The 144179-nt window shown below is 48.9% G+C and overlaps 2 protein-coding genes, 1 long non-coding RNA gene and 1 pseudogene across 8 annotated transcripts in view; 2 read left to right on the plus strand and 2 right to left on the minus strand.

Moving 5' to 3' along the window:
- The window catches only part of LOC142470745 (uncharacterized), a 1835-nt gene extending 1373 nt beyond the window's left edge, over positions 1–462 (plus strand). Inside the window, exon 3 of the long non-coding RNA XR_012789322.1 lies at positions 185–462. This is a non-coding gene — a long non-coding RNA (uncharacterized LOC142470745). The remainder of the gene's footprint in view (positions 1–184) is intronic.
- LOC142470744 (uncharacterized) overlaps positions 1–22036 on the plus strand; it is a 38000-nt pseudogene extending 15964 nt beyond the window's left edge.
- Positions 22037–31364: 9328 nt separating this feature from the next.
- On the minus strand, positions 31365–92464 carry TYK2 (tyrosine kinase 2). Of its 3 annotated transcripts, none has more exons than XM_075577426.1 (25): positions 92314–92464; positions 83152–83357; positions 79917–80040; positions 79061–79214; positions 77399–77562; positions 75830–76211; positions 71113–71310; positions 67660–67817; positions 66705–66819; positions 61503–61683; positions 58836–58954; positions 58230–58400; positions 57388–57475; positions 56932–57059; positions 55400–55535; positions 54305–54456; positions 50481–50631; positions 49579–49676; positions 48603–48795; positions 46121–46239; positions 45717–45889; positions 42016–42133; positions 40002–40112; positions 37609–37747; positions 31365–31967 (listed from the first exon to the last, which is right to left on the minus strand). In XM_075577426.1, the coding sequence occupies exons 2-24, from the start codon at positions 83327–83329 to the stop codon at positions 37613–37615; spliced, it is 3546 nt and encodes a 1181-aa protein (XP_075433541.1). In that variant the 5' UTR covers positions 83330–83357; positions 92314–92464; the 3' UTR covers positions 31365–31967; positions 37609–37612. The 3 variants fall into 3 exon arrangements, with proteins under 3 accessions (XP_075433541.1, XP_075433539.1, XP_075433540.1); XM_075577424.1 differs by having other exon boundaries at positions 75827–76211; XM_075577425.1 differs by having other exon boundaries at positions 75827–76211; positions 92319–92443.
- Positions 92465–101330: 8866 nt separating this feature from the next.
- Positions 101331–116546, minus strand: CDC37 (cell division cycle 37, HSP90 cochaperone). 4 transcript variants are annotated; one of them, XM_075577427.1, is made up of 9 exons: positions 116405–116546; positions 113572–113706; positions 112194–112475; positions 109853–109958; positions 109076–109191; positions 107688–107810; positions 107326–107508; positions 105762–105833; positions 101331–103421 (listed from the first exon to the last, which is right to left on the minus strand). In XM_075577427.1, the coding sequence occupies exons 2-9, from the start codon at positions 113671–113673 to the stop codon at positions 103197–103199; spliced, it is 1209 nt and encodes a 402-aa protein (XP_075433542.1). In that variant the 5' UTR covers positions 113674–113706; positions 116405–116546; the 3' UTR covers positions 101331–103196. The 4 variants fall into 4 exon arrangements, with proteins under 4 accessions (XP_075433542.1, XP_075433545.1, XP_075433543.1 ...); XM_075577430.1 differs by having other exon boundaries at positions 116453–116532; XM_075577428.1 differs by having other exon boundaries at positions 116401–116528.
- Positions 116547–144179: the final 27633 nt, after the last annotated feature.

The following is a 144179-nucleotide window of genomic DNA, read 5'->3' on the forward strand; positions in this document are numbered from 1 at the left end:
ATTCACATCTGGCTTTTTTTTTCTAAATCCGACATTTACACACATACACACACACGTAACAAGGACTAAGTGGACATGGGAGCGGGACTAGGGCAGGGCTGGGGGGGCGGGACTAGGTGGCGAGTAGATTTTTGGGTGATTTGCCGGTGCGATTATTAATATGGAAAAATATCTTTCTTTCCAGACCCTGATGTCAAAGAAGCCATTACGAAGAAGAAACAGACAAGATTGAACATTTTGAAGAAGAGGCAAAGTTGTGTTTTTTTTTTTGTTTTGTTTTTTTCCCTTTATCACATATAAATAAAACTTTTTATTCTTTAAATATACTCTTTTGGATGTTCATGTTTTGAATGTCTATACACTTACTGTACGGTAGTACTATACCTTAAAGATGTTTGCCCATTTCAATATATAATAAATAACTAAAAATGTATAATTGATAAACTGTACAGAAAACATTAAGTCCCAAATAAAAAATAAAATTGGCTTTATGTGCATGGTATTTGTTTTTTATTTATTTATTTGCCATTTTTCAATTTTATTTAATTCTACATCAATGTGTAGAAATATCCCAAACTTGATTAGGGGCTCATTGGTGTTAAATTTGCATCCTGCACTTGCTTCATCACGTATTAATTTTTTGGGGGCGCTTCTTTTATGAATAAGCACGCGTGTTCAGTATTTCTGTGCATTCATTACTTTCGATTACTTCTACATTATTCATATCATTTTTATTAAGTTGGAAAAAAAGATTAAAATAATAAAACCACAAAATAACGGAAAAATACCCCAAAAAAATATTTGTTTTGATCGCTGTTATGATTACTTGTTTCGTTGTTGTCATTGCATGTTATTTCTTACCACGCAAAACAATATATGTGTTCCTAATTTTTTCAGATACATAAAAATTATGGAAACAAGGAAAGTATAAATACGAAAAATATTAAGTTACCAAAAAATAATTCAGGTCACTTGCAATTCAGTATCGAAATGTAGGTGAGCTGAATTTCAAGTGTTCGGGAAAATGTCCCTCAGGCGACCATCTATATTGACGTGTCATTTATTGTACTTAAGTATTGATCAGCTCTTTAGCGGAACAAAGCACATTAGCAAAATCCAGGGCCAGTAAATGGAGTTGATTTGAAGCGGAAGTCAGGGGTGACGGAAGTGACGTCACCGCCGGCAGAAGAGGCCATCGGCAACATTCGCTGACACCTGCAAGAGTAAGGAGGAACTAACACACACCACCGTGACTGAGCCGCTTGAGTTGGAACAGAACGCTTTGGAGCCGACATAACGCTCAGCCAGTGAGACAAGAGTTAGGCAGCGTTCCCACACGTGGCTTCACAACGCAGCGTGCGCGCGTTGGCGCCTGTCTGCTGGGCGATGTGCAATCATCCCCAGCAGACAGAATGATCCGACATACCACGCCCCCACGTGACGCGCTCCCTTCTGACGCCCTGTCATTCAGGAGACTAGTGAGTCTGCAGCCTCCACATTCAGCTCTGGCTATTGAAGGTGCAATCTCACATAGCCATCCAAAGAATAAACAACCTTTGGTATACTGCGATCTCATTGCTTTCTCAGAATAATGTCACCATGCTAAAAGCAAAGATTTAGCTTCTATTGTTTCCCTGCAAATTACTTATAATCGACCGCAACTTGCTCCCCAGCAGACGGAACAAGGCGACATCCCGGGAGAGAGTGTGTGGGGTGGGGTGGTGTGGGTGTCCATTTCTCCCCCGCTGTTGGCGACCCTGATTAAGATCAATGGTGTCCAGCACATATATCGTAACACAGTTTATAATTGGTATACATCATTCTGCATAATGTGTCTGGCCAGGGTGAGCATCTGGGCTTGAGACGCTTGCAGAGCAAGCAAAATTGAATTTCCGCCTCAAGCGCGTCACGTTAGGCTGCGGTCCCAGTCATAACTGTGACACTCGCGCCCGGCGGGGCGGGGGGGGCGTAGCGTGCACAGCGCTAACCGCGCTCTGCGGTCTGACAGGAAGAGAGGGAGTTTGCGATGGGAGGGGGCGTGGTCGGGGATTTGCGGGGGCGTGGCCATCACGTCACGCCTCTGTCGCAAGTTTTAAACTCAATTTCATTGAGTTTAAAAAATCTTGCAGCATGGCGCGGCTGCACCTTCAGCGGGAAGGTGAGTACTGGGCCCTTCCCCATTGTGGGGCGGTGCTTACACGCACAGCGCAGGCCGAGCCGTGCGCTGTGGCAGTGACTGGGACCGCAGCCTACCTAAGCGGTTCAACTAATGAGGGCGAACCAGCTCAGTGCCGTTGTGGCCGCGCCCCCAGATGAGCGTGCACCTAGCCACAAATTGCACGGGTGAGTAGGGCGCAGCGCTCGTGTGCCAGCACGCCACGCTCCCTCCCAGGCCGCAGCCTAAGGACTCGGGCATGGTGCCTCGGGCCGCGCTCCTGCTCTGCCTCGCCTGCAGAAGCTGGTGCTTTTTTGTGGCCTGACAGGTGAGGCAGTGAGCGCGCTTTGGGGGCGGGGCGAAGGCGTGGCGGAGGTGGGAGGCGGGGCTAGTCCCTCATCCCCATTGGATGTTTGCCGTCACTGCTCGCTCCCCCGCTCAATGTCAATAGGGGAGTGCTCTGTGTACCTTCTATACCAGAAAGTCTTATAGCTCAATTGGTAATGCTACAGCCTATCAGCAGGGTAGACCAGGGTTCAATTCCTGGCTGGGATGTTTATTTTTTTTCCATTTTATTTCCTACTGAGTGCGAATAGGCGTGCGGCTATTTGCACTCAACTGTGAATAGGCGTGCGGCTATTTGCACTCAACTGTGAATAGGCGTGCGGCTATTTGCACTCAACTGTGAATAGGCGTGCGGCTATTTGCACTCAACTGTGAATATCCACTGCCGCTGGCCCCCATGCTGCATCAATCCCTCCCACCCTCCCAAAAAATGTTCCCCTTACCTTATTTCCAGGCAGGAAGCAGCAGACGTCTCTGAACCTGGCTGCGCCCCCGCTGTCCTCTCCTTCACTCGACACTCACGGGTACAGGATGGCTGCGCCCGGCCACCGCACAGCCTCAGCAGACCAGCTCTCCCTGCAGTGCCCGCGCTTGCCGCATCGCCGCGCTTGCCACCGCCGCCCACGCGCTTGCAGACGCTGCGCATCTGCCGGCAACATTGGTAATACCGGACACACATGTGTCCGGTATTACCTCCGATTTTCAACCGGACAGGCAACGGAATTACCGGCCTGTCCGGGTGAAAACCGGACATCTGGCAACCCTAACCCCAAGGGGGGAGAGGGCTTATTTATATGTATGTATGTATATGTGTGTATATATATATGTATGTATATATGTATGTATGTATATATGTATATGTGTGTCACTGTCTGTGTCCTGTGTGTGTTGCTGCCTGTCTCTCTGTCTGTGTGTCACTATCTGTGGGTGTCTGTGTGTCACTGTCTGTGGGTGCCTGTGTGTCACTGTCTGTGGGTGCCTGTGTGTCACTGTCTGTGGGTGCCTGTGTGTCACTGTCTGTGGGTGCCTGTGTGTCACTGTCTGCACGTGTGTCACTGTCTGTGTGTTTTTGTGTCTGTCTGTGTGTGTGTGTCACTGTATGTGTTTGTGTATATTGGTAAGGAAGGTTATTGAGGGTGGGGAGTGGAGAAAAATATATGGGCATGGGAGAGGTGGGGGTGTAAGAGACAAAGGGGGGAAGGAAAGTGTGATGGGTGAGTGTAAGGCTAAGGCCCCGCTCCTTCAGTCAACGCGCCTGCACTGCAGACAGGCGGGGCGCTGACAGACACAGACCGCAATATGCGGTCTGTAGGGAGTGGGAGCCGGGCTGGAGTGGGAGGGGGGGTATGTGGTTTAAGCGGAGGGACCCACTACCCCCCCCCCCCTCCTCGGGAGATGCTGCGGGCTCACACGCTGACTGACACACACACACGCAGGCATTCACGCACTCAGGCACACACATACACAAACACAGATAGGCACTCAGACACACACACAGACAGGCACTCACGCTGCTTTCCCTCCACACTCCTCCCCGCTCCCCGAAGCCTCTCCTCCCGAAGCCTCCCCTCCTCATTGGCTCACAGCCACACCACGTGACGTGTCGACGCTAGGGATTACAATTCTCTTGAATCCCCTAGCGGCTTACGCGTCACTGCGTGTAGTGAGCTGTGCAGCCAGGGGGGACCGGGACCGGCTCGGGAGGATTCCCCTGCTGTTGGGGAACGCTCGTGTGGCCGCCCACGCCGCCGGGCGCAGCGGGTCCCAGGCCTAAGAAGGGAGGTGTTTGATGAAGGGGGAGTGTAAGAGAAAGGGGGGGGGGGGCTGGAAAGATGTCTGCTGCCCTGGATGGAGGTGGAGAAGGGGAGAAGCGAGTCAGAGAGAGGAAGGGGGGAAGTGGAGAAATCAGAGAGAGATTTATTATAATGTCAGTATTACACAGTAAATAAACATCACCTCCTGCCTTGGGGAGAGAGAGGATAAACCTCTGATTGGCTGATCTCTGGTGTTATGGGGTTTCACTCTAAGGATTCTGGGCGTTATGGCCCCCCTGCTTCAGCATAGAGCTTTGAATAGGAAGCAGGACTACAGTTTACAACAGCCAAAGGGATGTGATCACATGGCATACAGCAGCCAATGAATGTAGTCATCCTGAGCCTCTACTGATTGGTGGCTAACTTTCAAGAGATTATTTCCCTTCTCAGCAAGGGCTTCTGGGAGTTGTAGTCCTGCTCCTGATCCGATGTTGTAACTCTGAAGGCAGCAGGACTACAAAACCCAGAACACATTGGGAGCTCATGACATCACTCAGAGGTCAGCCAATCAGAGCACAGAGTGCCTCCCCTCCCCTCCACATGCTGCAGCTGCCCCCAGGTAGGAAGTAATGCCTTGTTCCTTATGTGTGTGTAATATAGTTATACAGAAGCGCTGATCACATGCACCTCCTGTCACACTGTGTGCAGAGACCTGACTATTACATGGGGGTTTCATGCACTCACCTCACATGGGAATGGCTGCTGCTAAATATTCTTACTGGGTGAGGGGGCAGAGAAGGGGGGAGCCGGGTGTGTAACATGCATGGGAGGCGGAATGAGACCGGTTACTGCCCAATACACAGGGGACATGTTCCAACATTTCAAAGGTTCATTAGAAATACAGAATTTTATATACAGAGTTGTGATATCTGATTGCAATGGATATTGTCCGTCACACAGACTGCCCCCCCCTCACACAGACTGCCCCCCCCACACACAGATTGCCCCCCCTCCTCACCCAGACTGCCCCCCCTCACGCAGACTGCGTCCCCCCCTCCTCACGCAGACTGCGTCCCCCCCTCCTCACGCAGACTGCTCCCCCTCACGCAGACTGCGTCCCCCCCTCCTCACGCAGACTGCGTCCCCCCCTCCTCACGCAGACTGCGTCCCCCCCTCCTCACGCAGACTGCGCCCCCCCTCACGCAGACTGCGTCCCCCCCTCCTCACGCAGACTGCGTCCCCCCCTCCTCACGCAGACTGCGTCCCCCCCTCCTCACGCAGACTGCGTCCCCCCCCTCCTCACGCAGACTGCGTCCCCCCCTCCTCACGCAGACTGCGTCCCCCCCCTCCTCACGCAGACTGCGTCCCCCCCTCCTCAAGCAGACTGCGTCCCCCCCTCCTCAAGCAGACTGCGTCCCCCCCTCCTCAAGCAGACTGCGTTCCCCCCTCCTCACGCAGACTGCGTTCCCCCATCCTCACGCAGACTGCGTTCCCCCATCCTCACGCAGACTGCGTTCCCCCATCCTCACGCAGACTGCCTCCCCCTCCTCACGCAGACTGCCCCCCCTCCTCACGCAGACTGCCCCCCCCCCTCACGCAGACTGTCCCCCCTCACGCAGACTGCGTCCCCCCTCCTCACGCAGACTGCGTCCCCCCTCCTCACGCAGACTGCGTCCCCCCTCCTCACGCAGACTGCGTCCCCCCTCCTCACGCAGACTGCGTCCCCCCTCCTCACGCAGACTGCGTCCCCCCCTCCTCACGCAGACTGCGTCCCCCCCTCCTCACGCAGGCTGCGTCCCCTCTCCTCCTCACGCAGACTGCGTCCCCCCCTCCTCACGCAGACTGCGTCCCCCCCTCCTCACGCAGACTGCGTCCCCCCCTCCTCACGCAGACTGCGTCCCCCCCTCCTCACGCAGACTGCGTCCCCCCCTCCTCAAGCAGACTGCGTCCCCCCCTCCTCAAGCAGACTGCGTCCCCCCCTCCTCAAGCAGACTGCGTCCCCCCCTCCTCAAGCAGACTGCGTCCCCCCCTCCTCACGCAGACTGCGTTCCCCCATCCTCACGCAGACTGCCCCCCCTCCTCACGCAGACTGCCCCCCCCTCCTCACGCAGACTGCCCCCCCTCCTCACGCAGACTGCCCCCCCTCCTCACGCAGACTGCCCCCCCTCCTCACGCAGACTGCCCCCCCTCCTCACGCAGACTGCCCCCCCTCCTCACGCAGACTGTCCCCCCTCACGCAGACTGCGTCCCCCCTCCTCACGCAGACTGCGTCCCCCCTCCTCACGCAGACTGCGTCCCCCCCTCCTCACGCAGACTGCGTCCCCCCTCCTCACGCAGACTGCCTCCCCCCTCCTCACGCAGGCTGCGTCCCCTCTCCTCCTCACGCAGACTGCCCCCCCTCTCCTCCGCACGCAGACTGCCCCCCTCTCCTCACGCAGACTGCCCCCCCCTCTCCTCCTCACGCAGACTGCCCCCCTCTCCTCACGCAGACTGCCCCCCCCTCCTCCTCACGCAGACTGCCCCCCCTCTCCTCCTCACGCAGACTGCCCCCCCCTCTCCTCCTCACGCAGACTACCCCCCCCCTCTCCTCCTCACGCAGACTGCCCCCCCCCCTCTCCTCCTCACGCAGACTGCCCCCCTCTCCTCCTCACGCAGACTGCCCCCCCCTCTCCTCCTCACGCAGGCTGCGTCCCCTCTCCTCCTCACGCAGACTGCGTCCCCCCTCCTCACGCAGACTGCCCCCCCCTCCTCCTCACGCAGACTGCCCCCCCTCTCCTCCTCACGCAGACTGCCCCCCCCTCCTCCTCACGCAGACTGCCCCCCCTCTCCTCCTCACGCAGACTGCCCCCCCTCTCCTCCTCACGCAGACTGCCCCCCCCTCTCCTCCTCACGCAGACTGCCCCCCCCCTCTCCTCCTCACGCAGACTGCCCCCCCTCTCCTCCTCACGCAGACTGCCCCCCCTCTCCTCCTCACGCACCCCCTCTCCTCCTCACGCAAACTGCACCCCCCTCTCCTCCTCACACAGACTGCCCCCCCCCCACCCTCCTCACAGACTGCAATGATCCCTCAAATGAACAATATCTCGTCTCAATCTGTCCCCATATACCATCTGTTAGGAACAGCACTCTTGTGAGCACATGACTTGTATAAATATGCAAACACGGTTAATACACATGGCTAAACTAGCCAAGTCTCCTTTTTCCTGGGGAGGTACTTTCAACGAGTTAATATTTACCCTTACTCTGTTACACTCTATCCATTAATATGTTGCCACCACCAAAAGAAATGTCAAATGTAATGTCCCTGTTTATTAAAGTAAAACTATTTACTTGTCACATACATCTGTTGTCGCAAAATGTGTCCGAAAATGTCCTTTACTCTACAAAGCATTTAAACAGTTCAATTAGTGCCCAAAGTATAACTTATTAAAGTTTTGCTTTAATATACAAAAATACAGTGCTTGGATTACAGAAAAAGATTATTACAAGAACATACAGTTATAATAAATGCAGATAGTCTCATCAAAATAATAGCAGATAAACAAAGTATCTAACTTCCGTTATCATCTTACATTGATCAGATCTTTTCCCAAAGGGGGTTGAATGGAAATTGAGATTTCACGCGCTCCAGCAGGAACATTCCCTTAGTTGAAATCTCATTTTCTATTCACACATGCCAACTTTTATGCCCAAACCTTCTGCATTGAAACACACATAAAACCTACCCCTCGCCATCCATCAGCCCTCGTGACAGTTTTACGACTTAACAAAAAATAACCTTCCTTTTGGATTTAAAAATGTGGCTGAATAAAGAAACACACTCCTAACTTTATTTCTATAATACTTGGAATAATGTAATTCATAGCCATAGGTTTAGGCGAGTTGGTTGAATGTAACGAGACTCATTTTGACCAGCTTGCTCCTAACATTGAGTGACAAATGGATATCTGTCCCTTGTCACCTCCTAAATTTGAAGGGTTTTTCCTTATTGTATCCGTCTCATCGCAACTGTTAGGAATATCTATTAGATATTCTTCTGAATAGGTGTTATAGAAACATTGTCCTCCTTGGTGCTGTTCTTCACTCCGTGCTCAGTGCAGTATGTAAGAGAAAAAATAAAGAAAACACAGTGCAAGTGACAATAAAAACTCTGTGAACAGATAGTTGGAACCGGATGTGGATACCCAACGATGATTAACTTCAGATTGTGATATTATCATAGTTACATAGTTACATAGTAGATGAGGTTGAAAAAGACTTCCGTCCATCAAGTTCAACCTATGCTTAATTTAGACAACAGATACTTTATCCTATATCTATACTTATTGATCCAGAGGAAGGCAAACAAAAAACCCCATTAAGAGGAAAAATTAATTCCTTCCTGACGCCAAGAATTGGCAATCGGATTAAACCCTGGATCAACATCCTTCCCATGTATACTTATTTGGTATATCCCTGTATACCTTTCCCAACTAAAAAGATGTCCAACCTTTTTTTGAACAAATCTATTGTATCTGCCATCACAGTCTCCATGGGTAATGAATCCCACATTGTAACAGCCCATACTGTAAAGAACCCTTTCCTTTGTTGCTGGTGAAATCTCAATTCCTCCAACCTTAAGGGATGGCCCCGAGTCCTTTGTACTGCCCGTGGGATGAATAGTACTTTTGAAAGCTCCTTGTATTGTCCCTGAATATATTTGTATCGAGTTATCATATCCCCTCTTAGACGCCTCTTTTCTAATGTAAATAAATCTAATTTAGCTAGCCTCTCCTCATAAGTTAGAATGTCCATCCCCTTTATTAATTTGGTGGCTCTTCTCTGCACTCTCTCAAGTTCCATAATGTCTTTTCTTAGGATTGGCGTCCAAAATTGTACTCTATATTTAAGGCGTGGTCTTACTAATGCTTTGTAAAGGGGCATAATTATGTTTACTTCCCTTCCATCCATTGCCCGTTTGATGCAAGATAAGATCTTGTTTGCCTTTGCAGCTACTGCATGACATTGGGCACTATTGCTAAGCCTGCGGCAGACCCATTAACCATTGGTACTGATAATAGGATACACCCTTTGTGTATGGGATTTCGGTCAGATCTCAACCCCTTAATGTTGGCACACAGTGCACTTTAACACACAAGCTGCTCATAAATTGATTTGACTCACAAAAAGGAATTATCTTGATGTCAAATAACTCTTGATGTCAGTGGAATTTCCTCAGCAGTATATTAAAGAAAAGAAACAACATAGCACAGATCTACTGAGAAACAGAAAATGTATAAAACATATAAAAACGGACACCCGGTGTGTCACTCACATACTACTTCATCTTAATGTGCTTTTCAACACATTATCCTCCCTGATGAAGTGAGACATTGATCATGAAACGCGTAGGGTGAGGTTGGTTACTCCAAACATCCTGCTTCATATACCTGGTTGAACTGCCCAAGGAAACCTACTACGAGGTGGGCCAGAGGACTGACTGCGGGATATCGCGAGGAGTGGAGCATGATCCTGGAGAGCCAGCCGACGAGTGCGGTGACTAAAGCGGACCGAGAAGAAGGCAATTCCCAGGGCCCTCAACCAGGCTAAATGTGTTGAAAAGCGCAATAGGATGAAGTAGTAAGCGAGTGACACACCAGGTGTCCGTTTTAATGTGAATTATAACATTTTTGTTTCTCAGTAGATCTGTGCTATGTTGTTTTTGTCTTTTTCTATGATATTCTGCTGAGGAAATTCCACTGACTTCCAGAGTTATTTGACATCAAGATAATACCCGTCAAATCAATTTATGAGCACCTTATTTGTGTGTTAAAGTGCACTGTGTGCCAACAATAAGGGGTTAAGATCTGACCGAAATCCCATACACAAATGGTGTATCCTATTATCAGTACCAATGGTTAATGGGTCTGCCGTATGATAATATGAAGTTAACCATCGCTAGGTATCCACATCCGGTTCCAACTATCTGTTCACAGAGGTGTTATTGTCACTTGCACTGTATGATACTATACACTGTTTCTTTATTTTTCTCTCTTATATATACTGCACGGAGTGAAGAACAGCACCAAGGAGGTCAATTTTTCTATAAGGACTATCGCTATAGGATTTGGACGATCCTGGTGACTTCCCGGCTGCAGAACTTCAGAATTAGGATGGCACTCGACACTTATTGCACTTATACAATTTATTATATTGTTGCATTGTGTATATGCATTGTATTATATTATTTGTAACATATAATTTCCACATTATATGCACTATTATCACTTTGGCTATAGCGCTGAAGTTCTGTACATTTCCTTCTGAATCGGTGCCCTCACACTATGTGGTGACATGTTCATCACCTCTCGCTCTCATTCACAGGGGATATTTCAAGAATGTAAGGTTTTCTTTGAGGCTGACAGTCCGTGATCATGGTATTATCTACAGACTTCCAAACTTTCCACTTTTAGTGAGCCATCAGTGATGACTCCCAGGTTAAGCTCTTTTTCTAGATCAACACCAAAACAGGAAGGGTCCTGACCTGTCATAAAAATAATTCTTGTATTTTTTTTTTAGACAATTTGTAACCAACGTTAACCCCTTATTTGCAAAATTGATTTAAATACCCAGTATTTTTTGCCATATACATTACACACCCTAAAGAACTTAGCAGCCCTTGGAAAACAAGTCTATTGGGAGGGAAAACCATGAGAAGCTGTGGGCAAGGGGCAAAGCTGATTTTGGACAATTCCAGTGTTCTGTTTGGTCAGGGATCTTCACCAGAGCCCCCTATTGGACAGACGAGCTGGAGGAGGGACCAGGACACAGTAACTCGGTATAAAAGGCAGGAGCTAATGCAGTCCTTATGAGTCTGTGAATTATCTTTCTACTACATCTTCCATTTCTTCCAGCTCCAGATGGTGAGTATTTAGCTAAATATATAACTTTACCATTCATATTTTGAGGTTTTATTTATATTGAGCATTATTTTACATGACTTGTTTGTTAGAATGCAAAAATGTGATGTTACATTTCAATTAACTTGTACTAATTACGTTTACTTGTTAATTTTTGGTTGTATGTATATCTTTACTTATATAGTGCCCACAGTGTACTCAGCATTTTACACTGACAATACCATAACGGGAATTATAATACTATAAGCACAAAAAATTCAGCAAATATGAAGAAAAAAAAATCCCCCGCCCCAAAGAGCTTACAATCTAAGTGGTATGTTGGGAAATTTACAGAGACAGCTGGTGAGGGAATAAGTGCAGTAGATGGCAGTGCTTGGCCAAAGTAGTTGGTAGGAGTGACTGTGGGACAATAGCCATAAGTCCAGGCTATTGGGATCCTTCATTTTAAAGGTGGGTTTTCAGGTTTGTCTTGAAGGTGGGGAGAGACGGTGTCTGGTTGGGATAGAAGGTGCTTGGCATATACGGAGTGTGAGGGAGTTCCACAGAAGTGCAGTGAAGGAAAAAGTTTTAAGGCAAGAGAGCTGTAGAGGTGAAAGGGGACGGTTATGGGTGGATAGCAGGATAGCGAGAGATAAAAGCTGATATGTAGGAAGGAGCAGATGAGTTGACAGCCTTGAAGGTAAGGAGGAGAACTTTGCAGGGTATCCAAAATTTGTTGGGAAGCCAGAAGAAGGATTTAAGGAGCTGATGAGCAGAATACGGTTTGGGGAGAAAGTTATACTATTATAGCAGCTGAATTTTGGATTGATTGTAGGGGAGAAAGTTTTGAGGCAGGGAGGCTTGTTAGCAGTATTTACAATAATCTTGATGGGAGAGGATAAGCACGTGCATTAGAGTTTTAGTAGAAGAAAGGGCAGATCTTGGCAATATTACAGAGGGAGAAGTGACAAGTTTTGGTAATTCCATGAAATGTGAATGGAGAAGGAAAGGTAGGAGTCAAATGTCACTCCTAAGCAAGGTGCTTTGGTGACAGGATATATGGATAGTACAGTTTACAGTGATGGAAAGGGGTGGTATTAGGCCATATTTAGGGGGAAATATCAGGATGTCAGTTTTAGACATATAACATTTAAGACGGCAAAGTGCCACCCACAAGGATATAGCCAGGAGGCAATCCAAGACTTGGGACTGGATTGCCGGACTGTGGGTCTGGGTGGATAGATATACAGCTGAACCCCGTTATAACGCGGTCCTTGGGGTCCACAACTCGCGGCAAAATGGAGGTTTTAAAATCGGGAGCCATGCTCAGACGGCGTTCTTGCGGATTCGCGTTGTAGCGGATCGTGCTATAATGGGGTTGAGCTGTATCTGCATATCATCTGCACAGAGATGACATCTAAGGCCGAAAGAGTTAATGAGGGTTTTATGTTTTATTCATGTTAATTTTCCTACATTACATTACAATATAGTTTCATTATTATATACACATTTGTGTTGCAAATGAGATGTTAATCAGAGTTTACATCAAATTATGGGCGTTTCACATAAAATTATCCTATTCATTTATTTATCAGTCATGTACAAATTATTATCCATCAAAATGCAAAACGAGAAGACAAACGTGCTGTTTTATATTTGTTATATTTATTTTTATTTTTCTCTAAACTATTTTTTCATATTATGTTTTCTTATTTTAGCAAGAATGTAAAAATACATTTTACAACATTTTCCATTTGCATAACCGTATTAGTTTCACAACTTACAATGAATCATTATGTAGTATTTTAAAGCTTTTATATAGACTGATTTTGATGTTGATACTGCTTTATCTTTTAGCATCGCATTATGACTTTTTTAAGTAACCTAATGTAAAAGATTGTCTTGTAATAGAAGCACAGATAATGTAGTATACAGGTAGTCCTCGTTATCCAACGTTTCACTTTACCACGAAAGGCATATCCAGCGCTTTACCAATGCAACCCTAAGGGCCATTTTTCGACGCCGGAATCCAACGCTCACCGCCACTGATTAACATGGGACTCACTTTTCAACGGTTTCACTATCCACCGCTACTCCCAGAACGGATAACCTACTGTAAAAGATACTCCCCTAATAGGACAGATAATGTAGTGTACCAGGGAATGTACAAATGTACTGAATGCAGTGTCTGAGTGACGCCACAAGACATTCTTTATTGAACAGTAAGAGGCTCTCAGAAATTACAGAGGCTGCTCTGATACTAGTGATGATTTTGTTGTCCTGCCAAACAAACAATAACATTTTAAGTTTTCTCTCTTTCAGGAACCAGTTGAGTTTGATAACGTTGCAATTTACTTCTCCAAGGACGAGTGGGATTATTTAAAAGAAGAACAGAAGGAACTTTACACGGATGTGATGATGGAGAATTACCAGAACCTCCGGTCTCTAGGTAAGAAAATATTACCCTCAATATGTCAAATGAAAAGATATACATATAGCTCCTGTAATTTATATATAGCTTTATATAGCGCCGTCCACAGCGCTTCACAGCAGTAATACAATACACTCGACATCATAATATAGCAGATAAAGGGAATAAGATTTATGTATGGTGCAAACACATTAAATATATACGTGTCTCCCCGGACATATACAGGATGTGTCAATGTGAAGCCTGAGATTGTATCAATGATTGAGCAAGGAGAAGAGCCTTATGTAAGTTGTCACCAGCAGTTTAAGGAGAAGGAAAGTCCTACAGATATCAGCACAGGTGAGTAATGAACACTTTAGTGGTGGGTGCTCTAGGAACAATCATTATATAACACAAGGGAGCGCAAACTTTTTTCCCTGTGCCCCCCTGCTGGAAATTCCCCTCCCCCCCTTACCTTGACTCCGGTGGCGTCATGACGTCACATTGCCATGGCGCACGAGTCGCGTTGCCATGGCGACACGTGTAGGAAGCCACCGGAGCCAAGGTAAGCGATGTTTACAGAGACCTTTGCCGCCTCCCCGACACTTAATTTAAGTGCCTTCGGGAAGCGCGCAGGGCCTCTGTAAACCCCGCGCCACCCGCAGACAGTCTCGCGCCCCCCAGTTTGCGCACCGCTAATATAACATATTTCATAAAATGGAAACTTGATCAGAAATTAGCATATCTGCCAATCATTTCTATTTTTTAACTATACAAGTCCCATAATGAAGCGGAAATATGTGGTACATAAGCTTCCTGATTTCCAGTTTTATTGTGTACTAGCTTTTGTACCATGTCCCTCCCCCCCCCCCCCTCCTCCCGCTGGCGGCACATTTCACCGCCGCCCCCCCCCCCCCCCCAGCTCCCTCCTCGCTGCTGGATGTAGTGCGGGTGAGATTTGTGTCTGTGTCTGTGTGTGGTGTGTGTGTGTATGTCTGTGTGTGTTTGTGTGTCCCGCTGCTGGAACATGGCCACTCCCCCCCGCTGGCGGCACAACTCCCCGCGCTGCTGTGGCATGTCCCCTCGCTGCCAAATCCGCAGCAGAATGTCCAGAGGAAGTTTCGTTGTGCCCCCTGGTGCCGTTTCTGAGATTTCAGTGCTTCGGACATACAAACAAACAGACGGAATTTAACTTAGAATTATAGTGTATGTATGTATATATATATATATATATATATATATATATATATATATATATATATATATATATATATATATATATATATATATATATATATATATATATATATACACACATACACATACATTCACACTCACACACACACACACACACACGTAAATCATAAAATAGATGTGTAAAGCAGTAGGGGTAATAAATAATAATTAACTCATACTTTTGAATAAGCAATGTGTATATATTTTGTAATGATTTTGGTTTAAACATCACCCCCTACGGATTGATCTCCCTCCCTCTCTCCCTCCTCTTTCCTCTCCCTCCTAATCTCCCTTCTCTCTTTCTCTCTCCCACACACACAGTGTCACACACATAGTGTCACACACATAGTGTCACACACAGTGTCACACACAGTCACAGTGTCACACACAGTCACAGTGTCACACACACACACACACACACAGTGTCACACACACATACAGTGTCACACACACACACACACACACACACACACAGTATCACACACACACACACACACACAGTATCACACACACACACAGTCTCACACACACACACACACACACAATGTCTCACACACACACACACACACACAGTGTCTCACACACACAGTGTCTCACACACACACACAGTGTCTCACACACACACAGTGTCTCACACACACACACACACACACACACACACACACAGTGTCACACACACACACACACACACACACACAGTCTCACACACACACACACACACAGTCTCACACACACACACACACACACAGTCTCACACACACACACACACACACACACACACACACACACACACACACAGTCTCACACACACACACACACACAATGTCACACACACACACAAACACACACAGTCTCACACACACACAGTGTTTCACACACACACACACACACACAGTGTCTCACACACACACAGTGTCTCACACACACAGTGTCACACACACACAAACACACACACACAGTGTCACACACACACACACACACACACACACACACACAGTGTCACACCACACACACACAGTGTCACACCACACACACAGTGTCACACCACACACACACAGTGTCACACCACACACACACACACAGTGTCACACACACACACACACACACACACACACACACACACACACACACACACAGTGTGTCACACACACACACACACAGTGTCACACACACACACAGTGTCACACACACACACACACACACACACACACACACACACACACACACACACACACACACACACAGTCTCACACACACACACACACACACACACACACACACAGTGACACACACACACACACACACACAGTGTCACACACACACACACACACACACACACAGTGACACACACACACACACTCACTCACTCACTCAGAAAGTTTGCAGCAAGCAAAAACAGCCTCTCTCCCTCCCTCCCTCAGCACACATGTAAGGAGAAGCAGCAGCCTCTCGCCCCCCCCCCCCTTCCTCCCCCCCTCCCCCCTCCTTCCCCCCCTCCCAAGTGCCGGGCTGCTAGAGCACGCTCCGAGGAGGGAGGAGGAGAGCGGAGGGGGGAGAGCCAAGGACGGGGACACTGCTCCATGGAGACCCGGTTGAGAATCACTGCACATGACACACACAGCTCCATCACAGGCAAGGACACGCCCCTCCCTTAGTAGCCACGCACCTCGCCCCTCTGCTCCTGCACTAAGAAATTTGCTGGACATTAGAATGTCTATAACTTGGGAGGTGAATGACATTGGAAGCTCAAAATAGTTGTGTTGACCTACAAATTTGCAGCAGAATGTACAGTGAAAGTTTCCTGGTGCTACGTGGTGCCGTTTCTGAGATTTTGATGCTTCTGACATACAAATAAACGGAAAACGAAATCCAACTTAGAATTATAGTATAGATAACTCTGGAAAACAATATCCTCACAAATAAAGTGTATTGCAATTTTGAATGATTTTCTGCACTTCTAACTGGAAACAGTTACTGAATACCAAATTTGTTTCAAATTTTACCATGTTTGTGGTGTCTCTTTACAATCTGAAACGAAATCTGATGTTTGAAAATAGTTTTGTATGTCAGATGTTAATGAATTTCTTTACTCCCATTTTTTCCCAGCTGCTGGATTCGTGAGCAGGAATTCCCCTGAAGTATATCCTATGTTGCACTGTTCACCAGATTGTGTAATGGAAGATGTCAGTGCTACCAATATTTATCAAGGAAAACATCACATTAGTCAAAATATACCAAGCCAGAGTCTGAGAAAATCTGTAAGAATTATGGCTAAGAAATCAATTTCACAGGAAAAATGTAATCTCTCAGACTCCCACATTTATGAACTCCGAGAACATACAGTGAGAGAATATGCATGTACTCCTATTACAAACTGTAACAAAGGAAACATTAATGTAGGACAAGTTCCCACTAACCTGTCTTTAAATAGCTATACATGCTGTGAATGTGCTAAAAACTTTAATAATGCGTCCGCTTATAGAACTCACCAAAAAACACATGCCACAGAGATGGTGTATAACTGCTCTGAATGTCAGAAATGCTTTACTAGTAACTCAGATCTTGTTAAACATCTGAAAATTCATAAAGGAGAGATGACTTGCTCTGAATGTGGGAAACATTACTCTTGTAAATCAAACCTTGTTATACATCAGAGAATTCACACGGGAGAAAAACCATTTGTATGTTCTGAATGTGGAAAATGTTTTAACCAGAAAGGTAATCTTGTTGAACATCAGAGAATTCACACAGGAGAAAAACCATTTGTGTGTTCTGAATGTGGGAAATGTTTTAACCACAATGGTAGTCTCGTTAAACATTGGAGAACTCACACAGGAGAAAAACCATTTGTGTGTTCTGAATGTGGAAAATGTTTTAACCGTAAACATATTCTTGTTCAACATCAGATAATTCACAAAGGAGAAAAAACGTTTGTATGTTCTGAATGTGGGAAATGTTTTAATCGGATCCATGGGCTTGTTGAACATCAGAGAATTCATACAGGAGTAACCCCATTTGTATGTTCTGAATGTGGCAAATGTTTTAACCGCAAAGGTAGTCTTGTTAAACATCAGAGAATTATTCATACAGGAGAAAAAACATTTGTATGTTCTGAATGTCAGAAAAGCTTTACTAGTAACTCAGATCTTGTTAAACATCAGAAAATTCATAAAGGAGAGATGACTTGCTCTGAATGTGGGAAACATTTCTCTTGTAAATCAAACCTTGTTATACATCAGAGAATTCACACAGGAGAAACCCCATTTGTATGTTCGGAATGTGGGAAATGTTTTAACCGGAAAGGTAATCTTGTTGAACATAAGAAAATTCACAAAGGAGAAAAACCATTTGTGTGTTCTGAATGTGGCAAATGTTTTAACCAGAAAGGTAAACTTGTTAAACATCAGAGAATTCACGCAGGAGAAAAACAATGTTTGCTCTAAATGTGGTAAATGTTTTGCACACAGAAAAGTTTGCTTTTTAATATAATAGTCTGAAAAGTATGGAGTTTGTTATAATCTTTAAACGGTTATGAAAACATATCACATTTCTTCTAATTGTGTTAAATAGTTAGCTTTTTATTATTACTTCAAAAAATGTTAGGCAAGTGTAGAATTTTTACTGTTTTCGTGTAAAAAAAATGACTATTTGAAAATCCTTTAATAGGATTTTTTTTTATTAATATTTTATAATAAGCATCTAGTGTATTTCCATAAGTTTGACTTTGAAAATGGGTGTCTGACACCTTACAGTACATGTGCAGTTTTTTATGATTACAAGCAATTAATAAAATAAACTAACATGGGCTCTGTGACAAACGGCAACAGGACGATTAAAGTAAAGGTTAAACGTGATTCTGCCATCCCTTTCATCAAGGTCACTGCCGTGACCCAAGAGTTGTTGTGAGCACTGGGATTGCCTGTGAATATATTTCCCAAAACGATGTAATATGTCATTTTATTGTATTTAAAGGTAGGGGTACCATATATATTATGCGTTAACACATATGGGGGCTGTAATACCACCTCACTGGACATAGCGGTGCAGATCACTCCCCTTAGCACCAGATTTCCCAGTAGAATTGTCCTTTTTGGTGGGCAGCGTTATTGTCCTTAAATTTGTACCATTTATTTTGTTTAAAAAAAATGGGGAAACCCCTGTGCCTATGCTCTGGATATATGTAGGAGATTATGACAGTGACTATAAATAAGTCCTTAGTTGTCCACAATATTGAACTTATTGTAGTGAGACAGGAGATAGAGGCTGTTAATGTGATGCTAGCAATAAATCTGCCCATGCAGGTAGAAGGCAGAAATTGAGCCTGAGCTAGCCGGATAAGACAACCCCCATACTGCCACCCATCATCAAACTAGTCCTGCTGTCCCACGGTCACCGGGAAAAAGTGAAGATAAAGACTCACGTCTGTTTGCCTTGTGCACATATTCCCCAGGCATCTGTAGTGATTGGGATCCTTGTGTAGTGCCAGTTACTTTGTAGCATTTCCACAAGGCATCCCTGAATTGAAAAAGAGCGCTATGAGGTCAGTTGTAACCCATGGAAGGTGGGCCCTCCATACTCATTCTGCGTAGTGGAGCATGGGTATTACAGAGTTTTAAGAACTTGGATTGGAAATAGTCGAGCGCAGAATCGGGGTTGGGAATTAAGTTGATTCTGTACTTAACGGCACTTGGTAACGTCAGCCAGGCACTGTTGTGGGGTAAAGTTTCTAAATGTTTGTAACGCTGTACTCACCACAAACAAGGTGGGAATCCGGAGCCGAGGTGGGAATGGGTATAAACGCCACCCACAGCCACGAGGGCGAGTCTGAAGTGTAGGTTGGTTGAGGTAGCCGGGTCGGGGTTTGAGAGGTATGGGTCAAACTTATACAATGCCTCATTATTCCATCCTGTCTGCAGCAATGGTACAAAACTCTAAGGTGTATCTGGCGACCGGACGATCTCCCTGGGAAATATGACACAGAAGAGGCAGCGGTTACCTTGCGGCCAGGTGTCAAAAACTTCAGAATTCTTTGGCAAACCATCTTATGTCCTGCGTTAGATCCGACCTCTGTTCCCAAGCCATAGCGTCGTCCGTGAGTAAAGTGATTATGTATGCCACTTTGGATCCTTGGGAAGGAAAACAAAAAGGCATGATTTAAAATTGTATAAAACATTGAATATAAAATATTGGTTCAAACACCCTCGGCATCCGTGGGGGATCTCCCGCATAACGGTTAGGAGTCTAGGCTCAAAAGAAATAGCATTAACCAGCGTAGTAGGTGGAGCATCGATGGGATCGGATGGCGTGGAAGTTTGCACCTGAACCGTGAGAGCCAAAAGATTTTGCTGTAACAGGTCCATCCATCGGTCATTCTGCAAAAGGTCTTTTTCTAGTCTAGTAAAGGTGCTGGTGTGCGCAGTCAAAACACGTCCCACCTCAGTGGAGTCCATGTTTGTAGGGCTGAGCATACTGTCACGCTGTGCTCACCACAAACAAGGCGGGACCCCGGAGCTGAGGTGGCAATGGATATAAACGCCACCCACAAAGGCGCGCCTGGAGTGTAGGTTGGTCGAGGTAGCCGGCGTGGGGTTGGAGAGGTACGGGTCGTCATTATACTTGCCGGGGTAGGGGAGGTCTGGATTGTTGGAGGTACTGTTAGCTGTGGTCAGGGTTGGCGAGTGGAGAGTTGTCGTCCAAATGCCAAGGTAGGGGTGCGGAGTCCAAGAAACAAGCCGGGTCGGTACACAAACAAGGTTCAGCAAGGCAGGACTGTGGAGGCAGAGTTGAGGAAAACAGCAATGTAACATTAACTATGCTCAGCCACTGTGCCAGTGGCACAGTTGAGCATATAAGGAAGTGAGGGACCAATGGGAGAAGAGGTGGAACGGAGGTTCGTCCTTAGCGGGAACGGATAGGCAGAGGTGCAGGAGACAGGTGTAGGCTATGTAACAGATTATACCTGTTGACGTGGAGCTTGTGTGCTTTGCCCACACGTCATGTGTGCATTGCGCAAACGTCATGTGTGTGTGCCGCTGGTGCACGAGCGCAAACCGGAGGCGGCACCCTCCGCCAGTGTCTTCGGCAGAGAGCCGGGTGCGCGCCTGCGCATAGCACTGCGGGAGGAAGCGCGGGTCCCGAGGACGTGCCGTGGGGAACGCGGAGGAAGGAGAAGGTAAGGCAGGAGTGTGCCGAGGGTGGCGTGACTCCCAGTTCCTTACAAGAATTTTAACGGGGTGTTGGAACCTGCGAACAGGATCTGTCTTGATGTGGCTCCCGGGATTACAATGCTTTGGCCAAAGGGTTAAACTCCATGACCCCTTTTCATGAGAATATATAGGTATTGTACTGGGTTTTTTTGTCACATTGGAAGTAGCTTTGGGCATTTTTGTTGTTGTATACATTTAGCCACGTCCACTACCACTCCTTTTGACACATCTATCTATCTATATTTATATATTATATATATATATATATATATAAAACTGAAAATCTTGGTTGTGAGTCTCTGTAGACCAAGCATGTCAAACTCGCGGGCCGCATGCGGCCCACAACGAGTATTTTTGCGGCCCAGCTCGCGATGTGCTAGCACTGCCAGGCAACGCGCGCTCTCTGCAAAGGAGGGGGGGTGGCAAAAAACCTCCCCCTCTCCTGATTGGCTGGCGCATGTTGGCACGCTGCCAGAATTTTTTTTTTGGGGCCGCAGCAAGCTCTATCTGAGCTTGCAAAGCCAGGCCCGCCTCTTCCTGCTTCATGCAGCAAGTCAGGTGAGCACTGCTCCATGCCTGTTTGCTTCCCCCTTGCCCTCCTGCTCTGATTCTGATTCCGTTCCGACCCCCCTCCCCCGTTCCTATTCCGCTCCGATCCCCCCCTGCATCGATCCCCCCCGCTCCGATTCCGTTCCGATTTCCCCCGTGTGTGTGTGTGTCTGTTAGAGGGAGAGTGTCTGGGAGAGGGAGAGTGTGTCTGGGAGAGGGAGTGTGTCTGGGAGAGGGAGAGTGTGTCTGGGAGAGGGAGAGTGTGTCTGAGAGGGAGAGAGTCAGAGGGAGTGTGTCTGAGAGAGGGAGAGTGTCAGAGAGTCAAAGAGTCAGAGGGAGAGAGTCTGACTCTCTCCCTCTCTCTGACTCTCTCCCTCAGAGAGGGAGAGAGTCTGTCAGAGAGAGAGAGAGAGTCTGTCAGAGAGAGAGAGTCAGTCAGAGAGAGAGAGAGTCAGTCCGTCAGAGAGTCAGTCAGTCAGAGAGAGAGTCAGTCAGTCAGAGAGAGAGAGTCAGAGAGAGATAGAGTCAGAGAGAGATAGAGTCAGAGAGAGAGAGTCAGAGAGAGAGAGTCAGAGAGAGAGAGAGTCTGAGAGAGAGTCAGAGGGAGAGAGTCTGACTCTCTCCCTCTCTGACTCTCCCTCTCTCTGAGAGAGTCAGAGAGAGTCAGTCAGAGAGAGAGAGTCAGAGAGCGAGAGTCAGTCAGAGAGCGAGAGTCAGTCAGAGAGAGGGAGAGAGAATCGGAGATGCCAAGTGTCAGGAAAAAAACATTAATTTTATCGTTCTTTTTTTTTTATACTGTACTTTTCGAAATAAACCTAAGTTTCTATGAAAATTTAAGTTTTTGTTTTTTTGCGGCGCACTTAAACTTAAACCTTGTTTATTTGGCCTGTGTTAGCCTTTGAGTTTGACATGCTTGCTGTAGACCATTTGATTGGTCCGTCAGTCCGCCCGCCCTCCCATTGCTCTCATTGGCTGGTGTGTCTCGCCCCCCGCCCCCCCCCCCTGTGTGTCCCGCCCCTCCACGGTTTTCATTGTCCGGTGTGCTCTAACCCAGGGGGGCGCAAACTTTTTTCCCTGCACCCCCCTACCGGCGGTCCCCTCACTCCCGCGCCCCACTAACCCTCACTTATCTGCGCTCCGGCGTCATGACGTCACGTTGCCATAGCAACGTGACGTCACATGACCTCGCGGCGTCATTTTGCCGCCGCGTTGCCAGGGCGACGCAGGAAGGAAGCCGCCGGAGCCTAGGTAAGTAAAGGTTTACAGAGGCCCTGCAGCTCCCCGGCACTTAATTTAAGTGCCTTCGGGAAGCGCGCGGGGCCTCTGTAAATCCCGCGCCCCCCCGTCGGCAGTCTCGCGCCCCCCCTGGGGGTCGCGTCCCCCACTTTGCGCACCGCTGCTCTAACCCACTGTTCCACTCACACACACCACACTCATACAGCTTCAGACTCACCCCCCTGAGCTTTCTCATACTGTGTGAGCCTACCCTGCGGATTCCATTCGTAACACACACCACACCTCAAACACTCACCCCTGGAGACGCTGACCACGACACAGAACAAAGTAAGTACACCACTCACCCCTCCGGCCTTGACCCCCCCAACTCCCCCCCCACTATCACCCCACCGCATCGGCCTTCCGCCCTTCCCACACTCACACACCACACTCATACACCGCATGGCCGCCTGCCTCTCACACCATGCCTTTGAACCCGCTCCCCGGTGCTCTCTGCCTCTCCCTTCACCGGCTCCTACCTGCAGTCAGAGGGGAGTGAGATGTGTGGGGGGACTGGGACGATGCGTGCGTGTACTGCTCTGCCTCGCCGGGGGGGGAGGGGGTGGACACTGCCTACTTGGATGTGGAGTGCAGCCGTTACACGGAGGAGGAGCGGGGAGGTGGGGCCGTGGCATAGCTCCTCTGTGTCAGCCCGGGAGTCGGCGGAGGGAAGAGAGACCGGAGGGCAGGAGTGAGGAGAGACACGGGGGGAGCCTGAGGAGCGCGGACGGATTCGAGGTGAGGAACCGCAGGGGGAGAGATATGGGCGAGCTGAGGGGTATGCCTCCTCGGTATCAGGGCACCAGGGGGAGAGTGGGATGCTGGCTCCTGCCCCTCCCAGTCACTATAAAACTGCCCACCCCTCCCACCCACTGCCCGTCCCTCCCACCCACTGCCCACCCGCCCCTCCCACCCACTGCTGCATTGGATAGCCTTTGAGCACAGCCTGGCTTAAGATGCATAACCAGTAAACCCACCCACAAACAGCCGTTTCGATCTTAATGGGTCTCATCAGTGTGAGGTTGGTTATACTGGCTTTTCAAAATGAAGCATGGGCCAGGTTTCACCACACATTAGTTGTTATGGTGGGTAAATAAAATGACATATTATATATATATTTATATATATATATCGCACTTTCCCCCACCCCCTTGGAGAATGTGTGGCTACGGTGTGTGTGTGGTGCAATACCTGTGGCTCACAGGGGGTCTGAGCGTCCGCTGCAGGGGGCCTGGGGTGTAACTGGTATGGGGTTCTTCAGCGCCTCCACCTGTAACGGATTCTACTGTGTGGAATTACCCGTTACAGGACCTATATACATATATTTATACAATAACCACACACACTGGGTAAACATAAACTAAGGGTAGAAGAACAATGTTCTATAATAGTGCTACTAATTACCAAGGATGATGAAGGTATAATTAATCTTGATTGAAGAAGAATAATAAACGGTAGGTATTATATACAAGTGAGTATACAAGAAGAGAAAGATGGACACTTAAATATTGAAAATAGTAATGTGATAAATATTTCAGGGATACCATTAAATAATGATGAAATTAGACTGCTAAACAAGGGTTTGAATTTTGCATTGAACGAGAATTTTGATCTTTTTTCCACTGTCATAGATGTACTAAAAGTTCATCCGGAAATTATCTTTAAAAAAATGGTTTATTAGCAGAAAGGAGTCCACTGTTACCTTGTCTCCATCTGAGTCTCTTACATATCCTACAGAGCCCCCGATGGACACAATGCATCAAGACTCTCTTAGCTTCAAAGAATGTACTATCTTGCAAGATTTGACAGACCTTCTAGCAGAACATGACTCAGAGGAATTAGAAGACATAACAACATTTCTCACACATACTGTAGCAAAAATTCAGGTCTTAAGAACAGATCACTTTTTTGTCCCACATATAATAAAGGACCTTTTTTAGAAACGTTCGAGAAATTAGTAGAACGTGACTTACACATTTTGGCAAAAGGATACTCATTCTCCAGTATAAGACCTGACAATCTTACCACAGAAGAACGTAATGTACTTTATCAGCTAAAAACTAACGATAAAATAATGATAAAAAACGCCGACAAAGGCGGAGCCACTGTGGTTATGTTAAAAGAACACTATCTTGCTGAAGCTATGAGACAGCTTAATGATAGGACTTGTTATCTTAGACTGGAGAAGGATCCTACAAATATATATCAAACAGAACTTAATACACTTATTGACCTTGGCAGAGAGTTGCGTGTATTATCTACTCAAGAAATTCACTACTTATACAATCGCTTTCCCACAGTGCCTATTTTTCACCATCTCCCAAAGATCCATAAGTCCCTGGTCAATCCACCAGGTAGACCTATCATCTCTAGTATTGGATCTTTGGGAGATGGTGTATCTAGGTACTTGGATGTCTATTTGCAACCCTTAGTGAGAGGTCTCCCCTCCCATCTCAGAGACTCATCACACTTATTAACCATGTTAAATAATATCACTTGGTGTCACAATTATTTCTGGGTAACTCTAGATGTGGCATCCTTATACACCATCATTAGTCACGAATTATTCATTCAAGCAGTCACTCACTTTCTTAACACCTCAAATTTACACACTCCTCAAATCACTTTTTTGTTAGATTGTATTATTTTTCTATTACAACACAATTATTTTTTATTCGATGAGCAATTTTATCTCCAAAAACAAGGCACTGCTATGGGGACTTCTTTTGCACCTTCTTACGCGAATTTATTTATGGGATTTTGGGAAAACACTCACATTTTTGGTGACACTAACCCATTCCGTCATAATATTATGTTCTACCGTCGATATATTGACGATCTCATTCTTATATGGAGGGGAGACTACTCTACACTAAGGGAGTTTATTGATTATCTTAATAAAAATACTTTTAATTTAAAATTCACATCATTGATACATATTAATCATATTAATTTTCGAGATCTTAATTTGTACATAGACATTGACTGCAAAATTCAAACCAACATATATCGTAAACCTAATGCACGCAACTCTCTCCTTAGGGCCAACAGCAGCCATCCAAAATCGTTACTGCGTGGCATTCCCACAGGGCAATATCTCAGATTGCGAAGAATCTGTTCCACAGAAGAATCCTTCTTACAAGAGTCAGAGATATTAAATGACAGATTCAGAAAAAGAGGTTATTCTGAGTATGTTATTCAATCAGCCTTTAATAATGCCATTAGCACAGAACGTAAAGAACTGTTAAAAACCCCAACAAAAGAATTTTTCTGATCAGAATTCAGACACTCCTCTTTTTATTACTACTTACAATAATCAGGCTAATCATATCAAAAAAATTATAGAAAAGCACTGGAGGATATTACAGTTAAAGATTTGACTGCTGTTGTGTCAAACTTTCCGAAATTTGTATACAAAAAAGCTAAAACTATTGGTTATCGTGTATCACCGAGTTTATTTGTATCTGAATCAAAAACTAAGAAACTTCCTAAAGGGTTCCACAAATGTGGGAACTGTACATATTGCAAATTCGCCATTCCCCTGACAGATATCACTAGCAAAGTCACAGGCAAAAAATACAAAATCAATCACTTTATGGCGTGCAAAACTAATTATGTAGTATATAGATTGAACTGTGCGTGTGGCAAGATGTACATTGGTAGGACGATTCGCCCATTAAAAATTAGAATCTCAGAACATCTTCGTTCAATTAAAAAGAACGACTTAAACCTACCTGTTTCTAAACATTTTCATGATTGCCCTTATGGCTCAATTGATACGTTCACATTTAATGCCCTGGAATACATCCCTAAACATACTAGGGGAGGAAATAGGGAAGGTAACCTCAACCAAAGAGAAATGTTTTGGATTTATACCCTCGGGTCATTGTCACCCGGGGGTATAAATACCGACTGGGAACTCAAACATTTTTTGGCACAATTATTATGTTATACTATTAACTATAGGTTATGATATATGTATATATACACAATTCATGTCCTCCTTTGGAGTTGTTAACTCAATTTGCCAATGTACATTTCTTATTTGTAAGGTTTAACATTATCCATTTGTCCTATATATGTGTCTCTCTCACACCCTTATATTACACCTAAGAAAAGCATCATGTTTTTAGTGTTAAGTTATATTTGGGTGCGTTGTGTTTCATTATGCATTTATCCTAGGACCCTCTAAATCATGTACATTCCTTTATAATTACCAACTTGTTTTGTTCAAATATATACTCATCCAATGATTATTTAAATCATGTAGATTTATTTAAAATACATGTGTGTCTGTAGATGTTCTATGTATATAGCTTACACCAAACATTTGTTTTTATTGTAATACCTTGCATCATTTTCCTTCAAACACATCTTTTGCAAGGTATCTGTGCTGTGTTTCTCCCCTTTAGTTTATCCTTTCCCCCTTTCTCTACCAGAGGAGATGACGTAGAAATCACCATGACTACATGGATGGTTTGTAAACAACTCGCCCATATCGCATACACTGCGTTACGTCACTTCCGGTATTCTGGACTAAGCCGCGTCACTTCCGGTTTCCGGTCATGGCGGCTGAACGCTATTCCAGGTAATTAGTTCAGCATAAGAGGGGGAACACAGCATACCTACATTCACCCTCTGATGAAGAGCTGCACAGGCGTGAAACGCGTAAGAGGAGACTTTGCACCCATACCTGTCTGCACCATGACGTGTCAATAAAGAATTTTATTTCACCGCTGCTGTCCTGTGGAGTCCTGTGGTTACCAGATCGTCTAAACATAAACTAACAACTTTACTATAGAACGATAATATGGCTACTGGTTACAGCCTACCCCCCAGGCCTCGCACGGCCGTAACCACCCGCCCAGTGTCCCACACACTTGTTCACAGTCCCCACCGTACCCGATGGGGCCCTCGGTCACCCAACCACTTTAGTGTCCACAAGGATATAACCCCTCACCCTTATATGTGGTCACCACTTCCACTATAGTGTATATTGGTGCACTTGTGCGTGGGGTACCTGCGGCGCGCGGCGTCCTGCGATGGGGTACACGGACCCAACGATGATCCGTGTGGGATGTCCACCTCCAAGGACAGTCTCTTCCGTGGGGGTGGTCTGGTCCCGGACCACCAAGAGCCAGGATGCCGCTGTGTAGCCTGTGTCCCTCACTACTAGCTACAGGGGCAGTTTCCCTATCTTCTGGGCCTGTCCCTGTAGCAGCCACAAACTGAGGGGAGTTGGAGCCTATCGGGGGTCTCTGGCCTAGTGCAGATGCCACAGGCACCTGCACACTCTCACCCTACCCCATCAGTATCCAGCTTCCAACTAACAGCCCCCCTAACTGTCAGAATTGTTACTGCCACATCTCTCAGCCCTATTGGTTGCCTAGCAACATGTGGACTGCAGCCCCGGAGGCTGCTGGAACTTGTAGTTTGAGATCATCTTGCGCTGACCACAAAACTCAAATTTTCACTGCCCAATAAGGATCAAGGGAAGACCCTCTTCGGGTCGAGCAGCATACCAACAGAGGGGCCAGTATATTGATTATTATTTCTGGTTTTATTTCATATCTGTATGAAATTGCATTTGGATATTAGTCCATTCTACTATTATTTGTCGAGTATATATGTATGTGTATATATATATATATATATATATAAATATATATATATGTGTGTATATATATATATATACACACAGTGTTCGACAAACCTATACATTTGCTCGCCCCGGGCGAGTGGATTTAACATCGTGGCGAGCTCCTATTGGCCCAAGCAGCACACGTGTGGTACTAGGTGGCGAGTAGATTTTTTGGTGATTTGTCAACCACTATATATATATATATATATCTCCTTCAGGGAGCGCCATAGCTATTTTGAAAACGGAACTTGTAGTTTCCCTGCTGTGCTATACTCCTATGGAAAGGTAAGGGGACAAACGGGGGACCAGGGGGACCCAGGCTAATCTTATATAGAGAAAAGGAGGGGAAGAGAAGCGCCACTAATTATTATAGTACAATGACTCAATAAACTAAATAATATACAAACGAATATATGCTAATAAACAGAACACAAATGCCCCATAAATAGATGAAACACTGTTATTTGACAGAAAGGAGAGATAATACCAGTCCCTTAATAGTCCCAAGTGAATGAATCCATCTCCAATTTTCAGGCGTAGGCTACTTTCTAAGGGGAAGAACCACCTCCAAGGAAAATCTAAGAGAAAGAAAGTGCGCGGCACGTAGTGTAGAATTTGCTACACATTTAATAACTACACTTCCCTTAATGTAGTTATTAAATGTGTAACAATTTCACACTATGGGCCGTGCACTTTCATATATATATATATATATATATATATATATATAATAAATATATATATATATATTTATATTATATATATATACTGTAGATATATTTTTTATATATATATATATATATATATTTATATCTCATGGTCTGCCTGGTAAGTAGCTGTTTTTATGATATATATATATATATATATATATATATACAGTGTTCGACAAACCTATATACAGGCATACCCCGCATTAACGTACGCAATGGGACCGGAGCATGTATGTAAAGCGAAAATGTACTTAAAGTGAAGCACTACCTTTTCCCACTTATTGATGCATGTTCTGTACTGCAATCGTTATATACGTGCATAACTGATGTAAATAACACATGTGTAACAGGCTGTATAGTCTCCCCGCTTGCGCACAGCTTCGGTACAGGTAGGGAGCCGGTGTTGCTGTTCAGGATGTGCTGACAGGTGCATGCGTGAGCTGCCGTTTGCCTATTGGGCGACATGTACTTACTCGCGAGTGTACTTAAAGTGAGTGTACTTAAAGCGGAGTATGCCTGTATTTGCTTGCCCCGGGCGAGTGGATTTAACCCCCGGGCGAGTAAATATTGGCCCAAGCAGCACACGTTTGGTACTAGGTGGCGAGTAGATTTTTTGGTGATTTGTCAACCACTGTATATATATATACATTTGCACGCCCCGGGCGAGTGGATTTAACATCGTGGCGAGCTCCTATTGGCCCAAGCTGCACACGTGTGGTACTAGGTGGCGAGTAGATTTTTTGGTGATTTGTCGACCACTGTGTGTGTGTGTGTGTGTATATATATATATATATATATATATATAGCATATGAACCAGCCCAAAGACCAGTAAAGAGACAGCAACCAGCAAAGAGTAATCCAAAATAAACTGTATTGAAGCAAACAGTTACACGGCCCTGAGGAAGGTCTCCCTGTGAGACCGAAATGTTGGCTTTCGTGTAACTGTTTGCTTCAATACAGTTTATTTTGGATTACTCTTTGCTGGTTGCTGTCTCTTTACTGGTCTTTGGGCTGGTTCATATGCTATGTGGATTCCTATGGGACAAGGAAATGCCTTTTGCCCTACATTAGAGTGCTGACTGCTTGTTTTGTATATATATATATATATATATATATATATATATATATATATATATATATATATATATATATACTGAAGCTGGGTGACACAAGAAAAGAACTATACTCATACAAATAGTAATAAATACTTATCAGAAATCCAGGTGCTGGCAGATAGACAGGGAACACCGGCCAGTCTGTGGGATACACAAAAAGATAGAATCCGCAGCACACTCACAATGAAAAGTTGTTTAATCCACAATATACATCAGGCAGTCACAGAAACTCTAGCAGAGCGACGTACGTTTCTGACCACAAGGTCTTATCTCAGAGCTCTGATGTATATTGTGGATTAAACAACTTTTCATTTTGAGTGTCCTGCGGATTCTATCTTTTTGTATATACATTATATATACACATTATATATGATATATATATAGAATGATATATATATATATATATATATAGAATAGGAGAGATTATATATATAATATATATATTAGAGATGATTGATATTCATAATCACCATCATTCCTTGTCGATCTACAACTAGATAGACAAACAGAATAAGACCTGAGCGCAACCAGAATATAGGAAAAAGGCCCTGACTGGGGAATGAATTATGTACCCACTGAAATCGTGTATAATAGTATATCCAGAATGTACTGACAATAGATACCGGCGAAAGCAGTAAATCCAGGAATAACGCATCAGAATCATTGTGGTTTCTTTTGCCATGTTGTGCTGGCCTGCAAATCAAGAGGAGAGACAGAATACAGGGAAATATTGCTAGAAGTTTTTACTCTGCAAAGATTAAAAAGCCACTCATATTATATGTCAGAAGTTTGAGGCATGTTGGGACACATCCCGCAAACAGATATATGAACAGTTTCCCGCCGCGTCTCAGCTGTCTTCGATCGCATCTCATCCCCTGCTCTCCAGTGACAGAAATTCCAGCGACTGCCACGCATGCGCATCGAGCTGTTCCTCTCCGAGCTGCTGTTCCACTGAGCTGCCGTTCCTCTCCGAGCTGCTGTTCCACTGGATCCAGTGTGGGACCTCAGACCAGGAGCTGCACCCCAATATTTAGCAGACTGTTTTGTTCTATTGAATGTGTGCACTTTTTTTCTTTATACATATACATATTGATATATTTATTTATTATATTTTTTTTTTATGTATGCGTGGTGTACAGCAGCAGTTAATAATGACATTCAAAAATGGTAACTATCCCCGGTCTCATTTGCAGCCTGCTCCTCCTGATCTGTGACATGCGTCACCGGAGGAGGGGCGGGGGTGGGGGCGGGGTGACAAAAACGCAGCAATCCCGCTTAAAAGACAACAGCTTTCCCGTGGCTGAGCTGCCTGGAAGGGATTAACAGCTTCCTCAGGATGATATTCGGACGACGTTCAACTGAAAATCCCCTTAGTCCTTTGGGGCGGGTTTGAAGGGGGATTTTGGGGCCTTCAGTGCATAACTGGTCTACTTTTTTGTTTGGACTTCTCGGGTGAAACAAAAATGGCCGCCAGACACTTCCCCGCGTTTCCGACCACCTTGAGTCTCGACGTCTGCGGTGTGATTCAGAAGCGCGGCGGGGGGGAGGAAGGGGGGGTTCTACATCCCGTCCCCCGTCTCTCGTCCGCAGCACCGATGCTTTGCAATGCGGAAAGCGGGACCGGACACGGCGTCCCTGGACAGCCCTCCTTGAAGGGACTTCTTTGCTCTGCACTTCCACACCCCACGGGGTCTGTAAAGAGCAACATATTAAAAGCTGGGTCGTGCAATCAAAGAAAATTAAATACGTGTTTTAATAAAATATATGTTTTTTTTCTTTTTTTTAAACCTTTTGCAAATTGGTTTCCCTGAACAAATCGAACCGTGATAATAGCAAAGATTTGGACGCTTTCCTTTTATTGGACAAGTTAATTACAAATGTAATTACTTTGGGGCCTCTGTATGAGGGAGTGGTTTTCTTCCCTCTTATGCCATCTTGCCCTTATCAGAGTGTCAATACAGATAAGGGGGGAGAGAGGGGGGGATTTGCCCGTGTAAACTCTTGTTGAACACACAGTGCCGTCAGACAGAAGGGAGCAGCAAGAGGGAAATCACCCCCCTCCCGAGTCTCATCTCCCCGAGTTAACAGCTGGACTTTAGATAATAATGTATTCGCAATTCTAGGCGTTAAAGTTGAAAACAGTCGAGGCATTAATCACCTAGATGTGACACCTTAAACATGTCATTGCCATTAGTACACTTTGCCCCTAGGAGGGACTGATCCCTTAATCATGTCACTGCCATTAGTACACTTTGCCCCTAGGAGGGACTGACCCCTTAAACATGCCACTGCCATTATTACACTTTGCCCCTAGGAGAGACTGACCCCTTAATCATGTCACTGCCATTAGTACACTTTGCCCCTAGGAGGGACTGACCCCTTAAACATGTCACTACCATTAGTACACTTTGCCCCTAGGAGGGACTGACCCCTTAAACATGTCACTGCCATTAGTACACTTTACCCCTAGGAGGGACTGATCCCTTAAACATGTCACTGCCATTAGTACACTTTGCCCCTAGGAGGGACTGACCCCTTAACCATGTCACTGCCATTAGTGCACTTTGCCCCTAGGAGAGACTGATCCCTTAATCATGTCACTGCCATTAGCACACTTTGCCCCTAGGTGGGACTGATCCCTTAAACATGTCACTGCCATTAGTACACTTTGCCCCTAGGAGAGACTGACCCCTTAATCATGTCACTGCCATTAGTACACTTTGCCCCTAGGAGGGACTGATCCCTTAAACATGTCACTGCCATTAGTACACTTTGCCCCTAGGAGAGACTGACCCCTTAATCATGTCACTGCCATTAGTACACTTTGCCCCTAGGAGAGACTGACCCCTTAATCATGTCACTGCCATTAGTACACTTTGCCCCTAGGAGAGACTGACCCCTTAATCATGTCACTGCCATTAGTACACTTTGCCCCTAGGAGGGACTGATCCCTTAATCATGTCACTGCCATTAGTACACTTTGCCCCTAGGAGGGACTGACCCCTTAAACATGTCACTGCCATTAGTACACTTTGCCCCTAGGAGGGACTGATCCCTTAATCATGTCACTGCCATTAGTACACTTTGCCCCTAGGAGAGACTGATCCCTTAATCATGTCACTGCCATTAGTACACTTTGCCCCTAGGAGGGACTGATCCCTTAACCATGTCACTGCCATTAGTACACTTTGCCCCTAGGAGTGACTGATTCCTTAACCATGTCACTGCCATTAGTACACTTTGCCCCTAGGAGGGACTGACCCCTTAAACATGTCACTGCCATTAGTACACTTTGCTCCTAGGAGGGACTGACCCCTTAATCATGTCACTGCCATTAGTACACTTTGCTCCTAGGAGAGACTGATCCCTTAATCATGTCACTGCCATTAGTACACTTTGCCCCTAGGAGGGACTGATCCCTTATACAGGTCACTGCCATTAGTACACTTTGCCCCTAGGAGGGACTGATCCCTTAACCATGTCACTGCCATTAGTACACTTTGCCCCTAGGAGGGACTGACCCCTTAAACATGTCACTGGCATTAGTACACTTTGCCCCTAGGAGAGACTGATCCCTTAATCATGTCACTGCCATTAGTACACTTTGCCCCTAGGAGGGACTGATCCCTTAAACATGTCACTGCCATTAGTACACTTTGCCCCTAGGAGGGACTGACCCCTTAACCATGTCACTGCCATTAGTGCACTTTGCCCCTAGGAGAAACTGATCCCTTAATCATGTCACTGCCATTAGTACACTTTGCCCCTAGGAGGGACTGACCCCTTAAACATGTCATTGGCATTAGTACACTTTGCCCCTAGGAGAGACTGATCCCTTAACCATGTCACTGCCATTAGTACACTTTGCCCCTAGGAGGGACTGACCCCTTAAACATGTCACTGCCATTAGTACACTTTGCTCCTAGGAGGGACTGACCCCTTAATCATGTCACTGCCATTAGTACACTTTGCCCCTAGGAGGGACTGACCCCTTAAACATGTCACTGCCATTAGTACACTTTGCCCCTAGGAGGGACTGATCCCTTAATCATGTCACTGCCATTAGTACACTTTGCCCCTAGGAGAGACTGATCCCTTAATCATGTCACTGCCATTAGTACACTTTGCCCCTAGGAGGGACTGATCCCTTAACCATGTCACTGCCATTAGTACACTTTGCCCCTAGGAGTGACTGACCCCTTAAACATGTCACTGCCATTAGTACACTTTGCTCCTAGGAGGGACTGACCCCTTAATCATGTCACTGCCATTAGTACACTTTGCCCCTAGGAGGGACTGACCCCTTAAACATGTCACTGCCATTAGTACACTTTGCTCCTAGGAGAGACTGATCCCTTAATCATGTCACTGCCATTAGTACACTTTGCCCCTAGGAGGGACTGATCCCTTATACAGGTCACTGCCATTAGTACACTTTGCCCCTAGGAGGGACTGATCCCTTAACCATGTCACTGCCATTAGTACACTTTGCCCCTAGGAGGGACTGACCCCTTAAACATGTCACTGGCATTAGTACACTTTGCCCCTAGGAGAGACTGATCCCTTAATCATGTCACTGCCATTAGTACACTTTGCCCCTAGGAGGGACTGACCCCTTAAACATGTCACTGGCATTAGTACACTTTGCCCCTAGGAGAGACTGATCCCTTAATCATGTCACTGCCATTAGTACACTTTGCCCCTAGGAAGGACTGACCCCTTAATCCTGTCACTGCCATTAGTACACTTTGCCCCTAGGAGGGACTGATCCCTTAATCATGTCACTGCCATTAGTACACTTTGCCCCTAGATGGGACTGATCCCTTAACCATGTCACTGCCATTAGTACACTTTGCCCCTAGGAGTGACTGATTCCTTAACCATGTCACTGCCATTAGTACACTTTGCCCCTAGGAGAGACTGATCCCTTAATCATGTCACTGCCATTAGTACACTTTGCTCCTAGGAGGGACTGACCCCTTAATCATGTCACTGCCATTAGTACACTTTGCCCCTAGGAGGGACTGACCCCTTAAACATGTCACTGCCATTAGTACACTTTGCTCCTAGGAGAGACTGACCCCTTAAACATGTCACTGCCATTAGTACACTTTGCTCCTAGGAGAGACTGATCCCTTAATCATGTCACTGCCATTAGTACACTTTGCCCCTAGGAGGGACTGATCCCTTATACAGGTCACTGCCATTAGTACACTTTGCCCCTAGGAGGGACTGATCCCTTAACCATGTCACTGCCATTAGTACACTTTGCCCCTAGGAGGGACTGACCCCTTAAACATGTCACTGGCATTAGTACACTTTGCCCCTAGGAGAGACTGATCCCTTAATCATGTCACTGCCATTAGTACACTTTGCCCCTAGAAGGGACTGACCCCTTAAACATGTCACTGGCATTAGTACACTTTGCCCCTAGGAGAGACTGATCCCTTAACCATGTCACTGCCATTAGTACACTTTGCCCCTAGGAAGGACTGACCCCTTAATCCTGTCACTGCCATTAGTACACTTTGCCCCTAGGAGGGACTGATCCCTTAAACATGTCACTGCCATTAGTACACTTTGCCCCTAGGAGGGACTGACCCCTTAACCATGTCACTGCCATTAGTGCACTTTGCCCCTAGGAGGGACTGATCCCTTAATCATGTCACTGCCATTAGTACACTTTGCCCCTAGGAGGGACTGACCTCTTAAACATGTCATTGGCATTAGTACACTTTGCCCCTAGGAGAGACTGATCCCTTAATCATGTCACTGCCATTAGTACACTTTGCCCCTAGATGGGACTGATCCCTTAACCATGTCACTGCCATTAGTACACTTTGCCCCTAGGAGTGACTGATTCCTTAACCATGTCACTGCCATTAGTACACTTTGCCCCTAGGAGAGACTGATCCCTTAATCATGTCACTGCCATTAGTACACTTTGCTCCTAGGAGAGACTGATCCCTTAATCATGTCACTGCCATTAGTACACTTTGCCCCTAGGAGGGACTGATCCCTTAATCATGTCACTGCCATTAGTACAATTTGCCCCTAGGAGGGACTGATCCCTTAACCATGTCACTGCCATTAGTACACTTTGCCCCTAGGAGGGACTGATCCCTTAATCATGTCACTGCCATTAGTACACTTTGCCCCTAGGAGGGACTGATCCCTTAACCATGTCACTGCCATTAGTACACTTTGCCCCTAGGAGGGACTGATCCCTTAACCATGTCACTGCCATTAGCACACTTTGCCCCTAGGAGAGACTGATCCCTTACACATGTCACTACAATTAGTTAATACTGCTTTTATCATTATTTTTCCAGAGAAACCACAGCCACCAAATCTTTGCTTTTAGCACGGGTTCGATGACTTCCAAGATAACAAGCAGATTGCTACATTCTCGACAAAAAGGTTGTTCTACCCGGGGATTTAAACTGTGGGTTTCAGTCCTGAAACGTAGGGCCCAAAAACGAAATGGACCCAGGCGCCAATTCCCTCCCACTTGATATTCCTGGAGATCAATATCGGAGGAGCACGGGATTGGCTGTGCAGGGCTCCGTCCTGACATACAATATCGGAGGAGCACGGGATTGGCTGTGCAGGGCTCCACCCTGACATACAATATCGGAGGAGCACGGGAATGGCTGTGCAGGGCTCCGCCCTGACATACAATATCGGAGGAGCACGGGAATGGCTGTGCAGGGCTCCGCCCTGACATACAATATCGGAGGAGCACGGGATTGGCTGTGCAGGGCTCCGCCCTGACATACAATATCGGAGGAGCACGGGATTGGCTGTGCTGGGCTCCGCCCTGACATACAATATCGGAGGAGCACGGGAATGGCTGTGCTGGGCTCCGTCCTGACATACAATATCGGAGGAGCACGGGAATGGCTGTGCTGGGCTCCGCCCTGACATACAATATCGGAGGAGCACGGGCTTGGCTGTGCATGGGTCCGCCCTGACATACAATATCGGAGGAGCACGGGATTGGCTGTGCTGGGCTCCGCCCTGACATACAATATCGGAGGAGCACGGGCTTGGCTGTGCATGGGTCCGCCCTGACATACAATATCGGAGGAGCACGGGAATGGCTGTGCTGGGCTCCGCCCTGACATACAATATCGGAGGAGCACGGGATTGGCTGTACAGAGGTCCGCCCTGACGTACAATATCGGAGGAGCACGGGATTGGCTGTGCAGGGGTCCGCCCTGACATACAATATTGGAGGAGCACGGGATTGGCTGTGCAGGGCTCCGTCCTGACATACAATATCCGTAGAAGCACGTGATTGGCTGAGCATGATATACAGACGTGTACGCACCCGTCTAACACAGGCTGAACACGGAGGGTGCCTGAGTGGTGTAGGTGTTGTGGAAGGATTTCAGGATGGGGATGAGGTTGGTAAACGACGGTCGGTAATTAGACTCCGTCTCCCAGCAGTTCTTCATCAGCTTGTAGATCTGAAGAGGGGCAGAGATGGGGGAGGAAATGAGCAGGGCGGGGGGGGGGGGGGTGGCAGGAATTTCTAACAGGAAACCAAAGTACATATGGCAAGAGGTCAAAAGAAAGAAATAAGCTTGGTTGCAGTTTAAAAGGATGTCTAAGCATTTGGTCCCATAACGAGAGAGAGAAGGGGGGGGGGGAGAGAGAGAGAGGAGGGGGGGGGAGAGAAAGAGAGAGGAGGGGGGGGGAGAGAGAGAGAGAGGAGGGGGGGGAGAGAGAGAGGAGAGAGAGAGAGAGGAGGGGGGAGAGAGAGAGAGAGGAGGGGGGGGAGAGAGAGAGAGTGAGACTGAGAGTGAGTGAGAGTGAGAGAGAGTGAGAGAGAGTGAGACTGAGAGTGAGTGAGAGAGAGACTGAGAGTGAGACTGAGAGTGAGTGAGAGAGAGACTGAGAGTGAGAGAGAGAGAGAAGGGAGAAAATGTCCACGGCACTACAGGATTCGAAAAATATAAAAGATACATTTATTACATCATAAGATACAACACAAAACTAGTGATGTACCGGGTACCGGGCGTTACCCGGCCGCTTTTCAGCTACCCGGACCCGGCTGCTGGGAAGTGGGACCGGCGCCGGGTATCCAGGCGATGTCAGGGTAGGTGAAAAGTATCACTCACTTACCTGCCGGAAGCCCGCGGCGACATCTTAACAGGTAAGCAGAGGTGCGGGGGCGGCATCAGCGTCAGTGTGGAGAGCCCGCGCGGGAGCCCGAGGACTCCATACTGCACTGTGAGCGGGGACAGCCGGCTGTCCAATAGGAAAGCTCCTTCTCCTGCTCCGGTCACATGGTCCCAGCTCACAGTGCAGTATGGAGTCCTGCAGCTCGCGCGCGGGCTCCACACTCACCGCCGATGCCGCCTCACCGCCCCCGCATCCTCTGCTTACCTGTTCAGATGTCGCCGCGGGCTTCCTACCACCACAGGTAAGTTTCCCCCACCCCCCCAGGTAAGTGAAAAACCGGGTAGTCGGGTATCCGGCCGGGTACAAGGTGCCAAAACCTCCAGGTACCCGTTACCCGGGTTTAAAAAAAAAAAAAAATGTAGGACCTGGTCCAACGCTACAAAAAACAGACAAAGATGCCCAAAGCGACTTCCAATGTGACAAAAAAACACAGTGCAATACCTATATATTCTCTTGAAAAAAAGGGTCAATTAGTTTAACTCTTTGGCCAAAGCGTCTTAAGCCTGCTGCCACTTACAAGGCAGGACCATAGCAGGTCCCAACACTCTCTGGGTTAAAATTCTTATTAACCTGTATAATTACAGGAAGAATGATCACATTGGATCTGTCATAACCAGGCAAAATGAAACTGACCTGCCAACTTGGAAAGTGGGGAGGGGCAAGCTTAAACCTTGGGGGGGGGGGGGGGGAGGGGCCACTACCCTCCCAAAAGCAGCTGAGACCTGCTGCACATAGTTAATAAACACACAGATACCCAACAAGCTCTGAGGGACCCCAACCATTACCACATAATATACATATATATATATATATCAACTGTAAATATTACTGTATGTTCATTTGCATGTCTTTCCCCATTGTCACCCAGCATACAGCACTTCCACTGCAGCAAGGGATTCTGGGAAATGACATGCAAATGAGCACTCAGTGCCACCTTTTGTCTCAAGCTCGTATTACACAAGCCAATCCTCAAGCCAATGCATGCTGTTTTAAACACAGCTTTTAAACAGAGGCTGGGATGAGATGCAAAGCCATTAGACCTACTCACATACATGTTCAACCTTGATGGGTATCATCAGTGTGAGGCTGGTCTTAATGGCTAGCAGGTTTGAGACTAGACTAGGTAATCACCACTGTCATTAAGGTTATGGTGGGTAAAAAAAGTGACAAAAACCCTCCACAGTAAAGCATAAAGCAACTGTAAATATTACTGTATGTTCATTTGCATGTCTTAGACAAGTCTGCAACCCTGTCTATATATATATGTGTCAAAATGAGTGCTAGTGGGCCCATTATCATACAATGCTTCCACTGCAGCCAGGGATTCTGGGTAATGACATGTAAATGAGCACACAGTGTGTCACCTTCTACTTCTTGTTCATTGTAACATGGCACAAACAAACACACACACACACACACACAACCACACAGACAGACACAGACAGACACAACCACACAGACAGACACACCCACAGACAGACAGACACAAACACACACACACACACACACACACACACACACAGGCCCCCTGCTTACCTCTAGAGGACAGTCGTTTGGGCAGGGTAACCTTTGACCTCTATCAAGTAGGTCAATCAGCCTCACCACGGTCATCTGTCCCTGAGTGACCCCGATCATCTCTATGAATTTCTAAAGGGGGAGAAGGAGAGAGATAAATAGGGGGGAGGGGGGGAGAAGGAGAGAGGTAAATGGGGGGGGGGGGGAGGAGGGAGGTAAATGGGAGGGAGAAGGAGAGAAGTAAATAGGGGGGGAAGGTGAGGTAAATATGGGGGGAAGGTGAGGTAAATGGGGGGGAGGAGAGAGGTAAATAGGGGCGGTAGGTGAGAGGTAAATAGGGGGGGGAAGGTGAGAGGTAAATGGGCGGAAGGTGAGAGGTAAATGGGGGGGAGGAGAGAGGTAAATGGGGGGGAGAAGAGGTAAATGGGGGAGGACAGAGGTAAATGGGGGGGGAGGAGAGAAGTAAATGGGGGGGAGAAGGAGAGAGGTAAATGGGGGGGAGGAGAGAGGTAAATGGGGGGGAGAAGGAGAGAGGTAAATGGGGGGGAGAAGGAGAGAGGTAAATGGGGGGGAAGGAGAGAGGTAAATGGGGGGGAGAAGGAGAGAGGTAAATGGGGGGGAGAAGGAGAGAGGTAAATGGGGGGGAGAAGAGGTAAATGGGGGGGAGAAGGAGAGATGTAAATGGGGGGGAGAAGGAGAGATGTAAATGGGGGGGAGAAGATAGGTAAATAGGGGGAGAGGTATATGGGGGGGAGGAGAGAGGTAAATGGGGGTGAATAGAGAGGTATATGGGGGGAGAGAGGTATATGGGGGGAGGAGAGAGGTATATGGGGGGGAGGAGAGAGATATATGGGGGGGAGGAGAGAGATATATGGGGGGAGGAGAGAGATATATGGGGGGGAGGAGGGAGATATATGGGGGGAGGAGAGATGTAAATGGGGGGAGGAGAGATGTAAATGGGGGGTGAGGGGAGGGCAGGAGATGTACACAGAACTTTAAACCAAGACCTACCACAAGGAAAGATATCACCGTGAGGGGCAAATATATCATACATTCATGCGAGAAATAACTGCCCCCCAAGAGCTTACTATCTAACGGATACCCCCGCCCTGACCAAACCAGAGAGAAGAAAGGGCGCCCAGCCGGACCCTCCGCCCTCCCTACAACCCGCAGGTCCATACCGTGGGCAGAACGCAATGTGATCCAGCGCACGCAATCCCATCGCGTATTCCGCGCGGCGGCGTTACCGCGCCAACACCAAGAACGATAACCCCAGGAATCAATGCGGCTCGTACGTAGGGAATTTACAACTTCCCTTCCAACGGCGGGCAGCCGACGTCAAGGGGGCGGAGTTCAAAAAACATTATATATATATATATACTACTAAAAAGTGTAATTAACACATCATTCCACAGGGAAGCAGGTGAATCCTCCAATGCGTTTCGCACCTTTGTCGGCGCTTTGCTTTGCACTCCAGCCTTTTATTCTACAGGCTGTGTGCCGCCATCTTTTTCCTCGTCTAGACACAGTGTTGGGCTATTTTTGCTCTCTGTTCCCATTCCGGTGTCTGCACCAGTGGTTTCCAGACTCCAAGCCTCAAGTACCCCCCGATGGCTCAGGTTTTAAGGCTATCACTGCTTCTGAACAGGTGGCTCAATCGATTTTATTGAGCCACCTTTGCTGAACCATGGATCTCCTAAAACCCGAACTGTTGGGGGGGGGGGGGGTGAGTACTTGAGGACAGGAGATGGAAACCACTGGTCTACACTATGGGAGTACCTTGATTTCCAGGTTGCAAGAAGCTGGCGGAGTGGTGCTACCCAACACATTGAGTCCTGTAAGCTCCACAGGAGTGCCACCCGCTATCTCGCGTACAAAAACTAGCCAGAAGGACGTAACCCCTGGAGTGCTGGACCCCCATGACATACTGGCTCCCTCATTGGGCGTCGCAAAGGGTGGTGATGGTTGAAGTCCCAGGTTGGAGCCGGGAGAGGCCCGACGTGCGTTTGGACGTCGGTCGCTGCTTTATACTCACTGTGGGGGGGCTGAGGTAGGAGTCGCAGCGAGTCAGCAGCTCATACAGAGTGACCCCGAAGGACCAGACGTCCGAGGTGTAGAAGAATTTACACTCCTTCAGACACTCGGTGGCGTACCTGCAAGGAGAGATCGTAATACAGTGAGACCAGGGAGTCAGAGGACCAGTACTGGGGGGAAGAGAGTCGGAAGACCGGTACGGAGGGAGGGGGGACAGTGAGTGAGAAAATCAGTACGTGGACAGTGAGTGGGAAGACCAGTATGGGGACAGCGAGTGGGAAGACCAGTACGTGGAACAGAGAGTTGGGATACCAGTACGGGGCCAGTGAGTAGGAAAACCAGTACGGGGCCAGCGAGTGGGAAGACCAGTACGGGGCCAGCGAGTGGGAAGACCAGTACGGGGCCAGCGAGTGGGAAGACCAGTACGGGGCCAGCGAGTGGGAAGACCAGTACGGGGCCAGCGAGTGGGAAGACCAGTACGGGGCCAGCGAGTGGGAAGACCAGTACGGGGACAGCGAGTGGGAAGACCAGTACGTGGAACAGGCAATGGGAAGACCAGTACGTGGAAAGACCAGGTACGTGGAACAGGCAGTGGGAAGACCAGTACTGGGCCAGTGAGTAGGAAGACCAGTACGGGGCCAGTGAATGGGAAGACCAGTACGGGGCCAGTGAGTGGGAAGATCAGTACGGGGCCAGTGAGTGGGAAGACCAGTACGGGGCCAGCGAGTGGGAAAACCAGTACGGGGTCAGTGAGTGGGAAGACCAGTACGGGGCCAGCGAGTGGGAAGACCAGTACGGGGCCAGCGAGTGGGAAGACCAGTACGGGGCCAGCGAGTGGGAAGACCAGTACGGGGACAGCGAGTGGGAAGACCAGTACGGGGCCAGCGAGTGGGAAGACCAGTACGGGGCCAGCGATTGGGAAGACCAGTACGGGGACAGTGAATGGGAAGACCAGTACGTGGAACATAGAGTTGGGAGACCAGTACGGGGCCAGTGAGTGGGAAGACCAGTACGGGGCCAGTGAATGGGAAGACCAGTACGGGGCCAGCGAGTGGGAAGACCAGTACGGGGCCAGCGAGTGGGAAGACCAGTACGGGGCCAGTGAGTATGAAGACCAGTACGGGGCCAGCGAGTGGGAAGACCAGTACGGGGCCAGCGAGTGGGAAGACCAGTACGGGGCCAGCTAGTGGGAAGACCAGTACGTGGCCAGCGAGTGGGAAGACCAGTACTGGGACAGCGAGTGGGAAGACCAGTACGTGGAACAGGCAGTGGGAAGACCAGTACGTGGAAAGACCAGTACGTGGAACAGGCAGTGGGAAGACCAGTACTGGGCCAGTGAGTAGGAAGACCAGTACGGGGCCAGCGAGTGGGAAGACCAGTACGGGGCCAGCGAGTGGGAAGACCAGTACGGGGCCAGCGAGTGGGAAGACCAGTACGGGGCCAGCGAGTGGGAAGACCATTACGGGGCCAGCGAGTGGGAAGACCAGTACGGGGCCAGCGTGTGGGAAGACCAGTACGGGGCCAGCGAGTGGGAAGACCAGTACAGGGCCAGCGAGTGGGAAGACCAGTACGGGGACAGTGAGTGGGAAGACCAGTACGTGGAACATAGAGTTGGGAGACCAGTACGGGGCCAGTGAGTGGGAAGACCAGTACGGGGCCAGTGAATGGGAAGACCAGTACGGGGCAAGTGAGTGGGAAGACAAGTACGGGGCCAGTGAGTGGGAAGACCAGTACGGGGCCAGCGAGTGGGAAGACCAGTACGGGGCCAGTGAGTATGAAGACCAGTACGGGGCCAGCGAGTGGGAAGACCAGTACGGGGCCAGCGAGTGGGAAGACCAGTACGTGGCCAGCGAGTGGGAAGACCAGTACTGGGACAGCGAGTGGGAAGACCAGTACGTGGACAGCGAGTGGGAAGACCAGTACGTGGAACAGGCAGTGGGAAGACCAGTACGTGGAACAGGCAGTGGGAAGACCAGTACTGGGCCAGTGAGTAGGAAGACCAGTACGGGGCCAGCGAGTGGGAAGACCAGTACGGGGCCAGTGAGTGGGAAGACCAGTACGGGGCCAGCGAGTGGGAAGACCAGTACGGGGCCAGCGAGTGGGAAGACCAGTACGAGGACAGCGAGTGGGAAGACCAGTACGGGGACAGCGAGTGGGAAGACCAGTACGTGGAACAGGCAGTGGGAAGACCAGTACGTGGAACAGGCAGTGGGAAGACCAGTACTGGGACAGTGAGTGGGAAGACCAGTACGGGGCCAGCGAGTGGGAAGACCAGTACGGGGCCAGCGAGTGGGAAGACCAGTACGGGGCCAGCGAGTGGGAAGACCAGTACGGGGCCAGCGAGTGGGAAGACCAGTACGGGGCCAGCGAGTGGGAAGACCAGTATGGGGACAGTGAATGGGAAGACCAGTACGTGGAACATAGAGTTGGGAGACCAGTACGGGGCCAGTGAGTGGGAAGACCAGTACGGGGCCAGTGAATGGGAAGACCAGTACGGGGCCAGTGAGTGGGAAGACAAGTACGGGGCCAGTGAGTGGGAAGACCAGTATGGGGCCAGCGAGTGGGAAGACCAGTACGGGGCCAGTGAGTATGAAGACCAGTACGGGGCCAGCGAGTGGGAAGACCAGTACGTGGCCAGCGAGTGGGAAGACCAGTACGGGGACAGCGAGTGGGAAGACCAGTACGTGGAACAGGCAGTGGGAAGACCAGTACGTGGAAAGACCAGTACGTGGAACAGGCAGTGGGAAGACCAGTACTGGGTCAGTGAGTAGGAAGACCAGTACGGGGCCAGCGAGTGGGAAGACCAGTACGGGGCCAGCGAGTGGGAAGACCAGTACGGGGCCAGCGAGTGGGAAGACCAGTACGGGGCCAGCGAGTGGGAAGACCAGTACGGGGACAGCGAGTGGGAAGACCAGTACGGGGACAGCGAGTGGGAAGACCAGTACGTGGAACAGGCAGTGGGAAGACCAGTACGTGGAACAGGCAGTGGGAAGACCAGTACGTGGAACAGGCAGTGGGTAGACCAGTACGTGGAAAGACCAGTACGTGGAACAGGCAGTGGGAAGAGCAGTACGGGGCCAGTGAATGGGAAGACCAGTACGGGGCCAGTGAGTGGGAAGATCAGTACGGGGCCAGCGAGTGGGAAGACCAGTACGGGGCCAGTGAGTGGGAAGACCAGTACGGGGCCAGCGAGTGGGAAGACCAGTACGGGGCCAGCGAGTGGGAAGACCAGTACGGGGCCAGCGACTGGGAAGACCAGTACGGGGACAGCGAGTGGGAAGACCAGTACGTGGAACAGGCAGTGGGAAGACCAGTACGTGGAACAGGCAGTGGGAAGACCAGTAGGTGGAACAGGCAGTGGGAAGACCAGTACTGGGACAGTGAGTGGGAAGACCAGTACGGGGACAGCGAATGTAAAGACCAGTACGGGGACAGCGAATGTAAAGACCAGTACGGGGACAGCGAGTGGGAATACCAGCAAGGGGACAGCGAGTGGGAAGACCAGTACGGGGACAGTGAGTGGGAAGACCAGTACGGGGACAATGAGTGGACAGACCAGTAAGGGGACAGTGAGTGGGAAGACCAGTAAGGGGACAGTGAGTGGGAAGACCAGTATGTGGACAGCGAGTGGGAAGACCACACAAACACGCACAGGCATGCATAATAACATTACATTGTGGTTGGCATTATTATCCTTATTACCAGAACACAGGGCTATCTCCGTCCTCTCTGACCCGATAATATTCATGACCTTCTGGGACCGCTTTGGCAAGCCCAAAATCCCCGATTTTCACCACGTTTTCATTTTCAACCAGGACGTTACGCGCTGCGAGGTCCCGATGTATATAGTGCTGAGAGTGCAGATAAGCCATTCCCTGCCAGAGAAAGAGTGGTCAGTCCCGCGTAGGGCCAAAGTGACCTAATGACAGGGACTTGCTTAAAAGGTCAGTCCCACGTAGGAGCAAAATGACCTGACACAGTGCATGAAACATGGCTCCATCCATATTTTACTTTCGTCCTAAGCAGGTCTGACCCCATAAATTGTTCCCCGTTTGCGTATGTGTGGAAATGTTCCTGGACTCTCGAGCCCAGATAAATCCTCTCACCTCGCAAATCTGTTGGGCAAACAGCAAAATCTGAGCCAGGCTCACGTTGTGTTTTGGTAAATAGTCCCGTAGACTCCCCAGCGGGACGTACTCCATGATGAGCTGGACTATCTTATCTCCTGCGGACAGAAACACAGATATATATCACACCATATCATATCATATTCCTATCAGCGACAGAGACACTGATAATACACCTGTGACAGGGTGAATAAACGTCACCAGCCCTATGCCTGGCAGACCTATGTTTAGGTCTACAGTGCAGCAGTGACCGGGTTAACATTCAGCTGGGGAGGTCTTGTCAATTAGTCTGGTGACAGCTGCCTCATCAAGGAGCTTTAAAAACCCCAGGCTGCACACACATGCAGCCTGTCTGAACCAGTGAGATACTGACATGCTGAGGGGAACTACTGCTAAGGTCTGTCTTCACTATGCTATTTTGATGTGCTGTTACGCTGGAATCTGAACAACCCTTGTTGGGAAAAAGGCCAAGCCCCGATGTGTGAACACTATAGTTAGCGATCGAGAGCACTCTTAATGTGAGTAAATGGAGCAGTATCCTAATACTCGGCTATCAAAACATATATAGACTGGTTTATATACCCGGCGTTGCCCGGGATTTCATGTCCACGTGTACTGACAACAGTCGTGGCGCAGGATGGAGCTGCCAGGACTTCAAACCTGCACGGGTAAGTAATGGGTGTGTGTGTGTGTGTGTGTGTGCTGCCCACGCGGGGCAGGAAGTGGTAGCGGGGGGTGTTACTCCCCCCCCCCGTCCCCGTGTTCCTCCTCTGCCAATAGGAGAGCGAGAGAGTGAGAGGTGTGGCCGGCGGCCAATGAGAGCGCGTGTTGCCACAAACCCACAAACCAACAATTTTTTACTTATATATATAAATATATATATATATATATAAGCCTGGTAAAGCTATATACCCAGAGACATGATACTCCTCTCTATACCCTACGGGCAATGCTGTGAGTGCAATGGAGTGCACTAAATGAGCGGTTAGAATGAACAACCCCAATGGCGGTAAATGTGTTATAACGCTGTCTGGGTAAACCACCCAAATAAGGTGCTGTGTCCGGCACTCGGATCTCTATCCAAGTCACCGTCCCGAGGCAGGAAATAATTGACCGGATGTAATTATCCTGGGCTTGCGCCGACGTTGTAGGATATTAGCGGTGCCGGGCTACATGGAACAAGGACTGAACGTGTGATCTGGCGTGCGCCGTTAACCTAGAGTAAAATGCCCGTCCTTATTTTATCAGCAACAGTGAAGCTGCGGATAGACATGGTAGCAGTGCAGGAATAGTACAATTGCCAGATGCTAACTAAGGTGTGTACAGCCCCTGCACAGACGGCCGGATTTTGTGTGTCCTCTCTCTCTCTCTCCCCCGTGCGTGTCTCTCTTTCCTCTGCCTCCCCCAATGTCACTGATAGCCTCTTCTGCCAGCAGTGATGTCACTTACCTCATGGAGGGGAGGAGAGATGGGGGGGGGGAGGAGAGATGGGGGGAGGAGAGATGGGGCGGGGAGAGATATGGGGGGGGAGAGATGGTGGGGGGGAGAGATGGGGGGGTGGGGAGGAGAGATGGGGGGGAGAGGGGGGCTGGCTCCGGCTCGCCTGCACAGAAGGCACCAGCAGCAGGACACAGAGAACACACACACACAGACAGACACACACACTGACTGACACACACACACACACACACACATTGACTGACACACTGACTGACTGACTGACACACACACACACTGACTGACACACTGACTGACTGACTGACACACACACACGCACACATTGACTGACACACTTACTGACACACACACACAAAGACTGACACACACAGACTGACACACACACACACACAGACTGACTGACACACACAAGGAATTTACAGTTACTATAAATACAGAAGTGCAAATAGCTAAAACACGCGTTCTAAGTCAAACTTCTTTGCGTTTTGGCCCTGAAATTGTGTTTTGATTTTTAATGAAAAACATCACTATCACAAATACAATTTCTGTGACAAAACAGTGACAAGAGACAAAGACGTTTCTCTTAAAATGCGCGTGCTCGGCGCGCACACAACTTTTTTGTTTCTATAGCAACCATTTACAAAGTCACACCCCCTTCCTCTTCAGAAACAGGCTATGGCACACCCCTTTTTGAGCCCTGCACTCTAGCAGTGCACCAATTGTATCTAGTGACTGCCTGGTCACATGATCTTCCCCACAGCACTTTGCCTCTTTGGTCCTCTCCTGCTGCACTGACAGCCATTTAGTGAACCCCCCCAACCAAATCTTCGCCGATCGATCACAGGAGAACGGATCGATCGGCAACTCAGCTAATTACTTATCAATGTGCGGATTGTATTGATGCGCATATTAAAGGCGGGGGACGACGACGACGATAGCTCGCACTGCTGCTTTTAGCAACGCTACTCGTTACTCCGAGGGGGGCCCGGGTGGTCCCACTGACCTTGCTCGCTGCAGCTCCCTTTATATTTGACAATGTTTTCGTGGTACAGGGTCTTCAAGATCCTGATTTCTCCCTTCCAGCTGATCTCCAGCTGCTGGCCAAGGCCGGACTTCAGGGACTTCACGGCCACCATCTCTCCCGTCCCGTCGTTGTTGGGGTCATAGCAGTACAGGCTGACCTTGCCAAAGTGGCCCTGCGGGGGAGGGAGGAGGGGCAGGGGGGGGAGTGAACGAAAGAGGGGTTAAAATTGCAGAGAAAGAGAGACAGAAGGGGGAGGGAGATGGGGGGAAAGAAAGAGAGAGAGGGAAATAGACTGGGAGAAAGAAAGACAGAGAGGGGGGAGAGAGAGAGAAAAATGGGGGAAAGAGAAAATGAGAGCGGGAGAAAGAGATAGGGGGGGGGGAAGAGATAGGGAGGGAGGGAAAAGAGAGAGAAAATTAGAGAGGGAGAAAGAGATAGGGGGGGGGAAGGGATAGGCAGGGGGAGGGAGAAGAGAGAAAATGAGAGAGGGAGAAAGAGATAGGGAGGGGGGAAGAGAGAGAGAGAAAATGAGAGAGGGAGAAAGAGATAGGGAGGGGGGAAGAGAGAGAGAGAAAATGAGAGAGGGAGAAAGAGATAGGGAGGGGAGAAGAGAGAGAGAGAAAATGAGAGAGGGAGAAAGAGATAGGGAGGGGGGAAGAGAGAGAGAGAAAATGAGAGAGGGAGAAGAGAAAATGAGAGAGGGGAGAAGAGAGAGGTGGAGAGAGAAAAAGAGTAAGAAAGAGAGGGGAAGAGAAAAAGAAATGGAGAAGAGAGATGGGAGAGAGAGAAAGAAAGAAGGGGAGAGAAGGGGGGACAGATAAAGGGGGCGAAGGGAGGGGGAGAGAGATAAAGAGGGGAGGGGGTGAGAGCCAGAGAGAGAGAGAGAAAGAGACAGAGAGCGAGAGAAAGAGAGCGAGAGAAAGATACATAGAGAGAGAGAACATGGCAAACTGACCTCTCCCAGCTCCCTGATCTTTTTCAAATAGCGTTTCTGAAAGACAGTGGGGTCTGCGACGGTGAAATCGGGGCTGACGGACGCGATGTCGGAAAGATCTGCGCGAGACACGGAAGAGAACGTTTGTGGAACGTTTTCAAGCGAAAGGCGCACGTCTCTACTGCTAAGCAACGACCATGTCAAATCTTTACGGACAAAAATACATTCAAATATACAACATAAAAGGGAAAAACTGAAAATAACACAGATTGGATATATGAATTGTTAAATAAGACCAGCCCCCTCCTCCCCCCCAAAAAAGATCAATATGATGCCTTATAGGGAACATTGATTCATTTTAAACTTTATTTTCGTAGCTGTTGTCTTGAGTTTCATTTTTTATTCTACTAGGCCCGAAAGCCTGCCGTAGAGTGTCCACACCAGCAATTCCTGCTTATTTACACTCGCGTCACCTCAGCAGCCACAACCGAGCTGTTTGCCGTATAGACAGGAAAACTGTAGAAGAGGGGGGCTCCCGCTTCGTAACGCTTAGCGGGGTCAACACCCCATAAAAAAAAAATACCAGGAATTAACCCACGATGTGCCCGACTACGTCATAAGGCAGGCCTGCACAACTCCAGTCCTCGAGGGCCGCAAACAGGCCAGGTTTTCAGGATATCCTTACTTCAGCACAGCTGGCTCAATTAGTGGCTCAGTATGACTCAGCCACTAATTGAACCAGCTTTGCTGAAGTAGGGAAATCCTGAAAACCTGGCCTGTTTGCGACCCTCGAGGACTGGAGTTGTGCAGGCCTGTCATAACTGCACAAAAACAGGCGGAGAGAGGTCATGTTTGCTACCCAATGGGCGGCAATGGCCCTCTGCGGCCCAGAATGCCGTGCGCCGTGGAATTCTCCCGCTCACCCTGAGGCAGGAGCTGAGTCAGTTCTCGGAGGATGGTCCGGAAGGAGGGCCGTTCTCCGGGATTGTAATTAAGGCACTGGCCGATGAGGTTTGCAAGCTCTCTGCAGGAAGGCTCCGGGAAACCCGACCGCTTCTCGTAAAATCGTTCTTTCTGTGACGGTACAAAAAAAATAAACAGCGATGGATAAAAGAACCCGCAAACCAGGGGGAGGGAGGAGACAGACGCCACTAATTAAATTATTCCACTGTTCTGTGTCTGTGAAATAACTAATCCCGATAACGGCTCCCTATAATTCCTCCTATTGCCCCAAATAACCTCTCCCTATAACTCCTCAAATTGCCCCATATAACCCCTGCCTATAACTCCTCCTATTGCGCCATATAACCTCTCCCTATAACTCCTCCTTTTACCCCATATAACCCCTCCCTATAACTCCATATAACCTCAACCACTAAATCCTCCTATTACCCCATATATCCCCTCCCTATATCTCCTCCTATTACCCCATATAACCCCTCCCTATAACTCCTCCTATTACCCCATATAACCTCTCCCTATATCTCCTCCTATTACCCCATATAACCCCTCCCTATAAGTCCTCCTATTGCCCCATATAACCCCTCCCTATAACCCCTCCTATTACTCCATATAACCCCTCCTTATAAGTCCTCCTATTGCCCCATATAACCCCTCCTATTACCCCATATAACCACTCCATATAACTCCTCCTATTACTCCATATAACCCCTCCCTATAAGTCCTCCTATTGCCCCATATAACCCCTCCTATTACCCCATATAACCACTCCATATAACTCCTCCTATTACTCCATAAATCTCCTCCCTATAACTCCTCCTATTGCCCCATATAACTTCTCCATATAACTCCTCCTATTGCCCCAAATAACCCCTCCCTATAACTTCTCCTATTGCCCCATATAACTGCTCCATATAACTCCTCCTATTGCCCCATATAACCTCTCCCTATAACACCTCCTATTACTCCATATAACCCCTCCCTATAACTCCTCCTATTGCCCCATATAACTGCTCCCTATAACTCCTCCTATTACCCCATATAACCCCTCCCTATAACTCATCCTATTCCCCCATATAACCCCTCCCTATAACTCCTCCTATTGCCCCATATAACCACTCCCTATAAGTCCTCCTATTACCCCATATAACCCCTCCCTATAACTCCATATAACCTCAACCACTAAATCCTACTATTACCCCATATATCCCCTCCCTATATCTCCTCCTATTACCCCATATAACCCCTCCCTATAACTCCTCCTATTACCCCATATAACCTCTCCCTATATCTCCTCCTATTACCCCATATAACCCCTCCCTATAAGTCCTCCTATTGCCCCATATAACCCCTCCCTATAACCCCTCCTATTACTCCATATAATCCCTCCCTATAAATCCTCCTATTGCCCCATATAACCCCTCCTATTACCCCATATAACCACACCATATAACTCCTCCTATTACTCCATATAACCACTCCCTATAAGTCCTCCTATTGCCCCATATAACCCCTCCTATTACCCCATATAACCACTCCATATAACTCCTCCTATTACTCCATAAATCTCCTCCCTATAACTCCTCCTATTGCCCCATATAACTTCTCCATATAACTCCTCCTATTGCCCCAAATAACCCCTCCCTATAACTTCTCCTATTGCCCCATATAACCTCTCCCTATAACTCCTCCTATTGCCCCATATAACTGCTCCATATAACTCCTCCTATTGCCCCATATAACCTCTCCCTATAACACCTCCTATTACTCCATATAACCCCTCCCTATAACTCCTCCTATTGCCCCATATAACTGCTCCCTATAACTCCTCCTATTACCCCATATAACCCCTCCCTATAACTCATCCTATTCCCCCATATAACCCCTCCCTATAACTCCTCCTATTGCCCCATATAACCACTCCCTATAAGTCCTCCTATTACCCCATATAACCCCTCCCTATAACTCCATATAACCTCAACCACTAAATCCTACTATTACCCCATATATCCCCTCCCTATATCTCCTCCTATTACCCCATATAACCCCTCCCTATAACTCCTCCTATTACCCCATATAACCTCTCCCTATATCTCCTCCTATTACCCCATATAACCCCTCCCTATAAGTCCTCCTATTGCCCCATATAACCCCTCCCTATAACCCCTCCTATTACCCCATATAATCCCTCCCTATAAATCCTCCTATTGCCCCATATAACCCCTCCTATTACCCCATATAACCACACCATATAACTCCTCCTATTACTCCATATAACCACTCCCTATAAGTCCTCCTATTGCCCCATATAACCCCTCCTATTACCCCATATAACCACTCCATATAACTCCTCCTATTACTCCATAAATCTCCTCCCTATAACTCCTCCTATTGCCCCATATAACTTCTCCATATAACTCCTCCTATTGCCCCAAATAACCCCTCCCTATAACTTCTCCTATTGCCCCATATAACCTCTCCCTATAACTCCTCCTATTGCCCCATATAACTGCTCCATATAACTCCTCCTATTGCCCCATATAACCTCTCCCTATAACACCTCCTATTACTCCATATAACCCCTCCCTATAACTCCTCCTATTGCCCCATATAACTGCTCCCTATAACTCCTCCTATTACCCCATATAACTGCTCCCTATAACTCCTCCTATTCCCCCATATAACCCCTCCCTATAACTCCTCCTATTGCCCCATATAACCCCTCCCTATAAGTCCTCCTATTGCCCCATATAACCCCTCCCTATAACCCCTCCTATTACTCCATATAACCCCTCCCTATAAGTCCTCCTATTGCCCCATATAACCCCTCCTATTACCCCATATAACCACTCCATATAACTCCTCCTATTACTCCATATAACCCCTCCATATAACTCCTCCTATTACTCCATATAACCCCTACCTATAACTCCTCCTATTACCCCATATATCCCCTCCCTATAACCCCTCCTATTGCTCCATATAACCCCTCCTATATATCCTCCTATTACTCCATATAACCCCTCCCTATAACTCCTCCTATTACCCCATATAACCCCTACCTATAACTCCCCCTATTACCCCATATAACCCCTCCCTATAACTCCTCCTATTACCCCATATAGCCCCTCCCTATAACTCCTCCTATTACCCCATATAACCCCTACCTATAACTCCTCCTATTACCCCATATAACCCCTCCCTATAACTCCTCCTATTACCCCATATAGCCCCTCCCTATAACTCCTCCTATTACTCCATATAACCCCTCCCTATAACCCCTCCTATTACCCCATATTACCCCTCCCTATAACTCCTCCTATTACTCCATATAACCCCTCCCTATAACCCCATCTATTACCCCATATAACCCCTCCTATTACTCCATATAACCCCTGCCTATAACCCCTCATATTACTCCATATAACCCCTTCTATTGCCCCATATAACCCCTCCCTATAACCCCCCCTATTGCCCCATATAACCCCTCCTATTACTCCATATAACCCCTGCCTATAACCCCTTCTATTACTCCATATAACCCCCCCTATTGCCCCATATAACCCCTCCCTATAACTCCTCCTATTACCCCATATAACCCCTCCCTATAACTCCTATTGCCCCATATAACCCCTCCCTATAACCCCTCCTATTGCCTCATATAACCCCTCCCTATAACCCCCCCTATTGCCCCATATAACCCCTCCCTGTAACTCCTCCTATTGCCCCATATAACCCCTCCCTATAACTCCTATTGCCCCATATAACCCCCGCTATAACCCCTCACCTCAGATGGGGTTCTCTCCTTCAGAGGGACGTCTCCGTTAAAACAGATTTCCAGCAGTGTTGTCCCAAAGCTCCATTTATCAGCGGCGGTGCTGAGACTGGCCACGCACGGAACACACTCCGGAGCGATCCACGGAATCTTCTCTACCCGCTCTTCAAGAGAATAGTGATACCCAGCATCATTATACAGCGCGGTCTGTTCATTATCAGTGTATGGAGATACTCAGCATCATTATACAGCGCAGCGTGTTCGTTATCAGTGTATAGAGATACTCAGCATCATTATACAGCGCGGTCTGTTCATTATCAGTGTATGGAGATACTCAGCATCATTATACAGCGCGGCGTGTTCATTATCAGTGTATAGAGATACTCAGCATCATTATACAGCGCGGCGTGTTCATTATCAGTGTATAGAGATACTCAGCATCATTATACAGCGCGGCGTGTTCATTATCAGTGTATAGAGATACTCAGCATCATTATACAGCGCGGTCTGTTCATTATCAGTGTATAGAGATACTCAGCATCATTATACAGCGCGGTCTGTTCATTATCAGTGTATAGAGATACTCAGCATCATTACACAGCGCAGCGTGTTCATTATCAGTGTATAGAGATACTCAGCATCATTATACAGCGCGGTCTGTTCATTATCAGTGTATAGAGATACTCAGCATCATTACACAGCGCAGAGTGTTCATTATTAGTGCATATAGATACTCATCATCATTATACAGCGCGGTCTGTTCATTATCAGTGTACAGAGATGCTCTGCATCATTATAGAGCGTGGCGTGTTCATTATCAGTGTGTACAGATACTCTGGATCATTATAGAGAGCTGCATGTTTATTACTGTATCAGTATACAGATACTCAGCATCATTATACAGCGCGGTGTATCCATTATCAGTGTGTAGATACTCTGCATCATTATACAGCGCAGCGTGTTCATTATCAGTGTGTAGATACTCAGCATCATTATACAGCGCAGCGTGTTCATTATCAGTGTGTAGAGATACTCTGCATCATTATACAGCGCGGCGTGTTCATTACCAGCGTGTAGATACTCAGCACCCCTATATAAGTGCAGTACCTTCTCTGGACAGGACTGTGAAGGTCACCCCGGGGTCGCTGAGCTTGATAAAGGGAGAGGATCCGCCTTGCAAACCTTTCCGGGCCAGAAGGATGTTCTTGGCGCAAACATTTCCGTGGACCAAGTTTTTATCCTCCTAAAAGACGGGGGGGGGGGGGGGGAAGAGAGAGAGAAATTCAGCGGTGACTTATAATTCCCGGCTCCACTTCCACGGGATTCCCCGACCGGCGAGTGCTGGAGTCGCACAACGCCGTCCTTTATCCACACACGGCTTCCACATACTTACACAGCTCTGCGCCGGATGACGGGCGCTCGAAAACGCAACGTTTAATTATCTACACACACATTTATTTGGCATTTGCTTCAAAATGCGTTGGGTTGACATTTGCTTCAAAATGCGTTGGGTTGACACTTGCTTTAAAATGCGTTGGGTTGACACTTGCTTTAAAATGCGTTGGGTTGACATTTGCTTTTAAATGTTTTTTTTTTTTACAAGCTGCCCCATCGCTCTGAAATCGATCTACATTACCCCAAAGTGCACCCCTCCCAGCCAGGGTACGACTGTGGGTTTCGGCCGCGTATCTCCGGGCTACGGGTTTTAAGCAGAAAAATCTCCGGGGGCGGCGGCATCTCCTTCTGCAAAACCTGTGAACGTGGCAGCGCGACGTCAAATGGCGCCTCGTTGCCATGACAACCGGATGCTACGTGACGTCGTGGGGCGACGCCCCGTGGCCATGACAACGGAACGCTATGTGACGCCGCCACGACAACGGGGCGTCACGTAGTCATGGCAGCGCGACGCCGCGTGGCGCCCCCGTCGTCGTGGCAAACTCGCGACGCGCAGCCATGCCGACTGGACCTTGCAGGGGGGGAGAGAGGGTGCCGGCAGATGCCGCCGCCGGTAAGAGAAATACATGTATAAAATAAATCAATGTAATAAAAATAATTATTGGAAAAGGTCTCCGGTTAGACTTCAATGGAAGGTGGCAATCCTGCTCCCACCGGAAAAAAATTACTTATTTGGAAAGTGAGCCCTATAAACCCTCTTAATACCCGTATTTTTAGCTGTTTTTGATGTTTGTTTGAATTTGTAACTAGGCCCAAAGCCTGGTGTAGAGTGTCCACACGGCAACTCCTGTCTATTCTCACTTGTATGTATGTCTTTGTTTATATAGCGCCATTAGTGCACATAGCGCTTCACAGTAGTAATACACGAGTGCTTCAGACATAAAAGTAACATTTCGCAAGAGGGGTCCCTGCTCCGAAGAGCTTACAATCTTAAGTGCTCAACCCCCAGCAGACAGCACAGAAGTGGGTATCCAAGCTGACTTCACAGCAAAGCTCGGTCTTATCCGGAGCTCTTTGAAGTCTACTAATAAGAGGGCATTCACCGGAATATTATTGTGGGTTTTGGGCTTTAGGGTTTTCAGGAATAAAACACACACGTTTAAAAACCAGGGAGCCGTGGTTAACTAGAGAGCTGAAAACCGATCCTGTATTCGACAGTACGGGGAGGGGATTTGTTCCCTTACCAGGTAACTCAAGGCACTCGCCAGCTGCCTGGCCACGGTGAATTTCCACCCCACTGTGATTCGGAGTTTGTCCTTGCGCAGTAAAACGTCCAGCGGTCCATGTTCAACGAACTCTTCCACCATGATGTCTTCCAGGACAGAACAGAGATGTGTGGTTACGTGTGCGGCCTGTTCTTACCCGAGACCGACCCTCTAACCCATTAAATACGCCACTGTCATTAGGTCACTTTGCTCCTACGTGGGACTGACCCTTTAACCCATTAAACACGTCCCTGTCATTAGGTCACTTTGCTCCTACGTGGGACTGGCCCTTTAACCCATTACACACGTCCCTGTCATTAGGTCACTTTGCCCCTATGTGGGCTTAACCTGTTAACCCATTAAACACGTCTCTGTTATTAGATGATCTCAGCCCTTGGGTTAAACCCAACACACAGACATTTCCCCGTCACTCACTCTCAGATCCCCGCACACAGACTCCGTGGACGAACACCAGGTGGATGTGAGAGACCTGGCTCATTAAACTCGCCGTCTCAAAGAATGCCTGAGACGGTAAACAAGAGAAAAGGATTGTACGAGTGGAAACGAGGGAGAGGGGAAGAAGGGACGGGAGGGATGGAGGAGAGGGGAAGAGGGATGGGAGGGATGGAGGAGAGGGGAAGAGGGACGGGAGAGATGGAGGAGAGGGGAAGAGGGACGGGAGGGATGGAGGAGAGGGGATGAGGGAGGAGAGGGGATGAGGGAGGAGAGGGGATGAGGGACGGGAGGGATGGAGGAGAGGGGATGAGGGATGGAGGAGAGGGGCAAAGGGACATCACCACCCTCCCAATGAGTGACACCACATGACCAACACTGCCCTCCCAATAAGTAATACCGCATGACCGACTCCGCCCTCCCCGACGAGCAACAACGCCATCCCTGATGAGCAGCAACCGCCCTCCCTGACAGGCGAGAACCGCTCTCTCGGACAGGCGGCACCGCCCTCTCCAAAGTGCGGCAACTACCCTCCCTGACGAGGGACAACCACCATCCCCGACGGGCAACAACCGCTCCCTCCGACGGGTGGCACCGCCCTCCCCGACGTGCGACAACCGCCCTCCCCGACGTGCGACAACCGCCCTCACCGACGTGCGACAACCGCCCTCCCCGACGTGCGACAACCGCCCTCCCCGACGTGCGACAACCGCCCTCCCCGACGAGCGACAACCGCCCTCCCCGACGAGCGACAACCGCCCTCCCCAACGACCGTCCCAGCCCTTCCATTGAGCGACACCACATGACCGACGGAACGCCCTTACCAGAGCGATGTCTCTGTGACTGGGATCCAAAACTTTCAGCACCACTCTCAAATCACGGGAGTTGTTATTCAGTTCGCTGGACTCGTACTCTGGGTCCTCCTCACTGCCTCCACTCACGTGAAGTACCCCGTCGTAAATATTGGTCCGAGTCCCCTGCCCCAGGTGGGATCTCTGTGTGTAAAGATACTTTGCCTCATTATACAACGCAGAATGTTTATTATCAGTGTTTAGATACTCCGCCTCATTATACAGCGCGGCGTGTTCATTATCAGCCTGTATATACTCAGTATCATTATACAGTGCCGCATGTTCATTATCAGTGTATAGATACTCAGCATCATTATACAGCGAGAGACGTGTTAATTATCAGTGTCTAGAGACATTCAGCATCATCATACAGCGCAGCACGTTCATTATCAGCATATAGAGATACTCAGCATCATCATACAGTGCAGCGCGTTCATTATCAGCATATAGAGACACTAAGCATCATCATACAGCGCAGCGCGTGCATTATCAGCATATAGAGACACTCGTCGTGCTGTGTATAAGGGCTGCAGAATGACGGGGAGTAGCTCTCCACCCTTGCGTCCTATAGGAACGGACCTGTGTGATCTCGGTCTTGCGGATCTGGTGGAAGCTGAGCTGGCACGGGCTCAGACTCTTGGACACGGCACTCTCCCGGCTGTCCTTCCCTCGCCAGGAGATGATCAGGTTGGACACTTCTGCAAGAGTGGATAGACACGGCCCAGTTCACACGAGGTGCAGGGGGACGGACAGAAATACAAACAACGTGACAAAAGGTTACAGCCCCCCGAAAGAAAAAAAAAAAAAGGAGTCAGTCGGCTGCTAAAATATCTGAGTAACCTTCACTATGTACATTTAGCAACTAATTTCGTTATATATGACAGGGGATAGTTTCGCGGCGCTCACAAATTGATTCGTCAGGGACCGAAAATCTGGGCGTTGGGTGTTCAGAAATGTATACCGTTAACCCTGGTGTTTCCCAACCCGGGGCGGGGGGGGGGGGGGGTCTCCAAAGTGTACCAATAAAAAAAAATACAGAGTCCTCTGTAATGACGGGTTCCCCACCGAGGTGGAGAGCGTGAAGCAGGTCTGTAACAGGGACGTATCCCTGGTTAAATAAAAAGCCCCCTGTGGTCTGAGAAATCCAGCAGAGAGCTGGCTAATTGCAACGTGTCCATTAACCAGCTCCACCTGGGTAATCAGACAAGGGTAAAAAAAACCTCCTGCTGGGGATAGACCCAGAGACTCCTTAGCACAGACACACCTGTGCTGACAGAGGGACATGAAGTCTTGAGCACGCAGGAGGGCTGCGTGCCGAGAGCAAGACGCCAGGAGACCAGATATATTCCTGGACACAGAGGACCCAGGAACCTGCCAGAGGCTGGGCCCTCAAGGGACACCCACCTAGACTCAGAGACTGCCACAAAGAGCCCCTGCATACAGCTACTTCGAGACTTTGGGGGTGATGGCTAGGTAAGGGGCTTTCCCCCCCCAGCCTTACAGATAGGGACTGGGGAAGTAAGTTAGCCCTTCCATACACAGGGATAGGTGTTTGTTTATATGTATATTGCCTTAAACTGCTGTTTAAAGGGACAGGCGGACTAAAGTCCAATGTCACCCAAATGGGTCTCACCGAGTGTACCTCTGCCCAGGCCTCTTACGAGGTCCCTGTATACCACCTACCTCTGTGAACTCCCAGACCCTACAAGTCCTGCCGTGTGCGGAATTACCTTCATTGTCGGCCGAAAGCAGTCAGGGTGTTAACGTGGCCCCTGTGGGCTGAAATATGTGAGGATGACGACACGCGAACTCCGCAGGGGGGGGGGGGCTATTGGAAGCATATTAACGACATTACAAATGCCCCCCCCCCCCCCCTCGAGAGATAAGAAGTTCATGAACAAACACGCTAGCGCTGTGTTTCCCAACTCCAGTCCTCCGGGAACCCCAACAGGTCAGGTCTTAAGGATATCCCTGCTCCAGCACAGGTGAGTCAATCAGCGGCTCAGCCATTTTGACTGGGCCACCTGTGCTGGAGCAGGGGTATCCTTAAGACCTGGCCTGTTGGGGTTCCCGCAGGACTAGAGTTGGGAAACACCGCGCTGGCGTATCGAGGCATTTCGTAAACAAAGCCTCACCTTGGGAATTGACCTGCATTGACCTGCACTGACCTGCATTGACCCAGACATATACACACCTGCTCTCACCCACGCCTCCCTGCCCATCTCTTTCCCTGCTAATGGTGTTAACCTTCTGATTTAATACCGACCAACCTTATAACTCGCCCCGCAAATCAAGCATCCCAATAGCCTGCACTCATGGCTACTGTCCCACACCCACAGTCACTCCTACCAACCATTGTGGCCAAACACTGACATCTACTGCATTCCTAGATATTGGGACCTCTTAGGTTCTGCGGGGGGGGTGGGGGAGGTGCATCGTATTATAGAACGGGGGGGGGGGGTGCATTTATTACCTAAATCGGACACATACAAAGTATTTTTAAATCCTTATTTAAAGTTTGTTTTGTGAGCTGAGACCTGGCAGGGGTTTCATTTCCTCCGGCGGCTCTCTTCTGTCTAATCTCCGTGTGTTCCCACAGACAAAGCCACTTCACCTCCTCTCCACCACTACCTCCCCCCCCTCCCTCACTCTCTCCACCTCCCCCCCCCCTCTCCCTCGCCCCACCCCCCCCCTCTCTATCTCCATCTCCCCCCTCTTGAGTACATTCCCATGTCTGCAGCTCTGCCTTTCATTTTATTACTTCTTAGCGTACAATGCCTCCGCTGCAGCAAAGGATTCTGGGTAATGACATGCCAATGAGCCCCCACAGTGAGTCACTCTTTTGCTTCTTGCCCACTGGCCCCGGCTGTGCTGGAAAAGCCGTGTAATATGGCAGGAAGGAGCCTGATAGAGGGGGGTCCATGTTACAATGGGCAAGAAGCTAAAAGGTGACGCGCCGTGAGAGTTCATTTGCCTGTCGTTACCCAGAATCCATGGCTGCAGCGGAAGCATTGCTCGCAAAGAGATAACGGGGAAGGGCAGGGGTTGCAGACGTGTGCGTTATTTCCTGTAACTGCACCTTAAATGAGATCACAACACTCTCGTGGCCCTGCTATTCGTAAACCGGTTTTCCGGGCCGCTCCGGGCCCTTTGGAAAACCAATCCCCTCCCCCCCCCCAAACGTGCAGAGTAGCGTTCACAGGGCGCCCTCCGACGAGTTCAACCGAACAGCTGATTTTCGGGTACCTGCAGTCTTCGGCAAGACGCACTTCCTCACCGCGAACGTCTCCGCCCCGGATTTCAGCGAGCAGCCCTTCAAATTCACCGCCAGCTCCTTCACGCTGGCGAACTCGCGCTCCCAGCCCTCCAGGGCGTACGCGCCGTCCCTAATCTGAATCCGGAACTGTTTGTAGCTGCTCCCTGTGCCCTGGGAGGAAGGGGGGGAGAGGAAGGATTATAGGGAGGGAGGGGCTTCCTGTGCCCTGGGAGGAAGGGGGGGAGAGGAAGGATTATAGGGAGGGAGGGGCTCCCTGTGCCCTGGGAGGAAGGGGGGGAGAGGAAGGATTATAGGGAGGGAGGGGCTCCCTGTGCCCTGGGAGGAAGGGGGGGGGAGAGGAAGGATTATAGGGAGGGAGGGGCTCCCTGTGCCCTGGGAGGAAGGGGGGGAGAGGAAGGATTATAGGGAGGGAGGGGCTTCCTGTGCCCTGGGAGGAAGGGGGGGAGAGGAAGGATTATAGGGAGGGAGGGGCTCCCTGTGCCCTGGGAGGAAGGGGGGGAGAGGAAGGATTATAGGGAGGGAGGGGCTCCCTGTGCCCTGGGAGGAAGGGGGGGAGAGGAAGGATTATAGGGAGGGAGGGGCTTCCTGTGCCCTGGGAGGAAGGGGGGGAGAGGAAGGATTATAGGGAGGGAGGGGCTCCCTGTGCCCTGGGAGGAAGGGGGGGAGAGGAAGGATTATAGGGAGGGAGGGGCTCCCTGTGCCCTGGGAGGAAGGGGGGGGGAGAGGAAGGATTATAGGGAGGGAGGGGCTCCCTGTGCCCTGGGAGGAAGGGGGGGGGGAGAGGAAGGATTATAGGGAGGGAGGGGCTCCCTGTGCCCTGGGAGGAAGGGGGGGATAGGAAGGATTATAGGGAGGGAGGGGCTTCCTGTGCCCTGGGAGGAAGGGGGGGAGAGGAAGGATTATAGGGAGGGAGGGGCTCCCTGTGCCCTGGGAGGAAGGGGGGGAGAGGAAGGATTATAGGGAGGGAGGGGCTCCCTGTGCCCTGGGAGGAAGGGGGGGGGAGAGGAAGGATTATAGGGAGGGAGGGGCTCCCTGTGCCCTGGGAGGAAGGGGGGGAGAGGAAGGATTATAGGGAGGGAGGGGCTTCCTGTGCCCTGGGAGGAAGGGGGGAGAGGAAGGATTATAGGGGGGGAGGGCTCCCTGTGCCCTGGGAGGAAGGGGGGGAGAGGAAGGATTATAGGGAGGGAGGGGCTCCCTGTGCCCTGGGAGGAAGGGGGGGAGAGGAAGGATTATAGGGAGGGAGGGGCTCCCTGTGCCCTGGGAGGAAGGGGGGGAGAGGAAGGATTATAGGGAGGGAGGGGCTCCCTGTGCCCTGGGAGGAAGGGGGGGGGGAGAGGAAGGATTATAGGGAGGGAGGGGCTTCCTGTGCCATGGGAGGAAGGGGGGGAGAGGAAGGATTATAGGGAGGGAGGGGCTCCCTGTGCCCTGGGAGGAAGGGGGGGAGAGGAAGGATTATAGGGAGGGAGGGGCTCCCTGTGCCCTGGGAGGAAGGGGGGGAGAGGAAGGATTATAGGGAGGAAGGGCTCCCTGTGCCCTGGGAGGAAGGAGGGGAGAGTAAGGATTATAGGGAGGGAGGGGCTTCCTGTGCCCTGGGAGGAAGGGGGGGAGAGGAAGGATTATAGGGAGGAGGGGCTCCCTGTGCCCTGGGAGGAAGGGGGGGGGGAGAGGAAGGATTATAGGGAGGGAGGGGCTCCCTGTGCCCTGGGAGGAAGGGGGGGGAGAGGAGGAAGGGGGGGAGAGGAAGGATTTTAGGGAGGGAGGGGCTCCCTGTGCCCTGGGAGGAAGGGGGGGGAGAGGAAGGATTATAGGGAGGGAGGGGCTCCCTGTGCCCTGGGAGGAAGGAGGGGAGAGTAAGGATTATAGGGAGGGAGGGGCTCCCTGTGCCCTGGGAGGAAGGGGGGGAGAGGAAGGATTATAGGGAGGGAGGGGCTTCCTGTGCCCTGGGAAGAAGGGGGGGAGAGGAAGGATTATAGGGAGGGAGGGGCTCCCTGTGCCCTGGGAGGAAGGGGGGGAGAGGAAGGATTATAGGGAGGGAGGGGCTCCCTGTGCCCTGGGAGGAAGGGGGGGAGAGGAAGGATTATAGGGAGGGAGGGGCTCCCTGTGCCCTGGGAGGAAGGGGGGGGAGAGGAAGGATTATAGGGAGGGAGGGGCTTCCTGTGCCCTGGGAGGAAGGGGGGGGGGAGAGGAAGGATTATAGGGAGGGAGGGGCTCCCTGTGCCCTGGAAGGAAGGGGGGGAGAGGAAGGATTTTAGGGAGGGAGGGGCTCCCTGTGCCCTGGGAGGAAGGGGGGGGAGAGGAAGGATTATAGGGAGGGAGGGGCTCCCTGTGCCCTGGGAGGAAGGAGGGGAGAGTAAGGATTATAGGGAGGGAGGGGCTCCCTGTGCCCTGGGAGGAAGGGGGGGGGAGAGGAAGGATTATAGGGAGGGAGGGGCTCCCTGTGCCCTGGGAGGAAGGGGGGGGAGAGGAAGGATTATAGGGAGGGAGGGGCTCCCTGTGCCCTGGGAGGAAGGGGGGGGAGAGGAAGGATTATAGGGAGGGAGGGGCTCCCTTTGCCCTTGGAGGAAGGGGGGGAGAGGAAGGATTATAGGGAGGATGGGGCTCCTTGTGCCCTGGGAGGAAGGGGGGGAGAGGAAGGATTATAGGGAGGGGCTTCCTGAAACTGGGACAAGACGCGTTCCTTCTCACCCCCCAGAGGTGGCTGTTTTAAACGCTTGTGAAATCTCAGTTAAACATATACACACGTATATAATTATATGTGTGTGTGTATGTATGTATATGTGTGCGCGTGTATGTATATGTGCGAGCGTGTATGTATAAGTGTGTGCTTGTATGTATATGTGCGTGTGTATGCGTGTGTATATGTATGTGTGTGTGTGTTTGTATATGTGCGATCGTGTATGTGGAAAAAGGGGGTTAACCAAGTGTGGCGCTCATATATATAGTGTTCCTTAGCATAAACATGTGATACACATAATATAATAATATAATAAATGGTGATACTTATACAAACGTCGGATGCAGCTATAACCCGGTGTAGGATTGCTTTCTCAATCCTTTTGGCAAGTGAAGAGAGGGGTCATCGGGAAGCGCATACCGTGTTGAAACAAAAGACAAATGCTTATAGTGCAATATTGTAAAGTCAATGGTGTGATAATAAACTACTAGCTAGGATGAATATACAGAATACTCACAAACGTGAGGTAGAACAAAGGCACATAAAGGTATCTGTAAGTAGTGGTTGTAATCCGTGCAGACGGGATATCACCAGACCGGTACCCTCCACACAGGACCTTAATGCAAGACGATACTGGACATAGTGTAGACTGTATAACACATTTAATACGGGTAAAAACAAATCCAATCAACTCACATGATGTGTAAGGTTTCTCCTGAAGAAACCGAGAAGGTGAAACGCGTAGAGTGACGCTGTTTGCCCCAACCGGAACCTCTGGATGCGGATGTCGTCACTTCTGGCTGCCGATGATACGCATTCGTGACACGCACGCCAGCACAGAGGGAAACTTGAGAGAAGTCCCATCCGGTTGCAGAGTTTGCAGAGATCCATGTTGTGATCTATATGCTTTTTTACCTTACACATCATGTGAGTTGATTGGATTTGTTTTTATCTCGTATTAAATGTGTTATACAGCCTACACTATGTCCAGTATCGTCTTACCTTAAGGTCCTGTGTGGAGGGTACCGGTCTGGTGATATCCCGTCTGCACGGATTACAACCACTACTAAAAGATACCTTTATGTGCCTTTGTTCTACCTCACGTTTGTGAGTATTCTGTACATTCATTCTAGCTAGCAGTTTATTATCGCACCATTGACTTTACAATATTGCACTATAAGCATTTGTCTTTTGTTTCAACTCGGTATGCGCTTCCCGATGACCCCTCTCTTCATATGTGCGATCGTGCATGCATGTATGTATGTATATGTAAATGTGTGTGCGTGCGTATGTATATGTGTGTGCGTATGTAAATGTGTGTGTGTGTATGTGCGTGCGATCGTGTGTATGTATATGTGCGTGTGAGTATGTATATGTGCAATCGTGCATGATGTATGTATATGTAAATGTGTGTGCGTGTGTATGTATATGTGCGTGCGAGCGTGTGTTGTATATGTGCGTGCGTATGTATGTGTGTGCATGTGTATATGTGTATGTGTGTGTGTGTATGTATATGTGCGTGCGAGCGTGTGTATGTATATGTGCGTGTGTGCATGCGTATGTGTATGTGTGCGTGTGTATGCATATGTGCGATCGTGAATGCATGTATGTATATGTAAATGTGTGTGCGTGCGTATGTGTATGTGTGTGCGTGTGTATGTATATGTGTGCGTGCGTATGTGTGTGTGCGTGTGTATGTATGTGTGTGTGCGTATGTATATGTGTGTGCATGCGTATATGTATATGTGTGTGCGTCCGTATATGTATGTGTGCGCATGCGAATATGTAATTGTGTGCATGCGAATATGTATGTGTGTTGATGCGTATATGTATATGTATGTGCGTCCGTATATGTGTATGTGTGTGCATGCGTATATGTATAAGTGTGTACAACCGTATATGTATAAGTGTGTACGTCCGTATATGTGTATGTGTGTGCGTCCGTATGTGTATTGTGTGTGCATGCGTGTATGTGTGTGCATGCGTATATGTGTATGTGTGTGCATCTGTATATCTGTATATACTATATATACATACATGCAAAATATTATATAATACAAATCCCCCGTGTGAGCACATTCACACGTCTCAGACAGGTCTGCAACCCTGTCCTTCCCCCATTATCGCTTAGCACTGCAGCAAAGGATTCTGGGTAATGACATGCCAATGAGCCCTCACAGCTTCTTGTCCATTAACCCCGGCTGTGCTGGAAAAACTGAGTAATATGGCAGGAAGGAGCCTGATAGGGGGCCCAAGTTATAATGAACAAGAAGCCCAAAGTGACGCGCGGTAAGTGCTCATGTGCATGTCATTACACAGAATCCTTTGCTGCAGGGGAAGCCCTGCATGCTAAGAGATAGGGGAGTATTGCAGCCCTGCCTGAGACGTGAGACTCACGGAGGGGGGGGGGGGGGGGAGTGGATGGGAGTGTATTTGCTGTACACTGCACGTGGAATACTATTAATGAAGCACGTTCCTCGTTAAATCTGTGGCTGACCTCGGCCGCTCCCTTCACGGACATGATCATTTTGTTGAAGCTGAAGGCGCTCCACCTGATCACAAACGCCCCGCTCTCCTCTTCTTTCTTCAGCTTCGACACCACGTACTCCTCCCTGTGTGATAGCAACAGAGGAGTTATAGGGAGCGGTTATATGGGGCAATAGGAGGGGTTATAGGGAGGGGTTATATGGGGCAATAGGAGGAGTTATAGGGAGGGGTTATATAGGGTAATAGGAGGAGTTATAGGGAGAGGTTATTTGGAGCAGTAGGAGGAGTTATAGGGAGGGGTTATATGGAGTAATAGGAGGAGTTATAAGGAGGGGTTATATGGGGTAATAGGAGGAGTTATAAGGAGGGGTTATATGGAGTAATAGGAGGAGTTATATAGGGTAATAGGAGGAGTTATAGGGAGAGGTTATATGGGGCAATAGGAGGAGGTATAGGGAGAGGTTATATGGAGTAATAGGAGGAGTTATAGGGAGAGGGTTATATGGGGCAATAGGAGGTGCTATAGGGAGGGGTTATATAGGGTAATAGGAGGAGTTATAGGGAGAGGTTATATGGGGTAATAGGCGGTGTTATAGGGAGGGGTTATATAGGGTAGTAGGAGGTGCTATAGGGAGGGGTTATATAGGGTAATAGGAGGAGTAATAGGGAGAGGTTATATGGGGTAATAGGCGGTGTTATAGGGAGGGTTTATATGGGGTAATAGGCGGTGTTATAGGGAGGGTTTATATGGGGTAATAGGCGGTGTTATAGGGAGGGTTTATATGGGGTAATAGGCGGTGTTATAGGGAGGGGTTATATAGGGTAGTAGGAGGTGCTATAGGGAGGGGTTATATAGGGTAATAGGAGGAGTTATAGGGAGAGGTTATATGGGGTAATAGGCGGTGTTATAGGGAGGGGTTATATGGGGCAATAGGAGGTGCTATAGGGAGGGGTTATATTCTTACTGCATGGGCCCGTGAATGCCGTTGAGGATGCTCATTACCAGGCGTGGGGGAGCCACCTCGTGGCACAGGTAGTGGTTTGAATCTGTTGTGAGTCGGAAATATCCGTCCACCAGAGACACAAGACACAAAGCTTCTTCATAGGAAGACAGCACCATCTCCTGGAGAGGGAGAAGGGGAGGGGGGAGAGGGAGAGGAAGAGAGAGGGAGAGAGAGAGAGAGGGGGAAAAGCCAGAGGAAGAGAGAGGAGGGGGGGAGAGCCAGAGGAAGAGAGAGGAGGGGGGGGGAGAGCCAGAGGAAGAGAGAGGAGGGGGGGGGGGGGAGCCAGAGGAAGAGAGAGGAGGGGAGAGAAAAAGAGGAAGAGAGATGTGGGAAAGAGCGAGAGGAAGAGAGAGGGGGGGAGAGAGGGAGAGGAAGAGATAGGGGGGGAGAGAGAGAGGGGAAGAGAGAGGAGGGGGGGAGAGCCAGAAGAAGGGAGGGGGTGGGGAGAGGGGGGAAGAGAGAGGAGGGGAGAGAGGGAAAGGAAGAGAGAGGGGAAGAGAGAGGGAGAGAGAAAAAGAGGAAGAGAGAGGGGGGAAAGAGCGAGAGGAAGAGAGAGGGGGGGAGAGAGGGAGAGGAAGAGAGAGGGGGGATAGAGAGAGGGGGGGAAGAGAGCGAGAGGTAGAGAGAGTAGGGGGGAGAGCCAGAGGAAGAGAGCAAGAGATGGGGGGAGAGAGAGATGCGGGGTAAAGAAAGATGGGAGAGAGAGAGAAAGAGAGGGGGGGGAGAGCGGAGAGAAAGAGAGGAGGGGGGGGGGGAGAGCCAGAGGAAGAGAGAGGAGGGGGAGAGAAGCCAGAGGAAGAGAGAGGAGGGGGGGGGAGAGAGCCAGAGGAAGAGATAGGAGGGGGGGAGAGCCAGAGGAAGAGAGAGGAGGGGGGGGGAGAGCCAGAGGAAGAGAGAGGAGGGGGGGGGAGAGCCAAAGGAAGAGAGAGGAGGGGGGGGAGAGCCAGAGGAAGAGAAAGGAGGGGAGAGAAAAGAGGAAGAGAGATGGGGGAAAGAGCGAGAGGAAGAGAGAGGGGGGGGAGAGAGGGAGAGGAAGAGATAGGGGGGGAGAGAGAGAGGGGAAGAGAGCCAGAAGAAGGGAGGGGGGAGAGGTGGGAAGAGAGAGTAGGGGAGAGAGGGAAAGGAAGAGAGAGGGGAGAGAAAAAAGGAAGAGAGGGGGGGGAAAGAGCGAGAGGGAAGTGAGAGGGGGGGAGACAGAGATGAGATAGAGAGGGGGGAAGAGAGCAAGAGGTAGAGAAAGGAGGGGGGGAGAGCCAGAGGAAGAGAGCAAGAGATGGGGGAGAGAGAGATGCGGGGTAAAGAGAGATGGGAGAGAGAAAGAGAGGGGGGGAAGAGCGAGAGGAAGAAAGAGGGGGAGGAAGAGAGGGGGAGAGGAAGAGAGAGGGGGAGAAGAGAGAGGGGGAGAAGAGAGGAGGGGGAGAGAGGAGAGGAAGAGAGAGGGGAGAGAAAAGAGGAAGAGAGAGGGGGGAAAGAGCGAAAGGAAGAGAGAGGGGGGAAAGAGCGAAAGGAAGAGAGAGATGGGGGGGGGGGAGGAGGCAGTGGAAGAGAGAGAGATAAGGGGGGGGACGTGAGGAAGAGAACAAGAGGAAGAGAGCAGAGATGGAGGGAGAGAGAGAGATGCGGGGGGTAAAGAGAGAAGGGGGAGAGAGTGAGCGAGAAGAGAGGGGGGGGTGAGCGAGAGGAAGAGAGAGGGGGAGGAAGAGAGATGGGGGAGGAAGAGAGATAGGGGAGGAAGAGAGAGACGGGGGAGGGAAAGAGCGAAAGGAAGAGAACAAGAGGAACAGAGCAAGAGATGGGGGGGAGAGAGAGGTGAGTTGAGGGGAGACGAGATGCGGGGGAAAAGAGAGATGGGGGAGAGAGAGAGCGAGATGGGGGAGAGCCAGATGGGGGAGAGCCAGATGGGGGAGAGAGAGATGGGGGAGAGAGAGATGGGGGGAGAGAGAGATGGGGGAGAGAGATGGGAAAGGAAGAGAAGAGACGGGAGAAAGGAGGTTAGAAGGGAGAGGGATTCAGAAGTTGTGCTTGAGCGTAACCCTAAAAACACACCACACCAAACCCCGCACAGCGTATACAGCCCGCACTGCTCCCATTACCCGAGCCCCAACGCTACATCAGACGGTAACACCAAAACCATCTCAACTATCCAATGATCATCACATTTATCCCGTCCCCCAAAAAAGAAATAAAAGTCACGTATATATGGGATAGAAAATAAACACAGAAGCGCACCAAGGGTTAAGAAATATGTCATACACAATTAGTATAATAACAAGTTAAAACTTACATATGAGAATATATACGTCCAGTAGCGGCCAGTGCACAGGTATTATGTCCAAACGAATAGGTAGGCGCAGGAGGTATGTGCTGGAACTCGCCGATCAGTCCCGCGCGCTGGGGCTGACTTGCTCGGCAAAGCTCAGTTGCTACTTCCGGGTTGAGGCTTGTCGCAAGACCCGTGTTGAGTAGCCCTCCAATCGCCTGTGTACTTCCTTTCCAACACGCGTTCCACTCGAGCGAGCAGACCGCCTGATGAACCACTGAATTGTGTGAAACGCGTTGTATAGTTCCTTTCCAGCACGCGTCCCACTCGAGCGAGCAGACCGCCTGATGAAGCACTGAATTGTGTGAAACGCGTTGTATAGTTCCTTTCCAGCACGCGTCCCACTCGAGCGAGCAGACCGCCTGATGAACCACTGAATTGTGTGAAACGCGTTGTATAGTTCCTTTCCAACACACGTCCCACTCGAGCGACCAGGTTGAAACAGCTCAAAACTCCGTGGGAGGGCTGGGACTGGTACAGCCAGGCGTCTGGACACCAACATGCACGGTGTGAACTCCGCAACGCGTTTCACACAATTCAGTGCTTCATCAGGCTGTCTGCCCGCTCGAGTGGGACGCGTGTTGGAAAGGAAGTACACAGGCGATTGGAGGGCTACTCAACACGGGTCTTGCGACAAGCCGCAACGCGGAAGTAACAACTGAGCTTTGCTGAGCAAGTCAGCCCCAGCGCGCGGGACTGATCGGCGAGTTCCAGCACATACCTCCTGCGCCTACCAACTCGTTTGGACATAATACCTGTGCACTGGCCGCTGCTGGACGTATATATTCTCATATGTAAGTTTTAACTTGTTATTATACTAACTGTGTATGACATATTTCTTAACCCTTGGTGCGCTTCTGTGTTTATTTTCTATCATCATCTGACGTCGGAGTCTTCCTACGAAAGCCATCGGTGGAGGAGGGGTGCCTTCACATCACAGCAGCAGCAAGAGGGGAGAGATGATCTACTTCAAGATCTCCTTTAGGAAGCACGAGCGCGGTTTGACTTTCTTATTCACGTATATATGGGAGATCAGAAAATAATAATAACCCGCCCTTCCCCCCCGCGGGACGGAGCGAAGAGACGATACTCACGAGACATTTATTATCTTGCAGGTTGATGCTGACTTTGCATTTGCACACCACGATGTGCGTGATGTCCTGGAAGTCGCAGAAGTGCACCCATTTCGCCTCGCCGGCGTCCGCCTGCGCCGGTGGCAGCTTCCCGCCCCCCTGCGCTCTGACTCTTTTCTTCTTGCTGTAGTAGTTCCTCTGGCCGCTGCCTTCTGCGCTCTGCGGGGGGGGGGGGGGGGTTGGGGGGGGAGATGTTAAACAAACCAAATTGGAATGGACTCATGTGATGGGTGAGCCAAGAATCTCAAAAGTCTCCGGGTGTGTGGAACCACCAGAAGAGGTGGTTGCCACCAATCCCTCCTATTGAGGTGGGGAGGTGTGACGGTGTGGGGACAACCAGGCTCAATAATAATGGTTAAGCCCGCTTGGTTCCCTCTGATCCGTGTTTTGGGGTCCTAGAGTTTCAGCTCTTGGGCCCGGGAATTGTGTGCATTATTGTGACTGTGTCCAAATATACGACAATTGCCATTTTTTGTTGTTGTTGTGTTTTACCCTTTTCCCGAGGTGCTGGGACCAGGAGATTTTCAGGAGGTAAGTTTCCGGGGTGGGGTTGGCTGTAGAAAGTCTTTACAGATTGGGCCTATGTATCGGGGTTCTCAACTTATGAGTTACCCCCAGAAATGTATCTGGGAATCAGGTGAGATTCTCGGATACCCAGAAGCCCCAGCGCTCTGGTCAGACCCCATCCAGAAAACGTTCTTGCCACTCGCCACTAGGACGTCCTGCTTCAGCATAAACCAGGAAAAGGTCAAATGAGGCACAGGACTCCCTAGTACAAAGAGACGACGCTTCACACTTCTTCAGGGGTAGGGAGGAGCCGTTGTAGCAGCGATTTTTGCTTACAGTGTTAGAGACAAGAGACGGCGACCCAGGGGGGATGCGGCGAGGGCGTGTCCGTGAGCGGTGTGTCCTCATTGGCTGAACCGCTCACGTGCCCGCTGCGTCACGCTGCGGTCGCTGAAAAAAAATCAATTTTTCATTGACTTTCAGCGATCGCGACCCAACCCCGTCGCGCCGCTCCTGCTATAGGCAGGCGCACACGCGACGGATACGATACACTTGTTTTGACGCAACGTCGTGTCGCCGGGACTATAAACGCGGCCTTGGAGGAGACCTGCACCAGGAAGAATGCGTTTGTCTGCGTTGTGTTGGCTGCGCAAGCCGGATTCTCCTCGCACATTGGAATTGTACATATAAAATCAGGCACAAAGTAAGTTATGGTGGGTAAAAAAAAAAAGGTGACGAAATCCCTCCACGAGTGTACAACAAATAAATATCCCTCCTTTGGGCACATTCTCATGTCTCAGGCGGGTCTGCAACCCTCTCCTTCCCCATTATCTCCCAGCATGCAGTGCTTCCACTGCCGCAAAGGATTCTGGGAAATGACATGCAAATGAGCACTCACCGTGCCTCACCTTTTGGGCTTCTGATCCATTTTAACATGGACTCCCTATAGGCTTATGCCTGCCACGTTAAACAGCTTTTTTCAGCACAGCCTGGGGTTACAGAAGTGCCGAGGCAGTAACCCTACTCACAGACAGCCGTTTCCCGCCTCTTGGGTCTCTTGAGTGCAAGGCTGGATATACGGCCTTTGCACATACATATTTCTAATCTTCTTCTCATTCTAATAACGTGCCATCTCCTTCATACTCCAATCAGTAAATAAATATTTCAATTAATATTCTCTTTATGATAGCGTGCCTCGTTCCTCACTCCAATTAGCAAGCACACATTTCAATTACAATTAATATTCTCCTGATAACAACTTGCCTCATCCCTTGATAATCCAAACAGCAAATACACACTCAAAATACTATTCCCGGAATAACTTGCACGTTAAATGATTCCTTGAAAATACATATTTCTAATAATATTCCCATTATTAATTACTTGCCTCCTACTTGATACTGCAATCAGCAAATAAATGTTTCAATTAACATTCTCACTATTATAGCCTGCCTCGTTCCTCACTCCAATTAATACATCATTCATATGAATTTAATAGTCTCATAAGAACTGGCATCGTAACTAGATACTCCAAACGCCAAATAAATATTCACATTAATATTCTCGTTAATAACTTGCCTCGTTCCTCGACCATTCCAAACGGCAAATAAATATTTCAATGAATGTTCTCGTTAATAACTTGCCTCCTTGATGCTCCAAACAGCAGATACGGCGTTCTAATAAACATTATTCGAATAGCTGGTGTGATAATAATGCTGTGGAATATTCTGTATTTAAACCAATCTGGTGCTTCATGGGGTTAATGGGGTTACTGGTTGTTTGAAAAATACAATAGATTGGGAATATAACAGGTGACGATCCTTCCTGGATCTGTCCATAGCGTCAAAGAGCACTTCATTGGTGGGTTATCATGTATGGCTCACTAAAGTTACCAGGTGTGCTGTATGCGGTTGGTGAGGTCAGGGCGGTTGTTTTGCCAGAGATCGGACTACAATATGGCTCTCTTGACAGCTTTATAAACAGGATCCTTTTAAAGTTACCTTCCATTCATTCTTTGGAGGGATCTGCAAGGTTCGGGGAGCGTGGCTATGAATGACCAGGAACCATATTGCATGTTTTCTCTGTTCTCGGGCTGCTGTCATCCCCCAGTCTTAACTTGTCACAAATGTAACTTTCCCTGTTGGCTTCTCAGCCAGTTGCCTTGGCAACGCCCCTTTTTCTTTGGAAGTTGGACTGCCCTTCCACCCCCTGCTAGTTGGCACAGTCCTTGATTCGTTTCCTGTTTGTCCAGGCTAGCATGCTAAGCTCCTTTTAGATCCGGCAGCCATCTTGGAGCAGTCACCTCACCCACTCCTCTGGAAAAAGCTATTGTAATTTACCTATCCCTGATACTAAGCCACCCTATTTACCCCACTGCCATCCCAGCTCCCTTTCCCCTCTATTGCTCCCATGCCCCAGTGGTTTCCCTCAGAACCTTTCCCCCTTTTTATTTGACTTGTTGTTGTCAAAATAAACACTTCAGCAAATAAGAAGATTCCCCCTTGCTTGGTGTATGGGATTGAGTTAAGCTGCCTGCCCCTCCTCACTTGCCAAAGTGAGCTTGGGACAGAACAATGAAGGTATTGTGCACAAGAGTGAATTTATTAAAAATAAGACTATCTGGTGATAACCACGATTCTATATTACATCGCTCAGATATATGTAATCGTTGCAAGTAGATGCCTGCAGTGAAGCCAGGCATGTGAGGTCTAGAAGGTAGTCCGGGACAGTTATCCATTTGTCACTCAAACATAGGTCATAATTAGTCATGTTACATCCGTCATAATGGCCTGAATTTCTTGATATGACTCACGTGAGTCAAAGGCCGCGCTTATAGTCCTGGCTATGGCGACGCGACGTTGTGACGTCATCCGTCGCCATAGCATTTTTTGCCTTTTGTGGTGTCAAGAGATGGCGACCGGGGGGGCGAGGCCGTGAGCGGTTCGCCCTTATTGGCTGAACCGCTCACGGGCCCGCTGATGTCACGCGGCGATCGCCGAAAAATCAAATTTCATTGACTTCCAGCGATCGCGACAAAGCCGTCGCTTTGTCGCGGCTACTATAAGCGCATGCGACAGATTCAATACATTTGTTTTGACGCAACGTCGCCGGGACTATAAGCGCGGCTTTAGTATTAGAGAAAGGAAGTTATGAACGTGTTTATATATTGAGGGAAAGATTTCAAAGCATTTTTTTGGGACCATACACCTAGCAGCTGATTTACGACAGGGGTGGACATATGTTGATTCAATGGGGAAAGTATAGTGCATGCATCTTAGCAAGGTATTATGAAAATGAGAATTCAACAGAGTTGTGTTTTGGACCAAACACGTGAATTCTCATATTTCTACGCCAGTGACCTCTCTGGGGAAAACATATGGTAATGTAAGGTACTGTATAGGGATTTCTGTTTTATCCTGCTATTTTAAGAAATAAATAATAGGGGTGCGCAAACTGGGGGGGCGTGTAATAAACAGGGACACGAGACCCTGGCAGATATATAAATTTACATATATTCTCGGCTGGTGGCAGCGGATAGATATAATTGCAAGTGAGAAAAGCCGGTTAATTTTAACTCCTTGAAAGTACCTGGCGGGGGAGAAAGGTGGCTTGGCTAGCGTAGCCGTGTGCATTGACCCGGGTTGCCTATCTAAGTCACGTGCTCACCTGTGTGCCGTTTGTGACAGATGGTGCATGGGGGCAGATTGAGGAGAGATATTGTCCATTTGAGTGACCTTTTGCGAAGGTTAAAAGTGGGCCAGCTTTTCGAGCTGCACATTACACCTTGTCCCGTGTGCAGGTCACCTACTCACAGGTGTGCCGCACGTGACAGCTTGCCTTGTTCCCTAATACTCCAAACAGTAAATACATATTTCTAATAATATTATTATAATGGTAGCTCGACTGATAATCCTAACACTAAATACATATTTCTAATAATATTATTATAATAGTATCTTGCCTTATACTCCGGACAGCAAATTCATATTTTGAATAAGATTATTATAATAACTTGCCTCCTCCGAGATACTCCAATCAGTAAATAAATATAATAATGCTAATTAATTAATTAATAATGCTAATATTCCCATTATAATAACCGGCCTCAGTCCTCCATAATCCCAAACAGTACATCATCCGATTAATAGTCCCCATTAGAACAACGTACCACCTCTTCTTTCACCATCCTCCATTGAATTCCGTCCACGCCGGTCACCATGACCTCATGCGCGGCCGCGTCCTCCCGGCCCGGGCCCCCCGCGTGCGCCGGCTCCACGTAGCCCCCGTTGATATAAAGGGGCATCTTCTCCACCTCGGTGGGCAGCTCCAGGGACAGCACCCGGAAGACCTCCCGGCCGAAACGCGAGCCCAGGCTCTCCAAGGTGGACAGGTACTTGTACATGACGTCCTGCTCGCTCAGCTTGCCGGGGCCCACCGTGTGCAGGTGGAAGCGCCGCACGAACGTCTTGAAGACGTTCTTCATGCGGAACTTGGTGAGGTAGTTGTTCTGCTGGATTTGCCGGCAGAACGATTTGGGGATGCACTCCTTGAAGCTGGGCAGGGGGGGGGGAAGGGACATAGAACGAAAAATCGGTAGAGCCAAAAACGGTAAACCAAGGTGGATTCTTCTAGGCCGAGAAACACAACTCATCCGGGATTATGTCTGTGGTCGCAAGGGAGTGTTGGTCGTGGGTCGGTGGGAGGTAAAAGGAAGCTTTGCTGTCATGTTGGACCCCAGAAAGACTAAGATACTTAGGTCTAGATCAGGGAGGGGAGGGGGCGCGGCACTTGAAGATGACCCGCGCTCGTCCAAAAAGCATTTAAATTATATGCCGGGGAGCGCACGCAAGACCTCTGTACCTCACTTACCTTGTGTCTGGCGGCTTCTGCCGGCGTCAAATGATGTTGTAATGTCAGAAGATGCCGGACAAAAGGTAAGAGATGAGCAGTCCAGAGCAGGCAGGGGGGCGCGAGCAGGCAAGGGGGGCGAGAAGGCAGGGGGGGCGAGAAGGCAGGGGGGGCGAGCAGTGGGAGAGCAGGAAGGGGGGCGCGAGAAGCGGGAGAGAGCAGGCAGGGGGGGCGAGCAGTGGGGGAGAGATGGCAAGGGGGGCGCGAGCAGTGAGGGAGAGCAGGCAGGGGGGGGCACAGACTAAAAAGTTTGCGCACCCCTGGTCTAGATCCACAACCCATTGTAAAGTCACTTAGGACAACGTTACAATAACACGGTGTATCGTCAAAAGTCCACAATGTAACGTCCAGTCGTGTGCTCTACCGTAAAGGGTTAATGATATGAGACCGAGACGTTATCATATCAGAGCAGATCCGTTAAGGGTAACGTGGGGACTTAATGTTACGTTAGTTAGGTCAGACCTAAACTAGGCGTTGCCGACATACCCAGCAGCAACACGTAGGGGCAAAGTGACCTAATGACAGGGACATGTTTAATTGGTTAAAGGGTCAGTCCCACGTAGGGGCAAAGTGACCTAATGACAGTGACGTGTGTAATGGGTTAAAGGGTCAGTCCCACGTAGGGGCAAAGTTACCTAATGACAGGGACGTGTGTAATGGGTTAAAGGGTCAGTCCCACGTAGGAGCAAAGTGACCTAATGACAGGGACGTGTTTAATGGGTTAAAGGGTCAGTCCCACGTAGTGGCAAAGTGACCAAATGACAGGGACGTGTGTAATGGATTAAAGGGTCAGTCCCAGATAGGAGCCTCTCCCAGGATGGGGACCCCTCACCTTATTTGCTTTGCCACCTCCTCGAGGGACAGCTTCTTATTGATGGCGATATGAGACAAATGAAGGACGGCCATCCCAAGACTCTCGTTCTTAAATCTGTGAATATCATGATCCGCCCGAAAATCCTTCAGAGACACCACGTCATTGACAAAGTCAAACTTTCCCTGTCAAGGGCACAAAGATAAGAATCAGGACGTGCTGGGAAACTGATTTAAAGGGCGTCTAAAATATCTGTCTGACTCCATGTGTCACTGTGTCACCCTGCGGGGGGAGGGACAGACTCCATGTCTCATAGCTCCCTCCTGTCTGTGTCACTGTGTCACCCTGCGGGGGGAGGGACAGACTCCATGTCTCATAGCTCCCTCCTGTCTGTTTCACTGTGTCACCCTGCGGGGGGAGGGACAGACTCCATGTCCCATAGCTCCCTCCTGTCTGTGTCACTGTGTCACCCTGCGGTGGGAGGGACAGACTCTGTGTCCCATAGCTCCCTCCTGTCTGTGTCACTGTGTCACCCTGCGGGGGGAGGGACAGACTCCGTGTCCCATAGCTCCCTCCTGTCTGTGTCACTGTGTCACCCTGCGGGGGGAGGGACAGACTCCATGTCTCATAGCTCCCTCCTGTCTGTGTCACTGTGTCACCCTGCGGGGGGAGGGACAGACTCCATGTCCCATAGCTCCCTCCTGTCTGTGTCACCCTGCGGTGGGAGGGGCAGACTCCATGTCCCATAGCTCCCTCCTGTCTGTGTCACCCTGCGGTGGGAGGGGCAGACTCCATGTCCCATAGCTCCCTCCTGCCTGTGTCACTGTGTCACTGTGTCACCCTGCGGGGGGAGGGACAGACTCCGTGTCCCATAGCTCCCTCCTGTCTGTGTCACCCTGCGGGGGGAGGGACAGACTCCGTGTCCCATAGCTCCCTCCTGTCTGTATCACTGTGTCACCCTGCGGGGGGAGGGACAGACTCCATGTCCCATAGCTCCCTCCTGTCTGTGTCACTGTGTCACCCTGCGGGGGGAGGGACAGACTCCATGTCCCATAGCTCCCTCCTGTCTGTGTCACTGTGTCACCCTGCGGGGGGAGGGACAGACTCCATGTCCCATAGCTCCCTCCTGTCTGTGTCACTGTGTCACCCTGCGGGGGGTGGGACAGACTCCGTGTCCCATAGCTCCCTCCTGTCTGTGTCACTGTGTCACCCTGCGGGGGGAGGGACAGACTCCATGTCCCATAGCTCCCTCCTGTCTGTGTCACTGTGTCACCCTGCGGTGGGAGGGACAGACTCCATGTCCCATAGCTCTCTCCTGTCTGTGTCACTGTGTCACCCTGCGGTGGGAGGGACAGACTTCATGTCCCATAGCTCCTCCCTCCTGTCTGTGTCACTGTGTCACCCTGCGGGGGGAGGGACAGACTCCATGTCCCATAGCTCCCTCCTGTGTGTGTCACTGTGTCACCCTGCGGGGGGAGGGACAGACTCCATGTCCCATAGCTCCCTCCTGTCTGTGTCACTGTGTCACCCTGCGGGGGGAGGGACAGACTCCATGTCCCATAGCTCCCTCCTGTCTGTGTCACTGTGTCACCCTGCGGGGAGAGGGACAGACTCCATGTCCCATAGCTCCCTCCTGTGTGTGTCACTGTGTCACCCTGCGGGGGGAGGGACAGATTTCAATACCTGCTCAAAGAGGTATTCAAAAGATGCCCAGTCTAGAATGGCTCCTCTCTGCTCGTTCCTGCGTTTGTCTTCACTCGAATCACTGCTCTTAGGGATATTTCGATACACAAGAGGCTGCTTCTCATGCATCCCGTGCCAGTTCCGAAAATAATACCTGAAAGAACGAAGGGAAAGGGCTGAGTTATAGGGAGGGGTTATATTGGGCTATAGGAAGAGTTATAGGGAGGGGTTATATGGGGCAATAGGAGGAGTTATAGGGAGAGGTTATATGGGGCAATAGGAGGAGTTATAGGGAGGGGTTATATGGGGTAATAGGAGGAGTTATAGGGAGGGGTTATATGGAGTAATAAGAGGAGTTATAGGGAGCGGTTATATGGGGCAATAGGAGGAGTTATAGGGAGGGGTTATATGGGGCAATAGGAGTTATAGGGAGGGGTTATATGGGGTAATAGGAGTTATAGGCAGGGGTTATATGGGGTAATAGGAGGAGTTATAGGGAGTGGTTATATGGAGTAATAGGAGGAGTTATAGGGAGGGGTTATATGGGGTAATAGGAGGAGTTATAGGGAGGGGTTATATGGAGTAATAGGAGGAGATATAGGGAGGGGTTATATGGGGTAATAGGAGGAGTTATAGGGAGGGGTTATATGGAGTAATAGGAGGAGTTATAGGGAGGGGTTATATGGAGTAATAGGAGGAGTTATAGGGAGGGGTTATATGGAGTAATAGGAGGAGTTATAGGGAGGGGTAATAGGAGGAGTTATAGGGAGGGGTTATATGGAGTAATAGGAGGAGTTATAGGGAGGGGTTATATGGAGTAATAGGAGGAGTTATAGGAAGAAAACAGGTCACTCACCTCATGCGAAAATGAATAATCAAATTCAGATCTCTTGTGACTTTAAACACGCGGTTGGGAGGAAACCAATATTTTGCTTGGACATCATACAGGGCGAATAGAGTATAACAGAGCGGTGTGATCCCTGCAACACAGACCAGATCTAACGTAACACCGGTATCTGGATCCCCCCAGCCCCAGCTTCAAATCCCAAACACTTCCAGTTCTACATCAATACAAGTCCCCACATAATCCCTCCTTCCTGACAGGACTTAGGATCAACAGTTCTAACTAGCACGAATACATCGCAAGCTACATTTGGTTTATGCATTTGTTTTACAAATACTCTACATATTAGTAGTAATGGATGTATCTTGTCACTTCTGTCTGTGTCACTGTGTCACCCTGCGGGGGGAGGGACAGACTCCATGTCCCATAGCTCCCTGCTGTCTGTGTCACCCTGCGGGGGGAGGGACAGACTCCATGTCCCATAGCTCCCTGCTGTCTGTGTCACCCTGCGGGGGGAGGGACAGACTCCATGTCCCATAGCTGCCTCCTGTCTGTGTCACCCTGCGGGGGGAGGGACAGACTCCATGTCCCATAGCTCCCTCCTGTCTGTGTCACTGTGTCACCCTGCGGGGGGAGGGACAGACTCCATGACATGTCCCATAGCTCCCTCCTGTCTGTGTCACTGTGTCACCCTGCGGGGAGAGGGACAGACTCCATGTCCCATAGCTCCCTCCTGTCTGTGTCACTGTGTCACCCTGCGGGGGGAGGGACAGACTCCATGTCCCATAGCTCCCTCCTGTCTGTGTCACTGTGTCACCCTGCGGTGGGAGGGACAGACTCCATGTCCCATAGCTCCCTCCTGTCTGTGTCACCCTGCGGGGGGAGGGACAGACTCCATGTCCCATAGCTCCCTCCTGTCTGTGTCACCCTGCGGGGGGAGGGACAGACTACATGTCCCATAGTTCCCTCCTGTCTGTGTCACCGTGTCACCCTGTGGGGGGAGGGACAGACTCCATGTCCCATAGCTCCCTCCTGTCTGTGTCACTGTGTCACCCTGCGGGGGGAGGGAGAGACTCCATGTCCCATAGCTCCCTCCTGTCTGTGTCACTGTGTCACCCTGCGGGGGAGGGACAGTCTCCATGTCCCATAGCTCCCTCCTGTCTGTGTCACTGTGTCACCCTGCGGGGGGAGGGACAGACTCCATGTCCCATAGCTCCCTCCTGTCTGTCACTGTGTCACCCTGCGGTGGGAGGGACAGACTCCATGTCCCATAGCTCCCTCCTGTCTGTGTCACCCTGCGGGGGGAGGGACAGACTCCATGTCCCATAGCTCCCTCCTGTCTGTGTCACCCTGCGGGGGGAGGGACAGACTCCATGTCCCATAGTTCTCTCCTGTCTGTGTCACCGTGTCACCCTGTGGGGGGAGGGACAGACTCCATGTCCCATAGCTCCCTCCTGTCTGTGTCACTGTGTCACCCTGCGGGGGGAGGGAGAGACTCCATGTCCCATAGCTCCCTCCTGTCTGTGTCACTGTGTCACCCTGCGGGGGAGGGACAGCCTCCATGTCCCATAGCTCCCTCCTGTCTGTGTCACTGTGTCACCCTGCGGGGGGAGGGACAGACTCCATGTCCCATAGCTCCCTCCTGTCTGTGTCACTGTGTCACCCTGCGGGGGGAGGGACAGACTCCATGTCCCATAGCTCCCTCCTGTCTGTGTCACTGTGTCACCCTGCGGTGGGAGGGACAGACTCCATGTCCCATAGCTCCCTCCTGTCTGTGTCACCCTGCGGGGGGAGGGACAGACTCCATGTCCCATAGCTCCCTCCTGTCTGTGTCACCCTGCGGGGGGAGGGACAGACTCCATGTCCCATAGTTCCCTCCTGTCTGTGTCACCGTGTCACCCTGTGGGGGGAGGGACAGACTCCATGTCCCATAGCTCCCTCCTGTCTGTGTCACTGTGTCACCCTGCGGGGGGAGGGAGAGACTCCATGTCCCATAGCTCCCTCCCGTCTGTGTCACTGTGTCACCCTGCGGGGGAGGGACAGTCTCCATGTCCCATAGCTCCCTCCTGTCTGTGTCACTGTGTCACCCTGCGGGGGGAGGGACAGACTCCATGTCCCATAGCTCCCTCCTGTCTGTGTCACTGTGTCACCCTGTGGGGGGAGGGACAGACTCCATGTCCCATAGCTCCCTCCTGTCTGTGTCACTGTGTCACCCTGCGGTGGGAGGGACAGACTCCATGTCCCATAGCTCCCTCCTGTCTGTGTCACTGTGTCACCCTGCGGGGGGAGGGACAGACTCCATGTCCCATAGCTCCCTCCTGTCTGTGTCACTGTGTCACCCTGCGGGGGGAGGGACAGACTCCATGTCCCATAGCTCCCTCCTGTCTGTGTCACTGTGTCACCCTGCGGTGGGAGGGACAGACTCCATGTCCCATAGCTCCCTCCTGTCTGTGTCACTGTGTCACCCTGCGGTGGGAGGGACAGACTCCATGTCCCATAGCTCCCTCCTGTCTGTGTCACTGTGTCACCCTGCGGGGGGAGGGACAGACTCCATGTCCCATAGCTCCCTCCTGTCTGTGTCACTGTGTCACCCTGCGGTGGGAGGGACAGACTCCATGTCCCATAGCTCCCTCCTGGCTGTGTCACTGTCACCCTGCGGGTGGAGGGACAGACTCCATGTCCCATAGCTCCCTCCTGTCTGTGTCACCCTGCGGGGGGAGGGACATACTCCATGTCCCATAGCTCCCTCCTGTCTGTGTCACCCTGCGGGGGGAGGGACAGACTCCATGTCCCATAGCTCCCTCCTGTCTGTGTCACTGTGTCACCCTGCGGGGGGAGGGACAGACTCCATGTCCCATAGCTCCCTCCTGTCTGTGTCACTGTGTCACCCTGCGGTGGGAGGGACAGACTCCATGTCCCATAGCTCCCTCCTGGCTGTGTCACTGTCACCCTGCGGGTGGAGGGACAGACTCCATGTCCCATAGCTCCCTCCTGTCTGTGTCACCCTGCGGGGGGAGGGACATACTCCATGTCCCATAGCTCCCTCCTGTCTGTGTCACCCTGCGGGGGGAGGGACAGACTCCATGTCCCATAGCTCCCTCCTGTCTGTGTCACTGTGTCACCCTGCGGTGGGAGGGACAGACCCCATGTCCCATAGCTCCCTCCTGTCTGTGTCACCCTGCGGGGGGAGGGACAAACTCCATGTCCCATAGCTCCCTCCTGTCTGTGTCACCCTGCTGCCACTTACCAATCTTCTGTGCGATGTCGATGCAGACCTCTTCTGCGGTGGTCGAGCCCTGCGTGTAGCTGACATACTGCTCCTTCCCGTTGCTCCAGTACAGATAAACTTTGAGTCCCGCGCCGGTCAAGAGACACCCCTCCATGTCCGAATCGCTATGTTTCACCGTACACTGGCACAGTGCCATCTCTGCGAGGGTTCGGGCCGGGCCCCACCTGCACCGCAAACCCGAGAACATCACCGTCACTCCAGTACCAGAGAGAGGACAGACCAACAGATGTAGCCAGACCACCTGTCCCCGTGGTCTTCTGGGGAGGGGGACCTGTTCGTGTGAGTGGGACCCCGCACGGAGAGATGACCCACCGCCAGGTAATGTCCGGCCAGCGCGGAACAGTTAGTCCGACGACACCTGACACGCATATATACACACACAATATGGCAACAGCAGCACAAGAGGGACGCAGCCCACAATATAATCAAAACCAATGAGTATATCCGGGGTTTGTTGGACCTGAAACCCCTGCAGAGGATTCTGGGTAAGAAAAGAGACGGTGGCTCAGTCGGAGAGACGGCTTCAGCACAGGTGGCTGAATCGGTGGCTCAGTCGAAGAGTTGCTTCAGCACAGGAGGCTGTCGAAGACCTGTGCTGAAGCAGGCTCTTTGACCGAGTACTGCAGTTGAGAACAGCCCCCCCCCTCCCCCGTAATTATATTTTCGCGTCGCAAGCAGGCGACGGAAGCCGAGAAGTTTTACCGCGACTGGATTGGGGTGTCTTTGCGGCGTCGGCGAATAATTCATTTTCCACGCGGGGTTGTTCCGCCTCCTTACAAAATACAGAACGCGAGTGTCCCTGCCACGCCGATGTCACGCTGGTTAACCACTTCCCTGAGGCCCAGCGGAAAAACACAAACTGCTTTTCAAACGCATCATTTCCCTTAATAACAGAAAACAACCACTTGTTTCAAGGTGCAATCCCAGCTAGCAGGAGTAAAATATTATATATATATATATATATATATATAATAAAAATATCGCTTGTGAGCACATTCACATGCTTAGACAGGTCTGCAACCCTGATTTTCACCATTATCACCTCGCATACAGTGCTCCCACTGCAGCAAGGGATTCTGGGAAATGACATGCAAATGAGCACACCGTGTCACCGTTTGCCTCAAATCCATTTGTACATGGCACCCTTATAAGCTTATGCTCGCTGCATTACACAGCTTATCAGCACAGCCTGGGTTTTGATGCATAGCCAGTAAACCTACCCCCAGACAGCCGTTTCGACCTTTTGGGTCTCAGTGTGAGGCTGGTTGTGCCGGCTTTGCCATTTAAGGCTGGGCAGGTTTCACCCACACATTAGATAAGTTATGGTGGGTGAAAAGGGTGGCGAAAAACCCTCCACCGTATAGCATATAGCAAATAAAGATATCGCTTGTGAGCCCATTCACGTGTGTGTGTATATATATATATATATATACTGTTCATGTGTACCCTGCTCATTTATGTAACTGTATTTGTAACCATGTATTATTTGTCTTAGCTCTGTGCCCAGGACATACGTGAAAACGAGAGGTAACTCTCAGTGTATTACTTCCTGGTAACACATTTTATGAATAAATATATATATATAAATAAATATATTTATATATATAAACAGGGCACGCACAAAACAAAAATGAAAGGTAAAGGTAGGGTGCCTACTGTCCAAAAAGATACAGAAAATGGAAAAAAGGGACAGGCACTCCTATATGCAAACAAGTGACATTTATTGACTCAACGATTCAGTCCCAGTGGGGAGTCAATAAATTTCACTTTTTCATATATATATATATATATATATATATATATATATATATATATATATAAAACATAATACTGAGTTAAGTTATGGTGAGTAAAAAAAGTGACAAAAACCCTCCACAGGAAAGCAAATATGCAAATATAGCTGTATGCTCATCTTAATATATAAAATCGAATGGTTAGTGAGGTTAGTGCTATCTGCGGTGAATCTGATTGGTCCTCAGCCTCTGGCCAATCAGATTGCTGTGTGTGACGTCACCCAACTGCCACTCTCTTCCCCCTCGGCTCGCACCTGATATACCCAGGCAGCTCCCCCCCCCCCCCCACACACACCTTCCTTCATCTCCAGCCTGATCCCTCCGTACACACACACACACACACACACACACACACACACACACACACACACACACACACAGCAGACACACGTATACACACAGCAGACACACGTATACACACAGCAGACACACGTATACACACAGCAGACACACGTATACACACAGCAGACACGTATACACACAGCAGACACACGTATACACACAGCAGACACACGTATACACACAGCAGACACACGTATACACACAGCAAACACACGTATACACATGTATACACACACACGTATACACACGTACACACACACGCGTGTACACACACACACACACACACACAAATAGGCACACGTATACACACACACACACGTAGACACACACACACACACGTATACACACACACGTAGACACACGTATACACACAGGCACACGTTGACACACGTATACACGCAGACACCTATACACGCAGGCACACGTAGACACGCAGACACACGTAAACACACGTAGACACGCACACACACGTAGACACGCACACACACATGGAGTCATACACACACACACACACACAATGTATACACACACGTGTATACACACACACACACACACACACGTGTATACACACACGTGTATACACACACACACACACACACACACGTGTATACACACACACGTGTATACACACACACACACACACACACACGTGTATACACACACACGTGTATACACACACACACGTGTATACACACACGTGTATACACACACACACGTGTATACACACACGTGTATACACACACACACGTGTATACACACACACACACGTGTATACACACACACGTGTATACACACACACACACGTGTATACACACACACGTGTATACACACACACACGTGTATACACACACACACGTGTATACACACACACACACACACGTGTATACACACACACACACACACACACACACGTGTATACACACACACACACACGTGTATACACACACACATGTGTATACACACACACATGTGTATACACACACACATGTGTATACACACACACACATGTATACACACACACATACATGTATACACACACACACACACATGTATACACACACAAACATGTATACACACATGTATACACACACACACACACGTAGACATACACACACATACAATGTATACACACAAACATGTATACACACACAATCAAACATGTATACACACACACACACACTATCCCCAGCACCACCACATCAGCACACCGGTATCCCATGCCCCCCCCAGCACACTGGCATTCTCGGCTCCCCACCATTCCCAGCCCCCATCAACACCATCAGCACCCACACATTGGCACCTTTCCACCTCCCCCATCGGCACACCCACATCCGCACCCCCACATCAGCACCAAACCCTCCCAAATCAGCACACCGATACAATCACCATCAGCACAGCCACAGCAGCAGTACCACCGCACACCGCCATGGGCCGCGTTGACCACTCCCCACCCAAATGCCACCCCCACACCACAAACATCCCGGGCAACGCCGGGGCTCTCAGCTAGTATATATATATACACAGTGGTTGACAAATCACCCAAAAATCTACTCGCCACCTAGTACCAAACGTATGCTTCTTGGGCCAATAGGAGCTCGCCACGATGTTAAATCCACTCGACCGGGGCGAGCAAATGTATAGGTTTGTCGATATATATATATATATATATACACACACACACACATATATATAAATAAAGGAAAAAGTGACATTTATTCTCAAATACTCTATACCAGGCTTGTGCGGCCCGCGGCGGCTTTCCCCGTCCTCCTCCCTCCCGAGCCGCCTCTCCCGCCCGCGAGCTGCTATCCCCCCCCCCTCCTCTACCGGCCGCAAGCCACGAGCCCCACCTCCTCTCCCGGCCACGAGCCTCCCCATCTCTCCCGGCCGCAAGCCGCTCTCCCCCTCCTCTCCCGCCCGGGAGCCCGCTCTCCCCCTCGAGCCTGCTCTGAGGACTGCACGAGTGTGCTAGTCCTGCCGGCTCCGTGAGGGGTGGGGAGGTGAGGTGCAAGGGGGGGAGGGGAGGTGCAGGGGAGTGATGTGAGGTCAAGGGGGGGGAGGTGAGGTGCAGGGGGGGGAGGTGAGGTGCAGGGGAGTGAGTGAGGTGAAGGGGAGTGAGTGAGGTGAAGGGGAGTGATGTGAGGTGCGGGGGGGAGGTGAAGTGCAGGAGAGTGAGTGAGATGCAGGGGGGGTGAGGTGCAGGGGGGAGGTGTAGTGGGGTGATGTGAGGTGAGGTGCAGGGGGGAGAGTGATGTGAGGTGAGGTGCAGGGGATTGATGTGAGGTGCGGGGGGGGAGGTGAGGTGTAGGGGAGTGGGTGAAATGAGTTGCAGGGGGGAGGTGTAGTGGGGTAATGTGAGGTGCAGGGGGAGAGTGAAGTGAGGTGCAGGGGGGGAGGTGTAGTGGGGTGATGTGAGGTGAGGTGCAGGGGGTGATGTGAGGTGCAGGGATGTGATGTGAGATGCAGGGGGGAGAGTGAGGTGAGGTGCAGGGGGTGAGGTGCAGGGGGGGTGAGGTGCAGGGGGTGGGATGTGTGTGGTGGGGTGTGAGATAGAGGGTGAGTTTCGCAAAGGTGGATGATGAGGGGTGCATGGGGAGATATGAGGATGAGGGGTGCTGGGGGAGATATATGAAGATGATGAGTGCTGGGGGAGATATGAGGATGATGAGGGGTGCTGGGGGAGATATGAGGATGATGAGTGGTGCTGGGAGAGATTGATGAGGGGTGCTGGAGGAGATATGAGGATGATGGGGTGCTGGGGCAGATATGAGGATGATGAGGGGTGCTGGGAGAGATTGATGAGGGGTGCTGGAGGAGAACTGAGGATGATGATGAGAGGTGCTGGGGGAGATATGATGATTTTACCCGTGCAGGCCGAATCTGTTTTCCTTGGAGCAGTTCGGCCCTTCTCGCTTTACAAGTTGTGCAGGCCTGCTCTATACCTTTCTGTGGCTGCCGAAATGCTTTTATTTGTGCTCGGCTAACACGGTACAGATACCCCTACATCTAAATAGATAGGATAGATATAGATATACATATACAAGGCTCGACAAATGCACTTGCCCGGTTGCCACGGACGAGTGCATTTTGGCCACTGTTGATTGCTTACCTGCGAGGGGAGGGGGCGGGGGGGGGGTCCGGCGGTAACTGGACGCTACATCACGTCGTGACGTCACGTTGCGTGATGCCGTGACATCACGGCGTCCCATTGCCATGGCAACGAGGCGTCAAATGCCATTTTTTCAGGACCAGCAGGGGAAAGAGAACAATTTGCAGGGGAGGACGGAGATCACAGCACACCACGCCGCCGGACCCTGCCGCCGGTAAGAGTCGTGGGGGGGGGGGGGGGTTGAGTGGGTTTTTCCCTAGGTTGTCGAGCCCTGTATGTATGTATGTATATATATATATATATATATATATTGAAACAATGTATCAGTTTAATCGGTTTCCATGGAAATATCCAATCTTCCTTCAGTTGTTCTTTTACTTATTTGTCTCTGGCTGAAGAAAGTGCTGCGTTCCCCCTTTTCTCCGGGAACACTGAATTACAGCTTTTAGTTACTTCTGTTTATCTGTCGCACTCATGATTACGTCACCGACGCAGGACGGAGCAGAGAGGAGGGTTTCTCTGCGGCTTGTACGACTGACAAACAGTCTGCTCACCAAAAGACTCCAATTATGTATACATTATCTATCTATAGCTCTCTCTCTCTCGTCATTCTCTCTCTCTCTCTCTCTCTCTCTCTCTCATATCACTCTCTCTCATCATTCTCTCTCTCTCTCTTCATTCTTGCTCTCTCTTCATTCTTGCTTGCTCTCTCTTCATTCTTGCTCTCTCTCTCTCTTCATTCTTGCTCTCTCTCTCTCTCTCTCTTCATTCTTGCTCTCTCTCTCCATTCTTGCTCTCTCTCTCCATTCTTGCTCTCTCTCTCCATTCTTGCTCTCTCTCTCCATTCTTGCTCTCTCTCTCCATTCTTGCTCTCTCTCCATTCTTGCTCTCTCTCTCTCTCTATCTTCATTCTCTCGCTCTCTCTCTTCATTCTCTCGCTCTCTCTCTTCACTCTCTCGCTCTCTTCATTCTCTCGCTCTCTTCATTCTCTCGCTCTCTTCATTCTCTCGCTCTCTTCATTCTCTCGCTCTCTCTCTTCATTCTCTCGCGCTCTCTGTTCATTCTTGCTCTCTCTCTCTCTCTCCATTCTCGCTCTCTCTCTCTCTCCATTCTCGCTCTCTCTTTCTCTCCAATAACACCACAAGAAACAATCCAAAGGAAAAAGAAGCAGACGCAAGACTCTCAAGACAGCTCATACACAGCTGTGAGCGCCTTCACATGTTTTAGGCTGCGGCCCCGCTGGCGCTGACCGCACTCATGCGTGGGAGCGGCGACGTCATCAGCTCTCCAAGCATGAGCGCCGGGTGTCTTGTCTATTTTGCGTGGACGCAGCCCAAGGCTTGTTTTATAGTGGTTGCTGCTGCGCATGCGGGTGTGCAACCCGGCGTTGCACGTGCGCGTTTAGTTTGTAGGCTGCAAGCGGTGACGCGCGCGGTTGGGGGCGTGACTGATGTCACAGCATTAGGCCGCGCTGTGATTGGTTCGCGGAGTGGCAGCAGCGCGAAAATACAATTTGCTTGTAAATTCCCTGGTCTGCCGCGCCACCGCTCACGGCCGTGCGGGCGCGTCCCAAGTATATAAACGCCTGGCTAGCACAGGCAATTATAATTGACGCGCGGGGGATAAATAAGAGGGGGATAGGGTAATTAGGGGGCTAAATAAGAGGGGGATAGGGTAATTAGGGGGCTAAATAAGAGGGGGATAGGGTAATTAGGGGGAGGGGTGAGATAAATAAAAGGGGGATCGGGTAATTAGGGGGGTGGGATAAATAAGAAGCGGATTGGGTAATTAGGGGGCTAAATAAGAGGGGGATAGGGTAATTAGGGGGGATAAATAAGAGGGGGATAGGGTAATTAGGGGGAGTGTGGGATAAATAAGAAGCGGATTGGGTAATTAGGGGGCTAAATAAGAGGGGGATAGGGTAATTAGGGGGGATAAATAAGAGGGGGATAGGGTAATTAGGGGGAGGGTTGGGATAAATAAGAGGGGGATAGGATAATTAGGGGGAGGGGTGGGATAAATAAGAGAGGCTAGGGTAATTAGGAGGAGGGTGGGCTAAATAAGAGGGGGATAGGGTAATTACGGGGGATAAATAAGAGAGGGATAGGGTAATTAGGGGGGATAAATAAGAGGAGGATAGGGTAATTAGGGGGAGGGTTGGGATAAATAAGAGGGGGATAGGATAATTAGGGGGAGGGGTGGGATAAATAAGAGAGGGATAGGATAATTAGGGGGAGGGGAAGGGTGGGATAAATAAGAGGGGATAGGGTAATTAGGGGGAGGGTGGGCTAAATAAGAGGGGGATAGGGTAATTAGGGGGGATAAATAAGAGGGGGATAGGGTAATTAGGGGGGATAAATAAGAGGGGATAGGGTAATTAGGGGGAGTGTGGGATAAATAAGAGGGGATAGGGTAATTAGGGGGAGGGTGGGCTAAATAAGAGGGGATGGGGTAATTAGGGGGAGGGTTGGGATAAATAAGAGGGGGATAGGGTAATTAGGGGGGATAAATAAGAGGGGGGTAGGGGGATAGGGTAATTAGGGGGGATAAATAAGAGGGGGATAGGGTAATTAGGGGGGATAAATAAGAGGGGGATAGGGTAATTAGGGGGGATAAATAAGAGGGGGATAGGGTAGGGGGATAGGGTAATTAGGGGAGATAAATAAGAGGGGGATAGGGTAATTAGGGGGGATAAATAAGAGGGGGATAGGGTAATTAGGGGGAGTGTGGGATAAATAAGAGGGGAGAGGGTAATTAGGGGGAGTGTGGGATAAATAAGAGGGGATAGGGTAATTAGGGGGAGGGGTGGGATAAATAAGAAGGGGATAGGGTAATTAGGGGGAGTGTGGGATAAATAAGAGGGGATGGGGTAATTAGGGGGAGGGGTGGGATAAATAAGAAGGGGATAGGGTAATTAGGTGGGATAAATAAGAGGGGGATAGGGTAATTAGGTGGATGGGTGGGATAAATAAGAGGGGATAGGGTAATTAGGGGGAGGGGTGGGATAAATAAGAGGAGATAGGGTAATTAGGGGGAGGGGGAAGGGTGGGATAAATAAGAGAGGGATCGGGTAATTTGGGGGAGGGGTGGGATAAATAAGTGAGGGATAGGGTAATTAGGGGGAGGGATAGGGTAATTAGGGGAGGGGTGGGATAAATAAGAGGGGATAGGGTAATTAGGGTGAGGGGTGGGATAAATAAGAGAGGGATAGGGTAATTAGGGGGAGGGGTGGGATAAATAAGAGGGGGATAGGGTAATTAGGTGGGATAAATAAGAGGTGGGATAAATAAGAGGTGGGTAGGTGGGATAAATAAGAGAGGGATAGGGTAATTTGGGGGAGGGGTGGGATATATAAGAGGGGGATAGGGTAATTAGGTGGGATAAATAAGAGGTGGGTGGGGTAAATAAGAGAGGGATAGGGTAATTTGGGGGAGGGGTGGGATAAATAAGAGAGGGATAGGGTGATTTGGGGGAGGGGTGGGATAAATAAGAGAGGGATAGGGTAATTTGGGGGAGGGTGGGATAAATAAGAAGGGGATAGGGTAATTAGGGGGCTAAATAAGAGGGGGATCGGGTAATTAGGGGAGGGTGGGATAAATAAGAGGGGGATAGGGTAATTAGGGGGAGGAGTGGGATAAATAAGAGGGGGATAAGGTAATTAGGGGGGGGTAAATAAGGGGATAGGGTAATTAGGGGGAGGGTGGGATAAATAAGACAGGGATAGGGTAATTAGGGGAGGGCTGGTCACATGACCCTCGCGTGCCCCTCTCTGTCACATGACCCCCTCACGACCCTCTCTCTCCCCCACCTTCCTCCAGGTCACATGATCCCTCGTGCCCCTCTGTCACATGACCCCCGCGTACCGCACTCACTCACCTTACCGCGGGTCACATGACCCCCGCGTGCCTAGTCTCTGTGCCTTTCCCCCGGGTATCCCACCCTGTGTCCGACACCGCCAGCTGCGAGCAGGGGGGGCGTGACGTCACCTGCCCTTACCTGGGCGGGGCCCGGGCGCGCAGTCTCCGCCCACTTCCGTCAAAAGCCAGCCCGCTCATTGGGCACCCGCAGAGAGAGAGGGGGAGGGGTGTGTGTGTGTGTGTGTGTGTGTGTGTGTGTGTGTGTGTGTGTGTGTGTGTGTGTGTGTGTGTGTGTGTGTGTGTGTGTGTGTGTGTGTGTGTGTGTGTGTGTGTGTGTGTGTGTGTGTGTGTGTGTGTGTGTGTGTGTGTGTGTGTGTGTGTGTGTGTGTGTGTGTGTGTGTGTGTGTGTTAATTCATATATTATATACCTAACATAATAATCACAGAGATGATGTTAAGATTAATTTCCTCCTAACAGACATCCACAACAATTTCCAGTATAACTTCATATCTATTTATATACCTGTCCTTTTCCTGTAGGAAGGTATAATTAATTATACGTAGTATTCGATAATTAAATGTATTACTTAAATGCGTATAGACAAAATTAGTCTTAGCGTCATCTCTGTAATTATTATCTCAGGTATATACATGAATTAGATCATATAGGTTGTGGTTGTTGTATCTGGCTAGACATCTCTTCCTACTATTCACACAATATTCTAACATATATCCTCACATAAATGAACAGGGTATACATTATATACAAGACATTGCGTGCACAGTTAAAGAAAATATATATTATGAGCGTATGAAACAGTTACAGACCAGATTAAAGTGTGAGACAGCCTTAGATTTGAAAGAACTTAAGCTGGTGGTGGATATGAGAGTCTCTGGTAGGTTGTTCCAGTTTTGGGGTGCACGGAAGGAGAAGGAGGAACGGCCGGATACTTTGTTGAGCCTTGGGACCATGAATAGTCTTTTGGAGTCTGATCTCAGGTGATAGGTGCTGCATGTGGTAGGGGTGAGGAGCTTGTTCAGGTAGCTGGGTAGCTTGCCCAGAAAGTATTTGAGGGTGAGACAGGAAAGGTGAACTTTGCGCCTAGACTCTAGTGATGACCAATCTAGTTCTTTGCGCATTTCGCAGTGATGTGTGTTGTAGTTACATTGGAGAACAAAACGACAAATTGAATTGTAGAGGGTGTCAAGTTTGCTAAGGTGGGTTTGAGGAGCCGAGCCATATACTATGTCTCCATAGTCAATAATTGGCATTAGCATCTGCTGTGCAATACGCTTTCTGACCAGGAGACTTAGGGAGGATTTGTTCCTGTAAAGTACCCCTAGTTTGGCATAGGTCTTGGTTGTCAGGGTATCAATGTGCATCCCGAATGTTAAGTGGGAGTCAAACCATAAGCCCAGATATTTAAAACTAGTGACAGGTATTAGGGTGGTGTTAGCGTTGGTTCTAATCAGGAGCTCAGTCACTGGAAGCTTTACAAATTTAGTCTTGGTCCCAAATACCATTGTTACAGTCTTGTCAGTGTTTAAAAACAGTTTGTTTTGGGAAATCCAGTTTTCGAGTCTCAAAAAGTCAGACTGAAGTATGTGTTGAAGGTCAGAGAGGCTATAGCTGTGTGCATATAGGATTGTGTCATCTGCATACATGTGTATTGAGGCTTCCTTACAAGCTGTGGGAAGATCATTAATGAACACTGAGAAGAGTAGGGGCCCCAGAACAGAGCCTAGTGGGACACCACAGGTGATATCCAGGGGGTTGGAGTTAGAGCCTGAGATGGACACATGTTGGGATCTTCCTGATAGGTAGGACTGAAACCAGTTTAAAGCATGTTTCCCTATCCCAGAGCTCTGGAGTTTGTTAAGCAGGATAACATGATCAACTGTGTCAAAAGCCTTTGCAAAATCTAGGAATACTGCACCAGTGAGTTGTCCCCGTTCCATTCCACTCTGGATTTCATTGCAAACTTTTAGCAGGGTAGTTACGGTGGAGTGTTTGGGACGAAACCCAGACTGGAATTGGCTAGGGAAATTTGTCTTGGTGTAGAAATCGCTTAATTGGGAGTGGACACATTTTTCCATAACTTTGGATAGAATTGGGAGAAGTGAGATTGGCCTGTAGTTTGAGACAGTGTTTTTGTCCCCACTTTTGAAGATTGGGACAACTCTGGCAGTTTTCCAGGTCTTAGGGATATGGCCTGCAGACATGATAGAGTTTACTATGGACGCAATTGGTTTGGCAATGGCTGGGGCACCAAGTCGTAGGAACCTAGATTGTAGTAAGTCGGGTCCACATTGGCTGCTTAGTTTTAGTTTGAGGAGCGCTTGTGTAATCTCCTCTTCAGATACTGGGCTAAATTGAAAATTGTGGGCAGTGTTGGGAGGGGGTGGGACTGTAGGGATACTCCCAGGATGAGATTCATGTTTGGGGATTGTGCTGCGTTTCGCTAATAAGTTAGTGGCACACCCCACAAAGTAATCATTGAATGCATTTGCAATTTCAGTGGGGTTTGTCAGAGTAATATCCCCCTTAGTGATATTACTTGGTTGTTGATGGTTAGGAGGCTGGAATATATTGTTGATAACCTTCCAGAAGTTAGCTGGGTTTGATGTATTTTGGTGGAGATTGTCAGAGTAATATTGTGCTTTTGCATGCCTTGTTTGCCTTGTGCACATGTTCCGCATGCATCTGTAGTGATTGAGATCCTTGGTAGTGCCAGTTACTTTGTAGCTTTTCCACAAGGCATCCCTGAACTGGTAGAGTGCTATAAGGTCAGTTGTAACCCAAGGAAGGTGGGCCCCCCGTACCCTTATTTTGCGCAGTGGAGCATGGGTATCGCCGAGTTTTAAGAACTCGGATTGGAAATAGTCGAGCGCAGAATCGGGGTCGGGAATTAAATCGAATCTGTGCCATGGGCAGTTGGTAAGGTCATCCAGAAACTGTTGTGGGTTAAAGTTTTTAAATGTTCTAGTGAGGAGAACTTTAGGGCTTGATTGGGGCGGTTTAATTTTCCTTACACAGTACACTATTGCATGGTCACTGAAAATGCCAGAGGATTGGATTCTGCTGGGGTTTGGAGGAGAGAATCCAGTCTAGCAAGGAATGGTTATGCGATTTCAGGTTTATCCGTGTGGGTTGGGAAATGAGTTGTGATAGGTTAATTGACTTGAGTTGTATCTGGATTTTGTGGTTTTTAGGGTCAAGCCAATTGAAGTTGAAATCCCCAAGAACTAGCAGCTCACTCTTCTCATTCAGAGTGGAAATGGAGCCAAGAAATTGGGTGATATCAGTCAGGGATTGTAGAGGGGCTTTAGGGGGGAGGTAGATGCCAGCGAGCAAGATGGGCTTAGAAAAGGGGAGGCAGATTTTGCCAACTAGAGTTTCAAAAGAGGGTGGGCTTGGTGGGCAATTTAACAGTGTAAATTGTAATGTGTCTGCAATATAAAATAACACCCCTCCTCCTCTCTTTGACCTATCTCTCCTAAAAATGGAGTATCCCTGAATGGCAATATGTGCATCAGGGGTTTTAGGGGTTAGCCATGTTTCTGTAAGAACGATGGCTTTGGGTTTATGCATACAGTAAGGCACCATGCCCTTAGTTCGTCCAGTTTGGGCAGCAGGCTCCGGATGTTTATATGGGCGACAGATAGCCCTTTTTGGAATTTAAAGGTGGAATTCTCAGGGACAGAGTTGAAATGGGAGGACCTGGGTTAGGTTCAATATCATCTGCTAAAGAGAGTAATAGTATGAGTAGAAATTTGGGTAGTTGTTTGCAAGTTTTAAATTTGTGGTGTTTGCCATTAGAGTGAGCAGTGGTTGGTGTGCTGCTTTTTAGAGTTCTCCACCAACATTCAGTAGATAGTGCAAGGCTTTTGAGTAGTCCAGGGTGTATGGTGATGTTGGGTGTGGGCCAGGATGGAGGAGTTTGTAGTGGATAGAGGGAGTAACATCTCCATGAGGCCAGGAGAAAGAAAACAGTTGAAATACATAGCAGGTTCATGATGCCAGAGGTAGGCAGGGCTGCAAGGAGCTGTTGTGAGCAGAGCGAGTGTGAGCAGACTAAACAGCAGGTGTGTGCCTGTTCCTTGTCAAATGTTTAGCTGTATTGCAATGCTAGAGTCAATTCAGGGTTTCAGTGTATTGTGCAGTCAGTTTTGGGAGAGACTGCAGTAAATAAGTTGTAAAGTGGTGGGGGGATAAAATATGCAGGTTAGCAAGCATGGGATCATAGTGTGATCTGAATAGCTTACCGTTTGTTGTCTTGAGTAAAAGAGTTTGCAGAAAGGATGCAGTCCCCAGTCACCTCTAGTCAAACTGTAGTCTAACTGTATTTATCACTTAAAAACCTCACTTTCAATGCCTCACTGCCTAATGCAGTTCCTGCCCAATGCAGCAAAGGTGTTGGTATTATACAGATAAAAGCAGTCACATGACCCTCCCCCTCCCCAATCAGTCAGCTTGTTCCATTTGGTCAATTAACAGCACAGAGTTAAGAGGGAAAAAAAAAAAAAAAAACACTTTTTACATTCAAACATATTAACTTATATCAATTCTACAAGGCCACAGTCAGGCTTTTACACAGGATTTGCACAGCATCAGGAACATACCTAAAACAGTGTAGAGAGAGGGGAAAAAAAAAAGAAACAACATATATTTACTGTAGATAAGGTAGGGTGTTATAAGTGTTTGAAGCCAGGGGACAGTGTCAAAGAAAAGTGGGGAGGGGAAGGGATGCTGGGGGGGGGGAGAGAAAGTGTGGATAAGAATTGCCTCAATTCAACTCACTTTCTAGCATCCTGGGCATAGGTTGTCCGACAAACGGCGCCCAGTGGAAGATGCTGTTCAAGACCGTGCTGGCCGGTTCCCTGTACCTGCCTTGCACTTTCAGCGATCTTGTATGTGTATTTCATTCCGCGCAATACAATATCTGATATCAGTATTACACGTGCACTGCTCCTTTATTTTAGGAATCACTGAGACTCTCTGTTCCGCCGCCTGTCTATCTGACCCTGCAAAGCATATCTACCTCACGTGAGGTTACACTAAATCAATGGCACGGTAAGAATATCCACACACTGTTGTACCCTATTCTCTTTTTTTTTGCGCACAGGCTTTTTTGGGAACAATTCATATACAGGGCCCCAGTGTGGGAGGGTTGGACTTTGATCTGCATTTAGAAAGAATCTTACAGCATAGTTTTTATTTAGTTCAAGTGATTTTGTTTACGTGCTGTTATTTCCCTTTTGTATTGTGTGTGTGTGTGTGTGTGTGTATATATATATACATTCTGTATGTATATGTGTGCATATACATACTGTATGAATATATGTATATATGTATATATATATATATATATATATATATATATATATATATATATATATATATATATATATATATATATATATATATATATATATATATATATATATTGTGACAGAAACCAGGGGTTGGTAATAAACTCCATATACAGGGCTCCCAGGATACTGAACAGTTTCTGTCCTGTCTAAGCTGAACAGGGCAGCCTCGTGGTACAGGCACTCCATTCCACAGTTTGTCTGCTGCCTGTTTTCTGTCACCTGTCATGCTGATTAGAGTTCAGGTATATAAGACCTGTTTCCTGTTTCCTCTGGGCCCCGCCCAAGAGCCTGGAAGGCTGCTGTACTGCAGAGGGGTGAGAAAGCCTCTTTCCCAAATCGCTTCATTCATTCTGTTAGTTTGTCTAAAGACTGCAAAGGTACTTATTTTGTTGGTGGAAGTGGATAAGCCACTTCCAACTCTGAGTCAGGGACATCTAAGTTTAAGTTATCGCTCAGACGAGCAGCTTTTTGTTTGGCTTTGTTTTCTGTTTAAACTGTGGCAGTCTCAGTGCCTGGGACTGAATAAACCAGGCATAGCCTGTTTAAAGGAACAGTACGTGACGTCTCATCATTTAACCTACCCTAAAAGACCGTGTTCTAACAGTCCCGGACAGACGGCGGAGCCCCGGAGTAAGCCGTTTGTCACTATATATATATATATATATATATACACAGTGGTTGACAAATCACCAAAAAATCTACTCGCCACACAAAAAAAATCTACTCGCCACCTAGTACCAAACGTGTGCTGCTTGGGCCAATATTTACTCGCCCGGGGGTTAAATCCACTCGCCCGGGGCGAGCAAATGTATAGGTTTGTCGAACACTGTATATATATATATATATATATATATATACAGTCATGTGAAAAGGAAAGTACACCCTCTTTGAATTCTATGGTTTTACATATCAGGACATAATAACAATCATCTGTTCCTTAGCAGGCCTTACAATTAGGTAAATACAACCTCAGATGAACAACAGCACATGACATATTACACCGTGTCATGATTTATTTAACCAAAATAAAGCCAAAATGGAGAAGCTAGCTGATGCATCACGTGAGCGGTTCGCCCAATGAGAGCGAACAAGCTCTGTGACGTTATGGCCTTGCCCCCCGACCACGGCCCCCCCCTCCCCCACGCAACTAGCTGGCCAGAAATCGCCCGGCCGAGCAGAGTGCATGACGTCATGGCACTCGAGCGCCAGCTCCCCGCCTGACCGCAGCCGTAGAGAGCACCGGTATCAGTATCTCAGATTTATTTTGGCGTGGAACATTTTCCCCGCATGACATTTTTTATATATAAACCAGCTGAAAGTAGCCGGCGTTTTGCTCGAGAATGCTAAGAAACGGAAAAAATACTGAGATTTATGAATGGATAATTACATTTGATAGTTTCTTCATGGAAAAAGAAAAACGCCTGTATTTTTATGCTAATGCATGATGGGTAAGCTATATTTTTGGGGTTTTCCATCAGCCGCAAAAAAAATGCAATTTTTTGGTCTTCCAGTTCCCACTCGGGAGCTTCCAACATGAAGTTTACCAATGTGCAGAACAGGGGTTTACTAAATTCAGTCCCCCTACTTTAAGTCAATGCCCTTGAGATGTGCTATTTGACATCGCAAAGCCAAGGTTCTCTGGAAACCGAAGCAGTTTCCATTAGAAAGGAATGTCGGTCGGGATGAGTGAGATTCTTGGTATGAGGTCTTCTCCCTTATCACCGGCTGCTAAAATAATGGCCTCCACGACATTGCGCAAAAGATTTTTCCCTGGTAGTCTAGTTCCATCACAGTCTTGGAGCATCTACATTTCACGAGAAGCGCTATATGTGAGCCACTGTTAAGCATCAAGTCCTGTGGCGGTATCGCAGATGGTTCGATTGAGTTAAGCAACTCAGTGGGATATTGAACGGCTTCATTGGTTATATATGTGTAAGAGGGGAGAGACGGGGGCGAGTGGAGGAGGGGATGAATGAGGTTGGCAAGCGCCAATTACCGTCAAGCGCCCGACGCATATCCCGTTTTCTTCCCAGGAAGAATATGGTCACCCTAGGTTATATGTTACATGTCTACAATTCTTTGAAATCGCAGGACTTGCACGCCAAGTGGTGTATTTCAAGGGATTTTCCCATTAGACTCACTAGATATATACTATTGCCCAGGCAGTTGAGAGTGCATACAATTGGGGCTTTCTATTCTCGTGTTCTTTGGATGGAATCTCTCTTTTTGTTACGTATAGAACACTCCTCTAATGCACCAAAATTGTCAGCGTAGAATAGGTTGAGCAGGTAGTTTCTGTTTTCAACCTTCTCCACCCCTACAGTCTCGGTCACTGTCCTTGTTTCTGTCCCATCTGCTTGTGACTGTCCCTTCTTCTCTATCACTGTTCCTATCCCCCTTCTGTCTCCTTTCCGCGCCACAAAGCGCAGAACGTTTTGTAGAAAGATCCAGAGCAAACGTCAAAAGATAACATTCTTACAGCAGACGAGGACCTTCATCAGGACCAGTGATATTAGCTGCAGTCTAGTGTCCCTTTTCCTAACAATCGAACCTGAGAAGTTGAGCCCGACAAAGGATTACCACATCCGAAACGCGTTGTTCATGCAAGGACCTGGACCTCTTTTGACGGCACACGACCACCGTAGCCAGCCCAAGCGCCTCGCACTGCAGTCCTGACCACCGGACGCGGGATCAGGAGAGCACCCCGCCGAAGTCGGCTGCGTTCACCGGAGGCGGTCACCCACACGTGAGTTCATTGTTACTCACCTTTTTACTTTAATAAAAATATATTTTATATCCGTATTTGCGGTGCTGTCTTCTTTCATATGTATATGGTATGAGCACTGAAGTCAACACCTGTGACGAACCAGGAAGGGAGTATTAGCTGACTGCTGCAGTGTAAGAGCAGCAAAGAGAAAATATACCATTCCCTAGACTCAGTACCACACACACATGGCCGTGTGAGTACAACAATACATTATATTATATATTACATGCACCAATTTTATTATTGACCTTTGTTTATCTGTCAGTGCCATCTTTGATTTCTTTTTCATATCCTACCACGAGGTTCGTGGGAAGATCCTCCCTGGGGCTGGGCAGCAATCTCACATTATGGACCAGTATTGCATGTTGGTCTTTTATCATCTTTTTACTGTTTTTACCATTGCTTGTATTACTAAGAGGGAGCGCCCCAGTTTGCCTTTACTCTATATCCCTTTTCCTAAGTCTGAAGGGAGACCGCTTTTTGGGATGGAGAAGTTGGCCGGAGAAGGGGGGGGGACAGGCAGTGGGACGGGGGAAAAACAAGGGACGGTCACAATGAGGAGCAGAAATTCAACATTCCGAGTGAGATGTCACGATGGGAACAGTGACAGAGAAAGGGGGACAATCAAGTGTGACGGGGCAGAGATAAAAGGACAGCCACAGCGAGATGTCAGGATGTGTGACGGGGACGGGCAAGTGTGAAGGGTCAGTCACAATAAGGATCAGAGGGAACAGGACCGTCACAGCAAGATGACTGGATGGGGAATGGGGACAGTCACAATGAGAAAGAGGCAGCGGGGACAGAGGCGGGACTGGGTCACCAAGAAACGCTTAGACCAAAGAGCCAAAACAACAACAATTTCCAGAAAAGATCAGGATTACACGGACCCAAAAGAAAATAGATATTTATTTATTGTTGCACAGAAAGACGACGGGAAATGGTTACTGTAAGGGCGTTTGCATCGAAGGAATCTGGTGACGGAGACTTGTAAAGTTGCTTCCCCCTGGTACGTGCGACTTACCCGTTCGTAGGGTTTGAATTCTAAAGGGTCAATCCCAATGTGGACCAATGGCCGTGGCAGCTTTAAGGGGGTTAAATGTGGGTGATTCATGCAAATTAATGCAAGAGCAAATACTTGAAAGAGAAAGGGATATATATATATATAAATATATATATATCCCAAATTGCTTATTTAAAAAATCATACTAGGGTTATAGGGAAGTCAATGACATTATAACCTACAGAATTTGCCTTAGTTTCAAGCTAAAATAACCCTTTCAAGGGTTTACAAGGTTCACCGCGTCCTTTTTGTACAGAAATAACATGCGTCACACATTTCTAAGTGAAACAAAAAAGCGAATTTATAACATTTTCAGTGCTTCGCTGTAACATCAGACGCAAAATGGGTTCAAGGGTCATCGGTGTAGAACAGTGATGTAAATAAACAGGTTAAATCTTGGTGCCCAAACACATCCGATCAGTAGATTTCAAAATCCGTTCCTCCCCCCCACCCCCCCGATTTGAAAACGGTCGTGTTTTCGATCGCACGGATCAATGTCGGCAGTCTCTTATTTCCAGTAAATCCCGCGGATTTGAGGTCGTTTACAGATTATTTTTTCAGCATCGTCGGCCTCTTCGATTTGGCATTTTGACGTTCCAAAACGGATCGGCGCCCGTGCAGGTTGACGTCTTTGGATTTGTAAACGAGGGTGTAGGCTACCGTCTACGGCCGTGCCTGTAGTGCCGTCGGTGACGACACGACGAGTGACGTCACCCGTCGCCACCGGTGAAAAGTTATATTTCGCCGGGTGTCGTCGTTGCGTGTTTTTCGGCAATTTGATTGGCTCAAGGGCCGTCACGTGGCAGCCCTTGAAAAATCAAAATTTGCCGGCTACCAGTTTTCGCGACGGCGCTCCGTCGCGCGCACTATAAGCGCATGCGGTGGCGGCAATGAATTTGTTTCGGGCGATGTCGCGTCGCCGGCACTATAAGCACGGCCTAATCGTTTACCTCACCCTGATAACATTTCTGCAGCCCTTGTGCCTCGATTAACAAAATGGGACAGGATAATAAAAGAAAGGATATGGACAGCAAAAGCCACCCAACTTTTTCAAGGTTTACAACCATCCTGCGGCACAGACATCCAATAAAAGGAATTTAAGAAGACTTTCCTACATTTTATAGATCGATTAAAAAGGCGTTTTAAAGTCCAAACATTTACCCCGTTAAATCTCACTGTTCTACAGGACACATATCCTTAAACCCATTTACCTGTTCTTTTAATGCCCCTTCCCCACCATCCCATGCTCTTCACTCTGTAATGGAAAAGGGGTTCTAATAGGACATGGTACGCCATAAATTGCGGTTAGCCAATCAGAACGCTCCATTCTTGGCTCACAGACCCTCTTTTCCCATACAACTGGTGTCACCCTTCTGGAACCTTGTGAACAGAACATTGCGATTGGCCGGGGCTGGCTGTCACGTGTACGATGTCCCCGTCTTCTCCACTCTCAACATCTTCCATTCGTGAATACAATTCATAGGCGGGAGGAAGGCCCAGCCCACATTATTATGTCAAACCCTCTTTCTCTCTCCCCCCCCCCCCAAGCCCCCTTCACAAATTCACTGATTTCTAGGAAGGTTAATAAGGTCGGCAGCATCTCCCTCTTCTGAGACAAAGGTGTGACTTTATCCTGCAAAAGAGACCCCACTAATTTTATTAACCCCTTTTTATAAGCTGCTATGGGGATGCCAATTTCTTATGATGTGTCCTCCAGGCCAGCAGGCTCTCCTTGGTCAGTGGCCTCATTGTGGCCGGTTGGCTGCCCTTGCCCGGTGACATTCTGCCCGGCGGCTGTCTCCTTGTTGGCTTCTTCGTATATGGGTTCTGTGTCGGACCCCTCGGTCCCAGTAATGTCACCACCTTTGGAATTGGGGACCCATAGTCCCGAATCGATGCACTGCTTCATATAATGCCTGGCTTCCTGTGGGACAGAATAGATAGTCCGTATGAAGGCGTGTGCATATAAAAATGTATAACATGCATACCACCCACACCCCTCATCATCCACCCATCATCCACCCATCATACATACACAGCTTTACAAATTAATATTTACAATACAACATACACATAGTACAACAGCTTTTCTAAATGTATATACATGTGTAAGTTTAAATACATATACAGTACATACTTTCATAAACATGTATTTTAACACCGTAATATGAATAGAATATATTTTTGTGTATCTGTATATATTTATATTAGACAGAAAGCTTGGCAGTAGTGCACAATGTCAGGTAGTAGCTGCAAAAGGAAAATAAGCTCTGATCTTGCATTAAACGGGGGAATGGATGGAAGGGAAGAAAGAACAATTATGCCACTGTATAAAGCATTAGTAAGACCACACTTTGAATATGGAGTACAGTTTTGAGCTCCACACCATAAAAAAAAATGATTATGGAACTAGAAAAAGTGCAGCGAAGAGCCACCCAATGAATAAAGGGGATGGATAAACGGATTTATGAGGCTAGCTAAAATAAGATGCATTTACATTAGAAAAGGAGGCACCTAAAAGGGGATATGATAACTATATATAAATATATTCGGGGACAATACCAGGAGCTTTCAAAAGAACTATTCATCCCACGGGCAGTACAAAGGACTCGGGGGCATCCCTTAAGGTTGGAGGAAAGGAGATTTCACCAGCAACAAAGGAAAGGGTTCTTTACAGTAAGGGCAGTTACAGTGTGGGATTCATTACCCATGGAGACTGGGATGGCAGATACGATATCTAAAAAAATAAATAAAAGGTTACACCTTCTAGAAAGTAAAAAAAGGGTATAGAGGGATATACCCAATAAGTAAGCATGGGAAGGATGTTGATCCAGGGAGAAATCTTGTTGTCATACTGAGGGGGGGGGGGGGGGGGGGGGGGGTAGGGGGGTAGGAGAGACCGTCGCCACAGCTAAACTTAATGTGATTGTAGCAGCGTCTGGGGTAGGTATATTGAACGACGAACAGAAGAGGAAAAAAAAAAAAAGTAACTTCAATATCGAGAGCACTCTATTCACGAGACGGGCCAAATTGTCACCAACAAGCACCCTGGAGGCTATGTCTTCACTAGTTCATAGGATCTGATCAATCAATCTGATTCGGTACAGATCGAATCAGATTTATTGATCAGATCCTATGACCTAGGGATGACAGTCTCCAGGGGGGCTTCTTGGTGGCCATTTGGCCAGTGACGTGAAGAGTGCTCTCGCCACTGGGGTTACTTATTTCTCTTCTGTTCGTTGTTTGAGAAATCTTATTGCCATTATTGGAGTTGGGAATTAATATCTTCCCCTTATGAGACATGGCGACGGTCGGGGCAATGGGGCCAGCATGTTCAAGGTTAAGCCCAGCCACGGCTCCTACCAGTCAAGATGGATGCCAAAGTTCTGGTGTAGTATCCCATCTTATTGTGGCCAAAATGGCCGACTTGTACATTTGTGTGGGTGCTGTAACATTTATAACCAATGCGTGATGTGATGCTGTGTTTGCGCTGGGGTGGTAAATCACTTAGCCAGCCAGCCAGCCCACAAAGAAATCCCAGTTTATATAACTGTGGGTGAAGTGCTTGAGATACAGTTGGAGTGGGGAGGAGTGTTTGCTCAAGTCTGAGGAACCGAGACTCAAAAAAAGTGGCACCATTGTTCATGCCAGACGCTGGAGCCGGCCCTGGAAACAGTTGCAGGGTCTTGGGCCCTGTCTGCACAATTCCCATTGGTCAGTTCGAATTTCCCACTCCTCCTTAAGCCCACACCTGTGGGCTGTCAGAAGCACAGTCACCGCCCCCCCCCCCACACAGCCCGGATTGGTGAATCAAGGCGAGCCCTCGCTCCACGATTGGCCGGCGTGTCGCATCCGAGCTCCGATTGGTCAGTGCCCCATCTTCCATGCATTTAGACAGACAGGGAAACCATGTAAAGCCCTGCCGATTTCAGCACCACAGACGCCCTTGGTTATTGCTAATGGGTGTGGCTCAGAGGTTTGTGGCAGAGACACTCAAACCGAGGCTCGAGTCAAGTAGACGAGCAGAACTTTTGATTCTGCAAATGGCATCCTTGTGTAATTGTCCTGCTTTCCCGTGAAAGACATCATTGGATAATGTTTTTTGTTTTTGTTTCCCTTCCTCTGGATTCCTCTATGAATATAGGATAAGCAACTCACAGTCTTTTCAACTTAACATAGGAAGAAAAACATGTTAATTGAACACACACACACACACACGTTTTTTTAATTGGAAGTATCAATTAAAAATGAGAAAACCACTTACTACAGGGTCCATTTTGCTGATAGTCTCCTGTAACAGCTCTATGTCTTTAACATCGAAACATTTCTGGAGCTCCTGTGAAAAACAAAAAAAGGAGACAGAAAAAAAGGTTACAGGTCCCCCCCAAAGGGGGCCATTTTTAATTCCCGAAAGCACTTGGCATATCAGAGTTGATAATCCCCCTTACAGTCCATCCTAGAAGCAAGGTGTACTAATGGCAGTGACATGATTAAGGGGTCAGTACCTCCTAGGAGCAAAGTGTACTAATGGCAGTGATAGGATTAAGGGGTCAATCTCCTGTGACCTATGTGTCTTTTTAAATCTATGTTTAAAAAGTTTGTCTGTAAACACAATGAGCCGAGACTTGGGAGGGGTTTGATTTCCTCTGGATGCACCCTTTTGTCCGACATCCGTGTATTCAACAAGAGTTTACACAGGCAAAGCCCCCTCTCCCGCTCTAATCTTTGACTAACACGGACAGGGTGAGCTAGAGTACATTCATCTTCAGCCACGGTGGAATGAAGCCTCCCCACATCTCCAAGGAATTGCGGTTACAGCCGCTCTTCCCCAAGGTCACTCCAACATATTTTCTCATTTCATCCTCCACTCTTAGTATTGGTCAACGTCTTGGTCTTTTACCAACTTGGATTCCAGTTGAGTACCATCTGTCCAACAATGGTCATTTCTTCTTGTGATGTTCTGCCCACCGCCATTTTAATTTCTTCACCTTTGTGATGTCACAGACTTGTTTTTTGTTTTGAACCCCTTCATTCTATTTCCTGTCTCTTTGGGTAATACCCAGCATGCACAGCTCCATGCTTGTGTTGTGTGAAGCTTCTGAATTATCGTTCAGTTTATGGTCAAAAAAGTTTCACACCCGGGATCCTAGGGAGGTGTGACCAAGCCGAGGATGACACATCTGTCCCCTGTGACTGTCCAGTTGTAGGGTTGCCTCAGCAACTGAGCACTGATTAGGGGTTCACCCGAGGGAAATAAATAAATAAAAAAAGTTGAAAACCACTGGTTCAGAACATCTGTACCATAAACTGTATATTTACATTACCATTCATGGGAGTTTGTGAGAAGAACGGCACCTAGCCGCCTAAGCAACTAGTACAAAATTAGCAGGAGTCGCCAGTCCACGGTCCGCATCAAGACCCACCGTGGGCCGCCAGCTGAAGAATTACGGATTCATTAGAAGCCAAAAAATGGAGGAGAGAGACACAACGAAGTCGGAGATTGTAGAAGAATACGGATTTGCGAGTGGAATATATTGTCTCGAAGAAGTGACAACTGGAAAAATGATTGGGAAACGAGGAAGATAAAGTGACTCGTCCGTGGAGAGCCAACCTCTTACTGGCACTCCAGGGGTCCCATGGCGAAGCAGCTACGCCCTAATCTCACTGCTCGTTTATGTAGCGATCAAGTCCGAATGCGGTCCGTCAGAGGAACGTCTCCCTTCCGTTGCGTCAGTCGCGTGATGGCTTCAGAGGAGCCATCACATTATCGCGAGGGCTGCAGGGGCAGCAGCCCTTTCCGGCGCTGAAAAGGGGTAATGTTGACTTACGGACGGAAGGGTCTCGTACACCTCTACGGGGTCCAGCCCCCCCGGGCCAAGTCTCTTTTTCTTCTCCTCCTCCTCGTATTCTTTCATGGCTTTCTCGATCCGGACCTTGGCTCGGCCCCGCACTCTCTCCTTGAATGACTCCAGCTCATCGTTGAACGCGTCCATGTACTGCTGATCAGCCGTCTGAGGGAGGACGAGGACAGGGAAGGTTATAAAGGAGCAGCTCCTCTATACGTGACGTGTGTGGGGGTATAGACAGAGACACACACACACACACACACACACACACACACACACACACGAGGCAGGGAGAGAGGGAGAGGGATATTTGTATGTATTGGTGTGTGTAACACCGGGCCCACCTTGATCTTGGTGAAGAATTGTCGGAAGCAGGCTCTAGGATCCACCTTCAGACTTTTTGCCAGCTCCAGAATAAACTGCATGACGATGGTTTGGTGAGCCACCTGCTCCATCAGTGAGTGTTTCTGTGTTACAGGGGGGGAGGGGGGGAAAGGAAGCAGACCACATGATGTTGGGTTACTCAAATAGGCAGCTCCCCCTGCATGCTTTTATTTTACACTTTTTTAATGATCTTTTTCCTCCTACTACACAGTATGGGGTCTGTTCCAAGTCATTTCCCTGCTCACTGACTGTTTTGGAAACTGTGACTTTTATTCCCTGGACCTAAATGAATATGACTGGTAGTCCCCTCACACTTGGTGGCCTTAGTAGACATCAAAGATTCTTCTCAGAAGATTCAGAGAAGGCATTTTGTTTCAGGTAAGATCCTTTGAAGTCGGGCCTGGAAAACCCGCACCGTGCTGCCTGGTGGAGCAGAACACGGGAGAGCAAACAGGCGGTGTTTTGTGGACACTCTACTGCAGGCTTTTGGGCCTAGTTAAAAAATTCAATTGGGTAATCCGTTAAAAGGCATTATATGGAGCGCACTTCCAAAACAAGCCATGTTGGGGAGGGTGTGTGTAATAGTGCCAATCAGGGTAATTCCTATTGACTTGAACAGTCGTTTACCAGATATCGCCTCTACCACAGTTTACTGAAGAACTCCCAAATGTGTCAAGTCCAGGGGAGAAATAGGAGAGAAAAAGCTTAAATATTAACCCTTCCCGATCCAAAAACCCTCAGTGTGATTGTCTAGAAACGGCTCTCTTTCTGCCCGGTAATATTTATTGCGTTACGGCGTCAGCTAAAAAAATAAGGAACAATTCCACGTAGTCTGCCAGAAAAACAGTGGCATTGGCTTTCGTTAATTTTACTGTGCTAAACGCAAAGATTTGGCTGCTTTTCTTTTTCTGTAAATGACATTCATAGATCAAGTTATCTATATCGCACACCCCCCCCTGCACCCCCGCCAGTGACGTAGCAACCACGTTATGAGGCCTAGCACGCTGCCCCCGCCACCCCCAGTGACGTAGCCACCGCGCCATGAGGTTTTTTTCGCCCCACCCCGGTGCCGCAGCCACCGCGTCGAGGTCTAGCACGCCCCCCTCCCCCCATGACGTAGCCACTGCGTCTTGATATCTAGTCCTCTATAGGTCCCAGGTCAGTCTAGTTGACCGTTTTCCAAGAGGTGAGATCTCGTTCTCTTCTCTAGTGGAGCATTGAACACGATGCAGCAAGAAGGGAGACTCGAGGGGACTCAAACCGCCCCCCCCCCCCCCCCATTGCATGATCAGAAGCTCTTACGTGCCGGACGGGGCTGGTGCTGTGGCAAAAGGTTACCATTTCTCACCTCTTCCACTTCTAGATCGATAGACCAGATCACCAGGTAGTTCGCCGTCTCTTCACACACCAGGTGGGAGTTGTCCGATAGATATTTCTGGCTGTCGTCCCAACGGCGAAGCATTCCTTGACATATTAAAAAAAGGGGAGGGGAGAGAAGAGGGGCATTGGCGAGGGGCAGTTTCACCCCCAACTCGGCTCTGAACACCAGGCAGAATTTATTCCAAACGCAGCCCGAGAACTCTACTGGACAACTGCGCATGAAGGATGGGCTGTTGTACCAGGGAGACTCCATGGCTGCCATGTTCTCTCCCAGAATCCCTTGCTCGTCTGGCCCGATTAGCTCTTCACTACCAGGTGAAGGCAGTGACATCATTAGATTGCCATTTTCGTTTCATCTGGGTCTTTCTGCCATGCGCTTGTACTCCCCTTAAACATGTCACTGCTATTAGTACACTTTGCCCCTAGGAGGGACTGACCCCTTAAACATGTCACTGCCATTAGTACACTTTGCCCCTAGGAGGGACTGACCCCTTAATCATGTCGCTGCCATTAGTACACTTTGCTACTAGGAGGGACTGATCCCTTAAACATGTCACTGCCATTAGTACACTTTGCCCCTAGGAGGGACTGACCCCTTAACCATGTCACTGCCGTTAGTACACTTTGCCCCTAGGAGGGACTGACCCCTTAACCATGTCACTGCCATTAGTACACTTTGCCCCTAGGAGGGACTAACCTTTTTACCCAGCTTTTACAATGCTACCAGCTGTAAGCCGGCACTCACCAAAATGCTTGAGTTGCTTGACGTTCTTTTCCACAAACGTTTTATGCTTCTGCTCTTTCTGCTCCTCCGTCTCTTCCTGGGTTTCCGGTTTGATATTAAAAACGCTCTGGGAGAAAATCACCGTAAGTTTCATGTGCAAAAAGAAGCCCCCCCCCCCCTCCCCCAAACACGTCGTGTAAACAAATCATGGAGTAATGACGCAGCACGCCCCGCCCAACACTGTACATCTTCGGTCGCGTCCATGGTTAGTGCGCACGGCCTCACGCACGCCTGAAGCAGGGAGATATTTCAGTCCTGCAGGCGATGGGGAGGTGTGTCGGGGGGGGGGGGGGTGGGCGAACAGCTCACGGGAACCTGGCGTCGCGCTACAAAGACAAAATTATTTGTCTCCCGTATCTCCGCTCTTCCCGACGCTCATGTGCGCACTATAAACGTTATCAGTAACATTAATGTGATCCATCGTGCCACTCGCGTGCGATAAGCATGGACGCGGCATTATAATTGTGCAGAATTGGCTCCTTAGAACGATTCAAAACAGGGGAAAATCTTACGTTTTTTTTATTTTTAAATTAAATAAATCAGTTCTATAGTATTATATAATAGCGACTGTTTTTTTTAGCCAACACTTAACACCATTTTAATGAGTTTTAAATCATCCCTTTGATTTCTATAGCAGGTTTTATCCCACCTCCCCAGCAGTGCAAAATATCTGCAACACTTTCCTGTTGGGGGATAAATTTGTTGCCAATGTTCCCAGCAGTTAAAGCTGCAAAACTGTAACAGCAGTAATGCTACCTTCGTAATCGCAGGAAACATTGTAGCTGCTGAGTTACACTGACTGAAGGGTTGTTTGAAACGGAAAAGACGGCCATTATGTTAGTCACGCAGATTTCTCACAGGAGCACCAAACGATTGTCGCGTTAGATAAGAATGTAGAATTATACTTTGTCACACGCTTTACGTATACAAATAAGAATAAAATACAAGGGAGCTGGTACTGCTGCGTTAAAGTAAGTTGTACATATATACAGCTCAACCCCCTTATAACGCTGTGCTTGGGGTCCAGAGAATCACATTGCGTTATATGCGGATCGCGTTAGAAATAATGTACAGTTGTACGCATTGTACAATAATGTATTCAAGACGCCAATAATCGTGTTGTAAAGTATTTATAAATACGAAAATTGGGAGCCACGCTCACATCGCGCTATAAGCGATCCGCGTTGTAACGGGGTTGAGCTCTATGTATCCTATGATAAATTAATGTTTCCCTTTTCTCCTGGAACGCTGAATCCCAGCAGATCATCTCCTGTTTTTTGTCAGACTAATGACTACCTCATGAGGACTTTGCTCTTGTTGCTATATATTTGGTTTGCAGTGTTCCTAGGGCTGAGGACAGTCTGCGGAACAAAATACGTTGGATAAAAAGGTGGCAAAATCCCTCCTGAGTTTTTGGCCACCGTGGAAAACGTTAAAAGTTTCATAGATCATTCAGTAGCACAGAGTGCTTCCGCTGCAGCCAGGGATTCTGGGAAATGACACGCAAACGAGGGTTTCCCAGAATCCCTGGCTGCAGTGGAAGCACTGTATGCTAAGAGGTAATGGTGAAGGACAGATTGTTACAGACCTGTCAGACGTATGACTGTGCTCTAAAGGGGAAATTGTATTTGCTGTACACTGTACGGTGGAGGGTTTGTGTCAGAGTGTGTGTGTGTGTGTGTCAGAGTGTGTCAGTGTGAGTGTGTACCCACTATAACTTTATACAATGTGTGAAACATTATTTAATACCAATGCTTGTTTTATTTCTTAAATCATTTCCATTTAACCCATTAATACGTGGGACTGACACTTTAACCCATTACACACCTCCCCATCATTAGGTCACTTTGCCCCTACGTGGGACTGACCCTTTAACCCATTAAACATGTCCCCGTCATTAGGTCACTTTGCCCCTATGTGGGACTGACCCTTTAACCCATTAAACACGTCCCCGTCATAAGGTCACTTTGCCCCTACGTGGGACTAACCCTTTAACCCATTAAACACGTCCCCGTCATTAGGTCACTTTGCCCCTACGTGGGACTGACCCTTTAACCCATTAAACATGTCCCCGTCATTAGGTCACTTTGCCCCTATGTGGGACTGACCCTTTAACCCATTAAACACGTCCCTGTCATTAGGTCACTTTGCTCCTACGTGGGACTGACCCTTTAACCCATTGCACACGTCCCTGTCATTAGGTCACTTTGCCCCTGCGTGGGACTGACCATTTAACCCATTACACACGGCCCTGTCCCTAGCTGGCTTTGCTCCTCCGTGTCCAGCCCGGCGTGCTGCTCACCTTGCTGAAGCCCTCTTTGCTCAGCGTGTCCACATTCCAAGGGATGCTCTTCTCCTTCTTCCTCAGCTCGTCCACCTTGCTCTCCCAGGTCTTCTCCTCCTTCCTCAGCAGGGCCAGGTCGGCCTGCAGCTTCTCCGCCTCGCCGCGGGCCCTCTCCGTGTCCTGGACCTCCAGGGCCTTCATCTTCTTCTGACACTCCGTCAGCTTCTTCTTGCACTCGCCCGACGACTTCTGCAAGTCTTCCTTCTCCTTCTCAAACTGCTCCATCCTCTCCACTCGGGCCTACGAGGGGAGGAAAAGCCTGGACATTTCAACGGGCACTTCCCTTCCATTGATGGAAACCGTTCCACCGGCTTGTCTTCACCAGGTTGGAACCACATCCACTTTCGGGGACCACCTGGTTCCCGAGATACATTTAGACGGCAAGTATTACTTCTTGATATTTACAGCCTTGGCGTCCAGCGGGCCAGTAGGAAGCCGTCACTGCTTCCTACTGGCCGGAGGGAGATGCCAACCGCCATTTTGTTTCCCCGGAAGGCAATGGTACAGACGCTTCCTTCAGCGGTAACTTTCTCGGGAAGCAAGGGGTCCCAGGAGGTAAAAATTGCTTCTAGAGGGGTAAGGGGAACTGATGCTTTAAAGATCCCGTCCCCCATACGGGGTGCGTTTTCACTAGTTTAGTTGTTTCCCTACTCACTGCATATTTTATAACTAAAACAGACTATTAAGACGTCAAAAAGTCTCATTATAAAAGCTCAGGGTAAGACCGCTCCACTGATAAGTGTCTTTGAAGTCTGCATGGAAAACAGATCGCTGCTGCATGTTGGGGTTGGAGCAAGGGAGAATAAGGAGGCGTTCCCGTGTAGACACTCTACACCAGGCTTCGGGCCTAGTTAAATAAAACAGCTGAGAAAGAGGTAAACAAAAATAAAAGTCCGCCTTGAGTTTGCCTTCAAGATTTTGTGGACCTTTTTATGAAAGAACAGTCCTAGATAATATAAAAACTGAAGCATTTTGTTATTCTTGTGATATTATGGTCATATGGGTATAACGCCTAATTACCGCAGCACATCTAGGACAGAAAAGAGAGCGCACTGAGCAGAGAGAGAGAGCTGAGGCATAAGGGACAGAAAGGAGACAACCCTGAGCAGAAAGAGAGTGCCGAGATAGACCATCCAGAAAATATACAGCCGTAAGCAGCGAGAGAGCGCGGAAACATAACATACAGAAAATAGACAGCCCTCAGCAGATAGAGTGCTGAGATATAACTGACAGAAATGAGACTGCTACCCGTTGAATCCCCATGATAATGTGCACATTATGTGAGGAGGCGTGGAAGAGTTCCACGCCAGGCGCAGTGTTCCTAACGTCTGGTTACCTGGTGACGCCATCGGAAGAGGCTGGCCGTATCGATATTGGGGTGAGTGTCGTCTTCATCGTCAGACACCTCGATATGATCCCATTTGCTATAATCCACCATCCTGCAGCTGAGAAAGGGGGAACGCCGAACTCACTGCAGAGGGGGGAGAGGGAAAGAGAGGGAAACAGAGGGCGAAACAAATATTACACAGCAATTATTATACATATAAACACAGCAGTATCACACACAGCAATATCTACACACATATGATATGAATATTACACAGCAGTGTGTGTATATATACATACATATATACACACACACACACACACACACACACACACACACACACGTATATATATTACACAGCAATACACACACACACACACAATGATATGAATATTGCACACAGTAGTGTGTGTGTGTGTGTATATATACATACATACACACCAGTATACATACAGTAATATATATACATACACTGATGGATATAGATATGAATATTACACAGCAGTATACATACAGATATAGATAATGATATGAATATTACACACAGCAGTATACAGTATATACACACAGATATAGATAATGATATGAATACTACACAGTAGTTATATATATATATATATATATATATATATATACATACACAGAAATATTACACACAACAGTATATAGAATATTAATATTACACAGCAGTGAGAGTCATATATATATATATATATATATATATATATATATACATACATACATACGAATATTACACACAGCATTATATACATTAATATTACACACAGCAGTATATATTACACACAGCAGTATATATTACACACAGCAGTACTGTATATATTACACACAGCAGTATAAATCTCACACACAGCAGTATATTACACACAGCATTATATACAACATTAATATTACACAGCAGTATATATTACACACAGCAGTATAAATCTCACACAGCAGTACAGGCATACCCCAGTTTAAGGAGACTCACTTTAAGTACATATCGCTCAATAGGAAACCGGCAGCTCACGCATGCGCCTGTCAGCACGTCCTGAACAGCAATACCGGCTCCCTACCTGTACCGAAGCTGTGCGCAAGCGGGGAGACTATAGAGCCTGTTACACATGCGTTATTTACATCAGTTATGCACATATATGACGCTTGCAGCACAGTACATGCATCGATAAGTGGAAAAAGGGAGTGCTTCACTTTAAGTACATTTTCGCTTTACATACATGCTCCGGTCCCATTGCGTACGTTAATGCGGGGTATGCCTGTATATATTACACACAGCAGTATATATATATATATATATATATATATATATATATTACACACAGCAGTATATATATATATATATATATATTACACACAGCAGTATATATCTCACAGACAGCAGTATATATCTCACAGACAGCAGTATATATCTCACAGACAGCAGTATATATCTCACAGACAGCAGTATATATCTCACAGACAGCAGTATATATCTCACAGACCGCAGTATATATCTCACAGACCGCAGTATATATCTCACAGACCGCAGTATATATCTCACAGACCGCAGTATATATCTCACAGACCGCAGTATATATCTCACAGACCGCAGTATATATCTCACAGACCGCAGTATATATCTCACAGACCGCAGTATATATCTCACACACCGCAGTATATATCTCACACACCGCAGTATATATTACACACAGCAGTATATATCTCACACACAGTATATATATTACACACAGCAGTATATATCTCACACACAGCAGTATATATATATATATATATATATATATATATATATGACACACACAGCAGTATATATTACACACACAGCAGTATATATATCACACACAGCAGTATATATATATTACACACAGCAGTATATATATTACACACAGCAGTATATATATATATTACACACAGCAGTATATATATTACACACAGCAGTATAAATCTCACACACAGCAGTATATATATATTACACACAGCAGTATATATCTCACACACAGCAGTATATATATTACACACAGCAGTATATATATTACACACAGCAGTATAAATCTCACACACAGCAGTATATATATATTACACACAGCAGTATATATCTCACACACAGCAGTATATATATTACACACAGCAGTATATATATTACACACAGCAGTATATATATTACACAGCAGTATATATATATATATATATATATATTACACACAGCAGTATATATCTCACACACAGCAGTATATATATTACACACAGCAGTATATATATTACACACAGCAGTATATATATTACACACAGCAGTATAAATCTCACACACAGCAGTATATATATTACACACAGCAGTATATATATTACACACACAGTATATATCTCACACACAGCAGTATATATATTACACAGCAGTATATATATATTACACACACAGCAGTATATATATATTACACAGCAGTATATATATTACACAGCAGTATATATATATTACACACACAGCAGTATATATATTACACACACAGCAGTATATATATTACACACACAGCAGTATATATCTCACACACAGCAGTATATATATTACACACACAGCAGTATATATCTCACACACAGCAGTATATATCTCACACAGCAGTATGAATCTCACACACAGTATATATTACACACACAATATATATTACACACAGCAGTATATATCTCACACACACACACACAGTATATATCTCACACACAGCAGTATATATATATATATATATTACACACAGCAGTATATATATATATTACACACAGCAGTATATATCTCACACACAGCAGTATATATCTCACACACAGCAGTATATATCTCACACACAGTATACAGCCGGCTGCCTCTGGGTTATCACAGCCCACTCCCCTGAACCTTTTCTGGAAAGCTCTGGCACGTTCAGGCTGCCCACCCTCTGACGTCACTTCCCGACCTCTCACTGGCCGTCTGCCCTAACCCTGACGTCACATCCCCCTCCTTACCTCTGACATCCCACGCCTCGCTCTCACTGGGGACATCCCACGCCTCGCTCTCACTGGGACCCCGCCCCCATCTCTGCAACGTCACGTCCTCTAGCATCCAGCAAACCGCACCCGCCCCTCTCTAGAGACTCGTTGTGCCGGGCAACAAGGCGGAGCCGCAGCGTAGGGGCGGGGCCTGAGAGAGAAGGGGCGTGGTTTACGTATAGGGCGGGGCTTAAGGCATCAAGGCCCAGATAAATTAAAGGAATAGGGGGGATATTTATCTGTGTGTATGACAAAGCTTTATTGTAATCCACTCAACGTATGTATTATATATCTATTATATATTATATATGTATGTATATGTATATGTATATGTAGCAAATACAAATATTACTTGTGAGCTCATTCACATCCCTTAGGCCTGTAATATAGAGCGCACTATTGCGCCACCGTGCGCACGCGCGGCAATTACAACTGACTGTGGGAGGCTGACGTTGGTAGAGTCGAGATGCGCGCGGCCGCGAGCGTCGGCGCGGCCAGACCAGAGAAAGTACAAGAGAATCGCCGGCTCCGCCGTTCGCCGCGTCCGGTGTCCAGAGGTGGAAGACCTGACGAAAGCACGTACTAAGTGCGAAACGCGTAGCCCGAAGAACGTGGAACTTTTTGGAACCTCTCAGGCTTCCGTAGTTCACTGGCTCATCTCGGCTCCACCTCTGGACTCCAGACGCGGCGAACAGCGGAGCTTAAGCCAGCTAAGAGACCGGAACAGTCACTGGACTTGTTCTATAACTAACTCTTTTGCTTTGTTTTTAAGTGTGCTCAATACATTTTTGCATTTTAATACATATCATCCTGGATGTTTTTGGGACACGTGGATACCGGCAACCTGCATTTCCCATGAGCCTAAGAACACGGGGCAGTATCCAGACACCGGATAAAGAAACCTTTTGGGGCAGTGACTCACACATGGCCGTGTGTGTCAATATTTATTTACTCATATATTGAACACTGTCACCTTTGCTATCAGTACGTCTGTACTATTAGCACTATACGTGGAGCATTCAGGAACGCACATTACCCGGGGATTGCAACACATAGCTAACCACAAACGAGGCGCGACCGCGGGGCGGAGGTAGGGATTGGTATAGAACGCCGACCACAACCGCGAGGGCGCGTCTCGAGTGTAGGATAGTCTTGCAGGCCGGATCAGGGTAATAGAGGACAGTGTAGACGTGGTACTTGCCGGGTCGAGGAATGTAAAGTATTGGATCGTTGGGGTACGTCGCCGGAGTCAGGATTGGAGAGGGTAGAGTAGTCGTAGAGCCAAAGCCAGGGTCGGTGTAGGAGAGAGCAGCGTCATCGTGGTCCAATGCCAGGGTCAGTGTTGGAGAGAGCAGCGTCATCGTGGTCCAATGCCAGGGCCAGTGCAGGAGAGAGTAGAGTTGTATCCAATCCAGGGTCAGCGCAGGAGAATATCACAAGGTACTAGTTCAGGCAAGGTCAGGCAGCAAGGTAAGGAGGACAGGCTCAAGGAAGTGAGGTTCAGCGTCACACAAACAGGGGTTATGCTCGGCAAGGTAAGGGAGTGTAGAGAGCATATTTGAAGGACCTTCCACCAATGGGAGGCAACCAGGAAGTGGGGCTGCCGGTTCCTGATAGGCTGCTGGATCGTGCAGGTGCGTCCTATTGCACAGCCAATTGCCACCGCATCAGAGTGCGTGCGCGCAACCCGCGCATCACGTTGGCGACACCCGCGCCAGTACGGGGGCGGAGACCAGAGGCAAGGCCCGCGCGAACAGAGGCGGAGCGCGGAGCACAGCCGCGCCGCGTAGTCCTGATGTCAGGGCGGGGGCGGGGCAGAGAGCGCAGACTAACGGGGAGACCGCGCACGTGCCGCGCGTCAAGGCCGGAGGAACGGGAGCACACTCTGCGCCCAGAGACAGAAGAGGCCGACGGGACCCGCGCAGTGCCCACGCGCCGCGCGTAAGTACCCCCCGTTAGGTTGCCACTTGAGTGCCATGGGGATCAGATGGGCGAGTAAGGGTTAAGGGGACAGAAGCACCAAAACGGCGAATCCTCACAGGGATTTACTTGGAGAGGACAAACAAACAATGCTTGGTACAGACTTACACATGGCCGTGTAAGGCTATTATATAGTGCCTATCCATCCCACTTCCCTATGGCTGCGTCCATAGCACGGGAAGCCGTGCTGAGCCGTGCGGGCGCCCCGCGCTGAGCCCCTGCGTCCTCAATGAGGATGCCTTGAGAGGGGGCTCACGCGAGCGTCCGCAGGGGTGCTGCCGCATTGGATTTTTCAGCCGACAGGCGCAGCTGTTCTTCAGAGCGGTGCCGGCCCGAAAACATCCAATCAGCGTGTAGCAGTGTCAACTTCATGGCTCCGTGACGTCGGCGCCATGACGTTGGTGCGTCGCGGGCTATTGGCCCAGCGACGTCACTGCCCCGCCTCCCCCCCCTCCCTATCGCGCACGCTGGCTCGCCTGCATGTGCATGATATCGCGCAGGATTCAGCAGGCGAACCTCAGCGTCAGCGCGGCTCCGAACTGCTCCCCCCTCTGTGGACGCAGCCTATGTCTGTGCACCCAGCTGCATGTATTATCACACCTGCACTCTGCGATTGTCACCATTTCTGTATAACAGTATTGTTACTGATTATTATCTGTGCATTCTTCTCTCTTGTATGCATTGCGCTCCCCCAATCTGTTTCAACAATTACCTAAGGATCCTGGGAGATTCTCCACCGGCTTGAGCAGCTGCAGAACACTTCGGGCCAGTATTATATATTATTTTTACCGCATTCTTGCGTTCTTATTACGCTTATAAAGAACCATCTATTGTTTGGGAAGCGCCCCAGTTTCTTCTTCTGCTACCCTAGTATTGTTATTACCACTATGCATATATGGGATTTACAATATACAGGTATACCCCGGTTTAAGGACACTCACTTTAAGTACACTCGCGAGTAAGGACATAACGCCCAATAGGCAAACGGCAGCTCGCGCATGCGCCTGTCAGCACGTCCTGAACAGCAATACCGGCTCCCTACCTGTACCGAAGCTGTGCGCAAGCAGGGAGACTATAGAGCCTGTTACACATGCGTTATTTACATCAGTTATGCACGTATATGACGATTGCAGTACAGTACATGCATCGATAAGTGGGAAAAAAGGTAGTGCTTCACTTTAAGTACATTTTCGCTTTACATACATGCTCCGGTCCCATTGCGTACGTTAATGCGGGGTATGCCTGTGTTACATACATGCTCCGGTCCCATTGCGTACGTTAATGCGGGGTATGCCTGTGTTACATACATGCTCCGGTCCCATTGCGTACGTTAATGCGGGGTATGCCTGTACTCGCTATGTGGTTGCCTCCATGTCTTTGATGTAGGATGTACTGTACAGTAGTTCGATTATGTGTAGCCCTGGCACTTCTACATAGACATTTGTACAATTGTGGGTGGGGGGGTCACCCCAGCGACTTGTCTAACTTATCTACCTTCGGGGATTCTTCACCAACGGATGTCCTCTGCTCACTCTGGATTACAACTGAACCGGGTCAATGTACTCTCATTGTATCTTCTTCTATGGAGCACCTACAGTTTATTAAGCCCTGGTATCTCAATAAGGGGCTTTGGTTATGCACCAGTGAGTGAGTTCCAGTCTAATAACCAACCACCATGTGTCCTTGTGAACTTTTGAGTATATAGTAGGAATTACTTTCAGCATTCAGGTATATGATTTTGCTATTGATGCCTTGTGGTTTATTTTGCAACCGCTTGAAGCCGTTAGTGTTGACTGTTTTTCCCTAAGAACACCTTGTTCCTTCCTGGTATTTTATTACGTTTTAACTTTATTGGTGAAATCACAGGGTTCGCCAGTGATATCGTGCCTATGATGTCATTCCCATGATGTCATGCCTCATAAGCAGTGTTCGACAAACCTATATATTTGCACGCCCCGGGCGAGTGGATTTAACATCGTGCCGAGCTCCTATTGGCCCAAGCAGCACACGTGTGGTACTAGGTGGCGAGTAGATTTTTTTGTTCGGCGAGTAGATTTTTTGGTGATTTGTCGACCACTGCTCATAAGCATAAGTTGGGCGCCCATTTTTTTTCTGGCTGTTTTTTCACTTGGTTTGGGGTTGCATTAGGGGCGTAGCTATAGCCCGGACAGCCAGGGCAAAGCCCTGGGGGCCCGCTCCGACCACCCTGTGGGCGGCCCATCTGTCTCTCTTCAGATAGAGACAGGCGCGGGGAGATGGTATGCGGCGGCCCCCGGCGTTAAACAGAGGATAGGCGGTTGTTACACAGGCAGAGGAGGACGGTCGCAGAGGAACGTGCTCTAACGTTCTGACCCGGAAGTAAGAAAGACTTCCGGGTCAGAGCGCTAAAGTGCGCTTCTCCTCTGCTGTCCTGCTCTGCTTGTGTAACAGCTGCTGATTCCTCTGCCGGCTTATCTTCGGTATTTGAAAGGTGTAGGAAAAAAAGAACAAACATAGTGTAGGCTGCAACAATGTTTTATATCTGCAGTTAAGAAAATGTAAAATCACACACACATGGTATCGGTAAAATATGCGCAGTTTTGATCACAAGATCAACACCAACAGCGGGAGTTTGCAGAGCAGTCTCTCTGTATGCACTCGATACACTGGGGCAGTCGCGTCTTTCGCACTTCCGGGTGGATTCTCCGGATAGGAACGTCAGAGTCAGCTCAGGACAGGCAGGTGACGTTGTGTAGAGTCTCCCCTTCAGTTCTGGCCGAACGTTGAATATGCTGGATACACTCTACGCGTTTCTCCTCCTTGGAGGTTTCATCAGGAGTCTGCCGGCATTATCTTCTGTATAATGCCGGGGGGGGGGGGGGGCGCCGCCGCATACCATCTCCCAGCGCCTGTCTCTATTACAGGAAAGCATGGAGGAGGAGGGGGAGAGCTGATGATGATGAGGGGGAGAGCTGATGATGATGTTGAGGGGGAGATCTGATGATGAGGCGGAGAGCTGATGATGAGGGGGAGAGCTGATGAGGAGGAGGAGAGCAGATGATGATGAGGGGGAGAGCTGATGATGAGGACGAGAGCAGATGAGGACGAGAGCAGATGATGATGAGGGGGAGAGCTGATGATGAGGGGGGAGTTGTTGAAGATGTTGAGGGGGAGATCTGATGATGATGAGGGGAGAGCTGATGATGATGAGGGGGAGAGCTGATGATGATGAGGGGGAGAGCTGATGATGATGAGGGGGAGAGCTGATGATGATGAGGGGGAGAGCTGATGATGATGAGGGGGAGAGCTGATGATGAGGGGGAGAGCAGATGATGATGAGGGGGAGATCTGATGATGGTGAGGGGGAGAGCTGATGATGATGAGGGGGGGAGCCGACGATGATGAGGGGGAGAGCTGATGATGAGGGGGAGAGCTGATGAGGGGGATGAGAGGGAAAACTGAGGTGGGATGAGGATGAGAGCTGAGGAGAGAGAGGATCAGGGAGAGGATGGGGGTAGGGAGAAAAAAATTGCAGACTGTATTATCTTATATTACTATGCTGATTTATTTAAAGTGTGTGGTGAATTTTACACAACTTTGGAGAAAAAAGCCCAATACTATTTTATGTGTACCCCAATATTCATAATATTTGTAATTATTCATTTCAAATTATTTGTGAGTCAATTTTATGTAGATATCTTCTGATCATTATGTTTTTATGTGTTTATGTATTAGTGCCGCGGTGCGCAAACTGGGGGGGGGCTCGAGACTTTATTGGGGGGGGGGGCGCGCGGTTCTTACCGGTTCTTGTCCACGCGTCTCCATGGCAACGCAGCGTCAAATGGAGACGTTACGTCAAATGACGCCGCAGGTCACGTGACGTGGTCCCGCACCGTCATTTGACGCTTCTTTGAAGGTAAGGGGGGAGCGATCGCGAGAAGAGGGGAAAAAAAAACACTGGGAGAAGGTACATTTCGGAAAAGCAGGAACACCGAAAAGATGGCGGCCTGCCAGCGAAAGAAACGTCGTAAAAAGACACACTAATAAAGGGGTGCGCAAACTTCTTGCGCTGCATCCCTTTTTTTAGTGTGTCTTTTTGCGACTTTTCTTTCGCTGGCAGGCCGCCATCTTTTCGGTGTTCCTGCTTTTCCGAAATGTACCTTCTCCCAGTGTTTTCTTTTGTTTTTTTTTTTACCTGGGAGAACATTTGGCGGTTGTTCCAGTGGGGGAGTTCCTAGAAAGGGTCACCTTTCGGTTCAAGGAATCACTCCTTTCATGAAGCGCCATCATGGCGGGACACACGTACGGCCAGGTCCCCGCCGGCTGCTGCAGCGCTCGCTGTGGCGGACGCTGCAGGGACAAGAGCCGCCCTTCAATGGGGCCGGGCGCCGCGCTGCGCCGACAGAAACTCCTGCTCTGAAGAGAATTGAGAGCAGGACTCGTGACAGAGCGCTAGGCCACGCCTCCCGGCGGTTCAGCCAATGAGGGCGAACCTGCCGGGTGAGGTCACGGCCGCGCCCACGTCACGCCTCCCGTCACCCAGCTCACTGCAGACCGGGGAACTTGGCTGCACACGCCGCCAGCCTCACAGGCGCACATGCAGCGAAGGCGCCGGGGCCGAGGCCGTAGAGGATCCTGGTTTTTGAACTCTTTCAGGCTATTATGCCTCAAGAAAACGTTGTTATTTTTTCAAGTTTTTGCCTCCAGTTCTCTCGTTTTGCTGTGCTCCTTTTTTCCATATGTATTCTGCATTATGCTGTATATAGGCACACAAAGTTAGTTATGGCGAGTTAAAAAAAGTGACCAAAAAACACCCTCTACAATATCATGTATACATCATTCTTACAACATGACGCCTACACTGAGTGTGAAGCAGGGGAGCCTGGGAGAAGGAGCGGCTCAGTGAGTAAAGACACTGACTGGCACTGAGTGTGAAGCAGGGGAGCCTGGGAGAAGGAGCGGCTCAGTGAGTAAAGACACTGACTGGCACTGAGTTTGAAGCAGGGGAGCCTGGGAGAAGGAGCGGCTCAGTGAGTAAAGACACTGACTGGCACTGAGTTTGAAGCAGGGGAGCCTGGGAGAAGGAGCGGCTCAGTGAGTAACGACACTGACTGGCACTGAGTGTGAAGCAGGGGAGCCTGGGAGAAGGAGCGGCTCAGTGAGTAAAGACACTGACTGGCACTGAGTGTGAAGCAGGGGAGCCTGGGAGAAGGAGCGGCTCAGTGAGTAAAGACACTGACTGGCACTGAGTGTGAAGCATGGGAACCTGGGAGAAGGAGCGGCTCAGTGAGTAAAGACACTGACTGGCACTGAGTGTGAAGCAGGGGAACCTGGGAGAAGGAGCGGCTCAGTGAGTAAAGACACTGACTGGCACTGAGTGTGAAGCAGGGGAACCTGGGAGAAGGAGCGGCTCAGTGAGTAAAGACACTGACTGGCACTGAGTTTGAAGCAGGGGAGCCTGGGAGAAGGAGCGGCTCAGTGAGTAAAGACACTGACTGGCACTGAGTTTGAAGCAGGGGAGCCTGGGAGAAGGAGCGGCTCAGTGAGTAAAGACACTGACTGGCACTGAGTGTGAAGCAGGGGAGCCTGGGAGAAGGAGCGGCTCAGTGAGTAAAGACACTGACTGACACTGAGTGTGAAGCATGGGAACCTGGGAGAAGGAGCGGCTCAGTGAGTAAAGACACTGACTGGCACTGAGTGTGAAGCAGGGGAGCCTGGGAGAAGGAGCGGCTCAGTGAGTAAAGACACTGACTGGCACTGAGTGTGAAGCAGGGGAGCCTGGGAGAAGGAGCGGCTCAGTGAGTAAAGACACTGACTGGCACTGAGTGTGAAGCAGGGGAACCTGGGAGAAGGAGCGGCTCAGTGAGTAAAGACACTGACTGGCACTGAGTGTGAAGCAGGGGAACCTGGGAGAAGGAGCGGCTCAGCGAGTAAAGACACTGACTGGCACTGAGAGTTTGGAGCCTGGTTCAATTCCCGGTGTCAGCTCCTTGTGACCTTGGGCAAGTCACTTTATCTCCCTGCGCCTCAGGCATCAAAAACATAGATTGTAAGCTCCACGGGGCAGGGTCCTGCGCCTGCAAAATGTCTCTGTAAAGCGCTATGTAAAACTAGCAGCGCTATACAAGAACATGCTATTATTATATAACATGTATGTACATACTGTATGTTTCTTATTTTAATTTTAGTTTTGTATACAGTGGTGGAATTTCCATTAGGCCCAGACTTAAGGAGCGAACATTTTGGCTTGGCAAAAATGTCCGGCCTCCCCCCCCCATATACAGATGTCACGCTCTCAGGCCTAACGGGCCTGGTGGGAAGTCACTTACATGTGACTGACAGGAGGTTTTTAAACTCTATATATCCCATATATACAAACAGCCGTGGATTTCAAGGTCCACCGCCGCTAGGGACTTACACGGCCGCCCCCTCCTCGGACTCGCGGCGTCACTCGGACATCACCGACGTGACGTGGCGTCTCGTTACCGTGGCAACGCGACGGCCGGGTTGGTGACGTCGCGATTCGGAAGGAGGGAGGAGGAGCAGGGGGCGGCAGCAAGGAGGCGACCGCCACACCTAAAGTGCCGAGCGGCGGTGTAACCTTGAAATCCGCATCAATACTGTTTGTATATATGGGATATATGAGTTAAAAAAAAACCTCCTGTATGTATGTAAAGATGTGTTTACAATCTCCTTCTCAATAATTGAAATATTCATTGAAGAAAGCATCTTATGTAGGTAAAGAGGAGCCCGCCCCCCCCCCCCCCCCCAGATTCAACCCCTTAAACACACTAGAGGGGATGGACTTTTGAAGTCTTGATTCTAAGGGTATTGGGATTCCCCGTGTCTCTTCCCTGCTCTGCTAATTAAATCCCAAGCGGCCACAGGCTCAGGTCCGTGCATTACTAATCAGCCGGCGTGTTCCATCGTTAAGATCTTTATTGATTACGGAAATGGTTTGGTGAGGAAAGAGGAGCAGGACAAGTCACGTGGGATTTGGCATTGGGCCACCTTCAAATATTGCATTTTTACCCTCTTACACACATCAGCTGCCCCCATAGACTTTAATAGGATCCCCCTCTTACACACATTAGCTGCCCCCATAGACTTTAATAGGATCGCCCTCTTACACACATCACCGGCCCCCATAGACTTTAATAGGATCGCCCTCTTACACACATCACCGGCCCCCATAGACTTTAATAGGATCCCCCTCTTACACACATTAGCTGCCCCCATAGACTTTAATAGGATCACTCTCTTACACACATCAGCTGCCCCCATAGACTTTAATAGGATCGCCCTCTTACACACATCAGCTGCCCCCATAGACTTTAATAGGATCACTCTCTTACACACATCAGCTGCCCCCATAGACTTTAATAGGATCCCCCTCTTACACACATCACCGGCCCCCATAGACTTTAATAGTATTTCCCCTATATAATGTAATAAGATCTCCCTCTTACACACATCACTAACCCAATACACATCAATAGAATCACCCACACATTCGTACATCTTTTATTCTGTCTGTGTCCCCTCTCCTCCTTCTCTCTGTCACTGTCCCCTGTCTGTGTCCCCTCTCCTCCGTCTCTCTGTCACTGTCCCCTGTCTGTGTCCCCTCTCCTCCTTCTCTCTGTCACCGCCCTCTGTCTGTGTCCCCTCTCCTCCTTCTCTCTGTCACTGTCCCCTGTCTGTGTCCCCTCTCCTTCTTCTCTCTGTCACTGTCCCCTGTCTGTCCCCTCTCCTCCTTCTCTCTGTCACTGTCCCCCTGTGTCACCTCTCCTCTTTCTCTCTCACTATCCCCTGTCTGTGTCCCCTCTCCTCCTCCTTCTCTCTGTCACTGTCCCCTGTCTGTGTCCCCTCTCCTTTTCTCTCTGTCACTGTCCCCTGTCTGTCCCCTCTCCTCCTTCTCTCTGTCACTGTCCCCCTGTGTCACCTCTCCTCCTTCTCTCTCACTGTCCCCTGTCTGTGTCCCCTCTCCTTCTCTCTGTTACTGTCCCCTGTCTGTGTCCCCTCTCCTCCTCTCTGTTACTGTCCCCTGTCTGTGTCCCCTCTCCTCCTTCTCTCTGTCACTGTCCCCCGTGTCACCTCTCCTCCTTCCCTCTCTCACTGTCCCCCCTCTCCTCTTTCTCTCTCACTGTCCCCTGTCTGTGTCCCCTATCCTCCTTCTCTCTGTCACTGTCCCCTGTCTGTGTCCCCTCTCCTCCTTCTCTCTGTCACTGTCCCCTGTCTGTGTCCCCTCTCCTTCTTCTCTCTGTCACTGTCCCCTCTCCTCCTTCTCTCTGTCACTGTCCCCCTGTCTGTGTCCCCTCTCCTCCTTCTCTCTCTCACAGTCCCCTGTCTGTGTCCCCTATCCTCCTTCTCTCTGTCACTGTCCCCTGTCTGTCCCCTCTCCTCCTTCTCTCTCACTGTCCCCTGTCTGTCCCCTCTCCTCCTTCTCTCTGTCACTGTCCCCCTGTGTCACCTCTCCTCTTTCTCTCTCACTATCCCCTGTCTGTGTCCCCTCTCCTCCTTCTCTCTCACTGTCCCCTGTCTGTCCCCTCTCCTCCTTCTCTCTGTCACTGTCCCCCTGTGTCACCTCTCCTCTTTCTCTCTCACTATCCCCTGTCTGTGTCCCCTCTCCTCCTTCTCTCTGTCACTGTCCCCCGTGTCACCTCTCCTCCTTCCCTCTCTCACTGTCCCGTCTGTGACCCCTCTCCTCTTTCTCTCTCACTGTCCCCTGTCTGTGTCCCCTATCCTCCTTCTCTCTGTCACTGTCCCCTGTCTGTGTCCCCTCTCCTCCTTCTCTCTGTCACTGTCCCCTGTCTGTGTCCCCTCTCCTCCTTCTCTCTGTCACTGTCCCCTGTCTGTGTCCCCTCTCCTTCTTCTCTCTGTCACTGTCCCCTCTCCTCCTTCTCTCTGTCACTGTCCCCCTGTCTGTGTCCCCTCTCCTCCTTCTCTCTCTCACAGTCCCCTGTCTGTGTCCCCTCTCCTCTTTCTCTCTGTCACTATCCCCTGTCTGTCCCCTCTCCTCCTTCTCTCTCACTGTCCCCTGTCTGTCCCCTCTCCTCCTTCTCTCTGTCACTGTCCCCCTGTGTCACCTCTCCTCTTTCTCTCTCACTATCCCCTGTCTGTGTCCCATCTCCTCCTTCTCTCTGTCACTGTCCCCTGTCTGTGTCCCCTCTCCTCCTTCTCTCTGTCACTGTCCCCCTGTCTGTGTCCCCTCTCCTCCTTCTCTCTGTCACTGTCCCGTCTGTGTCCCCTCTCCTCCTTCTCTCTGTCACTGTCCCCGTCTGTGTCCCCTCTCCTCCTTCTCTCTGTCACTGTCCCCTGTCTGTCCCCTCTCCTCCTTCTCTCTGTCACTGTCCCCTGTCTGTGTCCCCTCTCCTTCTTCTCTCTGTCACTGTTCCCTGTCTGTCCCCTCTCCTTCTCTCTGTCACTGTCCCCTGTCTGTGTCCCCTCTCCTCCTTCTCTCTCTCACTGTCCCCTGTCTGTGTCCCCTCTCCTCCTTCTCTCTCTCACTGTCCTCTGTCTGTGTCCCCTCTCCTCTTTCTCTCTGTCACTGTCCCCTGTCTGTCCCCTCTCCTCCTTCTCTCTGTCACTGTCCCCCTGTCTGTGTCCCCTCTCCTCCTTCTCTCTCTCACTGTCCCGTCTGTGTCCACTCTCCTCCTTCTCTCTGTTACTGCCCCCCCTGTCTCTGTCCCCTCTCCTCCGTCTCTCTGTCACTGTCCCCTGTCTGTGTCCCCTCTCCTCCTTGTCACTGTCCCCTGTCTGTGTCCCCTCTCCTCCTTCTCTCTGTCACTGTCCCGTCTGTGTCCCCTCTCCTCCTTCTCTCTGTCACTGTCCCCTCTCCTTCACCCTGTCACTTTGCCCACCCCGTGTATCCCACTTCTCACCCACGGACACTTTTCCCTGGCTGAGTAGACTGCAGACAGAACTCTTTAAAAATGCAGGAATTTGAGGTTTTTCATTCGCTTCCGAAATGAGATTTCTTTTCCCCTTACATTTCTCGAACAAAGAACTTCAAATATCCAGAGGGATATATCTGTTCTACTTTCTCTCACGCTGTTTTTTGATGTTACAGCTGGACGAGCGCTTCAAAATATCTCTACTACTGTCAGGAAAACAGGTTTTGACGTTACATTTATTTTTCATATTTTCATTTTTAAGTTTTTTTTGGAAGGGATCTGCGACGTTTCCACGAGAAATAAAAACCGTTTCTGATCCTCAAGGGTTAATCACTCCTATATCCCCACAAATCATTATTTAACCATTTGATTTTCTTCCTTGGCCCAATCTATGATTTCAAAATAAAATAGCCTATGTGTATAGAAATGCTCAGCATCATTATACAGCGCGGCGTGTTCATTATCAGTGTATAGAGATACTCAGCATCATTATACAGCGCGGCGTGTTCATTATCAGTGTATAGAGATACTCAGCATCATTATACAGCGCGGCGTGTTCATTATCAGGGTATAGATACTCGGCATCATTATACAGCGCGGCGTGTTCTTGATCAGTGTATAGAGATACTCAGCATCATTATACAGTGCAGCGTGTTCATTATCAGTGTATAGAGATACTCAGCATCATTATACAGCGCGGCGTGTTCATTATCAGTGTATAGAGATACTCAGCATCATTATACAGCGCGGCGTGTTCATTATCAGTGTATAGAGATACTCAGCATCATTATACAGCGCGGCGTGTTCATTATCAGTGAATAGAGATACTCATCATCATTACACAGCGCGGCGTGTTCATTATCAGTGTATAGATACTCAGCATCATTATACAGCGCAGCGTGTTCATTATCAGTGTAGATACTCAGCATCATTACACAGTGTTATAATAGACTATTATCAGGTCTGGATAATTCTCATGATTACTCTGTGAATCTGTAATAGTGAATGTTTAATACGTCACTTGTTTGTACGACAAATTAAAGGTTATTTCAAACCTCTGATGCTAATCTATTGTCAATACCTGCGTCAGATGTCTTAATAAAAGTACTGGATTGAGGAAATTGTGAACCTGTTAACCCCTACCAGAATTACATTGTTCTATATGACTATAACTCCTCCTTTTGCCCCATATAACCGCTCCCTACAACTCCTTCTATTGCCCCATATAACCCCTCCCTACAACTCCTTCTAATGCCCCATATAACCCCTCCCTACAACTCCTTCTATTGCCCCATTTAACCTCTCCCTATAACTCCTCCTATTACTCCATATAACCTCTCCCTTTAACTGCTCCTATTGCCCCATATAACCTCTCCCTATAACTCCTCCTATTACTCCATATAACTCTTCCTTTTACTCCATATAACCCCTCCCTATAACTCCTCCTATTGCTCCATATAACCTCTCCCTATAACTCCTCCTATTAATCCATATAACCGCTCCCTATAACTCCTCCTATTGCTCCATATAACCTCTCCCTATAACTCCTCGTATTGCCCCATATAACCTCTCCCTATAACTCCTCCTATTACTCCATATAACTCCTCCTATTGCCCCATATAACCTCTCCCTATAACTCCTCCTATTACTCCATATAACTCCTCCTATTGCTCCATATAACCTCTCCCTATAATTCCTCCTATTACTCCATATAACCGCTCCCTATAACTCCTCCTATTACTCCATATAACCCCTCCCTATAACCCCTCATATTGCCCCATCTAACCGCTCCCTATAACTCCTCCTATTACGCTACATAACCGCTCCCTACAGTATAACTCTTCCTATTGCCCCATATAACACTTCCCTGATGTAAACCTCCTTTCCTTGGCTCTAAAGTGGCTTACATCGAGTTGGATATATATACGTGGCTAGGCTCGGTCTCTCACACCTAGTCAGGGTGCTGGGTCAGTGCAGGCCGGGCGTGGATATGCAGATAGAATAAGGAGGGGCGCCAGGAACTTTTATAGTGCAAACAAAAGCTTGATTCCCATCCGTTGATAACGCTCGATTTACAAAAGACAGACTTCTCCTAGACAGTAACTGGTGTCAAACAATAGGGATATTCTGAGCTCTCACTCCGACGCTGGGGAGAGCCATTACTATAGGCACTAATTATATAGGGCACGTTCCTTACCTGAAAACAATAAATGGTGATAGGACATCCTTACTACTGTACACATAACTAGACACACAAACCTGTTTACAGGACTCACGGTGAGGCCCTCAGAAAGAAATCCATGGAACCTGCTTCTAGAACATTGGGTGGAGCTATATATACCCCTCCATCACCCTATGTCAGAAGACATGCAGGGAAGTGGCTACCCTTTCTGCAAAGTACTCCTACAGCACATGATGGAAGGAAAAGATAACCTAAGTGAGCACACCCTGTTAACACATTAAGGCCGTTAACTCTTTACAGGCTAAGTAGTCCCCAGGGCGGTTACACTCTATGTAAATCCTCCCTATAACTCCTCCGATATCTTCTCCTATATATCATATAACCCCTCACTATAACTCCTCCTATTGCTCCATATAACCCCTCCCTATAACTCCTCCTATTACTCCATATAACCGCTCCCTATAACCGATCCCGATAATTCCTCCTATTGCTCCATATAACTGATCCCTATAATTCCTCCTATTACTACATAAACCCGCTCCCTATAATTCCTCCTATTACTACATAAACCCGCTCCCTATAACTCCTCCTATTCCTCCATATAACCCCTCCCTATAACTCCTCCTATTGCTCCATATAACCGCCCCATATAACTCTTCCTATTGCTCCATATAACCGCTCCCTATATCTTCTCCTATTGCCCCATATAACCCCTCCCCATAACTCCTCCTATTACTCATATAACCCATCCCTATAACTCCTCCTATTGCTCCATATAACCTCTCCAGAGCTTCCAGCATCCCAGGGGTTAATAGCAGAAGCAGCAGAAGATTTGGTTAAAAGCCCATTGCATGCAAAGAAAGCAGCAGACACCTGTGAGGTTAGGTTATCTCAGATTCCCATGCTGAGAGAAGCTAAAGAAATTACAAAGAACTCTGGAGAGCAGCAAAGTAAGAACCTAGAAACTCTGGGAGGAGATCAGGTGGAAATGGAGCTTATACCTGAGAGCAGTGAGCCAGAGAACCCATGCTCACCTGGACTTACAGCCCCCCCCCCCTAATTCGGCTATTTCTGGACAAGATATTAGAGTATTAAAAATACTGAATTATGGAAGTCCTTTGTAGCTATTCCTGTGTCCAAACCGGAAACAAAGTCTGTAACAATTCTGTTCAGACACGAATCATTCCCAATATCAGATATTCTGATATGGCTTGGCAGACAATGTAAAGTACTGGCTCCACCTACAAGAATTATGGATGAAGAAGACATCTGGATAGGAGGTTGGAAAGTGCAAGCCAGACTTTGTTAACATGGCAATGTTACAAAACATATGCCCAACTCTTTCTTCATAGGAAGAGAAAAAGGAAATAGTTTTTACTATGGTCAGCCAACCTTGTGCCATAGATGTGGTTCAGCCAGGCACTTAAGTATTTCCTGTGATGTTCTAAAATGCAACTTGTGCCAGTCCGTGGGCATGAGAGGGCAAGTTGTACAAAGATTAAATGTAATTTATGTGGTCAATTTGGACATTTCTATCGGAGTTGTGCAGAAGCATGGCATAATATTTCAGGCATATGGGAACAGGAAGTCGATTTTGAAGAAAATGAAGCACTTTTTGATCGTGACTTGAAAGTTGCTGACAGAATTTGTTCAGATCAGCCTGGGAAAGGAGTTTGCCCAGATCCACCTGTGGACAAAGTTCACCCAGATCTAATTTCAGATGAATAATTTACAGACTGTGTAGACATGGCCCAAGGAATATTAGAAGATCCCATAGAGGGAACCTTCTCAAACTCACTGGAAGAAGAATTTACAGATTGTGTTGACATGGTCCAAGGAATATTAGAAGATCCTTTAGAGGGAACCTCCTCAAACTCACTTCCAGAAGAACAGTCTGCGGATACAATGGATGAACTTGCCAAGAGTGGAAACCTGGTGGGTAGTAAATATAAAAACAGAATGCAGAATTGGATACAGGCTAAAAGAAGGAAGGTTACAGTAAAAAGACTTTGACTTCCTACAGGTCCTGCTGGTAAGGCTCCTCAGGTGCCTGTAAAGAATCGTTTACCTGTTCTTAGGAAGGATTCAAGAGCTGAAGAGCCTGATGACGTAGAGGAACTTTCCTTATCCGAAGAGGAGCATAATATGGACATTTCCACAGTGACAGACTCGGACATGATCCCACCTGCGGTGGCCACTAAGAGGTTTGGGTCATTGGGGGATAATGTGGGGAAAATTAAAAAGTAATAGGGTTTTTTTTTTTGGGGTGGCTAAAAATGTTTGTTTATAAATGAATCCTTTAAAGGTAGCAGCTATTAATGTGGCAGTTAAGGCTTTTATTTAGTTTCAATTAAACATGTGTATAAAGGAATTGTGAAGTTGCTGCTGAGAGGAGAAAGGTCGGAACAAATGCTGAGTTTATTTATATAGTGTAAGTTCGTACATAATGAGCAGTTTTTGTTTGGAATGTATTTCTATGAAATGTAATGTTGGAAATTTAAAAAAAAAAAAGAAGGAGTTCCTCCTATTGCCCCATATAACCCCTCCCTATAACTCCTCCTATTGCCCCATATAACCCCTCCCTACAACTCCTCCTATTGCCCCATATATCCCCTCCCTACAACTGCTCCTATTGCTCCATATAACCCCTCCCTATAACTCCTCCTATTACTCCATATAACCCCTCCCTATAACTCCTCCTATTCCCCCATATAACACCTCCCTATAACGCCTCCTATTACTCCATTTAACTTCTTCCCATAACGCCCCACAAAACTGCTCCCTATAACTCCTCCTATTGACCCATAAAACCTCTCCCTATAACTCCTTCTATTACCCCATATAACCGCTTTCTACAAGTCCTCCTATTACCCCATATAACCCCTCCCTACAACTCCTCCTATAACCCCATATAACCGCTCCCTACAACTCCTCCTACCCATCTACCCAACTCCTCCCCCAATTGCATTGCAGCCTGCTTTCCAGCAGTAGAAGGGTGTCGAGATAAGACCCTTCTCTCCCCCCCCCCTCATCTCCTTCCTCTGTTTAAGCATCCAGTGCTGCTACCCTCTGTGCCCTAAAAGGAGATGTCATACACACACACACACACACACACACCACAGATAAGAGTAGTCAACAAAGGAATTCCCTATGAATTGGATTATCCAGAAGAGAGAGACAGCGGCAGATCCACCCAGCAAGGTAAGACCCTCTCCCTCCATATCACCAATCTCCCCACCTTCTCAAATGGGGACGCATACAGTATATAGGATTTCCGCTCCATATAACCCCGGCAACAAAACAAAATGCAATGAATACAAGCACGCTTCCTTCTGTGTGTGTATGTGTATGTATATGTATATGTATATGTATATGTATATATATATATATATGTATATATGTATATATATATGTATATATACATATATACATATATATATATTTATAATGTGTTGCTCCTCTCGTCCGTCTGTAGGTTTCTAGCATTCTGCATCAGTCTGCATGCATAGGAATACATATATATATATATATTTATATTGTCCACTGGTTTATATTAGGGGAAGCTGTGAATGTATCTTGTGTTTGTTTCATGCAGTAGAGACGGTAGCATTTTTGTATAATGATGCTGAGTATCTCTATGCACTGATAATGAACACGCCGCGCTGTATAATCATGCTGAGTATCTCTATACACTGATAATGAACACGCCGCGCTGTATAATGGTGGTGAGTATCTTTATACACTGATAATGAACACGCCGCGCTGTATAATGATGCTGAGTATCTCTACGCACTGATAATGAACCCGCTGCGCTGTATAATGGTGTTGAGTACCACTATGCACTGATAATTACCATGCCACGCTGTATAATGATGTTGAGTATCTCTATGCACTGATAATGAACACGCTGCGCTGTATAATGATGCTGAGTATCTCTATTCACTGATAATGAACACGCTGCACTGTATAATGATGCTGAGTACAGCTATACACTGATAATTACCATGCCGCGCTGTATAATGATGATGAGTATCTCAATATAGAGATGGTAGAATATCCTAAACGTGACATTATACGCCAGTGATTTTCAACAGGTATTCCTAGGGCCTCGGGTTCCCCTAGCTTCCCTGCAATTTTCAAGTTATTTGAAAATTGTACCAAATACAGAAGAATTTACAATGCATCTGATCTCAGACGCGCTATTAGAGAGTGTTGGGGTACCTTACAATGCATCTGATCTCAGACGCGCTATTAGAGAGGGTTGGGGTTCCTTACAATGCATCTGATCTCAGACGCGCTATTAGAGAGGGTTGGGGTTCCTTACAATGCATCTGATCTCCGACGCGCTATTAGAGAGGCTTGGGGTTCCTTACAATGTATCTGATCTCAAACGCGCTACTAGAGAGGGTTGGGGTTCCTTACAATACATCTGATCTCAGACGCGCTATTAGAGAGGGTTGGGGTTCCTTACAATGTATCTGATCTCAGACGCGCTATTAGAGAGGGTTGGGGTTCCTTACAATGCATCTGATCTCCGACGCGCTATTAGAGAGGGTTGGGGTTCCTTACAATGCATCTGATCTCAGACGCGCTGTTAGAGAGGGTTGGGGTTCCTTACAATGCATCTGATCTCAGACGCGCTGTTAGAGAGGGTTGGGGTTCCTTACAATGCATCTGATCTCAGACGCGCTGTTAGAGAGGGTTGGGGTTCCTTACAATGCATCTGATCTCAGACACGCTATTAGAGAGGGTTGGGGTTCCTTACAATGCATCTGATCTCAGACGCGCTATTAGAGAGGGTTGGGGTTCCTTACAATGCATCTGATCTCAGACGCGCTATTAGAGAGGGTTGGGGTTCCTTAAAATGCATCTGATCTCAGACGCACTATTAGAGAGGGTTGGGGTTCCATACAATGTATCTGATCTCAGACACGCTATTAGAGAGGGTTGGGGTTCCTTTCAATGCATCTGATCTCAGACGCGCTATTAGAGAGGGTCGGGGTTCCTTACAATGCATCTGATCTCAGACGTGCTATTAGAGAGGGTTGGGGTTCCTTACAATACATCTGATCTCAGACGCGCTATTAGAGAGGGTTGGGGTTCCTTACAATGCATCTGATCTCAGACACGCTATTAGAGAGGGTTGGGGTTCCTTACAATGCATCTGATCTCAGACGCGCTATTAGAGAGGGTTGGGGATTCCTTACAATGCATCTGATCTCAGACGTGCTATTAGAGAGGGTTGGGGTTCCTTACAATGCATCTGATCTCAGACGCGCTATTAGAGAGGGTTGGGGATTCCTTACAATGCATCTGATCTCAGACGTGCTATTAGAGAGGGTTGGGGTTCCTTACAATACATCTGATCTCAGACGCGCTATTAGAGAGGGTTGGGGTTCCTTACAATGCATCTGATCTCAGACACGCTATTAGAGAGGGTTGGGGTTCCTTACAATGCATCTGATCTCAGACACGCTATTAGAGAGGGTTGGGGTTCCTTACAATGCATCTGATCTCAGACGCGCTATTAGAGAGGGTTGGGGATCCTTACAATGCATCTGATCTCAGACGTGCTATTAGAGAGGGTTGGGGTTCCTTACAATACATCTGATCTCAGACGCGCTATTAGAGAGGGTTGGGGTTCCTTACAATGCATCTGATCTCAGACACGCTATTAGAGAGGGTTGGGGTTCCTTACAATGCATCTGATCTCAGACGCGCTATTAGAGAGGATTGGGGATTCCTTACAATGCATCTGATCTCAGACGCACTATTAGAGAGGGTTGGGGTTCCTTACAATGCATCTGATCTCAGACGCGCTATTAGAGAGGGTTGGGGTTCCTTACAATGTATCTGATCACAGACGCTCTATTAGAGAGGGTTGGGGTTCCTTACAATGTATCTGATCTCCGACGCTCTATTAGAGAGGGTTGAGGTTCCTTACAATGTATCTGATCTCAGACGCGCTATTAGAGAGGGTTGGGGGTCCTTACAATGTATCTGATCTCAGACGCACTATTAGAGAGGGTTGGGGTTCCTTACAATGCATCTGATCTCAGACGCTATTAGAGAGGGTTGGGGTTCCTTACAATGCATCTGATCTCAGACGCGCTATTAGAGAGGGTTGGGGTTCCTTACAATGCATCTGATCTCAGACGCGCTATTAGAGAGGGTTGGGGTTCCTTACAATGTATCTGATCACAGACGCGCTATTAGAGAGGGTTGGGGTTCCTTACAATGTATCTGATCTCCGACGCTCTATTAGAGAGGGTTGAGGTTCCTTACAATGTATCTGATCTCAGACGCGCTATTAGAGAGGGTTGGGGTTCCTTACAATGCATCTGATCTCAGACACGCTACTAGAGAGGGTTGGGGCTCCTTACAATGCATCTGATCTCAGAAGCGCTGTTAGAGAGGGTTGGGGTTCCTTACAATGCATCTGATCTCAGACGCACTGTTAGAGAGGGTTGGGGTTCCTTACAATGCATCTGATCTCAGACGCGCTATTAGAGAGGGTTGGGGTTCCTTACAATGCATCTGATCTCAGACGCACTATTAGAGAGGGTTGGGGTTTCTTACAATGCATCTGATCTCAGTCGCGCTATTAGAGAGTGTTGAGGTACCTTACAATGCATCTGATCTCAGACATGCTATTAGAGAGGGTTGGGGTTCCTTACAATGCATCTGATCTCAGACGCGCTATTAGAGGGGGTTGGGGTTTCTTACAATGCATCTGATCTCAGACGCGCTATTAGAGAGGGTTGGGGTACCTTACAATGCATCTGATCTCAGACGCGCTATTAGAGAGGGTTGGGGTTCCTTACAATGCATCTGATCTCAGACGCGCTATTAGAGAGGGTTGGGGTTCCTTACAATGCATCTGACCTCAGACGCGCTATTAGAGAGGGTTGGGGTTCCTTACAATGCATCTGATCTCAGACGCGCTATTAGAGAGGGTTGGGGTTCCTTACAATGCATCTGATCTCAGACGCGCTATTAGAGAGGGTTGGGGTTCCTTACAATGCATCTGATCTCAGACGCGCTATTAGAGAGGGTTGGGGTTCCTTACAATGCATCTGATCTCAGACGCGCTATTAGAGAGGGTTGGGGTTCCTTACAATGCATCTGATCTCAGACGCGCTATTAGAGAGGGTTGGGGTTCCTTACAATGCATCTGATCTCAGACGCGATATTAGAGAGGGTTGGGGTTCCTTACAATGCATCTGATATTTTTTTTTGTTGGCTATAGTTTGCGTATGGAATAATATCAGGCATTTAAAAAATATATCAAATGTTAAAAAATATATATAATATAACAATATACACTATTATACGGACAGCATATATATTAAATATACCATAAATCTTGGAAAGCTGTCTGTTCACTATGGATTTAGTGAACACTTAAGATAACGTAACTATATTGTGCATGATGGTTCCTGAGATCAAGGAGCAGGATGTTATCTTATGTTATTTTATGTTATCTTATGTTTGGATACAATCGGATATATTCTATTATTACAATATCTCTAAGCAAGTCAGCCACTGGGTGTTGTACCATGTAGCCTGGCATGTGGCATTATACTGGTGACTTCGTAATGCACACAGCCTGGTGGCAGATAAGGAGTCGGATAGCTATACATAGAAAGCAGAGGGAGAAAGAACGAGAGAGGATGTGGGCTAGCACGTGAGGAGAAAGAAAGAATACTGGAGAAGGAGAGAGAGGTGGAAACAACAGGGGACATCTTAAGGTATTAAAGGAAAGTGATGGGAGGGAGATGAGGGGGGGGGGAAGAGGGAGAGAGAGAGAAGGGGGTAGGGGGTGTTGGAGGAGAAGGGGAGGGATGAGGTAGGTTTCTTGGAATTTCAGAGCAACACTGGGTACTTTCAGCTAGTATATATATATATATAATAGCTGATATACCCGGCGTTGCCCGGGCGTGGAAGGGCAGGGGGCATGGAGTAGAAGGGCGGGGGGGGGAGGGGCATGGAGTAGAAGGGCGGGGGGGAGGGGCGTGGAAGGGCGGGGGGTGGCCAAGGGGCGTGGAAGGGCGGGAGGGCAAAGGGCAGGGAGGGGCGGGGGGGCAAAGGGCAGGGAGGGGCGGGGGGGCAAAGGGCAGGGAGGGGCGGGGGGGGCAAAGGGCAGGGAGGGGCGGGGGGGCAAAGGGCAGGGAGGGGCGGGGTGTGTGTGTGTGTCTGTGTGTGTGTGTGTGTGTTGGCCCGTCACTCCGCCTCAGGCCAATGAGAGGTGTGCGGGGGCGGGCGGGCGGGCCAAGGGACCAATGAGATTTCCCCTAGGGACACAGGAGATGCAGACAGGCATACAGTGCTTTCACTAATATATAATAAGATATATATATATATATATATATATATATATATATATATAACTCAGCAAAGAGTGAGGTATATACATACATATAGAATATAGAAATCTCATTGGTCCACAATATATATGTATATTATGTTATTATAATATATACTATTGATATTTATACATACAGTATGTAACCCCCTGTGTGACGAGCTCACACGCACTCACACTGACCCCTGGCAGGTACCTCTCCAATGTGCTCTGGACATGTGACTGTGATGGACATGAGAGCAGCCAATATTAACAGCTGTGGAAGAGGAGGGACTACGAGGGAGAGGAGCCTTTCAAAAAAGGGAGGCGGCCATGTTGGATATCAGATCTGCGTGGACCTGAGCGCTATCAGGTTCGGTTGAGGTCTGCAGACAGTGTGCACATGATAGCTGGAGAGAGACCGACAGTTCCAGATGTGCCACCAGACGATGAAGCACCACCAGAGGGACGATCAGTGGTACCGAAGCACCTTTTTCGAAGCACAGGCCTGCAACAGGTTCAGTACACAACGAGCTCCCACACTGTGCCGGCACCATCACAAAGCCAACGTACCCAGGATTGGGTGGCTACAACACCAGTGACACTGACTCACACCGCGCTGCGTCATTGGGGATTGTGTTAGATTGCGCTCTGTGTGTAGTGATCCGCGGCTGAGAATCACAAGGTACTGTATCAGATTAAGTAATAGAAGTAAACTGGTTGTATCAGCCATACTGCGTCTGTATTCTTCCTGCCGCCTGATCGCAGGTCTCTTGGGGCCCAGTGAGTAAATAACAGCCACAGTGGTAAGTCTGAGAGCTAAAAGTAAAGCGGTTACATATAGAATGTGTATATGTGTGTGTGCGCATATATATATATACACTTGTGAGCACATTCACATGTCTTAGACAGGTCTGCAACCCTGCTTTTCACCATTATCACCTAGCATACTGTGCTTCCACTGCAGCAAGGGATTCTGGGAAATTACACGCAAATGAGCACACAATGTGAAGATGTGCTGCTGTGAAAAATAGATGTCTTTCCTTTTTTAACGGGAACACTGTAATTCTCTTCCACCCTTTGGTTGAAAGAAGGGGAAAGAAGTAAGTGGGGTGGTGGGGGATTTCCAACCAGTCTTATTTCACACCAGGCCTGTGCTCTCCAACTCATTATCTGGGAAGGTCCAGGTCCAAATAACAGAAGAGCAGCATCTTTCAACCCATTAAACTCATCCCTGTCATTAGATCACTTTTCTCCCACATGTGACTGACCCTTTAACCCATTACATACGCAGCTATGGGATATGGAGTCTGTCCCTCCCCCCGCAGGGTGACACAGTGACACAGACAGGAGGGAGCTATGGGACATGGAGTCTGTCCCTCCCCCCGCAGGGTGACACAGTGACACAGACAGGAGGGAGCTATGGGACATGGAGTCTGTCCCTCCCACCACAGGGTGACACAGTGACACAGACAGGAGGGAGCTATGGGACATGGAGTCTGTCCCTCCCCCCGCAGGGTGACACAGTGACACAGAGAGGAGGGAGCTATGGGATATGGAGTCTGTCCCTCCCCCCGCAGGGTGACACAGTGACACAGACAGGAGGGAGCTATGGGACATGGAGTCTGTCCCTCCCACCGCAGGGTGACACAGTGACACAGACAGGAGGGAGCTATGGGACACGGAGTCTGTACCTCCCCCCGCAGGGTGACACAGTGACACAGACAGGAGGGAGCTATGGGACACGGAGTCTGTCCCTCCCATCGCAGGGTGACACAGTGACACAGACAGGAGAGAGCTATGGGACACGGAGTGTGTCCCTCCCACCGCAGGGTGACACAGTGACAGACAGGAGGGAGCTATGGGACACGGAGTCTGTCCCTCCCACCGCAGGGTGACATAGTGACACAGACAGGAGGGAGCTATGGGACATGGAGTCTGTCCCTCCCACCACAGGGTGACACAGTGACACAGACAGGAGGGAGCTATGGGACATGGAGTGTGTCCCTCCCACCGCAGGGTGACACAGTGACACAGGCAGGAGGGAGCTATGGGACATGGAGTCTGTCCCTCCCACCGCAGGGTGACACAGACAGGAGGGAGCTATGGGACATGGAGTCTGTCCCTCCCCCCGCATGGTGACACAGTGACACAGACAGGAGGGAGCTATGGGACATGGAGTCTGTCCCTCCCCCCGCAGGGTGACACAGTGACACAGACAGGAGGGAGCTTATGGGACATGGAGTCTGCCCCTCCCCCCGCAGGGTGACACAGTGACACAGACAGGAGGGAGCTATGGGACATGGAGTCTGTCCCTCCCACCACAGGGTGACACAGTGACACAGACAGGAGGGAGCTATGGGACATGGAGTCTGTCCCTCCCCCCGCAGGGTGACACAGTGACACAGAGAGGAGGGAGCTATGGGACATGGAGTCTGTCCCTCCCACCGCAGGGTGACACAGTGACACAGACAGGAGGGAGCTATGGGACACGGAGTCTGTACCTCCCCCCGCAGGGTGACACAGTGACACAGACAGGAGGGAGCTATGGGACATGGAGTCTGTCCCTCCCCCAGCAGGGTGACACAGTGACACAGACAGGAGAGAGCAATGGGACATGGAGTGTGTCCCTCCCACCGCAGGGTGACACAGTGACAGACAGGAGGGAGCTATGGGACATGGAGTCTGTCCCTCCCACCACAGGGTGACACAGTGACACAGACAGGAGGGAGCTATGGGACATGGAGTGTGTCCCTCCCACCGCAGGGTGACACAGTGACACAGACAGGAGGGAGCTATGGGACATGGAGTCTGTCCCTCCCACCGCAGGGTGACACAGACAGGAGGGAGCTATGGGACATGGAGTCTGTCCCTCCCACCGCAGGGTGACACAGTGACACAGACAGGAGGGAGCTGTGGGACATGGAGTCTGTCCCTCCCACCGCAGGGTGACAGTGACACAGACAGGAGGCAGCTATGGGACACAGTGTGTTACTTTCATTTAATTGCAAATTCAATATATGTTGCTGTTCTGGTCTCAGATACTGTAACAAGTAATTCCTACTTGCAGTCTGTCCCTCCCACCGCAGGGTGACACAGTGACACAGACAGGAGGGAGCTATGGGACACGGAGTCTGTACCTCCCCCCGCAGGGTGACACAGTGACACAGACAGGAGGGAGCTATGGGACACGGAGTCTGTCCCTCCCATCGCAGGGTGACACAGTGACACAGACAGGAGAGAGCTATGGGACACGGAGTGTGTCCCTCCCACCGCAGGGTGACACAGTGACAGACAGGAGGGAGCTATGGGACACGGAGTCTGTCCCTCCCACCGCAGGGTGACATAGTGACACAGACAGGAGGGAGCTATGGGACATGGAGTCTGTCCCTCCCACCACAGGGTGACACAGTGACACAGACAGGAGGGAGCTATGGGACATGGAGTGTGTCCCTCCCACCGCAGGGTGACACAGTGACACAGACAGGAGGGAGCTATGGGACATGGAGTCTGTCCCTCCCACCGCAGGGTGACACAGACAGGAGGGAGCTATGGGACATGGAGTCTGTCCCTCCCCCCGCATGGTGACACAGTGACACAGACAGGAGGGAGCTATGGGACATGGAGTCTGTCCCTCCCCCCGCAGGGTGACACAGTGACACAGACAGGAGGGAGCTTATGGGACATGGAGTCTGCCCCTCCCCCCGCAGGGTGACACAGTGACACAGACAGGAGGGAGCTATGGGACATGGAGTCTGTCCCTCCCACCACAGGGTGACACAGTGACACAGACAGGAGGGAGCTATGGGACATGGAGTCTGTCCCTCCCCCCCGCAGGGTGACACAGTGACACAGAGAGGAGGGAGCTATGGGACATGGAGTCTGTCCCTCCCACCGCAGGGTGACACAGTGACACAGACAGGAGGGAGCTATGGGACACGGAGTCTGTACCTCCCCCCGCAGGGTGACACAGTGACACAGACAGGAGGGAGCTATGGGACATGGAGTCTGTCCCTCCCCCAGCAGGGTGACACAGTGACACAGACAGGAGAGAGCAATGGGACATGGAGTGTGTCCCTCCCACCGCAGGGTGACACAGTGACAGACAGGAGGGAGCTATGGGACATGGAGTCTGTCCCTCCCACCGCAGGGGTGACATAGTGACACAGACAGGACGGAGCTATGGGACATGGAGTCTGTCCCTCCCACCACAGGGTGACACAGTGACACAGACAGGAGGGAGCTATGGGACATGGAGTGTGTCCCTCCCACCGCAGGGTGACACAGTGACACAGACAGGAGGGAGCTATGGGACATGGAGTCTGTCCCTCCCACCGCAGGGTGACACAGACAGGAGGGAGCTATGGGACATGGAGTCTGTCCCTCCCCCCGCATGGTGACACAGTGACACAGACAGGAGGGAGCTATGGGACATGGAGTCTGTCCCTCCCACCACAGGGTGACACAGTGACACAGACAGGAGGGAGCTATGGGACATGGAGTGTGTCCCTCCCACCGCAGGGTGACACAGTGACACAGACAGGAGGGAGCTATGGGACATGGAGTCTGTCCCTCCCACCGCAGGGTGACACAGACAGGAGGGAGCTATGGGACATGGAGTCTGTCCCTCCCCCCGCATGGTGACACAGTGACACAGACAGGAGGGAGCTATGGGACATGGAGTCTGTCCCTCCCCCCGCAGGGTGACACAGTGACACAGACAGGAGGGAGCTTATGGGACATGGAGTCTGCCCCTCCCCCCGCAGGGTGACACAGTGACACAGACAGGAGGGAGCTATGGGACATGGAGTCTGTCCCTCCCACCACAGGGTGACACAGTGACACAGACAGGAGGGAGCTATGGGACATGGAGTCTGTCCCTCCCCCCGCAGGGTGACACAGTGACACAGAGAGGAGGGAGCTATGGGACATGGAGTCTGTCCCTCCCACCGCAGGGTGACACAGTGACACAGACAGGAGGGAGCTATGGGACACGGAGTCTGTACCTCCCCCCGCAGGGTGACACAGTGACACAGACAGGAGGGAGCTATGGGACATGGAGTCTGTCCCTCCCCCAGCAGGGTGACACAGTGACACAGACAGGAGAGAGCAATGGGACATGGAGTGTGTCCCTCCCACCGCAGGGTGACACAGTGACAGACAGGAGGGAGCTATGGGACATGGAGTCTGTCCCTCCCACCGCAGGGTGACATAGTGA

This window comes from Ascaphus truei, chromosome 20, assembly GCF_040206685.1.
Source record: "Ascaphus truei isolate aAscTru1 chromosome 20, aAscTru1.hap1, whole genome shotgun sequence".
Taxonomy (NCBI): domain Eukaryota; kingdom Metazoa; phylum Chordata; class Amphibia; order Anura; family Ascaphidae; genus Ascaphus; species Ascaphus truei.

What these genes read in the sequence shown, in the direction of transcription:
- TYK2 (XM_075577424.1), bottom strand. Translation starts at nt 83,329, where the DNA reads ATGGCACTGTGCCAGTGTACGGTGAAACATAGCGATTCGGACATGGAG. An exon ending in GCAAGACCGAGATCACACAG is followed by an intron (nt 58,401 to 58,835) that starts GTCCGTTCCTAT and finishes CTTTACACACAG; the next exon opens with AGATCCCACCTGGGGCAGGG. An exon ending in GTCACAGAGACATCGCTCTG is followed by an intron (nt 57,476 to 58,229) that starts GTAAGGGCGTTC and finishes TTACCGTCTCAG; the next exon opens with GCATTCTTTGAGACGGCGAG.
- CDC37 (XM_075577427.1), bottom strand. Translation starts at nt 113,673, where the DNA reads ATGGTGGATTATAGCAAATGGGATCATATCGAGGTGTCTGACGATGAA. An exon ending in GCAAAGAGGGCTTCAGCAAG is followed by an intron (nt 109,959 to 112,193) that starts GTGAGCAGCACG and finishes ATTTTCTCCCAG; the next exon opens with AGCGTTTTTAATATCAAACC. An exon ending in CAAGCAACTCAAGCATTTTG is followed by an intron (nt 109,192 to 109,852) that starts GTGAGTGCCGGC and finishes TAATATGTCAAG; the next exon opens with GAATGCTTCGCCGTTGGGAC.